This window comes from Corvus cornix, chromosome Z (assembly GCF_000738735.6).
Source record: "Corvus cornix cornix isolate S_Up_H32 chromosome Z, ASM73873v5, whole genome shotgun sequence".
In the NCBI taxonomy this organism is placed as follows: Eukaryota; Metazoa; Chordata; class Aves; order Passeriformes; family Corvidae; genus Corvus; species Corvus cornix.
Genome location: NC_046357.1, coordinates 29,812,249 through 29,956,427, shown reverse-complemented (window position 1 = coordinate 29,956,427; position 144,179 = coordinate 29,812,249). Strand labels below are relative to the sequence as shown.

Genomic DNA, 144,179 nt, shown 5'->3' with positions numbered 1-144,179 from the left:
ATTAAGTCTACTGTATCTATGCCTTTTACAACTGCAAAAAAAGCAGTCTAACACTTCCAGACGTTTTTATGATGAAGTCTTTAACAAAACTACAAAATCACAGCAAATGGAAACTGTGAAACCCACAACAAAGTTTCAGATCAGAGAGCATTCCAACATCCAGTGATACAATTGTAGTTTTCAAGTGGCTGATAAAGGTGCCACTTATGCTTAAAATAGGAAGACCTGGCAGCACTGCATATATATTTTAAACACATAAAATTCCAGTTCTAAGCAAGTTTTGAGGTGTAGGAGGGAGAAATAATTTTGCATTTTTATATCAGACTTGTCCAAATTTCTAGGGTTTTAGCCTAATCATTTCTCAACAGAAAATATTTGTTGATTATTTGGCAATAGCAGCACATTTCTTCCACTTTTTCTTTTTTTACTTTTCTGTCTGTACAGTGACATGTACATGCATTTTAAATTATGCTTTTCTGTGCAAGGAAAGATTCCCAAGGCAGTTTCTACTATAAATAGACAATGACTGTATTTATCCCTTGTGTGGAGGTGGCAGTTCATAAACATACATGTGTGCTGTATTTGAACTGTGCAACAAGATTGTCCAAGAACTTAAAAATTAGCAAATACTACAATTTTGGGGTTTTTTCCAATTCAAGTTATAAAAACTACTACTACTATATTTAATATTCAGCTTGGATTTAAAGAAAGAAAAAGACAAAGGGAAAATAGAATGCTTTTGAAACAATGTCATTGATGTTTAAATTCTGTGCACTTTAGCTAGATATCAGTATATGGAAAGGAAAATCCAACCAGCTTGTCTCCAAAGACCCAGAAGTAACTGGAGACTGCACTGAGATGGAGCAGCTGGGAAACAAGAAAAACAACATGAGTAAGGATGTTTAAAAAAATTAAATGTGTCACTACCAACATCTCTGTAATTTTCTTTCTAAGAGTTTAACATAAGATTATGGCACTTAGGGACATGGTATAGTGGTGACCTTGGCAGTGCTGGGTTAATAGCTGAACTTGATGATCTGAAAGGTCTTCTCCAACCTAAAATATTCTATGATTCTATGATTTTATGATCACATTGAAGTTACACCAGCCTTTCAGCCAGATTGTTTGTGTGTTATACACAAGCGAGAAAACAGTGGAGGTCTTCAGAAGAACCATCAGTGATTTAATTCAAGGAAAATCTACTTCGTGCTTCAGTGCAAGGCAGGCATAAGGAGCAGGTCAAGGACTTCCCTCCTCTGTGTTCCTAACATTCAGTCATAGCAAGCTCTCAGCAGCTCTGGTTAGTGTTGAAACTCAGACTGTACTTCTGAACTGGAGACAAAACACAGTTTTCAAGAGACCTAGTGCATGAGGAGACCAAGAGCTCCCTAAGGCTGGATGAGTACCCCAGGGTCAAGGATGAGCAAGACTCCTGTGCAACCACATGTGTTCATTTTGCTAACACTCACGCACATTAAAGATGACATATTTTTAATTTTCAAACAGAAATCCTGAATCTGATCAACACCACAATTTTTTGCACCAAAAGAGAAACTGCTAATGTGAGCTAAATAATAGATGTTAATAAATTATGAAAATGAAATGTTGCCATTTCAATCAAGAGTCACAACAGGCACATCTCTATTTTCACAGCAATAATAGATTTTCATGGTGATATAAGTGGTTTGCTTCAAAGACGTGATTGTGCATTTTAAGAGTAGGTAGGTCAGATCTGCAGAGAGCAAGGGAATGGTAAGCCTGAGTCAGAAATGGCTTTTCTTGAGAAGGAAGACTCTGATTTAAAGTCAAAGTAAATGCTGAAGAGAATCTAAACAATTGTGGCAACTTGGCTTATTTGTCAGGAAAATTATAAAAGAGAAAAGTACTGGAACTTGGTAGAGCAGATTGTACCTGACTGGGAGGTATTTGCTTGCAGACTTGCCATGGAACAGCTCTTACATAAACAAGAGATCTCCTGTCAACATGTGTGTAGCAAAGCCCATACCTATTAAGCAAATAACATGTGTTTCTAACTAGGTGTTGGTACTTGAAAGTAAAAATAAAGCCCACACATTTCCACAAGATTTCTGTCAAGACATGAACTTTTTAACTGAAAGATACATTGCAATTTATACTACATCTGCATTCAGATAGGCATACGGGAAGTTGGTGAGCAGTGCAAGGAGTTATAGAACTTGGCATTCTTCTTGAGTGATGCATAGGAGTTATGTCTTTTGCTCTTGCAAAAATACTGACTGTTTTGTTAAATCACGCCAGTTATTTCAAATGTCCCTCCAAATCTTTGGTTCTTCTTGTGCCCATTATATATTTATATTGCAAGCTGTTGAGAGATGTGATGAACGTCATCCACTAACCACAGACTCTCCCTGCTGACTGGATGATCTTCAGTGGCAGGTAGTTCAGGAAGGAGCTTGCCGCTTTGTCTTGTTTTGTGTGTGTTTACAGACTCTCAGTACATCCATGACTTAAGTTACATTATTTCAACCAGTTCAGCTAAGTGCACTGAATTGCCACTTCTAGTCAAAGGTTTCCAGGAAATGCAAAGCACAGTTGCCAGTCCATTCAAATTCTTGATTTTGTAAAATGCTTTCAGGTGTGGGGACAGCAGCCAAAGTGGTGCTCCTGCTGTTAATGAGATACCACCTGCAGAAAGCAGTAGTTCTCAAACTTTGTCCCTGGAAGAGCTTTTGGGCAGTTAGTTCTTTACCTGGTCTCAAAAAACAAACCAGCTTTGATCAAGACAAAACTGGAACAAAATACCTGTAGTAAGGTCTCTTCCTAACTGATAAATTTAAAATGGAAAGATGGAGCCAGAGGTCCACAAACCCCTCACTGCTTATGGTGGGGCGTGCATTCACTGCCCAGGGCCTTCAACATAGGCTCATGCTAAACAAACATAGTATACTTCACATACACGGGAAGCATTCTTGGGTGGGATCTCTCACAGACTGAGACATTTAGAAAGGAGGGGATAGCTTTTTTTCATCTTTCCTTATAAATAGTGTGCTGTCCAGACACACAGTTTCAGGACATAGCACAACCCATCTTTCTGTCCTTCTAAGAAGGGAAAGACACAAACACCCCCTTGACCCTTGTATCCTGCCCCCACTCTCCCCAAAAGGGAGGTAGCATTCTACTTTTTTGGAAGGACTAGTTAGTAGGGAGGCAAGTTTCTGTCTGAGGGCGCAGCTGCTTAGGGAAGGGCAAATGCAGCAAAACTCTACCCTTAAGGTTGTGTGGGCTGGTCCTTGCTAGAGATGTAGCAAAAGAAGTGAATGTCAACACTATCCATGCCCAAACTGACCCTGTGTGTGAATAACATAATGTTATTGCCTTGATACACCAAAAATGGTCCAAAGTCTCATTGTCAAAGGACTCCGTGAGGCTGGTCCAGCTCCCTGAAGGGCAGTGCTTTCCAAGGTACAATAAAACCTTTGCTCAAGGGTTCGGCAATCCTTGCAGAGATAAGAGATAGCAGCCGAGTGAAGCATTGGGAGCTGGATGTCAACCAACCATGCAGAGAGCTAAATACAAAGGATTTTTACTGGACCCAGCTTTCCTACAGTTCTACATTATTGGTGAACAGACATTCCTTTTCTGTTTCTGCAATGTGGGCACCTCTGGGGCTTCCTGGAAGGGCTTCAGGCCCCTCCGTGGACTTGGAGCCTCATCAGTCCTGGTTCTGCTGCTGGCATCCCAGTGTAAGCATGGAACCCCCCTGAATATCAGGTGACAGAATTTAAGGATGGTGCCTGTCTGTGTTTGTTGTCATACATGGCTGTTACTTCAGGGATGTTCCTGCTTTGAGACCCAGTGTTTAAGTGATGTCCCAAAGGACACTTCCCTGTGCCAGTCAGAGTGCAAGGACTCAGATCCCAAATTTGCTCACAGCTCTTCTTTTATAGAGGCAGATGAGTAAAACAAATGAGGCAGTTTACTTTCTTTCATTTCTTTGTACTTACAAACTCATGCAGTAAAACATAGGTGTATTTTTCTGAGGCCAGCACATTAGTTTTGTGTGGAAATACATTCTTTCTGCCTTGCTCTGCTGTTGTCAGCAGACTAATTTCAAGGAAGAGCAGGAGTACCTCTCCTTCCTCAAAGTGGGTCAGCTCTGGACATTACGCTGTACTCACTGCAAACTATTCTTTCTAGGTCTTTTCAATTTGTGAAATTCCTATGTAAGGAAAGGATAGACAAGCACTTTATCACATCATAATAATTGGCTTATCCCAAGCCACCTGGCAGACCAAAAATCATATAGATGATGTAATGCATGATGGCAGGAGAACATGCAAGAATTATTTACCATCTCTTCCCTATGCTTACTTCAGCTTTAGAGGATTCATCCTAATTATTTCACATATTCATAGGGTTTTCTAAAGGAATATTTGCTAGTATTTCAGAGTGATGCATGCTAAAACAATTCACTTTGAATGAACAAGTCTATGAACTGTCTGTAAATATATTAAACCAACTTGCTTATACTAGAAATAGTCCATTATGAGTGGGTATCTTTTCATGTGCACAGCTGGGAAAAAATGGAAGCCTGATATTTATAGAAGCAGAAGTTCAACACTCACATCTTCAAGATGAGTTTAGCATATCATTTCAAACAAAGTAAAATGGTGACGGAGAGGAATTAAGATCCCACACAGTATCCCATGCAATTCCTTAAACTTCCTGCCTTGTTTTCAGAAGGGAGTCTAGTGAATGGTTTGAATGACAGAAGGGAAAAGGTTGATCCCTCTGGAAGACCATTTGGGAAGACCCCCCACCCATGTTCCCTGTGCAGATGGAAGGAGAAATCCAAAGGCACTCTTGATACCTTTTCCTGTCATGCCTGTGGACAGCAGGACATGTCCATCATACCCACAGCTTACCTTTGGATATGATAATTCATTCTGTGGGGAGACTGAAGGCAACATGGTGCAGTTACAGGGGAAAATTGTGTTCTTCTGCCATTTGCACACACAGTGGCTTCAGAAACTGCAGCTACAGGTGTGGCAGATGGCTGCTTTCTCAGCACCTCATGCTGAGCACTGAGGAACAGCCATATGAGATTGCTGCAGCTTACTGTCAGGGATCTGGAAAGCAAAAATTTCCAAGTTTACTGTTGACAGACAGTCCAGCTTGCCTTGGATTTTCATTGTGACAGCTGTCACTGCTGTAAGAGGTGAAGCAAAGTGCAAGGCTTTGCACTGTGACATTCTCGGATAATCTGCCTAGCACGAGGGTCATCCCAACCACTTGCAGTGAGATGGGTTTAAGTATTAAAGCATGGCATTTACTATCCCTGTGCTCTCACCACTCACCACAGTCTTTAGCTGCAACAGCTACAGATGATAAAATTGTATACAATTTACCTCTATTTGCATGATCAGTACCAGTAATAACATCTTTATGCTGTTATTCATTCAAATATTTTGAAATGTGTTATACATTACTGCTATATAGAAATTTATCACACAGAAATGAGTTTTTATGGTATGAATCTGTCTACATGGAGAAGAGTGAATGCTCTATACAATGTCTTCAAAAGAAAGCATTAAAAGTTCTTTAGACAGATAAAGACATCATCTTTTAAAATAGTGACAAATGATGTTATGTGTTTCAAAATATTCTTTCTTCACATTTTCTTAGTCTTCTGTCATCCCAGATATATAGCTCACTACCTCTATACAATACCAAATATCCTTGGGAGACTTTCTTGGAGGATCTGCAGGACATTCAGGGATCAGGGTGCGATACAAATCTTCCATCAATAGAAAACTGTATTCAATTTGAAGACTTCTTTCTCACAGTGTCTGGCATGCATTTCTGAACAGGTAAAACGTGTCTTAATGCTAATTAGGAAGCCGCTTTGCTGTATGATGTCTGGTACACACTGGTCTAGAGCAATGGTGGAGGATATCCACTCCCAATCATCTAAGCCAAACCAAAAAAAAGAAAGATCACATAGTTAAGAGCTGACTGTTAGTCAGAAGCGGTGCAAGATGACCTGGAGATCTTCCTCTCTCTCCATGGCTTACATGAGCTAATGTAATTGGAGCTGCCATTCACCGAGTCATGTTTTTGAGCTATGATTCATTTCCCTGTATCCAGTGGTGGCATTAATGTTGATGCAAACAAAAACTGCCCAGGCCTGAATTAGAATTAGAATTTAGAATTTGGATATCTGGTATGAGGGACATTAAATCAGGAACACTATTGGACATCTGTCTTCTAGCCAGGAAAGTGCAGAAGACTTGGTACTCCTTAGTCACAAAGGATTTTTAAGTTACCAAAGACCAAATTTTGCACCTCTTTGAGGAATGTTGGGCAGAATGTTAACTGTAAGGTTAACAATGTCACTGTAGAGATAATATAGTAAAAGTGAAATAGCCTTTATAGGGATTGACACTGCATTTTTTAAAAACTTTTTTTTTTTAAGAGTAGAAAGAACATCAAGTGCACCTTAGAAAACTCCTGAGGCGTTTGACTTGTGGGACAGCTCCAAAGACAGGGTGCAACAGACAGCCATTACTACTGTGGCCAGAAATCAAAATAGACTTTGTAAAAAACTTTCTTTCTACTCAGGAAAAGTCTGGAATTAAGTCAGTTACCTGCAATGAAGAAGACTGCCATGTGGCAGTCCTGGAAAGCAGATTCTTTATGTGGAAAGGCCTGTTTCCAATGACAGCCCCAGACAGTAGAGTTTTCATAGCGCTGAGAATGTAACCACCAGTTAGTCTTTTGATGGTATATGCATAGGTCAGCCCAGCTGCTTGGTTAGCAGTGAAACAGCTAAGAAACACTGTCACAAAGGACACAACAATACAGCAACTAAAATCCTGCTGCCAGCTAAGAAGTAAGAAGTCCCACAAGGGATACAATGAACAGTGCATTCTGGTAGGTTACTGAAGCTGTTTGGACTGTAAAATCTAGGAGTTCCAGAAAAGGGAACTATAGGGTGGAGCCAAACTTTGGGAAAAGCCTTGGAAGGTCTGGCCTAGAGGAATCACAGGTAGCAAATGGTTTCCAGGTCATACAGAGGTGACCTTGCAAGAGGGAAACTGAAATGGCCATGACCAAGGAGTGAGGATGGAAATCACCAACCATGAACCACAGCAGGGAGAAACACTTTCCTTTTTTACTTTCTAGACCCTCACCCTGTGAGGCTGGAGGAAGGAAAAGAAATGCAACTTGTCATGTCTGGAGATAGATGACAGAGGGTTGTCTGACAGGCCAAGTCTCCTGATTTTGATTTAAATACAATTATATGCCTTGTGCATGCTAAGCACAGCTCTCCTTCCTATAGCTTAAGTCTCTCCACTCCCTACAGACACCAAGCACAAGCAGTGGCTACTGGAGAGGATGCGAGCAGCAGCACCGATGAGGGGATGGAATCTGGATCCACACAAGAGGCTGGCATTTGCAAGCTGTCATTGAGCCCTGTTGTGAAACTGAAGTATGCATCTCACGGAGCAGGTATGGCTCTCAGTGTGCATTTCTGAGAGCATAGCTGAGATATCCTGCCAGCACAATGTTCAGCAGCAGCAGCAGGATGCTCTGGGGTAACTGGAAGTCAGACTGTGAGCACCACAGTATCTCACTGGACTGCCTCCCCTGTCATGTAGCAGATAGTTACACTATTACTGTGTACCCATTTGTTTTCTAATCCCTTTCTCTGGAGATCTTAGCACTTGCTATGACTCTATGCCTGCAACAAGAGCATGGAAAAGTTATGTGTCTCCTTCTTCCCAATCTGGTTTGCCCCTACAAGCTGCCTAAAGTGCTTATGGTTTGGGAAACCCTGGCCCATGGGTATGAAGAAGGAGGAAGCATTAAATACAGCAAGGTTCAGAAGCTTTTATCTCAGGTGACTTGAAATAGAAAGGCAGCAAATCTACCCTAATTTAGCTCTCTCAGTTTGCTACATTTAAGACCCACTGCCATAAGGTTTTTGTGGACATTGTCTATTTATTGGAAATTGCTGAAAACAGTGAGGTAAGATTCCTGAGAAAGAACTGCTTCCTTTTGCTAAGAAGACAGTATAATAATGTTACACGGTGTTTTACACAGTGTCAAGATTTACTGCTTGAATTTCTCTTTCACTTCTGCTTAATCAATAGTGACGTTCATCAAGGACCCCTAGAAATTCATGCTGAGTCCAAACTGCAGCAATGTTAGTCGGATTGATAACACACAGCTTTTGTATGACCCCATGGTCTTCATGTGGAATTTGAGACCACATCAATTTGAGTTCAGCTCTTGGACAGTTCTCATAATATTTTAACAGATGTATTATTTCTGAAAATTTCCTATCTGTCTGTCTGTTTACCCTTATACAAATATGTGCTTTGATCCCCATGTGAGGTACAGACTGGCAGAGGCAGTAAACAGTCTGACAAGCGTCTTTGCACTTCAAGGAGTTTCCTTAAGGAGTAGGCCATGCCCTCAGCTACTCTAAGTCAGTACCAATCCCCTGCAGACTAGCTGAGCAGCTCTGGAGGAGGAATGGGTTAAACCCTGCTTGAAACTAGTCCCAGGCCCATGATGGTGGTGCTGGCTGTGGACAGGATGGGACAGCTCTGCTGGAGAAGCTGTGTCAGCTTACACCAGCTGGGCATATGGCCCAGGCCTCTCTCTCTTCCCATTTACCAGAAAAACACATCTCAATGTGGAGATAAACCAGAGACCAGAGGGCTTGTGACATGCAGAATACTCTCTCAACATGAGAGTGTATCCTCTCCCTTTACTCTTTGAGGTAAAAAGCTGATAGCTGGGAAGCTTTGTTACTTTGCTACAGGTTCAGCACCCTCCTCTGCTCATCAGTGTCCCTCTGGGAGCAAGGGGAGTTTTCAAAAACTGGGAAGCACACAGAATCCACTGGATTTTTTTGCTTTCATCTCCCTATTCATGCTCCCACTGAAGGTGTCTGGCAGACTGCCTCTGTGCACAGAAGTGGGCAGGGCTACATCTGCTGAGGTGGTCCATCCACTCTGTGCAGACACTGAGAGAGTAACCTCACCATGCACCGCACACTGTTTTGGGGGTCAGAAAGTGAGTTTCATGCTGGTGGCACGATTTGTTCAAGGTCTCAATACTCTCATAATAACATAGCAAATGTGTCTGGAGTTGGAAACAGGAGTGCCTGGTCTAATCCAGTCCAGCAGAGCTCTTGTGCCCCCGGCTCTGAATCACATGAGACTTAACAGACAATCTGACCTGCATCCCTGCTCTGACTGAGAAGCTGATTTTGAGCACCACATTGCAGGTGCAGGAAGATTTTAGCCGTGTAGAAAATGTTCCCTCTTCACTTGATTTCTTTCCTGTGTGTCTTTGTTTTTCTCTTTAACACAAGACATGATCAGTATTTAACTTTTCTCCTTATTATACTCTGCACTGCAGGTCTGGCTTTGCTACCAGTGTTACTAACTGTTACTCTCGGCCAAAAGTTAAGGGAAATTTTGCAAAGGGCATTTTTCAAAATACAGTTTTCTGTTTTCCACTCTTCCTCCCTTGAATGTTTTGAAAAGCTCCTGCTCTCCCTTCATAATCCTCTTCTCTGCACCTCAGTGAGCTGGGCTGTTTTTTCTCACAGCAAAGCCCAGACAATGAATACACAGTGGTGAGAATTGGCTGAACAAGAACACTGACTTCAGCTAATGCAGATAGAGTCTGATAAAGTGAAGGTGCTTCTCAGGTGAGGGGAGCAGTGGGTAGAAATATATGTTTGACATAAGCCAGGCAGCTATCTGCATGTTGAGCTAATCATCTGGATTGCTGCGTGATGATCATTATTTATAAGAACAGCACAATACTGTGAAAAGAGGGTAGTCTGTCATAGTTTGTACATTTCCGTGTGGCCTGCTGAGTGTCAGTCTCTGCTTTCTGCTCTGGCAAAGTGTCCCGCTGCCTAAAGATGGTGCTGACTCACTTGTTTTTTCTCCTCTAAGTAACACAAATGAGAGGTGAAGCTTTTTTCCCCCCACCCACTTCTTTTGACCTCTTTGGCCCTTACTATAGACGGTTTATCCAGTTGTGCTCTGCAAATACGTCTTCATAAACATGTGTGCTTATAAAAGTGCATGCTTTCACTCCATCATGAACAGGTTATTTGCATACTGGGATTTCACCTGCTAAGTGTTTTTCAATGACTTACATCTGGATGAAATGAGCTACAGGGAGATGAATAGTTTATTTTGATATAGCTTAAAAGAGTTCAGTTAATCTTCCTGTAGGGTTTTAAAAGCATTTTTGAATCAATATAGTGATTTAACTATGCAGCTAATCCCCATGTAATTCTTTGTCAGTTCTGAAACGTATAAACTTTCTTTATTTAATACAGAAAAAAATTATATTAGAAATATGGGATAATGGATAAGGTATTTTAGTCTGCAGGAGGTACAAATCAGAAGACAGACTGATTTCCACCAGCTAAATTACTTGCTCCATTGACTATCTCTTTGTAATAGGCTAAGCTGAAGGCTCACAAGCACAAATTGATGAAACTCAGAAAATAACAAGAAAAGGGGAATGCAAAACCTGTCTGGAAGAGAAAAGGTTTAGGAAAAATGATTCTGGTACCTTGAGAAAGATCTAAAGTAGAGACAGTGTCACTACTTTCCAAGCAGTACAAAAGGGGGTGGAGGCAATGATGACAGTGATGACAGGACACAGGGTTAGAGGAGAAAACTACTGTCAGTGGACCTGCAGACCACACCAGCGTCCTGGTTCCGGCCAGGATAGGCCTAATTTTTTGCAGTAGCTGGGAGGAGGCATGGCTGGGACATGGAGGTTATTCTACACCACCTCACATCATTGCTGGAGCAAAAGAACTCTCTTCTAGGGAGAAGTGGTTCTGACTGGAGGAGAAAATGTGATGACAGGAGTTGTCTGGCTTTGTCTATTATCAGGGGGTTTTTATATCTTTTCTTATACCTTTTGTTACTGATATTGCTGCTGTTACTGTTTGTTTTCTCATCTCATTGCTGTTCTCAGTAAATAGTTCTTATCTCAACGTGGTTTTTTAGTGGTAATACTAAATTGGAGAATACCATTCCTAAACCACAACAAGCAGCCTTCATAGTTTTGTCTCAGCTTTCTCATGTTGCCAATGGGGACTTCACCTCCTCTTAGTGCACTGCAAACAGAGAAAAAGGGTGGGGAACAGGTCTTTCCTTCTTCCTTACTCCCTGCAATGTGGCCATGAAGAATGGGGAGAAAACTGTGAAATGTCTGATAGAAATATTTCAAAGGCATGGGCCAAACAGAGAAGATGTAAACACAAACTCCCTTGTCACCTTTCTCAACAGTAAAGCTCCTCTTAGCTTCTGCTCTTCATAACTCTGGCATCATCATCTAGTTGTCTCCCTTCTTGCAAAGCTACCTCTCTTCACTTGTTTCAGGCTTATCAGCCACTCATTTTATTTTGTTGAAGGACTCGTTTGTCAGTTTACTTCTTAGTATGCATTAGTATGCATTTATTTCAGTTGGAGTGAAATGTCAAAATCTTTAAGTCACTTTTCTTTTTTTCTCTTTTGTTTCATGACCTCTCACTTTCCAGTGAAAGTTAGCATTTTTTGAAATTTCACATATTTCAACCAATTTGTAGCTAACTTCAATCTCTTGATGATACAAATTCCCAGTAATTATTCTGAATTTAAAATGTCTGGTACTTTGGGATTTGGTTTGTCACTTCCAAAAAAAATGGCTGAGATTGCTCTTCTGGAATTCCCTGAGTTTCCTCACAGGCAGTTTCAGTCATAGGTTGTCATCAGGATCTGGAAGAGGACTGTCCATTGAGATAATGTGGCTGAAATTTAACATTCAGAGAAGCATGTGTGAATTACAAATTCAAGATTGAATTCCCCATTACTGGATCACTGAAACAATTGCTCAGCTGTCAATTTGGAACCAGAATTGTCATCTCCACTAATGGCTTTCATAGGTAGCCATTCCTGTTGCTGCTTATTTCAGTAAAGTGCTTGTGAAGGTGACATTTGGGTTCTGACAGGCATCCCTTTATTTTTCTTGTTTCAAGCTTCACGATCTGACAGCTCATTTTCAGCCATTAACTGGTCCTGGTCTTCCAGTGTGTCCAGATCTTTTATTACCTGAGAAACAGAGTTAGAGGGTGTTGAGGAAAGCCTCAGTTTCGACATGTTTGCTGGAAGCTATTATGTTCATTCCAGACCATTAAGTAAGGCGTGGTAAACCTAAGGAAATAAAATAGTCCTGCACCTGTGTTTCCAGGTGACATACAGTTTTTAGAGTGTCTGAGAAAATAAAACCAAGCCAAACCAAACCATCCTGCTCTAAAATATTGTGATGGCCATTGAGGAAAAAGGTAATTTCTGCACTATACTTCCTGCTCCTCAGTAGGAATAAAGTCACTTCACTTGGTTGCTCCATTTTTAATTGTCAAATAATAAATACATATATGTCTACACTGGCTGTGCTTTAATAAAGTCATTAATTTACAAAGCAATGTCTAAACAGTAAAACTTAATCATTTATGCATATGAATAGCACCAACACATTGAAGCCTTCTCTAACTCACTTCCTAATGAGCCTCCAAAGCTCTTTTCCCAGGTGCATTTTTCCCAGTTACAGTAGCTGTGCAAATCCTGAGCTCATTTGTATTACCTTCCTGAAGGAAGCAATGCACTGAATATATAATCATTTTAATACCTTCTACTATTTTTTCAATTCCAAAGCATATGTTAGGTCAAGTTTTGTGACTCTTTTTTGTTTCAGTGTTACTGTTATTGCGATTCTCATTGCAGGAAGCAAAAAAAAAATTCTGCAGCTGGTGGAGGCTTTGCAGCCTTAGTAATTCAGTTGACTGTTCCGAAAGATGTGGTTTAGCATTCACAGCAATAAATGAATGGATGACTTACATACTTGTTATGCTTTAGATTAACATATCAAACTTCAAAAGTTTTGTCTTTTAAGCAAGAGTTGTTTGATTTGGGACAGCAGGAAAGATTGTCTGGTTTCACCCATTTATTGGTTATGTCTTTCTAACAAAACACATGATGAGATGACTGGTGACCTGGTCCCAGTGAACTGTTCTGCATGCCACACATGCGGTGTCTTTGTGCTTTCTTTTGAATTTGTGTACCATGGACCCAAGGGCATTCTTTTGACACCTGCTGCTAAGTGCAAGTTCAAGTAATTTTTCTGACCTATTTTGAGATTGCTAAACCTCATCATCAACTGAACCTGAAACACCTCACAGTTACAAGTCTTGGCATCATGTTCCTGCTTTTAGAAATCCTTGCAGTAGATTGTAAACATTAGAACACAAGGAGGAAAAGTCATTTAAAGACGAATTTGTTTTGAAAAGGGGTGGATGTGACTGGGATTACTTTAGAAAATGAGGAGGCCAGCACAACAGCACTGCAGCAGTAATGTGGCATCAGCTGCCAAACTGTCAGAGGTGGTGGCCAGAAAAGTCTTGGATGGCTTTGGATGTCCAGGTCTAACTGTTTCTGCACTTTGTACCTGCAAAGGCAGGGGAAATGCTGCTGTTAGACAAAGTGGGAAGACAACCAAAGGAGGGGAAGAAGATGTGGCTATCTTAATAATACTGGCTTTCACTGTAATTGCTACCATTTGACCACTTTGCCTTCATGAGGGAGTACTTTGAATAGCAGAGATATTCGGGAGTGTGAGGTACCATGGGACTCCTCAGTGTCAGACAGGACTTCTATTAAAGTAGGTGTGAGGGTGTAGTGGTTTGGTTCAAAATATTCATTACTTGCTTATTTATATATTATGCCATAAGAATTAGGAGAAAACAAAGCAGGCACAAAACTTAAAAGAATATAAAGAAGTTTATTAACAGACCTAAAAGAAAGAAAAAAAAAAGTCAGACTAAACCTTCAGAACACTTCTCTGCCCCCCACCTTTCTCCCTTCTCCCACTGACAATGTAAAAAGACAACCCTTGGGATTTTCAGTCAGTTTACCACCTCCATAATAACCTTTTTCAGTTCACTTAGGGAGAGGAGTCTCTCTTGCTCATGCTATGGAGACATCTCCACAAGAAACAGTTCTCTCATGGCTTCAATGTCACAGCCAGACAGCTACCCAGGATGGTTCTCTGCTCACATGTGAGAGTCCCTTCCCTTGTCTTACAGCTTTCCCCACAACTGCTTTCGAGGGTTCAATCTTGAGCTGATGGGGTACCATTTTAAGGTTGAGCTGTTCAGAAGCAAAGGTTCTCTTCACCTATCTCTGGGAGCTTCTTCATCTCTAGGAACAGAGGTCTTCTTCTTCCCTGGGAGCAAGGGTCTTCATTACTTTCATCTCTCTCTGTTCAAGCTTCTCATCAAATCACAGCTACTTCATCATTTGCTTATTTCAGCACAGGTACTTTTGCTCACAATTGCAGTTTGAACGCTCCACCCCCCCATGCTTTCATGAAATTACAACAGGTACTCTGATGTGTCATAGTCCATCACCATAGCTTTACAACAGAATTTCAGCTTCTAGGCTTGAAGCATCTCCTCTTTCTCCTCTCTCGGGGTTTTTCTCAGCTCTTCTTTCTTCACTGACTTTGGTATCTTTATGGCGTTTTCTTCACGTGCCTTCACCTTTCCTTTTCCTCTGACTTGGGAGAGGATTGATGTCTGCAGGCGTCATCATTCCCTCTGCAGGAGGGAGCTTACAGCCCTACAAGGGTTAATGTCACCCGGCCCCGCAGCTGGAATTCCCTTATCGCTGTTGGTCACCTGCTCTTTGCCGGGCAGCGGCCTGAGATGAATTTCGGCCGCACTGGAGGGGTGAGGGCCGGCCTGGCCGAGCCGCGCCGCGGGGCCGCCCGCACGGAGCAGGGCCGCGGTGGAACAGGGCCCCGTGGCTCCGGGGTGGCTCTGTCCCGGCCAGCCCGGCCCGCACTGAGGGGCTGCAGCTGAGATCTCAGCCAAGCCGTGACGCGGGCCCCCAGTTACCTGTCTGAAAGCCAGAAGCAAGAGAGCTTTCCCGGGCTTTGTTCGTTCTTAAATGTGGATCACAGAGGTGTGTCAAGCTTCTCAAGTGGCTTAACAAAGTTGCCAATATTCAAACTGGCCAGTTGATTGGTTCTATTGGGTCTAGAGGAAGCTGTAAGCACCTCTTTGCAAAGAATCACTTCCATGGCTGATGGAGCCCTCTTTAACTAAAAACCCAAACTATGCTAAACCATGACAGAGGGCTTTTATGTACTTTGAGCAATGAACATATGGATATGAGATACAGGACCATATCCATAGTTAGGGATTTTTTACAAAGTTCAACTTGTGGTTTCTAGCGATTTTCCATGTTCTTTTAAAGATCCCCTGTGTTCCACAGCCTATGCTAGAATAAAACTTCCATGTGAGTGAAGAACATGACACATCTGCTCTGTGTCAGCAGAGATGCACCTAGAGCAGCTTGGGCCTAGCCCTTGGTGCTGTAGATCAGAAGTTTTCTGATGGGATGGCTACTCTTTCACTCCTCTCCACGGACTTTTTCTGTGAAGAGTGCTGACCACCCTGGCTGACCCAATGTTGGGCTGGATTGACTATGAGTTTCAAAGGTCTGAACTCATCTGCAATCTGTTCTTCTTCTTGCAACAGGTTTCCAAATATCAGTGCCTTCTGCTACAGAGTGTGAGGATGCTATTGCCTGTCTCATGTTCCCATCTTTGTGGCTGACACCATGGCCCCTTCTCTATGTCCTATGGCTAACTTATGCACATATTCACTGTTGTGCTTTGTGGAGTTTTTCAAGTACCTCTCACCCATTCAGGGATCTCAGCTTCTCCTTCCTCCTACCTGGAACTCCCCTTACATGTCTGTGTTTATCCACAGGCCTTTGCCCTGTCCAGCAGACAGCAGTGCAGCACTTCCATGTAAATTATATTACCTAGCCAGCTGAGATACAAGTGCCTCTGCATCAGCAAAGCTGTGGATGAAGTCTCTGTTTCTGCTAAAACCAGGGTAGTTTATGTTTCCAGATATCCACACAGTCCATTATGAAGATTTTTACCTCTTTAGTTCTAGATTTTTCTTCCCTATTTAATAGCTGTCACCCAGAACAGTTAGTTAGCTTAGTCCTGCAAATTTGCTACAGATGTGTTTTAAATCTCACTACAGATTCATGGGAAATTTGTGTTCCTGTATCTGTTTTGGCATGGAAATACCTGATCTTCACTCTGTGAGAAACTCTCAGCAAAAGGGACTATAGTCAGCCACAGACGACTGGGACAGGACAGAGGAGAAACTTCGCTCTGGGTGTTCCAGGTCTGTGGGAAGCAGCCTGCAGATCCTCGCATTGCTAGAGCCTGTGCTGTTTTACTGCTAACGAATAAAGACTTTTATCCCTGGAGTTTGCAATTTTTCCCTTGAGACAGTATCAGCAAGTGGGATTTCAAAAGCACAGGAAATTGCTTTACCCTCCTGCCACTGAAATCACTGAGTGTTTTACCCCTGGGATCAGTAGGAGGAGAATTAGGCCCATACTGAGCTCTTCTGAAAATCCCATTCTTTAATGAAAAGAAAAATGGGATGTTGATGGCTGTGTTCTAAAACCTCTTCATGAAGATGGAATTTTAAAAGCATGGACGGGTGGTGCAATTGCCTGTGACCTGCCATTTCATCCCCAGATGTTAGTTTTTCCTTTGTGAATGATACTTTTAATTGCTTCTGAGATACCATGCCTCATATAGTGAACATTAATGTGACAGAGCTGAGACTATGGAAAAACTGGTAATCTATAGTAACAGAATTTGGCTATTCTGAAGCTGTCTTTGTGTTGCAGCATGATAACAGAGAAAAAATAGGCCTATGTTGTGATTAACACTGAGACAGACTAATAGCCCTTTTTTTTTCTCTGTGAATACAGTGGTTAAGTGAGCAGTAGTAGCTCCCATAACAACAGAAAATAATTTTGAAAGAGCATATGTTTCCTCTTAAAATATTCTCAAATGAAGCACATGTTTACATTAATTGAGAAAACACCTGTCTAGGTGAAACTGTTTGGCTTAATTTATGTAGAAATATAGGCTAAGCCATCATAAAAGTTAAAAAATTGATGTCCTATTCTTCTGTTATGAAATGGAACAAAATGAATGGCATCCACCCTTTGAGAACACACTACTCAAGACAGTCAGGGGTAATACAGCCCCCACACCCTGAAGGTTTGCTGACAGTATGTGCAGAGTGAAAGATACAAAGTCCCATGTTTATACCAGTTCATGGGTGTTTTGGGAACCTTCATGCTGAGTTGGAATTTTGCTCTTTTCCCCCTACCTCAGTGGACTTCTGCTCAGCAGTGTGGCCACTTACAGTTTTGTTCAGACTGCCTCTCCCTTCTTCCCTCATCTGCTTTGTTCTCAGTACTGCACACTTTCTTCTGCAGACTGCTCTGAGGGTCAGATTTTTGTAATGCATGACTTATGCACCAAGGCTGCATCTGGCACATGTGTAACACCTTCAGTTGTTGTTTGATCACCATTTTCATTTCCAGCTAAAAAGCAATGAGAAGGAAGTTCCATCTCAGTGAAGGTAACCAAGAACTTCCTGGTATCTATGCAATTGCATTCACTCTCAGTGAACAGAGGAAAGAGTTAAGAAAATCCTGTGTCTGACTTCTGATTCTTTTTCAGACAGGTGAGCAGCTGCCCTGGGGAAAGGTTCATTAATGCTGGTAATGTTGAAACAAGACTCCACGTCTTAAATACTCATCTCTGGCCCATCTCTGGCTGATCCTGGACTCTTATTTTGTGGAAGATGGCATGTGAATCATCTTTGCATCCCAGCTGTGTTTTGAATGCCTTATGGGTCGAGGCCAGCTCATTAATTTTTCCTGCATGTTCCATCTTACTCTTAGACTGAGCTGTCATGTGTCCCTCTCTGCATGAAGACAACCAACTAAATCCCCACTGCACAGATATACAAATGCATGAGAGCTGTACAGTGTGGTTAAGATTCAGTGAAAAAAAAAAGCATATAGTAACTTGCATAAACTATAACAATTGCTTCCTTTTTGTAATTTGTTACTCCCCCTCAGTCTATGCCCTAGATCACTGGGGAACACAGGTAGCAACAGGGGCTGAGTGTGAAAGGGTCATGTAAGAAAAGGCTACACTGTCCACTACAAGAGCCAAGAGCTCTGCTGAACTTTTTTTTTTTTGGCAATATCATTTTGCCAATTAACTTCCTGCACTGTTCTTGGTTTGTACAACTTAACTCTCTTTAACTGCTGTGCCACTGCAAGCCAACATGAAAACAAAGAAACATTTTAACACTGTTTTTAAATGTCTGGTCAGGGTGGTCTCTGCTGACCTTAAGGTGATGGACAATCCACCTTATTTGTAAACGCTGATGTACCAACCACTGAGAAGCCCAAAGGCTTCTTCCTGGGCTGAATAACATAAATACAGGCAGGAAGTAAAGTCTGCGGCCATTTGTTTCTACACTCACATAGTATTGCAAAAACTTCGACCTCTGGGAAGAGGTCACTGTGGTGCTGAGTTTTGACCGACACGAGATTAACTTGTGAAGAAGGAGAGCTCAGGCCTCCCTTGGCCTTCACAGTTCCCTTCCCTTCTCGTCCCTTCCCTTCTCTTCCCGACCCGGCCCGGCCGTGACGCGTCTGCCGTCTGGGGAAGGGAGCACCAAGTGCCACAAGTAGCACACTCAGCGGAGCTGTGGTTTTCATTCCCAGCACTCGAGGGCAGTGTTGGTTTACTTCTGCAGCAGCCGCGGTCCCACACGGTTGTTAGCCCGTCTCTCCCAACCCCACCGGCAAAAGTTCAGCCTCCCCTAGTACGTGCAGATTTTGGCCTGTTCCAGGTAAAGAGTCCCATTGCTGTGTTACTCGAGTCTGCCTCTTCAGTCTTGTCTTCGACCCTTGTGGGGATAAATGTGCTGGTTGCACCAAGAGGAACAAAAACTTCTCTGTGTGCGGTGGGGTGTCTTTGAGGACTTTAAATGTTGGCAGGTTCGAAGCATTTAGATTTGCATACAACAAAGGCTTTATTATGGAGGTCACCTGTGCGGATGTAACAGGAGATTTTGAAAATACTGAAGTTTGTGTTAAAGAGAACAAACAGGAGCAATTACTACACGTTTGAACTTAACCCAATCTAAACAGTCTTACCACATTTCCCTGGCTACCATATAATAAGGTAGACTATGTGCACGAGAAAATGACAGCCTTGAAATCTTACAGGCCCTTAAAAAGACACTCAGGACCTATGGGCACCGTGAATGCCTTCAAGAGCACATTGTGTTTTGCCTTAAACTTACCTCAGCACCTTTAACTGCTACAGACTCCCAACCATAGGAAGTGCTTGCTGCCCTCATTTCTTCTGGACGGCCACTCTACAATCCTTCAGTCTGGCACGAGACATACATAGGCACAACTGGTCAGCTTTCTCCAGTTGGTACTGCACCATTTCGTGGGGTCTGAAAAAAAAATGAGATACCAAATCTGCTCTCAACTGTCAGAAGGTCCATGGAGATACTGAATCACCCAGTTTTTTGGTTGAAATATGAACAGTCTCCAGGCAGATGTGTGCTATCTGACTTTCCCCTCATATCCATACCTTAGTCTCTTTCTCTGTGCTTGGATATTTGCTTCTATTCATGCATAGATGCAGGTGGTGATCTTAGCACTAAGTGACAAAAATCATTCTCTGGAACATGTTTGCTGGGCACCAGGGACCACACAATTATTTTGGCCTTTTTTACTTTTCATGAGCCTTGATTTCAGTTTGAAACCATCCATGTGGCCTTATGACATACACCATATTACTTAGTTTTATTCTTGCAGATGGAACAAAATCTTTCTAACAGTCAAGGAGGCCAACAACTAAAGTGGTATCTGGTGTATTTATTGATGACTTACCAGCAGGAACCACAGGACCAGACGTATGCATCTCTGTTACAGCTAAACTGGGCTGAGTGGTCTAACAGATGACACATCAGTCAGATGTTCATATGAACAGCAACATGCAACAAGTTAGCACTATTAACAACACTTCACACTGCACTCCTTCCTGAAGCTGTTTAAAAATATATGTAAAACTCATAAAATTAAAGTGGAACTGGAGGTCAAAATAAAAATTATAAGGTCAAGCGGGACTTGCTGTGTTTTAAATCTTGAAGGCTGATTTCCAGCCTTCCTAAAAGCTTGGGACTTTTCAACAGTGGGAAAACAGTTAGATGTGACTTACTTTAAGTACAAGTAGAAGCTCTGATATTTTTTTCAGGCAAAGACTAAACTTGGGGGGTTTTTTTAAAATAAATCAAATCCTCAGTCTTGACCATTTCTAAAACCAGATATGGACAATACCATCTATTAGTCATGGGGTTTGGAAGTGTGTTACCGTAGTGGCACCAGTAAAACTGAACCATGAATCCAAAATACAGTGTTTTTTCACTACTATACAGGAGGAAACATAAGTATTTTGTTCTTCAAAAGAAATCAGGGGGCTCTACTGTTTTGAACTTCTCAGAAGATTTTGGTTCAGACCTTGTGTATATTACAGCCAATAGATTGACTCCTCATGACTCCAGAGGGTAGGGACAGGGGATGATTTTGTTGTCCTACTTATCAAAGGCGTTTGATTTGTCCTCAGCTGTGGGATTTGCACACAGTTTGGACTTGTTGACACTTTTGAAGGAGCAGGGAGCTGAAGCTGCTTTGCCTGGTGCCTGGCTCAGTGAATAAGCCTTCCTCTGGCTGTTCATCACTTCATGCAGTCCACTTTGTGCAATGATATCAGTCCTCCTTTAAAGCACAAAGACTTTTTGCACAAGTTCATGAGACTTTTTCTGATAGTATGACATTGCTTTTCAGACATTGGAATTTATTTATACCAGCACTAAGCTACTCCATGGGATCAAATGAGTAGCAATCTCCACCTAATCTCACAGCACTCAGAATGTGTCCGTACTGAGAGTTTTCTTTCTTCCTCATCTTGGAGGAGCCTTGTCATGGGCTCTCTGTCTTCCAAGAGTCTTGGGAAAATGTGGCAGTTTCAATCCCACTGAAGTCAGATGTACCTGTGTGTAAGGGGTAGGGCGGGGGGAAGGAGTAGCCTGAGTGACCTTCAGGGGACTTCAGGTCATGCTGCAGCACAGAAAAACTTGTCCGGTATCAGCCCTGATGATGTATAACCTGGAGGTTAAGGCCTCTTAGGAGACATGGCTCAGTAGACAATACCATGGAAACAGAAAAGCTTATCAGCCCTCATGCTTTTATGTCATACATGTCACTACCCTCAGTAATTCTGCTCAGTGTATTGTCCACCAATAAAGTAATTTCCAGGCAACTTGTAGGAGTACTATATATATACTATCATACAAGCAACAGGTGAAGCACTCTCCAGAAAAGTACATACAACTGTCAACATTTGGAAAAGCTGAATTTTTCTGCAGCAGTTTTGTTGGAAGTATCTATCAAGGAATGCTTGGCTTACCTCATGCAACAAAATGAAGTCTCAGAGAAAGCATCTTTCACAGTAAACATGCTGGGAAATATGCAGAGGAGAAAGTGCTGTTCAACCCAAAGGACATACCACCAGCAAAAATGGTGTACGCTATCCTAGGATAAGAAAAGGGCAACAGTGGAAAGTCTTCTGGTCTTGGATGAAAGAACACAGTGGCAGGTGGGCGGATGAGACGTTTCTGCACTGTTAAGAAGGGACTTGATCCCTCACTGAACAAGCATGCCACATGTTAGTCGGCAAAACAAGATGCTGGAGACATCCTGCTAATCTCCTTTCCAGCGCTGACCAAGTGATTCAGCACATGGAATGTCCTTGTTGTGCACAAGAATAGCAACTGGAGCACTGAAAGCAACGAAACCTAAGGCTTGTCCAGTAGGAGTAGCTTGAAGACACTGCTGCAGTCCATACTTCCATATTTGTGGGAAGTCCATATTCCATAGTTGTGCAAGTTTCCTGATGCAAATGTTATTTCATACATCAGAAAAATATGAGGCAGTGCTCAAGGGGCTTAGCAGCACAATGTGAAATGTGGGGGTTTTTTTGGTGGAAATGGTTCTGTTACAATGAAAACTGGATGGCAGTCCCAGTGCAGTGATAAACTGTCAAATCTGTGGTGTCACTCAGCCTAACTGGAAAAGACTGGTAAGGATCACAGAATCATACTGGGGTGCTTATCAGACAGCTGCTCCAGCTGTGTCCTGCAGACATGCACACCGCTCCTTCCCTCCACCTCTGCTCATGTGACTTAGAGCAGCTGATTACGTGAGGGGCCGGTCCATGAGTTAATGCAGTCTATCAAATACATCACAAGTCACACCTCCACAACTACATCTATGTATCAGATACATCAGAAGAGTCACTGTAGTGGTTTGGTCCAAAATACTCATTACTGTTTATCTGCTGTGAGATAAGAATTAGAAGAAATGCAAAGCAGGCACCAAACTTGAAAGAATATAAAGAAGTTTATTAACAGACCTAAAAGAGAAGAAAAAAAAAATTATACCACCTTCAGAACTCTCCTCCTCCCCCCACCTTCCTCCCTTCTCCCACTGACAATGTAAAAAGACAACCCTTAAGATGTTCAGTCTGTTTACCACTTCCATAATAACCTTGTTCAGTCCATTTAGAAAGAGAAGTCTCTTCTTGCTCATGCTATGAAAACATTATCACAACGAGACAGCCGCCCACTTCCAAATATTGTTCAGTCCATTTAGGAAGAGGAGTCTCTCTGCCTGCGTGTGAGTCCTTCCCCCGACTTGCAGCTTTTCCCGCAACTGCTTTCGAGGGTCCACTCTTGAAGTTTTTTGGGGTACAATTTTAAGGTTGAGCCGTTCAGAAACAAAAACAGAGGCCCTTCTCCTTCCCTGGGAGCAAAGGGTCTTCATCATCTTCATCTTTAGGACTATCTCTGGGAGCATCTCTAGGACTGAGGTTTTCTCCTTTCCCGTTTGGAGCAAAAGTCCTCATCTGGTTCATCTCTCCCTGTCCAAACTTCTCATGAAATTACAGCTGCGTCAGCATCTGCCTATCTCAGCGCAGGTGCTTTTGCTCACGAGTTGAACACTCCACCCCCCATATCTTCATGAAATTACAACAGGATACTCTGATATATCATAGCTTCACAACAGAATTTCAGCTTTAAGCATCTCCTCTCTCTCTTCCCTCAGGTTTTCAGCTCTTCACAGCAATAAAAGGGTTAATCTCACCTCGGCCTTGCAGCTTTGCAGCTGGAATGTTGAATTTTTCTTATCGCAGTGGAGAGGGGGAGAGCCGAGCCGCTCCGGCTGCCCACGGCAAGGCAGTGGGGGGGTTCCACGGCTGGAACAGGTCCATGGCTTCAGGATGGCCGTCCGGCCCGGCCTGGCCCAAGCAGGGCCTGGCCGGGCCCGCTGGCCCCCACACGGGGCCCGCAGCCACCTGTCCCAGCGCCGGAAACGAGAGAGAGCTTGGAGGGGGAGTTTGCCTATTCTTAAATGTGGATCACAGAGGTGGTCACAACTTTAAGTGGCTTAGAGAATTGTCCATATTCAAACTGGCCAGCTGATAGGTTCTATCAGTTCCCAGAGGAAACTGTAAGCACCCCTTAGCAAGGACGTCCCTTCCGGGACTATGCTTGCTAACCTATGACAATTCACACACGTCATAATTCAGGTCTTTTAGGCTGCATACATCAATTTCACTCTCAAGGTTAAGGATGCATGTCTGGCCAACACATAAGTGGCCAACACTTAAATCCTGTCCTGTGCACTTCTGGAGTTTCCACTCTGCCTGAGAATGTTTTGGTCCATTTCTTCTTCATTTATTAAGTCAATTTATCATTGCATACTGAGATGCAAGATATGCCTGAGGAAGTCTATGGACTGCTTCCATGGAAATGTCAACATTCTTCATGTTAGTTGATGTGATTTCTTGTCTTTCTAAATGGTGATGGCTGTGTCACACAGCACATAGTGATAATACTCTGGAAATGAGAAAGCTACCATTGAGGACAAACAAGAAGTCCAGAGCCATCTGTCTTTCTGCTTTTTCCCTACTCTTGGTAGCACATGCATTAGAAAACCATCTCTAATACACCATAGGGTAAGATCTTTAGGTAAGTCACCACAGCACTGCTGCAATCAGTTTGTAAAAGTTTTCTTCTGAGTGTCCATCCATTCTAGGCAATTTGTCCCAAGTTGAACAGGGCTGGCCTGTAAATTCATAAAACTGCAGAGAGTTTTTGGACTACTGAAGATTTCCTTGGACATCTGCTTCCATATATTCTGAATTCCTGCTGGTAACACTGATTAAGGATACCTGCTTGCCCTTTCATCTTAGATTTTACCTTAGATTATATTTGAATGGCCTTCAACAGATCTGTCTGCTTTAGCTGAAAATTCTACTTCATCAGAACTAAGCAATTCTAACAAAGTTCATTGGGGGAGAAAGGGAAGGCAAAAGAGATACATAAATTAAAAAAGAAAAAAAAAGTTGGATACATGATCTAGTGAAATGTTTCAATGGGAAATCCACATCCTCTAAAATGAATTTTCATGCATCAAAATTCATTAGGCATGTTGGTATAAGACTGGCTCTTCCAGAAACAGGCAATAAAGAAACTTATTTCCTGGAGTCTAACTGGGAAACATAACCAGTTACTTTCACCTGCAAGTAAATAAGCAGTCTGAACCCAGTTCAACATAACACAGGGAAAACTTAGCATTAGTAGGAACTCGAGTGTTATCAGGTAACGAACAGTGGTCAGAGTACCAGCTTTACACCTCTAGTCTTAAGGAAGAAAAAGAGCTGCAAATATATTTTCTCTGTGTTGAGGAGTGAAAAAAGGTCACTTGATTTTGTTTGTCATAGCAGGCCTCAGTATTTACCTGATTTCATTCCCACCTTGCTTAAACAAGAGCACATGCTTTTCTGGGCCTTCCTAATGACTGTGATATCTGTTCTCTATTGAAGCTGCACCACAGTTCTGGTTCAAATTTATCTCAATTCAGCTTGCAGATTCTGCCCAAGAGACCTCTCTGTCTATGCCACTGCCAGCTCAGAGACCCTGCTACGATCAAATTTCCCATGGATGCATTTTGAGCCTGTTGATCAATCTCTCCCTCCCTTTATGCCCCAGGAGTCTCTTATGTTAATGCTTCTCAATTTCTAATTGTTCTGAGATTTCTTGCTAGAAGCCTCTGCAGCTGAATGGCATTCACCTGGAAACGGTGCTTCCTGAATTTGTTCCTGTACTCTTTTCACTTGTACTCTTTTGCACTTCTTAAAGAGACACTACGGGTTCTTTTTGAACAAGACTGGAAGAGCAATATGAATATTATAATTGTTTCCTTGGGGAAGACTGCCTCTGGAAATCAAGATCACTTTTTTTTTGCTATACTGTTAATAATTAATATATTTTGGGGGGTGGGGAGGAACACCTTTGGCAAATCTTATTTTATCTGCCACTTCACCAGATGGGAAATTATCTTCCCCTCACGGTAGATATACACAAGTATTTCTTCTGCACTTAATCCCCCCTATAAATGCAGATAAAGTAATAACCCTAAGCTGCAACTTCACTACAACGCTGGACCACTGTCATTGAGGTTGGTAAAAACATCTGACTTGTAGTCATGTCTCCTGAGTAAAAATCATGCCTGTAACTTTAATGGCAGTGCTTTCTCTTGGGATAGAAGTTGGAATAAATTCCAGAAGTCCACAACTCCTGCTTGCTGAATGACATTAGCTGAGTCTATGTGCCTCAAACTTGTAAGCACACTGCTCAGCTTTGAGGACAATATGGTTTTCACATGCCAGTCTTTTTCATGCAGCAGATAACTTTTCTAGGGCATCCACAACCTTTAAACTTTGTTGACATGACTGATAACTACAGAGAGTCACAGAGAAGTTGTGGATGTCCCATCCCTGTCAGAATTCCCTGTCAGAGGACAGAGTGGATGGGGCTTTGAGCAACCTGGTCTAGCGGAGGGTGTGCCTGCCCATGGTGGGGAGATTGAAACAAGATGATCTTTAAGGTCCCTACCAAGCCAAGCCATTCTATGATTCTGTGAAAATTCAGTCTCTGTACCACAAATGTGGTGAGCTGTCCCAGTTATTTGGAACTCTATTCTTTCCTGCTTCAAGGCCATGCCTCCCATACCTAGCCCTTGTGACAAGCTGCCTTCATAGATAACCCTTTTTTCAGTCACTAGTTTCATGCACAAAATGGTTGTTTTGCAGAATAATTCCCAACTTTAGAGTCCTTGTACATCTTCTCATACTTCTGTTTGTGTCAGGCCCTCTCAGTGCATTGCTGACACCAACAGAAGCATAGACACAGAAGTTGTATTCAGCCACTTTGCTGTGGTGCCCAGTGACAGGACTGAGACAGCACTGAAACATGGGAGGTTCCTTCTGAACATCAGGAAACCCTTTTCCACTGTGAGGGTGACCAAGCACTGGCACAGGTTGCTCAGATAGGTGGTGGAGTTTTCCTCCTTGCAGGTATTCATAAGCTGTCTAGGCATTGTCCTGGGCAAGTGGCTCTTTGGTGTTCATGCTAGAGCAGTGGGGCTGGACCAGGTGCTCTCCTTCCAGTTTCAGCCAGACTGTGATTCTGGATGATTTATTGTCACTGAAATCAGTGTTTCTCTTCTGTAAATACTTAACTTTAGATAACTATGTTATGGAAAAGTTCTGCCTGATTGTTTCAGACTGCTGTATTATGAGCACATCACACATGTAACACACACACATACACACACACATATATGTATATATGTATTGCTTTGAAGTACATGCTGAATTCATACCAAGTAGGGGACAGCACAGAAGCCACTCCAGGTATTTCATGCTATAAATATATTAATATTAATGAAGCAATACTTCTGTCCTTAAAATAGATGGAAAACAACCCCTAGCCATTGCCAATGTCTCTCAAAAGTTATCTTTAGCAAAAAGTTACAGTTTTCTAGCGTTAAATATTTATAGGCATATGGGAATACCAGTGCTGCCCGTCATCAAGATGGCTTTGAAATAAGTTATTTGAGATGGCAAATCTATATGACAGGACTCAGGAAAATGAAATAATTAAATGAGGTGAAGCACATTTAAAAGTGTAGAAAGAATTTACTGCAGCGTGTAACGGAGCTGTCAGGCAGACTAGATCCCTCACTTGCTGTTACTGCTGCTTCACTGCACTTTCATATGACAAGGCTCTTCTTTCTCTAAGGAGACTGACTGCTGTGTCCTGACTGCATTGGATTCTGTAACAAACATCCTTCCCCCAATGCAAAAACCAGCTGGGTAGTGCCAGGAAAAGTCTTGAGTCTCAGTTAACTTGAGAGACCTGTCAGAAATGAATGCAACTGTTTAAATGATCCTGTCAATATATGCAGTCTTTTTTACCACAACAAGAAGATGGAGTAGGCTCCTGGTGCAAATAGGAAGTTGAGCTCTTATTTCATAAACAAGGGTCTTCAGGGTTTGGTGAGATGTTGAGCTTTTTTAGCTGTCTAGGGCTGTTGGAATGGCTCAACCATGATGCACAGAACATGAGCAGTCAGCAACCAAATATCACCATTTCTCCTTGCAGCCATTTGGGACTAAGCTACAGACTCCAGGACCATAGGGCATGGGAAAAGCAGAGATTCAGGCCAGACAGCAGCTGCTGTAAATGCAATCAGTAAACTGTTGGGCTAGTAACCAAAGGAAAGAGACACAGTGGGCAGCCATTCACAGTGCACAGACTTTGCTTGTTCTGCAGGATCTGAGGACTGTGCTACTATGCCTTCTGAAGCTTCATCTGTCAGGATTAAGTATATGGAAGCAAAGTGTACTCTTTTAACAATGCCATTTTTCACTGTTGACAGATCTTGTCACAGAATGGACTTCCTTGTACTGTAAAGCAGTTGGATACAATGGAGCTAGGCATAGTGTAAATGCCGAGACAGATTACAGCAAAACAGGCAATTTAGAAAGGGCTGGACCTTGGCCAGGCAATGCATAGCTGTGATAGGAAGCAGTGGGGAACACCCACAGCTCCTGACTCTTTTCACACCCATCAGTGCCCAAAGGTAGGGTGCAGACAGCTGAGTGCACCCCTCCCCAGTGGAATTGCTGTGCTTTGCCTTTGTAGTGGTCTTCCACACCAGTACGCCTGCCCTGCTCCCCGGGGGCAATGCTGCATGGAGCTTGGTTCAGTTTTTCCCCCCCACTTCAGCATGGAGCCAAGCACTCAGCCTTGTCTCTGCAGAAACTGCCTGACAGTTGACGCAGGGAGCAAGGCAGCAGTTGAACTTTTCACTCCATTAAGTATTCACACTTTCTTCTCCTGTCTTGCTGTTGTTGTTTCTAAACATGACAAACAATAATCAGAAAACAAAAGCATCTACATTCTCTCCACTGGCAAAGTAGCACATTCACAACCAACATCAAAGGTGGGTTTAGCGATCATTAGTGCAATACTGCACTTCAACATGATCAAAGCAATCAATGCCCAAACACAATAAAGAAGATGGAGCTCTGATTCAGCTCTTCCATAAAAGGCAATGATAAAGCGATCTGGGGAGAGGGTGAAAGCACAGTAAGTATATGAGGGCATGCGGCTGAGATATTCTTTTATATCAAAACAATTTCTCATTTCATATCCAATTATACCTGTGAGCTGTTCAGCCTAAGATTTCTGTCATCTCTGGCTTTCAATTGACATTGCAAATTGTGGAACAGAAAAAACTGCCATAAAGTGTGTCTCGGCTGAAATTCCTCCTGAAGTGTGTCACTGCAGATGGATAACTCTTTGAGAGCTGGGACACTTGTGCTGGCCTTACTGATGCTGCCAACCAGCCTCATTCACGTTTGGGTGAGGGACTCTTTAGTTACCACCTAGTCAATGAAAATAGCCCTTTTGCTTTACTGTTTGAATCCCAGAATCATAGAGTGGTCTAGGTTGGAAGGGACCTTAAAGATTGAGTAGTTCCAACCCCCCTGCCATGGTCAGCGGCGCCTTTCAATATACCACGTTGCTCAGAGCCTCATCCAAACTGGCCCTACACACTTCCAGGGACAGGACATCCACAACTTCTCTGGGCAACCTGTTCCAGTGTCTCACCACTCTCACGGGAAAGAATTTCTTCCTAATATCTATCCTAATCTAAACCTACTCTCTCTCAGTTTGAAGACATTCCCCTCTGTCCTTCACTACATGTCCTTTTAAAGAGTCCCTCTCCATCTTTCTTGTAGGCTGCCTTCACATACTGGAAGGCTTTAACTAGATCACCCCAAAGCATTCATTTTTCCATTCCATTCTCTCAGCCTTTCCTTAGAGGAGAAGTGATCCATCCCTCTAATCAACCTGGTGGCCTCCTGATGTCCTTCCTGTGCTGGGACCCCAGAGCTGGATGCAGTGTTCCAGGTGGGGTCTCACCAGAGCAGAGCAGAGGGGCAGAATCCCCTCCCTCCCCTGCTGCCCACGCTGCTTTGGATGCAGCCCAGGACACGTTTGGCTCTCTGGGCTGTGAGTGCACATGGCTGGGTCATGTCCATCCTCTCATCCCCCAGCACCCCCAAGGCCTTCTCACAGGGCTGCTCGCAGTGCCTTCATTCCCCAGCCTGTGCTGATAACAGGGGCTGCCCTGAACCAAGGGTAGTTTCAAAGTTTGAAGGTTCAAAGTAGAAACCTCTAAGTGCAAGGACAATGGACTTTGTGACGTTGGGTATCCATAGCCAGGGTAACAAATGCGATTGAAGGCAAAAGTGTAGAGGTGACATTAATCAAGCCCCTGTAATGGACTGATCTTTTTGTCTCTTGGACTTGTGAAGCTCAGACCACAAAAGTGCATCTTGAAAATCCCATAGGAAGCCCTCATATTCTGCCTGACTGGGTGCAACTCTGAAATTTTGAACTCAGCTTTGTCTTAAAACCATTGAAACAGTCTCTTCTATATGAGAGACGCATCATTTCAATGCCTTCTATTGCAGTAATGTATTTTCCCTGAATTCATGTTCAAAATTACTGGGGTGGGGGGAGGCTTTGAGAACTTGTGGTTTGGAGTTTGGGGGTGGGAGGGGCTTTGTAGGGGGCAGGTTGAATTAATGAGACCTCAGATCCAGGAGTCTGGTCCCTAGGTATGTTGCCTGTGCCTGCAACTGAGTCAGTCTGTCTTCTCTTGTGTAAGCAAAACCGCAAGAGCTTCTTAAGCCTTTCTCTGGAAGACGGATTTTCCACACTCGGAATGGCTTGTAAAGAAGATGCTTTAAAGATGTATCTCGGGGGAAGAATACAAACAAAAGCCCCAGACCCCGGAAAAAGAAAGACATTCAGTGATACTTGGCAAGGCAGGGCACTGGTTTGGAAGCGGCAAAGCACCAAGGAATATTGGCATGTTGTGTTGACAGCAAATGAAGCCAATAAGAGAGGGAAGCAACTGAGTCACGTGTGTTGAAAGAAGAAGCCATGGCAAGTCACAGGGGACACAAGGCGACTCAGTAACAGAGCAGGGATATTCTGCAGGGGAAGGAGATTATTTTGCTTTGAAGGATGAGATGAGTAATAAAGTCTGAGGCAGAGAGGTGCTCAGCGTGTTGGCAGTGAGTGTAAAACTGATGCTGTTGCACTCACTCTCACAAAGCTTCGTCAGTATACACAAGTGAGCTCTTTGTCTGTACCATGAAATGGCTTCAACTGGATAGCATTTCCATTTTTGCTTTATAAATACTCACTATCTTCTGGGTAACAGCAGCATAAGCATAAGTTCTACCTAGTGGAACATCTTTAAATTGGCCTACCTCCTCTTTCAGAAGTAAAATGGGTTTTCTTTACCAAAAGCTTCAAGGTCACACAATGAGTGAGTATAGTGATCTCTGGCTTGTAAGCACGGAGTCAAACATGCATGTAATTCCTGAAAAGAGCACAGTATGCAGGTATGGAAACTTTGGGGGCTGGCCTCCACAGCAGAGGGTGTAAACCAGCAAGGAGAGAGCACACACAGCAAGCAGAGAACACTAGGGAGAATTACAATCTGACCTGAAAGGTACCTGGCCACTTTTTGCTGCTCTGGTTTTCCACTGTGAGTGAGATCCTGGCCAAGCACTGTCTTTGTCCGTTGCTTACTGCTCAGTCCTATTCCTGCTCTTTCCATAACCAGCCCGTGTATTTGCTGAGCATTTGGGGTAGGGAAGTGGAGAATTTTGATCTATAAGGGACAATTAACAGCACAGAATCGCTGTTTTAAGTTTTTTAGTTCTTCATTAAAGACAGTGTCTCCTTTCCAGACTTCCCTGTAGAAAAGTGACTCTCCCCTGGGAATCTTGCCTACCAGTGTCAGGTAGTGTGTCCTTCCAGAAAATACTCTTCTCACAGTATTCATTAGGAATTGTCTGCTTAATTCTGTTATCCTCTGCAGGTAATACTCAGTTAATATTTTTGAAATTACCACCTCAGACAGCCCTTCCACATTTGTGGCATGGTGGGATTGTGTCTAGGACTTGATTTCTGTGCAAAACAGTAATATATGCCCACCTTGATAAGACCCACCACCTTTTATGTTCAGATCCTGCATCCAGGCAAAGGCTATATAGGGAAAATTCCTGTTCCTTGCTGCAAGTGGGGAGGAAGAAATGAAGCGCTAGCACAAAGAGTGGCTCATCTTTCTCTTCCTGAACTGTCAGTGTAGCAGAGGCCAAGTGCGTTGGATTTTTGCTGCAGAACAGTGAAGCAGTACAACAGACAAGAAAGGACCAGCAATTACCCATTTTCCAAGAAGTGGCTGTTCACCAGCTGCTGTCTGTTTATGAATTTACCTAAAGCTACCTTCAAATTCAGGCTTTCTGTGTGTAGTCTGTTCTCTGCCCAGAAGAATACAGAAAATTTCCCTTTCGGCCAACCATTTTTGTCAGTCTAACCACTACATGAAAATAGTTGCAATAGCTATGGGACAGATCACCCTTGAAAAGGGTGTATATACAGAAGAAACATTTGGTATGTCCTACAAATACAATAAAGGGGCATGTCTCTCAGGGCTTTGCTCACACATGATTCCATGTTTGTTATGTTGTTGCCCCTCAACGGCAAGGGAATTTGAATAGTATAAGCAGTTTTACACAGCAAGGATGTGCAGAGCTTGGCTTCAAGCTTATATTTGTGTAATACCTGAGGTAGTGTGACTGCGGCTGTCAGTGCTCTGAGACAGAGCATGAAGCCATGAGGGAACCTATTTCAACCCACACATTTTCCCAAGTAGATTTTCATATCCTCTATGAGCAACAGTTTATCTAAATATACTGTTGCTTATTTACACTGATAGACAGAGATGTAATGCACCCAGAACTATCTCACACAGGCTGAATCCCTGTCCTGCAGGCACCCTCACAGCCAGAGCTGAAACTCTAACTCAGCTGTACATACATGGCTGTATTTACTGTGGGAAAAGGCACGTCCTGTGCCATCTCTGGCTTTCCCATTTGCCTTTCTGATCTCCCTCAGCTAGGGAGACTCCAATCTGACAGTGGAAGTATGTCTGTCTGTCCTCTGATGAACAGCTGGAGGGAGTGGCCTGGCCTTTCCACACAGGGTTGGAGTACGGATGTGCTCATGTGCCATCTCTGTGCGGATGCTGGGGAGAAGGCCACGTGGAAGTGTGTGTGGGTGGGATGCAAACCACGTGCCAAGCAGCCCCACCACAAGGGAAAGATGTGTATCAGCAGTCGTGGTTCTGCTGGAGAAGAAGAATGCTTTCTCTACAGAAGAAGCAGGCACCAGCTGGGAGTTCCTGGGAGGCAGATGCACTGTGATGGAAGGGTGACACCACCAACAGCAATTGTGCATTATCTTTCAGAGCAGTGGTTTATTTGAAACCTGTTTCCAACTGACCTAACAAATTCATTTTCAAAGCAACAACAGATGGCAGCAGACAGATGGCTCACTAATTTCAAAGCCTTCCAGAGAAAGCAAGTGTCACTATAGGCCTGCACTATCTTAACATTATGAAAGAATGGGATCTTAACATCTGCATTAGCTAAAAATAGTGTTAGGACACATGTTGTAGGCTGGATTTTTGCAGTTATTCTCATGGTTTCCATTGGCATAGCTCCAATCCTCCTTATTCTCCTTATCTCAAAATGGCATTTTGAGCCAACATTTAAATGACTTACTTCATGACTATAGATGTTTTCCCTGCATCATCTTGGTCCAACCACATTGTTCCTTGATCCTTCAGTTTCTTGTCTGCAAAACACAGATAAAAATCCTATACTGGTCCTGTGCTTTTAGACAGCAGACTCCTTTACAGAGTATTTTCCCATATTTTCATATGTTCCTTATTTTTTTTTCACTGATGCTGGACTCTCCTTTACTGGAACCTTACCCTGTGCAAGAAACATTGCTTAGAGGGCTGTAGTCCTTTGCTACCAACTGATGAATAAGGGGCTTGAATTTTGACTGGTTTTTTTTTTTTTAATTTATGCTAAGGGTTTGCTTTTCTTTGTTGCAATTTTACTGGTGCCTGTTCCATCCCAAAACTGAATTCATTTGATAGTTTTTCTTTTTTCATTTTCCCCTTCTCTTAGATATTTTACTGCTGCAGCTTTTTGAAAGAATTGTTTGTCCGCCCTTCTGCATCCTCTTCACATGACAGAAGGCCCATTAAATGCTAGAACGAATAATTCAAACATAGGAAGTGACTTCTTCTTTCTGAAGCCAAGTTTCATACATTCTCAGCTCTGACCTGTCCTCCAGAGTACATGTAACATCCTCATCTTTTGAGAAGGTAATCAAACATAATCAAAAGGAATCAAAGGGATGACTCTGTCTTGTCATCTGGTGCATACCCATTAAGCAGAATCAGGAGAGAGAGGCTTGTGGCATAGCATAATTGATCTTTGGAGAGGTGAAGCCATGGTCATGGATAAGTCTCTTATTTCTCTCACTTGAGACATATCACAGCTCAACCCAGTGGAGTCATATCCTCATGAAGTTTGTATAACTGAAAGGAGCACCAGACCGATTTTCCTTGTTCCAGGAAGCCCAGCCCCTCTGTACCATCGCAGTGGTATTTCAGGGATTACAAGGCAGTTTGCTATCCTGAATTTCCCTTTCTCCTTTGCTAGCAAGAGCAAGTTTGACCACTTAGACCTCTTGGCATTACAGAGAAGGTAAGGCTTTGCCTGGTGGTGATGGGGCTACATCGAGCTCAGTGCCAGAACTCCATGAGGGTTTCAAATTTAGGAAGGGTAGAGGTGATAGCGTGTGGGTACTGCGCAGTCAAAAGGAAAGGTATAAGTGTATAGACTAAACAGAGATGAAAAGATCCTCACTGTCATTGAGCAGAAGATGACTCTGGATGCAGAAGGAGAAAGGTCTTGTAGAAAGATGTAAATGAGCGAGGAAAGAACCAGTCCTTAGTATGAAGCCCATAAGCAGTGATGTAATCTTAACAAAGCAAGGGATAAGCTGAGGAGCGAAAAATGGCAATGCCTGCTGAAACTAGCATGCAACAAATGAACTTCAGCAGCTACCACAGGGCTGTTCACTGTTCACTCTTCAGACAGCCCTTGGTGTTAGGTGTTGCAATACAGGCCTCCTGGACACAAAAGGACAGATCACCCTGAAATGGAGCATGGCTAGTGAAGATTGGTCTGGCACAGCTGTGACACAAAGGGGCAGAGGTGCATTAGGATGGAAATTACAGGCCACTTCAGGCCTCCCATAATGTGGAAGGGGTTATATCTGCCTTTTGAGACACACAGGTCTGGGAAAACTCTGGTTCTGCTTGCTGCTGCAGATAGGATATACAAGCTTAGAAGACAGGAGATGCTGGGAACAATGTCATTTCATTCCCAGCCTTTACCAAAATGTTTTTACTGTCCTGTTGCCTCTCATTGTTTTCTCATCAGGTCTGAGTCAGTAAGAAGTACCCTGCTTACGGAATGTACCCGAAGATCAAACAGGATCTGGGGACTGATTATGTTCCTCTAGCACAGATCTGGACTCAGGCCTACCATTGCTTGTCCAAGTCAAAATTTTGATCCTCAGTTGGTAGCTAGATGATATGGGTGGGTTTCCACTAGAGAGCAATAGTGTCTCCTACACAAAGGAGTCTGCCTTGCCAGTTGAAGGAAGGACTTTTAAAAAAGCATATGAGTAACCATGGGGATTGGCACCAGCTGCTGTAAATGGAAGACACCAGTCCCTCAGAGGACATAAATCCAAACCTGAAAGTACAAGGACTGAGATCACTGTTTCTGGACCAGGAGAAGGCAGGGGGAAAACATAGCAGTCTTACTTTCTTCAATGCTTTATGCCAGCACTGTATAAATTGCAGTCTCAGCTCCAGAAAATGTTCATCTGTCCCCACATAAGGTGAGAAAATAGAGAATTGACTGCTGGGTCCATCAGAAGGACTGTTGATACAAATATAGCTTCCACCATTAGAAACGAAGTGGGGGAGCCCAGTCACTGCTCTAAGGACTTTAGGAAAAATGATGCAAATGAAGCCAGGTTATTTTTCAAAAAGTATGTCATTGATTTGTTCCCTGAAAATTACATTTCCGCCAGAAGTCTACCTCCAGCCAGAAGCCTTTCCTCAGCAGACAGGAAGCAGGCGCTGGTCTCAGCAGGCACCTGGCTGTGAGGGTAATTGAATAGTACAGCAGAGCAGGTTTGGGACTCATCAACACTCATGGGCTTTAAAATGAGATTACACAGTTCTTTAAATAAATCAGCTATATTCTAGCCTCTAAGAAAAGTGCTATTGCTGGATGAAACTCTTCTGGGTCTTAAACAGCAGTAAAATAGAGCAAACATGTTGTCTCTGCTGCTCAGTGTGGTATTCACCAGTCTTGACCACGTGCTTGGAAGTCTTGTGATCACCACAGGTGAGAAGGGGAATTAATTCATGTCACGTGACAGTCATGTTCTCCTGTTAAATCTTCCTAAGAGAGGCTTTAAAGTCTCTGGGTTCAAGTTCAAGACAGAAAGTCAGACAAGAGCTGGACTTAAGATACTCTTCTATACTTACAGAAGTTATCAATGGTCCTGCACACAGCCAAATGAGACATGAGTTCTTTCCAGTCAATAAAGGTGACTTGTTGGTCATAAAATGCATGTTTTGTGTGTTTGTCCAGAACTTGCCATCAGTCTTGCTGCCTTTTATTTCTGATAAGCCAGGATCACATAACTCACTGGAAAAGGAATTAGCATGGTGGATGATAGGGAATTTTTATGGTACATTTTGAGGTAAATTAAACACATTTTTGTTAAAATATGAAAGAAAAACTTAATGAACCCTGGGCAGAGTCATACAGCAACACGAGGTTCTACATGGACTCTGCAAAACTGCATCACAAGTAGACTTTTCATATACACTCTCAGCAGCACCGATCCCAAGAGTGGCTGCATGGGGCACCTCAGCCCAGCTGTGATTCTATTCCCCAGCCCAGCTCTGCTGTCCAAAGGTGTCCCCTGAGCTTGGGCTCTTCTTGGATCCCATTCCAGGATGGGTACAAGACAGTGCTGAGGTTGTTGATAATCTCATCATCAAGGGTAACTACATTCCCTTCATGAAATTCTTCTGTCTCTGTCATTCCTGCTTCCAGTCAGATTAACACCTCCTTCCAGATGGGCTTTCTTGCCATCCAAGCCCCATCATACTTTGATCACAAATTTTCACTGCAGTTACAATTAGATTTTCCCCTTCATAGATCAAACTGGCTGATGAAGGGAACATTTTAGTCTCTTAAAAAATAATCCTGAGGGGCATTTTAAGTAGGGGGACAGAGACTCTGACCTGGATTTTGTGTCAAGAGAAGAGCCAAGGTGTACTTACTTTGCCTGGTACTGTTCAGGAGATGGTCTGCAGCCATTCACAATTTTAGGCCTGGTTAAGAAAAGGGAAGCTGAGGCCAGGCTGTTGGAATTGCTTGGGAGGCACTAGAATACAGCATATGGGAATCAGCTCATGCACAGACAGGCTGTGACATGCCATGTACCCCTGCCTCTGACCCCTGTGGTGTAAAATGGCACTCAGAGAGGCTGTGTGCACTGCCCAAGGTCACAAAGGACCTGTGTCTGAGCCAAAAATGGTGCCCTAGTCCCCTGGGACACCCTACAGTACTAGCCTTCCTGCTATCCTTAGCCTGGCTTTTCTGTGCTTAAACAGTAATCCATGTTCCCATTCCCCTGTAATTAATTAGGAAGAAATAATTTATTCTCCGAGAGAAATAAAATCTTTTTCAGCCTATTGTATGTTTACACAACTATGAATCTCTTGAATAAATTGATACAATAACTATGCTGAACTTTTAAATCCTTATGGAAAATAACCATTCCAATTTTTAGGTGTGTATGTCTATTAACTTACACCTCCTCAGGGAAGATGAGAGATGTCAGCTCTGAATGGGCACTGGAGTACTAGGAAGTGAGAAACAGGGCTGCAAGTGCCTTGCTGGCATCATTCATTTCCCTACCACCTTGCAGGAGAGATGATGTCTTGTGTTGCCTGGGGCTGTAATCTCCTCCCTCGCAGGCAGGGGCGATGCAGCCCACGGTGCCCCCAGGCAAGGAACTGATCTGAAAAGCAGTGGGTTTGAAGGGCCCAGGACAGAGCCCTGCCCATGCAGCGATCCCTGTGGCACACACAGGACAGCAGCCATTAAATGCTGTTATCTTCTTCATGGCTGGGCTGATTCCAAAGCTGCTGCATCCTCATCCTTTCAACGGTGTGGTGTCCCTGTGTCGACACGGGTGTGCTGTGCTCTCACACCAGTCGCCGGCTGTCTGGGACCACTAAACTCTCGCTCTGCAGGCTCAGAGTCTGTTGCACTAGCCAGAATAAAAACATCAGTGAAACGGGTGGTGCCACCTACTGGGAATCGAGATTTTTACAGACAAGACCAAAGACTGATACAATGCCATCAGTTAGACTCTCTCCAGGCCTTATCTGACACTTTTGCAACAAGATGTATATGGAGAGCCCACCGGCACCACTGAAACTCAGAATCTAAATCTGTCTGTTTAGAAATTTCTATGGGGCATCTCCCTCCCAGAAATTACTAGTGTAAGAGCACATGGAAGGGCCAGGAAGAACTGCTTCTGGATTTTGGGCCTAGGAGAAAATGTTCATGCTGCTCTGGTAAAGTGGAGATTAAATGCCCTGCAGCTGTAACAGACAGATGTGGGTTGTTTTTGGGGTCTGAAAGGAGAGGCAAGCATTGAGCTTTCAAAAGAATCTTGGAGAGTTTCTCTCTTCTGCTTTTGCTGAAGTTGTTCCCCAAAAACTTTGATAGAACACCCTTATAAAACAGTATATAATTTTGTCACTAACCTCTGCCTCAGTACGTAAAGTATCCAAGAACCAGAGAGCTCTGGGGCCTGGGGAGAGGCTTTTTGGAGTCCCCTTTTCTAGACACCTGTATTACTGGATTTGGCCACAGCTTTGGTTATGAAATAGAATGATTCAGACTGCTCAGCAACGCCCATGTCATTTGGAGCAGCAATTTCTCTTTCCTGTTCAATAAAACTCCTTCTTCTTTTGGTACTCATAGCCAAACACCAAGACAGGTTTTGCTGCAGCGTGCTGTCATTTTGTCAGATCCCAAAGTAGAAAGAAGCCATCAATCAGCCATTTGCTACTGGCCTAAGACTGTCCACATTTGATTCACCTCTGATTTCTTGGAAATTATCATGAATGCCTTAGAAAAACCCCTTCTGAACTGCAACTTTCTCCCTTGTAATGTTTGAAGCCTCCCTCCCTGCTTCCATGTGTGGAAGATATTGTCTAACAAGCAAAAAACCAATTAACTGCTAATATTTTAAATGCTGTCTCCAGCAGTTATTTTAGATGAGCTATTTGCTGTATTAGAGCTGCAGGCCCCTGTTTTGCAGTCTACAAAAAGTCACAAATTCATCATGTTGGCCTAGTCACAGAAATTCATCAGTGCTTTAATGCCCTGAAAAATAGACCTGAGACATTTTCAGAGCAATAGGTTAACACATGGTTTGGATCCTGACTTGGACTGCAAGGCAGATACAGCATGGATGCATGTAGGTTCACTTCATATCCTAATCTAGGAAATTTCTCTTTAAGTGAAACACAGTTAATGAGGGGACTTGAGAGCAGCCCTTTCCTAGCCTGTGAGCTAGGATGGGCAGACTTCGCCATTAACAGGACTTTGAAGCTGGATTTCTTCACTGATGGTCTTCTGTTTAGAGATGGATCATTCATCCTTCTGCTCTCTGTTTTGCAGGGTTTGCTAGGCTGTTTTTTTTTTGTTTGGTTTTTTTTTTTAATCCAGCTGGTCTATCCTTGATGGTCTAATATGTGCCCAGAATAGGGGCTGTCTTGTGTTTGAGTAGAAAAAAAGAAAAAAAACCCAACACTGACTCCAAGAGGTTTTAATTCTTTCTGAGACAAGCCTAGATAAAAATTGAGCAGCCCCCTGCTCTGTAAATCTTTCAGTGTTGTGACTTTTTTATGTATAGGTGAGAGAAAAGCCCTTTCAAAAGCTCTAAGCTCAAAATCCCAGCCTGAAGTACTAGTGTTCCTGGGAGAAGCCAAAAGCATCTGTAGGGAAATGGCCTTTGGATCTCTCATGCTACTGTTTGATGTGAATTATAGTATTTTCCCAATTCCTGTGCTGCATGGCTGTTCTGAGAGATTCAGGGGTTTTTATACCTGAGACTGGTTTTCCTCAAATACTGAAAGGGAGACTTGTAGCTTCCCTCTTGGAAGGTCCCAGATGCATACTCCCATGTGGAGAAACACCCTTAACGTTCTCTGTTTCTTAATCCTTGACTTTGAGAGGGTTTCAGTGAATCCTTAAAAGGAAGAGCTCCAAAAATCTTTATTTGGGAAAGAAATATGATGCTACCAGCCTTAGGAAGTAGAAATATAGTGCTCTTCTGAAAATCATGTGTATGAGGGAGAGGGAACAGGGGTGAGGGAAAGTTAAGAGGTTGAGAAGGCTGGGAAGAGCAAGTGGGGACAGGACACTTAAAATGATTTCCTGGTTAACCATGATATTAGTCTGTGTGCCACAAAATTTCTTTAGGTAGAATTTTAAGTAAAAATATGTCTGAATAATATGTGTGCTTTCTTTCAAAAGGATAAGTAGTCTCATAAAAAAAAAATTGGGTTTTTTTTGTCTGCTAGAAGTGGTTTATTTTCAAACTCTGAGGCCTGATGCCATTCTTGTTTACGCAGCTTTCACATTCATGAAAACTCTTTCACCAGCTCTAACAACTTTGCTCATGACTTGCACCCATGTCCAGCATTCCAGCTAAAGAACAGTAAAAAGATTTAGAGGGGGGGAGCAGGAATATACCCAGTGGTGAACAAGAATGTCCCCACAAGCTTCAGAACTGGGGCTTAAAGCAATGTAAAGCATATGTCACATCCCTTGCCCTGTAAGCCAGTGACCTCAGAAACTCCAGTTTATACACCTTCACCCTTCATTTGCTAAAAGGAAAGGGAAAAGATTGTCATGGTACATTAACATGAAGGCTATGTGTGCGAGAGTCTCAAGGGAGATTTATAACCTTGGAGCTTTCTTTACAAATAGTCCTTGAAATAGTGGGTTGGGGGCAGGGGGAAGTCAAACTTTCCTCTAGTACCAGATGGAATAAGCAGCTTAGATTTTTTTCTCCTCTTTTTGTGATCCAAGAAAAGGAGAGCTGGTGTTGTCTGAGCTGCCTCACAGAGGCAGTGGTAATATTGACACTACGCTGTTCCTATATATCCCTGGAGTATTTGGGGAGCAGAGGGGGATGTTGTCTCCTCCTTCCCCCCATGAGGAACAACTTTTACTAAAATTTGCTAGGGGGGAGTGGATCTATTCTGAAAAACATGGTATGGGGTATTACGAGCAAAGAGACTTCTGCCACTTTCAAGTGCTTTTGGGACAAGAACATAATCCAGCCCAGTTAAGGCTGAACTTTGCATGCGTGCTGAAGCCCTGCCAGTGTGGCTGGCAACACCACTTTTCAGCAGCAGCCTGGTTATCTGTATGTGCTAACAAAGACCTTGTGCCCTGACTCCAGTGAATGATTAACTCTGTGTCTCTGGTGGCCATGTGGGCCATATGCCTTTGCAGGCTAGTGCTGCCTGCTCTGGGAGCACAGTATCCCTTACCTCTCCTGACTCTGCCTGAGATTTGACTTTTGCGCTGCTTTCAAGAAGGCTTCTGCTAAAGGTGGCCTTGTTGAAGAGTGAGGTTTGCTCCACCACACATGGGTGTCACCAGGAGACACAGAAGCTTTCACATTTGCTGAGACAAGGGTTATCAAGCAGAGACCTGAGTGCATGACCCTCTGTTCCAATAATGTACTTTGTCATGGCAAATGATCTCACAGGCTGCACAGACTCCCTCCTGCTTATGACTTTGAGTGGCACCTGTACCCTCTTTGATAGACAAGAATTCTCTGGCACAGGCTTACTGCTGGCAAAACTTTGGGGAACACATGGTGAAGAGAGAGCACAACAACAACAACATGAATGCTATATTTGAGTCACACAGAAAAGGACATGCAGGACTTGAGTGATCACAGGAGCAGTAACATAATACACACCTCGGAAGTGTTCCGCTTTCAGTGGGTGACTAACTCTACTGGATATGGCCCAACAGAGGAGAAGGGAGGCTGCTGACATATATCTACTTTCTTTCCCCAGGTATGCTTTCCTGTAACCACAAACATCATTCAGCAAACCTATGTGAAGCTGTGTCAGACTAGCGACATTTCCATGCTGTACCTGAAAATTATGCTTTGACTTCTAGTACCTTTGCAAAGTAAATATTTGCATAATGTAAAGGAAAGTGGGGAGATCCCAGCCTAAAGCCTTCCTTGCCCCTTCTTCTGCACATACTATGTTTTGGTGTAGCCACACATAGTCCTGCCCATTCCCCATATGGCCATAGTCAGAGCACTCTAGAGACCCTGAAATGTGATTTCTGGTAGGACTGAGGGAGTCAGCCACCTTGGAAACTGGAATTCAGGTTAGCAGCATTATAGGATTTGTGAATATTGTGTTCAAGTGCCAAACAAGCTGGGTTCCAAATGCAGTGGCTTATGGTCTCCTTCGGCTGTGAAGATGCCCGGTTATGAAACTCCACCTTCATGTGAAGCCCCTCATCTTCCACTGGGTGCTTGGTCCTGGTAGCTCTCCCCATGCACCAATGTCTCTGCCACTTTCCCAGTCTTCAGGGCATCTGGTAGTCCTTCATGTTCTCCAGTGTTGCTGGGGGCTAGGGGGAAGTAGACATAGTGGTAAGGATGCAGTAACTCCCTCTCATAACTGCAAAATGGCTTCCAAGGATCTTTTCTGTCCTCTTTCTTTGGAAGTGAGAGCAGCCTGCCTGTCTCTGCACACCCAGCTCTTGCCAATGTACTGACTGCACTGTGAAGGGTGCAGTTCTCTGACATGTCCCATGCTTCCTTCCTGCCACTATTACCACCTGCCAGCACCTCCATCTCCTGGAAAGAATTCCCTTGTGTGCAGTTTGTGTCTTAAAAACAGCAAAACAGGTGCTTGCCCTTGTTCCCTTGTTCTCCCTGTGTGGGGTTTAGCAGCCTAGGTTGGTTGTAGGAGTCCTGAGCAACCCACTGATGTGAGACTGCAGTATCACAGGGCCAGGTTCCCAGCTCTGCCTCAGCAAAGCACTGGCACCCATGTCTAGATTTTCAGCATGTGAAAACTCTTGTTGGCTACTCTGCATATTTAAGGACTGCAGGGAACCAGGGCCAAGGCCAGGTAAAGCCAAAATCTGTGCTTTTCAGATATAACAGATAAAAAGTGTCCATTTCTGGGATGACAGTGCCATGCTTGCAGACCTATTCATGCCATCAACTTTTTGCTACCAGGTACAACAACTTGGAAGCGGGTCTATATTAACTCTTACTGTGAAGATGACACTCCTCATACACTAGACCCTACCATGTGACTTCTGTAGAGGTCTGCCAAAGTGGAATGAGATGGAAGGACCTGGAGGGAATAATACTGCAGGCATGCATTGTCCTGAGGTTTGTCAAGCTTGCATGGAGGTAAATAGGTAACAGGTAAAAAGCCCATAGTTCTTGGTGACAACCAGTTTTCATAGAGCAGGCTCTGATAAGAGCTGTGATCTTGAAGAAAACTGTGAAAACTTGATTCATCAGGTACCCAAAACCACAGAAAACAAATTCAACCTGTATTTATTTTCTATTTGATATTTTCAGGTCTATTCCATGATTTTTCAGGAACGAGAACGATGGACAGATATTGTCAGTACTAAGCTAAAGACTTCAGTGCTGCCAGGCTGATGTTTGTCACACCCCAGCTACAGCCCTGACTGTAGCTGTAGCTTGCCCACGTAGCCCCATGGACAAGCCCCTCGATAGGCTGGCTGAACCTCCCCACAGAAAGAACAGGCCAGTTAAGCAGCTGTGACTTTGATTTCAAACACAACTCTCAGTATTGGCTGACAGTCGAAAGTGCCTTTTGAATGCTGCTAAAACAGTTTCACATGTTTAAGCAAGGGATTTAGGGATCTTCCTTCCGTAGCCAGCTGCAAAATCCCACCATCCTAGCTGAGAGTCCCACTTTGGTTTTCATAGGAGACTACTGCTCTGACTGACCAAAAGTAAAATGCATAAATTTATTTACAGTGGATGAAGGAATTTCTTTCTTTTTTGCAACATCTGTGAACGATCAGCATCAGGATTCTGTCTGATTGCTGGATAGCTAGCAAATCCAAGTTGAAACATCTGTGCATCAGATATGCATCATTGCTGATCCATCTGAAAAACACATCAGATGTCAGTTGATTGATTTGAGCTTGATAGGGCTAGATAACCAAGCAGTAGGAAAAGAGAAACTACACGGCACAGTGAGAGTTGTTCCCCCTGCCCCTCCTTCTTTTCTGCTCTGTATTTTAGTTCCACTGTTTATGTTTTTGCAGTTGTTTTTCTTACATGGTACAGTTACTGGGTTGAAAATGGATAGAAGAATGAAAGCCCACATCTCAAAAATGTGGGAACACATCTGTCCTTGGATAAAATAATTGTATCTGTGACTGCCATCACCAAAACCATAAATGAAACATGTCATTACATCTTCCAGAAACTGCTTTGGAATCTCAGTGGGAATACTGGGGTGGCAATCAGGGATTTTAACATTTTTGGGTGTCTTTTAGTTTTTAAATCATGTTGATTCAAATGCAATTGTGACACCAGAGATTTTTATTTGAAGCTGAAGTCCTATTTTCTGTCTTCCTAATCCCTGATTGCGTGCCTGTATACCGGTCACGACCATTCCTCATTGCTTCATGCTGTGCACTTCCTACAGCACATGCACATGCAGTTACTGCTCTTCTGTCTGCTTCTTTATTGACCTCTCGAAGTCCAGACATGCATGATGATGATTAAGAAAACTCTCATGGTTAGTTTTTTAATGTGGTGTGCAAGGGGATGTGGCCTGGCTTATGACTGTGTATCTGTTGCAGCAACTATAGTATCCCTCAGTATGCAAAATTGGCCTAGACCTGGGGCTTATATTGCCCCTCCAGCAATTAGTGAAGGATTCAGCCATTATCACTTGACTAGCAGGTCTCCAAACACTGCCTGAGAGGAGAAAATGAAAATATCACTCACCCCCACATTGCATCATCATGGGAAGTGATAGCAGCATGTTGCTGTGAGGTTTTCAGGCAGATGTGACCACCCAGACGTGACACAGGCAGCAGGTACAAAGCTAGAAAGTGACAGCTTTATACAGACATCTCTCTGATTCTAACTGCTGTTGATGTGCCACATCTGGGTAGCCAGCAACCTAATCCTCTGCTGAGATCATGTCATGCTCTAGTTTTTTTATGCTGCTCTGAGAGCAATGGGTGTAGAGTGCAGGCAGTACTGGTAAAACCCTGTTTCTGAGACAAAGAGAGATGAATGCTTGCTTTAGCAGCCTTCTGGGACTCTCTGACTATTATAGCTAGCAGAGGGGATCTGCCACACAGTTTAAAATCACAGCCATCAGCCTGTTAAATGATCTTCCCTCTGTAATTCAAGGGTAGCTTGTTAGCACTGTAGTTCAAACTTCCCAGTATGACTGTGATGGCTGGGTAAGTGCTTTGCAGGCTGTCTTTTAATCCTCGTAGGAACAGAGCAGTCATTAAGCAGCTGGCTGGCCTAGCAGATGAATCCCCTCTTCTGTAGGCATCCCCTGCGTGAGATTACAGATGTCTACATGAGAAAGGAAATCTTCTCCTTGAAGGCTGTAGCTCAGGTATTATGCATGAGCTGTTTTATTTGTATCATGCCATCTGGAGGGAAGGTCTTTCTGCATAAAAAGAAACAAGCAGAAAATCACAAATGGGGAGAAAAGTGTGGATCTCATAACTGTGTACTGCACACTGAAGAAAGTGTGCAAATATGTTTGAGTTAATCTCTTTTCAGTGATGCTGAGTAATGGGACCAGAGGTAATGGGCACAAACTGAAACAGAGGAGGTTTTCTCTGACACCAGGAAACATTTTTTTACTGTGAGGGTGACCAAGCACTGGTGCAGATTGGCCAGAGAAGTGGTGGATTTCTGTCCTTGGAGATATTCAAAAGTCATCTGGACTCAGTCCTGGGCAACTGTCCATGTGGCTTGGCTGGACCTTGGCAATGATTCCGTGACAGTGAGTGAGGGTATCTCTTCAGACCAGTCTAATGTGAGTGTGGTCTTTACCAGGTACTGGGAGCAGAGTCCAGCAGCTCAGGGGCACACGGCAGTGAAATGCCTTAGCCATGATAATGTGTTAGTAGCAGTGCTTACTCTTGTGCAGCTTCTCTCTGTTGCAGACACAGGAGCACATTAACAAGTACCCACATTTCACAACCATGGGAAAGCGAGGCCTTGGAAAGTAAATATGGGGTCGTTTAGGTCTAAGAGTTCCAGAAGCCAACGCACTAGGCAATACCACTTACTGTGTGAGGTGGTTATGCAATGTTGTCCTAGGGAGTAAAAAAGAAGCAATGCACTTCAGCATTTTCTCCTACAAAAACCCTGTGACATTCCCTTTTGCTTCTGTCCTTTATGCCTGGGGGCAGTTTAACTGGTAACTGACAAAAGTGAGATTGCTGAAAGCGTGCCCTGCTCAGATATAATAAATCACATAGAAAAGGAACAGAACTGGAAATGTCTCTGAATAATCAGCAGATGAAAAACCTTTTACAATCTACTAAACTTGAAACACGGGCAAAGATTTGGTCAGTGTTGTTTCAGAACTAAGTAATTCTGTGGTATAAATTAAATAAAAAGCCAGCAAGAACATTTCTCTTCCACTATGTGGGGGAAATATGCTCCAGATGCTTGCAGTCTGTTGGTAACAAGCAGCAGTGTGATGGACTGGATGGATTTTGAAATTATGCCCCTAACTGATCTAAACAAAAAGTAATGATAAAATGTCTAGCAATTGGCTAGGTGGAAATAACAAATGTAATGTGGTAACCCAGGCCTCAGAGATGGCTCTTACTGTGCGTCATTTGGGGCAATTTTCAGAAACTGGACCCAAAACCAGCCCTAATGTTGAGTGATTTATTCTCTCAGGATACTGGTAGACACAGGGAAAATGTTCCAGTGACTGCCTGGTCTAAAACCTGAACCACGGTTCTGAGCATGCAGCACTGGAAATGCAGAAGAGCAACATTACTGCTGAGATAGTTTGCTGTGGAAATCAGCCTTGACTCCCTGCGAGCTTTAAGGATCTTTGCCAGCACCAATAATCTCCTCTTGAGGAAGAACACAGGCACTGGGAAAAACAGTGCAAAGTATTTAAGACATGAAGTTTTTGAAGCTGATACAAAAGTGAATTTAGTTTCAGAGCACCAGCTTTGTGAGATATCAATACCATTTTGCAGGGGGTTTCACCCTTCTGATGTTACAGCGGAGTTAGTTTGGAATTCTGGTGCCAGAATCAACCTAGTCTGTGCATAATTGGTGGCAAAGTAAGACGCGGGGATGCTATGCTTTCATAGTTTTTTACTTACAGGGTAGTTCAAGATAACTGTGTCCAGAGTTAGCAGAGGTTTTATGGCTAGAAGACAAGCAAATGTGCACATGGATCGGTGTGGTGACTTGGACTGAAGAAAAGCCCTCTTACTGCTGAGCAGACTACTGCAGCATGGATGTCCCATTTCTCCAGTGGCTTCTGTGGCAATTGACTCCTGCTGGACACATCTGTGCTATTCACACTTGCAAAGGTGCAGCCATAGTTTTTATTGAGACTGAGAACTTTTTCATACTATAGTTATCACATATAACTATATGTTATATAGTTACATAGTTATATAGTTATATAGTTATATAATCAGCAATTTTTATTTTTTTTTTCTATTAAAAATGTCAGTTCTAAACTCTTGGTTTTGCTTATACAAGCACTAGATAATGATTGTGACAGTGGTGGCTGCCACAGATGTATCAAGATGCTTGATTGCAATGCTTCACTTTGGAACACTTTTCATCCTCACTCAGGATGGCTCCAGGACCCTGTCCACCCCAACAGTGCAGGGATCACAGGGACAGGTCCAGGAGTAGCACAGCTGCTTTAGCACAGGGATACAGGGACACACCACACAACCTGGTCCCTGCATATGTTGCCATATGGAGTTGTGCAGCCCTAGCAGCCTTTGCACTAGCTTTGTTATCTCAGCACAACACTACATGTTTATTTGACATCCATCTCACTGTCTGTCAAGGACCCTCAACACTGTACATTTCCAAGCAAACCTGAACACCTGGCTGTTGAACTGTATTCCTCAACTTTTCTGAAAACACAAACTGTAAAAATATGATCCATTCTTTCACAGGGTGTCTTCTATTGGTTAGAGTGAGGTCACCAATCCCAAAAGTTGGTTAGACTCTTCTGACACAGCAAGCAGCTTGCAAATATTAATTGTCCCAGATTTTCACTATATGCAACAAGATCTGCCTATGGAGGTGTGTGAGAACAGATGGGCAGGAAAAATTATTGTGAAAATGCTTCTGGAGACCAGACCCTCTTCTGTGGTGTCAAGCACTGCCTTAAAAGTAGAAGACAAGGGTCGAACCTACACTAGGTCTCCATCCCTCCACTGCAAATTTTCCTGAAGGGAATCAGAGAGCGCAATCCTGTGGAAATCTGCTGGAGTCTGTCAATAAACGGACCTCTGGGTGAGCAAAAGGGTGGTGAGCAAAAAGGATGCATTAAAGCCAGAAGGATTTGAATCCCAAGCAATGAGTGACAAAGTATAATTGTGTCCAGTGATGGCGAGAATCCCAGGAAGTGGGGTGTAAATTATCTGGTTTCCTCCACTGGGGTCTAGCCAAGAATTTAACACTCTTGTTTGCTTAGGAGAGGTCCTGCAATGCTTTTAGTGTCTGTAAGGGCCCCCACACTTCTGCTGTCTCATGCAAATGTGCTGAAAGAACACTTCTGAGCAAGTGTCATGAATCAACACCGGCCCAGGCTCCCCAGGAAAAAAACTAGTCCTCCAGTCTTTACTGGGGGTCTCTCTGTAATTTATGGGTGCCTGGAGGCATACTTCTTGAGGAAGAGCAATCTCCTCCTTTCGTTTAGGGTTACAGCCTGAAGGCCACTTTTAGAACTGACAGGGACATGTCCTGTGCCAGCACAGGAAGAACACGTCCTGGCACACTGCATCTCATCATAGTCTCCACTACAGGCATATCCGCTGGTCCTGACGAGCAACTGGAGGGACTTTTCTTGCAGGATGACATTTTGCATAGCTACAGAATTGTTACCACAGAGGTCTATTCATTAAGTGATGATGATTTTTAAATGTGATTATCTTAGATGGAAAGGTTGACTTGATGTAAGCTTACTGTAAGGAAAATCCCTTTCAGCTATAACTGATGCTCTGGTATCCATTTCCATTTAGTCAGCCTGCAGCTAAAGCCTATCAGTGCATAGTCACTTCAGGGGGCCTCACACCTGGGACTAGTGATTTTGCTGTGTGCGCAAGGCACTGAGCCCAAAATCACCAGCCCTGCCAGATCTAAGGTGTCATTCTGGCAGCAATGCCAAGCACGCGGGAGGAGCAAGAGGTTGGGAAAAAGAAATCCTTATTAGCAGAGCACGTTGAGGGTATGCTAAATGCAAACAGGCAGAAAACTTCTCCTTTTCTAGACAGGACCAGGAAAGCAATCTTGTAGGTGATGCAAAAGATAAAAAGGCAATGCAAAGACTGGAGGAGCAGCAGATGCAGCAAGGCTGCTGAGCTGGTGTGCAGAGTGGTCAGGGGGTAAAACAGGTGGTGAATGAAGCCGAGCTCTGGTACCACAGGTTTTGTGACATGCAGAAAGATTCTTGCACCCTAGTCCCAAAATACAGAATGAGTATATTGGGCTCTTTCCCCTTTTGTTACCAGGAACAGAGATTCTGCCAGAGTGCATTTGTCTGGATTCTCATCCAGGCAAAAGCCATACACAGGCTGGCATAGGGAACCATCCAGGCTGAGTTCCTACTCCAGACTGTATACAGCTTTTAGAGGCCCAGCCTAGCAGTAAAGAAAATTTTGTTCACTTTTAACAATTAACTCACTGTCAAACATTTGGAGAAACAACACAGCCTCTTCCTCCCTTAACTTCCTCATCTATCTGTTCTTCTGACTTGACAATGACCAGGATGCATCCTACAAGACTTGGTATTCATCCAATAATGTTTTAATAAACTTGTAGACAGGAAATGCTATTGTCTTTGATGCCACTTCTCCCCCAGATCTTCATATCTTTAGGACACAGTCTCTGTATTGTTGATGTTAAAACATTTTCTGTCCACTTCAGTTGTATGACTGCCACTCCATTCCATTGCTGCATCTGTGCAGAGACAGACTGACACATCTAGATACTGATTAGTCTTGCTTTATTGTTTTATCCTTGATAATAGAAGGAGGCACAATCAGGGAGACGTCAGAGGAAAGAAAGGTCCCTTAACTGGATTTAAAATGTTATTGGTAACTTTTTTCAATCCCCTATACTGAAATGTTTGGTATTTATAAATCAGTCAAATAGGATCAGGAAGTTGAGTCCAGAAAATAATACTGCCTCCTTATTTCTTGTAGTAGAACCAGTCAAGATTGTTTCCTGTGCCAAACCTAGATGATTTTGTTTGAGCATATGGTCCTCCAGACTTCTGTGCAGAGCTGTGAGAGCTGGTTTGTAATGTAACTGGATGCTTGGTACCAGTCTGCACTCTTTGTGTGGAGTCTAGACATTGCCCTGCTACTGGGTGGTGATGTTGGCAGCTATTGAGCAGAAGGACCCAAAGGCAGATGGTTCATAATGTCTAACAGATATTGAGGCCTGAAGCCTTCCACAGTGGGGAGAATCTCATGAAGATGGATAAAGGGAAAGAGACCATCCTAGGCAACATATGGTGCTATGCTTTAAGATGCATCCATGGAAATCATAATGCTATCTTCTGGTCCGAATGTCTTTATGGATCAGGAGAGGCAAAGAACAATACATCTCAAATCCCTTTATCTGCAGAGAAAGAAGACTCGAGTCAATGTTGAGTGCTGTTTAAAACCCTGTCTTGCACAGTATCTAAATGCAGATCCCATCTGTGCATGGGCTGCAATCGTGATGAGATGAGTCTGTGGGCTTCTGTTACTGATAAAAGCTGACCCCATGGCCTGAGGAGAACAGAGGTGTAGCAGCTAGCTTGGCTGCTTCTCAGGTATGGAGATGAAGTGACCCAAGAGATTTGTAGAAGTCCTGCTTTGGATCTTGCATTTTCTAGCGATGGGTTAAATGTCCCTGTTTGTGAAGAAAGACTAGATTTAGAAGGCCTCATGAAGCATTTAATGAAGGCTTCATGAAATGTCAAAGCTAATTCTAGCAAATGCCTCTGAAGCTTAAAAAATGAGGTTGTGGATTAAAATAGTTGCGGAAAGTCATGGTTATTAAGTAGGAGTCCTGTCCACAGTTGGAAGGCAAATGAACAGGGTGGAGAAGCTTCAGTGCATGCGCCTAGGGTCTGGGAAAGAATGGGTTGTCTTGCTAATGGTTTGGTACATATGGCTCAGTACCAGGTCTTTAATCTTCACATGGTGACGAGATATCCTTAGGAAAGGACTGTCTCCCCAGGAACTTCCTTCCTAAATGTTTTTGCATGTATTCAGTATTAAATACGTAGACCAATGCAGGTTCAGCTTCCTTTGCTTGTTCTGGTTTGGGTTTGTTTTCTGCACAACAGAGTGTTTGACCAGATTTCAGCCTCCAGTGGAGATCTGTTTCAGGTGTGGTACTGTCCATCTGCTTCAAGTGTGCTTCCAAGAACCCTCCTGGTTTGGAGGAACATGGTCCTGCTGCTTTCATGTCCCTGGCAACTCACTTACTTGAAAGACACCACAATGATGAAAAAGTTTGTTTCATGTTACCATAGTGGGTGCAGAGAAGGTAATTTGGCCTATCTTTGTAGCACATCTTTAACACGGGATTTAGGGAGTAATCCTGTGGTCACTGAAATCCTGGACAGAGCTGTCTGTGGAGAGACTGCAAATCAGATCCAGGCTGGCTAAGAAAGTTACACTGCACTTCCAGCAGAAATGTTCATGGTGCCTGATAAGGTTTGGACAATGTTTCAGCTCCTCAAGATCACCTGCTTGGCAAAGTGAGGTGCAAGGGCTGTGACTAAAGGCAGTTATTACTCCCCTCCCCACCCCAAAATGCTATTCCAGCAAATAAATTCAGCATTAAGAACTGTCAAGCTAGAGTTATGCCATTTCTTGGAATAAGCAGAAAGCACATTTATTGGCTCTTTTAAATTTATCTTCTTTAATCCTGATGAAGAGCTGTAAGCATTTTCTTCAGTATTTAGTGGGGAGAAAGAAAATTCCCATTTAACAGAAAGCAAAGCAAGTGCTGACTAAAAGAAAATTGCCCATGAAAATAGAGCTAGCATAAAAACTTAATTTCAGCTCTGCTACACTTGATGGGCTGACAAGAAACAAGAATCTTTACAGTCAAGTAAAGGATAATCACTGACAGGCTCATATCCAGCTATGCGGTCTCTTGAGAGAGCTCAAGGCTAATCCAGAATTGCATGGAACTTTCTCAGTATGCAGTTTCTTTAATTTTCCTGGGACATTTTACAGATAGTTAAGCAAACTGTCTATGTAAATCTTCACAAGATCTGAGCTTTAAATGCTTGAGGCAGGGATGGCGATTAGCTGTGTGAGTCTGTATAGCAAATAACCAGCAGGATAAGCAGCGGTTCGCTGCGAGCAAGGACACATTCAAGTGCTTCTCAGAAGGCAGGTCTGAAGGGGTTGGAAAACACATGGGAGTTCTGTGGTGCCACAAATGTCTGATCTGACCTTCACCACCCCAAGGAAAAATTCCACCCCACTGAAGTCAGTATCCTGAAAAACCCCCAAAAATAGTTTCCCTTGTGCTGGAGCTTCACTCTCATGATGCACTCTGTGGCTCTGTTACTGCCTTAGTAAATTCAGGGAGCATTCATCGTGTATTTATCTGGTTTAAAAAAAAAAAAAAAAAAAAAAAGGCACCTTACATGCTGTTAAGACATTTTGTAACAAGTTAATGTTGCTTACATTGTGTCTTCAACTCTGACATGCTTGCTCATATTTTTTAGAGCAAGTTACAAAACCAGGAGAAAATAAGTGTTGTCTCTTGGAAAACTCCTCTCCTCTTTGTGGAAAATCCTTAATTACAGTTGCTAAAAATGAGGATAGCTTTTCTCCCCAAAAGACATCCTGAAAAAAAAAGCTAATTTAATTGATTAACTGAATTCAATGCACATCTACATGGCTTAGATTTCCTTCAGTTGTTCCAGAACAAAGCTGTCCTGATATTTCCTAGAAGACATCAGAAATACACCTATGTAAGCTAAAGGTTTTACAAATTTTGGAGCCTTCCTGAGGGGCCCAGTCTTACCAGCTGCTTCCCAGATGGATGCTTATGTACACAGGACTAGGGTTCACCCGAGTTTTCAGGACTGATTCCTCCTGCATCTTTCCTCCAACCCAGTGAAGGGCTTGAGAAAGAAATGCAAAGAGAAGAGGGATTGTTGCATCCCTCCTTTCCAAGGCCTAAGCAACTGTTTTTCTGCCAGTAGGGCTGAGAGCCACATATAGGCGAGCAGTGGGGCTACAGTTCCCACAGAGAGAGAGGGACTAAATCCCTGTTTACTGAATTTAATAACATTATGCATTAATCACATTCATTTTTACAATCCTTTGCATTCTTTTCCTCCTAACATTATGAATTACTAACTAACATACAACTACTTTTTACTGTTTTGTTAGCACTTTATTCTCACATTTTAAATAGTTTGGGTTCTGATTGCAATCTTATAAAAATACTTTCAGATTGGGGAAAGTGGTTTGTAAACTGTCATTTAACTCCTTCCAGCCTGGCTTCAAATGATCCTCTCCTTTATTTCAAAAGTGCTGGGGCCTAGCACAATTCAGAGCTCCCTGTTATGGTCATGTACTTTCTCTTCACCTCCTTTCAAAGTCTAAGAGATTTATTTTTGTTTAGCTTTCTCTCTCCATTCAAATTGAGATTACTATTATTGAGCTGCGTTTGGAGAACAGAATTCCACTCTTTTCTCTTTATATTTTTGGCTTTTGGCTAACTATGCTTGGTAATTATATGTAACCACTTCACTTTGTAATATATTCCCCATATTTCCCTTCCAGCTGACCTAACACTTTCATACAGTAACATACTACAAAGTTCACTAACCTTTTTTTATCTGGAGGCATAATTGGGATTCTGTGTTCATGAATCTCTGAAGTCCACATCAATCCTTCTAAGCAAACTTCCTTTCAAATGCAGATGGAGTACTTTCTCTCAACTTGATGAAGAAAGCTCCTTTGCTGCTTTATTATGTGCTTTATGATATGTTTCATAATTTTAAATGGTGAGAAATACTCATGCTTGATTTTCATGGTCTTTAAAATCTATTTTGAATTCATGTTCAATAGTGGGTGAATCAGAGCTGACCTGCCTGTTAAAGGACTGTGAATATAATTCTCTCCTGAACTCTGTGCAAACCTCTTCTGTGGCAGCTTCTTTCACTCAAGGTTCACTGTGTTTGGCTGTATGAGGTGGCTTTCTTTCCCACTGCAGGTTAATGTTAGGTAACAAACGCACATGCATAATCTGGAGGTCTCTCAGGCATGTGTGTGCTGTGTCCCATGTACACATGGATGCGTGCCATCTCAGTTAGCACGTGCAGGAGTTTTGGACTGTGATGCTCTGCAGATCTATCACCAGTAACACCCACTTGAGGAGACTTGTGCCTCTGACAGCCTCTCAGCAATTTCCACATAAATGCTCTTATGGCCTGGGAAACTGACTGAAGTTAAGCATGGGGGGGGGAGGGAGCGGGAAATATATAGCCTGTTTATACACACAGCCCACGACACCTCTTGGCCCCACCTGTAGGCAAACCTAAAGCTTGGGATATGAGTGTGAGCAACTGCCTGTGTGTGACAGCTGCTTCAACTAGCTGCTCAAACTCTGCTGCTGTAAGAGACACAGCTCCTTCAGTTACCTTGAATTAAGTACCAATTAGACAACTCGGGCCACAGATTGTCTGTGGTCTAAGGCTCTGATCCAGAAAAGCATTTAAGTGTGTGCTTGTTTACCCTTTCTGTACAATGCTCCTAAGCACATGCTTAGATGTAAGGCCATTTTGAAGTCCTATTGAAATAATTTTGCAAAGGACAGCAATAAACAAATCCTGGCCGTTCTACAGAAAGAAATTTATTAAATAAAAAAGTTGGGTTTATCTCTTAGGTTTCTGCTAATAGAGTTAGGGTGTGGCTTTCTACTAAAATGTCACAGTGCAAGTAAAAATTACTTTGCAAGTCTCTTTAAGACACTGCCTTTGTCTTTTCTCATTCCCTATTTTTCATTAGCGATTCACCACAAAGAATGCATTTCCCACCAATTCAAAAATAAGTCCAAGCAGCATGTTAATCTGCATTGCCTGTAGGCCTCCAAGCTGTGTTTCAAAAAGCACTGTTATGTATTTTGCTACTTTAAAACAAAAAGCAAACCAAATGGTCACACAGAAGGTACCTTATCAGTTCTGGCACATCTTTCTGCTATGAAAAAATTATTCTTATTCTCTATAGGTTGATCAGGGTATTGTATGAATGCTATCTGGCTTTCATGCCCAGACATACATATGATCAAATGTATGTCTGGCTTACTGCATTCCAGGGCAAAGGAAATGTTGTTGCTATGTTTTACACTGGGCTGCTAAGAGTGATGTTTGGAAAAGCTGCCTAACTTCCGTGACTGGTGGGAAAAGCCACTATTTGAAGCCCCAGTGTTGAATCAGGGTTCCATTTTGCAGGGGGAGAATGATGAAGAAAGTGGTACCGTCTGCACTTCTTGCTCTGATTGTTATAGAAGTACCTGCATCGCTGGCAAAATGCTAGTACTATTTTTCCCTGGTGTAAAAAAGGAGAATAATAATTAAAATAGTTAGGGACAACAACTACTATTCATTGCATAAATGCCATATCCTTGGTCATATAATGCTCTTTGCTCTAAATTGTTGGCATGACCTGACAAAAGAAGATGCACTTCATATATTACCCCAGTATAATCCTCCTCATCAAAATCCACAATATTCAGAAATACAGTAATGCACATAAAAGAAGGCAAAACAATTAAGGGTTCTGGCTCTGCCTACTATCCTCTGGACGCAGATAATTTGCAACACAAAAACAGACAAAAGTAAAGTAATCTTTTCTTTCTTTGAGCTGATGGGAAGTCTGCCATTTGCCCTGAACCAGAATTTAACCTTGGGGACAGATATCTGGATCTCTGGGGTAGAAGAAGATGTGTTTAGAAGTAAGAATGTGGCAAAGCTAAAAAGACAGTGACTTAGTCTGCAAAGAGCCAGAAACACTGCCTTGTGTTGCTTTGCGCGTTGTATTTTCACGTACACAGCTTTGGAAGGAATGGTCCACATTAATAAAGAAATTATAGTGATCTTTTAAGACCATCTTTGTTCATTCTCTGCACTAAGCCCAAGGGTAGGTCAGGACCACCAGCAATTAAAAAAAATAAACCAACCAAATCAGAAGAAACCTCATTCATGCCCACAGGACAGTGAGCATAATGGTCACTACTAAGGTAAAAAAAAAAAAAATACTATTACTGAATAGCATATATGGTTAATATATTAATATATATTGCTAATATCATAGTGTATATTACTAATATATACTATATTAATAGATAACATGTATTATTATATATAATAATACTGAGAAAAGATGGAAAAATTCTTCATGGACAATGAACTGCATAAAGGCAACACCTTATTCTTCTACTTAAACAGATACTGCTTCGTACAGTAGCATGACTTTTCCCTTTCATTGGACCTCTACTGTCTTTTTACTTAAGGCTTCAATAGATTTTGGCTTTTTTTGTTGGGAAGTACTTAATTAAAACAAGTAGGGATAATGCAGGAGGGAGTGTTCCATACAATAGCACCGCACACCTTAGTCGGCCACAGATTGTTAGCATTCTATCTTTAAAGGTTTACTCAGCGTAAGCCTTGAAAGTGCTAACAGTTTTGCTATATGTGGATTAATGACACATGCCATAATAAAATTATCAGGAGAAGCTTACTGAGTATTTTGAGACCTATGAAAGCTCATTCTTTTCATCTGCTCTGGATTAAAACCTGGTGTATTTCTGGCTTTTCTCAGTACTTTTAAGACTGTGCGTAACAGCAAGTTGTACTTTTGTGAGGATTTAAATACTAGCTTCCTTGGCACGAACGGCTGAATTTCACTATTAGAGACAATGATACACAAGGATCACACTTAAATCATTGTACTAGTAACACCACGGTCACAGGGTCGGTCCCTGTATAGGCCATTCACTGAAGAGCTGGACTCAATGGTCCTTGTGGACCTTCCAACTCTGAATATTCGGTGATGCTGTGAACACTGCTTGTGCAAAGCACAGTGGACACACAACTTTGGAATGGCCACCCATGAAACAAGGAATCAAAATAGTTAAAGCCGACGTACAATAAAAAGGCTTGTGAAGAATCACAATCTTCCATTTTATATTCACTTGAAGAGAGCAGCAGGAAGGGCACAGACAGGCGGGCAGGCCCAGGGCGGGCAGAGCCGGGTGCTGCGCTCCCTGCGGGTTCGCGGACAGCTGCGGGATGGGGGGCGCGGCCGCCCCAGCCCCTCGGGGCCAGGCGAGGTCCCTGCGTGGCACTGCCCGGCCAGCGGCTGAGGGACCCCCCCGCTGCCGCCCCATCGCCCGCCCCCGGTGCGACGGGCCCCGCGCCCTCCCCTTCCTCCCCCCGCCCCGCAGGGGACCTTTTAAGAGGAGGGGGCAGCGACTGCAGGGGTTGGCCGGGGGACCGGGCCGCTCCTGCGAGGGCTCTGGGATTGAGTCGGACGGCCAAAAAAAAAAAAAAAAAAACCAAAACCAAACCAGGGAGAGGAAAAGAAAAAAAAAACAAAACAAAAAAAAAAAAACAACAAAAGAAGTCAAATAAAAAAAAAAAAAAGTAAAACGGGAGGTGCGGAAGCAGGGAAAGGTGTGGGGGCAAAACAGAAACCGCAGGGGGCCGCGCTCCGCAGGCTGCGCGCAGCGCGGGGATGGTGCGCCCCGGCGGGCTCTGCCTCCTGCTGCTGCTGCTGCTGCTGCTGCTGCAGGGCTCCCTCCTCCTGCTGGCCACAGCCCGGCACGGCCGCGCCGCCGCCTGCCCGCTCCGCAGAAAGGTAAGTGCCGCCCGGGGTGCCCTCCTGCCCGGGGTGCCCTCCTGCCCGGGGTGCGCTGCCGTCCGCCCCGCCCTGCCGGCAGCGCGGGGGCGCGGGTCTGGTCCCCTCGGGGTGCGGTGACGGGAGGGGGCGGTGTGCGGGGCTCATCCGCGGCTCAATCTCTGTCAGGCGGGCGCGGTGCGCGGAGCTCGGGCGGCAGGCGCTCGGGAGCAGCACCCTGGCTACCCGGGACTGTGCGCAGGGTGCTGGGACCGTGCACCCATCCCTGGGTGCTGACGGAAGAGCGTGCCGGGAGAGGAAGACCCCGGGGTGAGTCCCAGCGGGATCTTTTGCCTGCGCTGAGTAGGAGCTGCACCGGTCGCCAGAAAGCAGACTGGCCGGGACTGAGTTGCAGCCACCGTCCCACGCAAGGGTACCGCCTAGTCCCACTGCAGAACGCCGAGCATGCTGGAACAGGTTCGGAGCAGCAAATGGCCATTTGGAGTGAAAACGCGGTTACGCATTATTTAGGTTTTGCTCGTCTCCTAAACTTAGCAGCTTGACTGCAGTAGCCAGGAGCAGCAGGCGCTGACTTAGCTCCGGTGGGTGGTTGGCACAGCAGAGGATCCCTGCTGCAAGAAAGGGGTGATGTTACGGCCAGTGTGAAGCATGTGCAGAGGGTGTCTGTCATTTCTGTGAAAAATCAGAAAAAGTCGTTGAAGCTTTTGAGATAAAAGTACCAAAAATCATGTAGGAAAAGCCTTCTTAAACTGACTTTGTATTAACAGGCCATCTGTGCTGTCTCTTGGCATCTACTTGGACCTGACATGCTTCTGGGATATGTGTGCCACCACTTCAGCTTCCCTCCCAGGCAGGGTTAACTCCACCAGCACAGCCCTTAAGGAAGCTGGAAGCCCTTAGAAGTAAGTGCAGACCTGCTGCACTGGGGAGGTGCCAAAGCCACAGCAGGCTCACTGCAGGGTAGGTGTGAGAAAGTTTTGCAACTGAAGAAGGTCTGCACTATGACTTCACTCCTCTCTCTCACCTGCTCATGCACCTTACACATAGCCCTTGGTCTTGGGGCCTTCCTGCCTCTAGGAGCATGCTGGTTCCCCAGGATATCTTCTAGGATCTAGGGCATTATGGAATCAGCCATTATGCCAAGCTACATGTGCTTCACTGGAGGTGTCTTCCTGAGTTTGTGTTAAACAGAGCTTAGCCCTACCTTGAGGGACGGTGTTTTTACAATTTGCTTGGAACCAGTTTGTCAACTGGATTTGTAGGTGGCCAGCTGTGACCCTGCCATAAAGCCAGGTCAAGCCTTTGGAGTGAGTGCTCCTTCTCCTTGAGGGCATGAGGTGCAAAAGCCTGTGGGCTGGTATGAAACTACTGCAAGGAGCTAGTGAGAGCAAGGAGAAAGAGGACAGCTCCTGAGAGCCTGAGCATAAGTCATACTTGTGGAAATGGGTAACTTCACAGGTTGGGTGGGACATGCACGAAGTTTTTCTCAGGAACAATTGAGTGGACTTCTGCCAGTTACTAGCAAGACTGGAGGTGAAATGTGTTAATGATAGGTCATTATCTGCTGATGACTCTGTCATTAAAATGTGAGACCACCTGTAGCTCTGGAATTGGCAGGCCGTTTCCTAGGGTCATTAGGACAGTGGTAGTAACCACACTGTCTAGAAATGGCATCGTCTGCCTTATTTACAAAGCTGTTGAGTTTATCCTTATGAATATTTACATCAACTCCTTAGGAAAAATACACCATCTTGTTTCTGCATCACCACGGATGGCTTTTTAATTCAGTTTAGTTCTTTTTAGGATTCCTTTTCTTGCCTCTCTTAGATCTTTCTTCTTTTTGTCAGGTTGCCTAGGTCTCTGCCATGAAAGAAATGTGTGTGTTGTTGCCTGAAAGAGAGAAATTGCTATTTTAAGGAATGAACCTACAATACTTCTGAGGGCTTTCTCATCATCACTCCAAATTATACTTAAAGCTACAACCAACAATGTGCCTCATCATTCTAGAAAAAAAAAAAGACATAGAAAACAATTAATTTAAGATGAAGTATGCTGGAATCCTTTTTGGCTTGTGTTCCAGATACTAAATAATGTGGTCTGGTACTGCTTTCTTTTTGCTTAACATTGGAGTGTATTAGGAAAAATCAAAGCCAGAATTCAGGGATTAATTGTGGAATGCTTGTAGTTGGTTAGTATTTTATTATGTGTTGTTCCTGATAGAGGGCCAATTAATTTATATGGCTAATTTTCTCCATATACGCCCTTCAGCAGAGCAAGTCATTTGTCTGTTCTTAACCTGTGGCTTTTTAGTTAAAAACTTTATTTTTAATTTCTGGCACATTGGATGTGTTTTTTTTAGTAGCTGTAGCCTGTGCAGTGTTTATCCCCAAGCAAGTTCTGCTTTAAGTCTTAAGCTGAGTTTGAGTGTGACAGTAATGCCGGTGGGCAAAAGCTCAAGAGAAATAATATTAAAAATGTGGCTGGCATTTTTGTGTGCATTACCATCGTTGCATGGGCACATAACATGGTGAATAAAATCTTTGCCTCGATTAGGTATAAAGAAACATGGCAAGATATGACACCAGGACAGATAAGAGAGAGGGAGAAAGCCATATAGGGAGGGTAATAGTGCTGCCTGCCTGGGTGAAATACTGCATGCCACATGCTTTGGCTTCTGTAGCAAGCAAAAAAAATAAGGCACGAGAATACTGTGGGTTGAGAAATAGTGCAGTTCTGGGCTGAGATTTGGAAGGTGTAGCTGTGAGGCCAAGTGGTGAGTGTTAGAGCTCCTGAAAGACAGTGAAGCTACAGAGGGCACCTCCCTGCACAGTGAGTTAGAAACTTTGCGCTTTGAAATGTGTAGTCTACATAGATGAGACAGAAGATGGAAGGAAGTAGAACTCATGTAGAAGGAAGCAGAGCAAGTGTAGGTTGTCCATGTCTGGAGTTCCCATCCAGTTCCTCAGTCTCTGGACCACAGTTTTCTTTCCTTCTGAGCCTTCTGAGCCTTCATTTCCCATGTTATCACAACTGTCCATATTTACATTTTTGTGTAGTTTTTTATACTCCCATGCTCTTCTACATGTTTGGAGTACTGTCTCTAGATGAATTCTTTGTTCCTCCTGGTGTTTTTCTGAATTGTTTTTTGGATGTTTGCCAATTTTACTCGTTAGTACATCATTCAGCCCAATTTGAGCTAGTTTCTCTGAAAAAAAAAAAAAATTATGCTTTCTCTGATCTACTTTGGCATTTCTTTTCCAGAAGAATCATTGCTGCCTTGCTTGAAGTGGTGCATGATATCTGACAAATGCAGTAGTATTTGTGTGTTTGAAGACTACAGGTTGCATCCTGTAATGTTTCTATAAATAGGGCTGGAAAAGCAAGATGTTGGGGCTTGTTAAAACGAACAAAATCTGAGGCTTGGGATTTTTTAATCAAAAAGAAGGAACCTCAGCTCCCAGCGAAATACCCTCAATGTGCACCATGCTTTTCCAGAATTTTTGCAATGGCTGACACTGTTGTCCTCTCATGTTGTCTGTCCTTATGTTTCCCCATTGCACCTCAGTGGACAGTGGAGTTCGTCCCCTGTGCAGCCTTCGCTAAGAAGGAGGCTTTCCAAGTCCTGTGTTAGGGAGTGGATCCTGCAAGTTCCAGTGTGTTCTCTGTGACAGTGTCAGCTTTTTCACCTGGGGAGGTAAGGCAGAGGAGAAGGCACCATGCCATAGTGATGAGCATTCAGAAATACCTGGATCTGATGATTCCGCGGACTTTGGTGTGGCAGCAAGTTGGGAGGCCTGTGTTCTCTTCTGAGACTGCTGCTCTTTCTCCTTGCTCAGGGTTTTTTCCTGTGATGGTGCATTGAGTAATTTTAAAGTGGAGACACAAATATGCATCTATGCATGTTGATCTGTTCATGAACCTTCTTGTTGTTAACGCTGCTGGAACTGAAATTCCTCAAGCTGTACAGCCCAGCTGCCATAAGCCTCCAGGACAGCATTTTGACTGTAACTTGTTTGTTTTAAAACACTTTTTTTTTTGTTGCAACAGCTGTGTTAAAGGATCCTACTGCAAAGGAAAATGGAGTTGTAGCACTTCTATCTACTGCATGCTCTTAGGGAAGTGATGTGCCACAGTGATGGTGTATAGTGTGATGCTGAACAAGCCTTGGCACTACTCCTGAGCTGTTTCATGGCCACCTAGAGCACTGTTTAACAGCTTCCCTTTTATGGTATTGGGGTGAAATGATGTCCTTGCTTTTCCCTCTCTGAAGCTGTATTGAGACACACGAGAGCTCCAGGAGGTTGCCAGGGAGGTGAGAGTGCCCAGAGGTGCAGCAGGGGAAGACAGACCTGCTCAGGCACACCCAGGGCTTCGCCCTTTCCCCTCTCACACAGAGTGGTAACAGGCTGCTTGCAGGGGTCTGGCATGGAGGCAGAGCAGTGCTGGACTCCAGGCTCCCCTTCTGAAGATAAAGGAGATGCCAAAGGAGTGTGAGGCACTAGCATGTCTGGAGCAGCTGTAGTGCCACGTTTTTAGAGGGAGAGTGAGCTTTGCAAGCATCCCTTGTGCCATCACTTGGTGATAACAAGTGCTGGTACCCGGAAACTGATTCCGCAGGGTCCACGGAGTTTCCAGTCGGTGGGAAACTGAGCTTTCTCTGTCCTCTCATGCTGGCTCCAAGCTTTCTGTGAAAGAAGGTCTGAATGGTGCTTGGGGTGATTTCCCAAGTTCCTGACTACTCCTTTTGACATGCAAGTGCCAGCAAGAGTGCTCAGCGGCTCTGCTTTGGAACATGTATATCGAGGACTGTGTGAAAATTTTTGCTATGTCTCAGCCTGCTTTCTTCTGTCTGTGGTCTTTAAAGAAAGTCTTTATGTACTCTGTGCCTGATGGCCTGCTTTATTTCCAGTGGTAGCTGGCAGCATTACTCTGCTTTCAGTATCTGATTATGAAAGTTGGGGGGATGAGCAGAGAAAAAAGAACAAAAAAAGAGTATAATGCCAAAAGCCTTTCTAGCTGTGCTGTGTGCAGTAGTCCAGAGCAGCGCTGATGATCACATTAAAGCCTGGTACCAGTCATCAGGGCTTGAGCCTTCTTGCTGGGTTTACTGAGGAGCTGAATTGAAATTTTAAGCTGGCTGGTGACCACTTGTTCTGTACAATTCCTTGCAGTCATAGGTGGTTTTGTGCACTCCCACATACATGATCAGACTTGCATGAAGAGAAGGAGTATTGACCTCCTAACCTCATGCCTGTCCCAGGCGCCTCCTCTCTTTATACTTGCAGTAGATGCAAAGCAGCACTTCTGGTCCTTCCTCCTTGCTGCCTGACCACTACTTCCAGTTCATTTCTCACCATAGTGGCATGTCCTTTCATTTTCCCCTTCTGACTGATGTCAGGGAAGAACCCTGTCTCATTTTCCCTCTTGTTTTACTTCACATATTCATTCTTGAGTATTCTTCACAAGTCTATGTTAGATTTTTATTCACCTGTTGCCCTGTATCTTTTGTACCTCCTGGTGCTCTTCATGTTTGTTCTCTCTTCTTCCTATGGTCTTCAGGAGAATTTTTATGTTCTGTAATTCAGGCATTCCAGGACTGTCCTATAGGATATGGAGTTGTAGAATGGTGTTGGCCAGGGTCTGAAGTATCCTTCAGACTCTTGATATGCTGCAGAACAGTTTGAAGAGCCCTTTGGAATATAGCTGGTTTGTGCAATGCTCTTGGGCACGTGGTGCAATTCTTGGGGCTCTCCTGTGCAGCTCCAGGAGTCAGACTTCAGTGATCCCCGTGTGGTACTTTCGGCTCAGGATATTCTATATTCTGTAGTCCATGCAGGTAAAGTGGACTGGTGGTAGCGCTTTGCTGAGGCGCTGCCTGATCTGTGGCCTGGTTTTGATGTGCAGAGCTGCTGGAGAAGGTTGTCTGGGATGAGCCATTGCAGAGCACTCTTTAAGATTAACCTTTATGACCCTGAGTCTTCAGTGTCAGAAATTTACGGGCAATGTGCTTCCAGTAAAATCCTCCAAGCAGCCTGTTCTGCATTTGGCAGTCAGGCAGGCTTCTTAGATCAGCACACATGCACAGTTAGCCTCAGTGCTGAGGTTACAGTTATCTGCTGGCTCAAGACTGACCAGATGTTTGAGTGCATCTGGAAGCTTGTTCTCTTACTTAGACATGCAAAGGCTACCTCTTCCTGTCTGTGCAGACAGACACCGTTTGTGTCCATTGCTCCAGTAAGTACTGCTGCAGCAGTGGGTGCTGTGGGTGATGAAGGCTGTGTCTGCTGCTGGTATAAAGTGAGTTGGAAGGATTCAAGCAGGATCTGTATTGTCCCATCTGCTCTTCTGTCCTGTGGGAGCACCACAACCCTGTGTTGAGGTATCCCAGGTGATGCAGTGAGGTACGTTTTCCAGCAGAACAAATTTAAATATGATTCTGTCTTTCAGATGGCTGTGGGTTTTGAGAGATTTTAAAGCTAATTTAAAAAAAGCAGCTTTTTTTCTTCCTCAGTGTTTACAAGTGTATACCATGAAACCACAGGACAAGTTTGGCCTGCAGAATTTTTTCCCTTATTTTCCAAGGTATTGCATGCTCTTCTCTGCTACTCAAGAAAGAGTACTGGGCTGTGAGGGGTCTTGACTGTGTCTCTCTGCCATGTGCAAAACTTTATTTCGACCTGCTCCAGCAAGTCTGTCTGCCAGCCGTGTTTTGTGTTACTCATTTTCTTGGTGTCAGCCAAGCACCACACTCATTAAACCTCCATTCCATGGGATGTGAGAGAGCACTGGAAGGGTAAAAGTGGGAAAAGTCTTGGGTTCAGATAATGACAGTTTAATAGCTAAAGCAAAAGTCGCGCATACAAGCAAAGCAAAACAAGGAATTCAATCACCACTGCCCATGGACAGGCAGATGTTCAGCCATCTCCAGGAAAACAGAGCTCCATCATGCATAGCAGTGACTTGAGAAGACAAATCCCATCATTCTGAATGTCCCCTGTTCTCTCTCTTTGCCCTCCCTGGCTTTTTATGCTGAGCATGATGCCATATAGTATGGAATATTGCTTTGGTCAGTTAGGGTCAGCTGTCCTGGCTGTATCCCCTCGCAGTATCTTGTGCTCCCTCAGCATCCTTGCTGGCAGTCATACAACATGAGAAAAGGCCTTGGCTCTGTGCAAGCACTGCTCAGCAATAACAAAAACATTTCTATATTACCAGTGCTGTTTTCAGTATGAATCCAAAATGCTGCCCTATACCAGCCACTGTGAAGAAAATGAACTCCACCCCAACCAAAACCAGCATACTCCACAAGGAAACTTCACCCATCATGCTATGCCACCTTCTAACTGTCACAGCAGTTTCTTTGATTTGCATTGCTGTGCTGAAGTGAGAGGTGAAAGTGATAGAAATCGTGCTGTCCTGCTTTGCTTCAGCAAAGTGATGCCAATTTTTGACTTGAGAAAAAGCAGAAGTTGGGTAAGTGTCATGCCTGGATCATGGTGTGCTAGGGCTGTGCTCTGCTGATGCTTTTGGTAAATACCCAGGTGATGTATCAGGTGGTATTACTGTTGAGAAGACACGGTGTTACCTTTCAGGAGGAGAAACCCAATCTTCTTATGTTTTTATTAGCAAAAATTGAATTTTTACCTCAAGACCTGAAAAAAACAATGGTCAAAGAGGACTTTGTGTGAGCAAAGTCACTTTAGGTAAAGTCCATGCTGGCAAGCTGCTGAGCCAGGTGACCTGCTGGCTTGGCACCATGTTTTCCTTAAGCCCTCTGCTGCAGTGGCCTGGTGTAAAAGTGTGTACTTACTCAGCTGTGTCTCCCTCTCTCCCAGCAAAATGAGCTGAACTCCTTCCTGTGGACAATCAAGAGAGATCCCCCATCTTATTTCTTTGGCACCATCCATGTCCCATACACACGTGTTTGGGATTTCATCCCAGAGAACTCCAAGAAAGCCTTCCAGCAGAGCCACATCGTGTACTTTGAGCTGGACCTCACTGATCCCTACACCATCTCAGCTCTCACCAGCTGCCAACTCCTGCCACAGGGGAAGAATCTCCAAGATGTGCTGCCCCGTGACATCTACCACCGTCTGAAGCGGCACCTGGAGTATGTCAAGCTCATGATGCCATCCTGGATGACCCCAGACCAGCGGGGCAAAGGGCTGTATGCAGACTACCTCTTCAACGCCATTGCTGGCAACTGGGAGCGGAAGAGGCCGGTCTGGGTGATGCTGATGGTGAACTCTCTGACTGAGGTAGACATCAAGTCACGAGGTGTACCCGTCCTGGATCTGTTCCTGGCCCAGGAAGCGGAGCGGCTGAGGAAGCAAACGGGTGCTGTGGAGAAAGTAGAAGAGCAGTGCCACCCACTCAATGGGCTGAACTTCTCCCAGGTGAGGCAGAGTGCTGTGCAGGGTGCCAGGCTGGCTGCTCAGGTGGATATCTCAGCAGCAACAGCAAGGGCTGGGGCGCGGGGTAAGTTCTTTGTACCCAGAGACTTGTGTCTGCTCCCTGCAGCCCGTGCCTTTGCCTACATCCTCAGGACAATTTGCTAGCACAGGAGATCAGGACAGAGATGAATTCATTTAGGCATGGCCTGGGGAGACCCCTGTTCTCTTCCTTGGGCAGCCGTGGGCATGTTCCACCCTCAGAAGCACCAGACCTTTGGACAGGTGCTCTCTCTCCCTGACTGGGCCCCCCCGCAGGAGCCCAGGACAGGCTGGCGCTCAACATCCAAACTTGGTTTTGTAATAGCAAGTTAAAAAGAAAGAAGTGATTACTTGGGGCAAGCACAGGTGCTGTGAGTAGTGCTGAGAAGTAAGTGCTGATTGGAAAAGTATCACAATGGATATCTTAATGCCCTCAGAAACAGGGGCCCATCCTCCATGCTGGGAGAAGTATTTTTGTTTGATTTTTGGGGGTCTTTTTCCCTTCCTTTGTTACCAGGTGAGGGTCAGCACAGCACAGCGTTCTGCAGGGAGCTTCACAGACCAGTACAGGCCCTTACGCAAGTGCCTCTGTGTTTGCAGACCTGCTGGAGTTCAGCACTGTTGTTCATGCTGCCAAATGACCTCTGTGTTGTCTGTGTGTTGGATGAGGTGCTCCTCTCTGAACGAAGTACACCAGGCAGCAGTGTCTGTTGTTGTCTCTGCCCAGTGGGATCACAGGCATAATGTTGCTCCCTGACATGGGGTACCTTCACTGCAGGGAGATGCTAGTTTGGGGAGTGGAAGAGGCATTTGTTTAGAAATAGGTGAGACTATGTTTTGCAGCATGCCCTGTAGCAGAAGGTGGGAGGACCTTTAGTCATAGGGCTGGGGAATTTTGACTGATGCCTGACCCTTTCCCCTGCATTGTGAAGCCTGTCCTGTCACTGGTGCAGAGTTTGGAAGGGAAAGAGCAGAAGGGGAGTGCAGCACAGCAAGGGCAGGGACAGCAGCTCAGGACAAATGTCTGAAGTGCTGCTACCCCAGAGAGCGTTGGTGGGGGGAATAGCACATCAACCCAGGCTGCAGTCCTGCAGTTGAGCAGTCCTTAAATGCAGGCAGGGCTTCTGCACTTTTCTCTTCCATTGTTTGGAGCTGGGCAACCTCATTTACATCTCCAGTCTTTTGCTTAACACTGTGCTTTGAATCTTTATGCTGCTGCTGTTAGCTCACAGCTGACCTGGGAATAGGCTGGGAAGTCCCTTCTTTTCCACCTTGTACCTGGTTGAGGATTTATAAACATTACTGCCCACATTTTAGTTTTGCTGATATTGCCCCTATACGTTATCATCATAGAAGTGGAGGGGGGGGGGTATGAGAATTTTTCTCCGCTGCCTTGTAAGAAAGTGGTAGGGAGACTGAGAAATGTTGATTGCAAATCATGTCCCTGGCTAAGCTCCTGCAAATGTTGACTCTAGGCCTTCACAGCTTTCTTCGAAGAGCACTGCTGTTTTGCAGATGGGATAAATACCAAATGATCCAAGAAGCTGCATGGGCAAGGGACACAGAGCTGCAATGTTCAGAATTGCCCAGCCTTCTGAGAAGGCCAGAGAGACAAGAACTGCAGGAGAAACTTGCCTCTGGTTAGGAAAATGACAGCCCATGGTTGCCCCATGGTGAGTGGAGATGTGCATGTGCATCATGCAGGCTGCAGCTCCTCCCATGCCTGCATGCTTAGAGGGGAAGGAGAGCACTGTCCCTTGAGGGAGCAGGTCTGGAACAGCTACTGCACTGCAAATTCACACCTCTACTTCTGCCCACTGCTAGATTTCCAATACAGGCAGCTCAAGGAAAAGGATAACCAGAGGCAGATGATTTTTATTCTTCTAAGCCAATTTCATGGCTGTTTCAGAAACTGACTTGTGAACTATTCTGTAAGTCTTTAATTTCTGAGCTTTCTTGTCAGTTTGTTCAGGCAGTAGAGTTAATTGCATGTTTAATATAAACCAAACAAAGGGTTTGAAATAGGCTCTTTGAAAATTATTTTCTTTGGTGTGCTGCTGTCCAGAAACCCCCAGTGTTGGGCCACTTCTGTGACTGCTTTTCAAACAAGCGAACATACAGGCATAACTTCGAAACTTCTGTTGGGGAAAGCAGAACAAAAAGCATGAGGAATGGTCTAATACTGTACAAGAAATATCATAGAATCACAGAATGGCCTGAATTGGAAGGGACCTCAAAGATCACCTAGTTCCATCCCCTCTGCCATAGGCGGGGACAGCTTTCACTAGACCAGGTTGGTCAGAGCCCCATCCAACCTGACCTCGAACTCTTCCAGGGATGGGGCATCCATGGTTTCACCTGTGCCAGTGCCTTACCACTGTCACAGTAAAGAATTTCTTCCTAATATCTAATCTAAACCTACTCACTTTCACGTTGGAGCCATTCTCCCTTGTCCTGTCACTACATGTCCTTGTAAAAAGTCTTTCTTGTAGGCTTCCTTCCCATACTGGAAGGTGTGTTATAGGTCACCCCAAAGTCTTCTCTTTTCCAGGCTGAACAATCCCAATTCTCTCAGCCTTTTCTTATAGGAGAGGTGCTCCTTTATTCTAATCCATCTTGGTGGCCTCCTCTGGACTCACTCCAACAGGTCCCTGTCCTTCCTGTGCTGGGACCCCAGAGCTGGATGCAGTGTTCCAGGTGGGGTCTCACCAGAGCAGAGCAGAGGGGCAGAATCCCCTCCCTCCCCTGCTGCCCACGCTGCTTTGGATGCAGCCCAGGACACGTTTGGCTCTCTGGGCTGTGAGTGCCCATGGCTGGGTCATGTCCATCCTCTCATCCCCCAGCACCCCCAAGGCCTTCTCACAGGGCTGCTCTCTGTTTATCTGTCCATCCTGAGCCTGGATTGATACTGGGCATTGTCCTGACCCAGGTGCAACACCTGGCACTTGGTCTAATTAAACTGCATGAGATTCCCATGGGCCCACTTATCAAGCTTGTCCAGGTCCCTCTGGATGTTGTCTAGAGAGACGCTTATTTTCTTATGGCAGAATTACAGAGAAATTACTTAGCAGAGAAGCAAGTTCAGTGTTTTCAGTTTGTTTCTGCATAGGGTTTGCTCTTTGTTTCACATCCAAAATGACTGTACTGCCTGGTGAGGTGGACTCCCAAGCCACTTCAATCCATACATTGTTAGTAGCTAGGTCCCTCTTTTGATCCATTCTGTTGACCTTGTTAGTGTATGTTATTGCAGGTGAAGGTCTGGCACAGTGTATTGTTGTCTCCCTGGGGTTGCACAATGCGCAGTAACTGCAAAGTGCAGACAAACCCCAGTTAGCAACTTCCTTCTCCTTGTGAAGAGAGAACAGTAAAAAATGGAAAAAAACCCCAAAACCTCCGCACGTACAACAGCCAACACTGCCTGTCAAGGGACTCTTTTTTCTTTGGCTTTTTTTACCAAAGACTTTTGGTTTATGGCTCTCTTATTTTACCTGCCAAATCTCTCCGTTTTTGCTCAGCTCAGGCTGGCTGCCCACATTGCTAAATCATAAAAGTATCATTTCTGTTCAGTACACAATGTTGTGTACACAATCTGTGAAATACTTTACTGCCTTGTCAATCCCTGTCTCTTGTTCCAAGTTCTGTGCAACTTTATGAGTACGGCAACATTAGTTTGTCTCCATGGCCAGGGCCATGGTGTTTATTTTTCCTCTTTCGTGCTGTTTCCATCCTAGTTTGTCTTCCAGACTTGTTCTCCCAGTCCACTGTCTTTGATGGGTATTGCCTCTCTTGTTGCACTGCCCTGCATGCAGGTCTCATTCCTAGCTGCGTCTGGGCTTTGTAGCTACGTACAATCTGCCACTGCTGACTTCCAGCATGGAGTCAGTCCCTCCCAGCTGTTCTTCTCCAGTTCTGCATGTTTGCTGTGTTGGGGGCATTAGTGCTCCAGCCCTAAACAGCTTTGCTGTTGGCTTCAGTAGTATCATGAACATCAGTTTAGTACTGGCTCAGAAGATGAGCAGGTGATGGCCTGTACTGTGCCAGGCACTTGCTTTGATACGCTAAGGTGGTGTCCAGGCTGTATTCCTCACAAACTGGTCTCAGCTTGAGCACAAGTAGTTTAGACTTACGTCTGCCCTTTGTGTGGACCCATGGTTAAGTGTGTAAACACTGTCCTGCCATCACCACTTCCTAGCCAAGACTCTGGCCAGTTTGACTTCTCTGATACTGGCACACTTGGTAGAAGGTTCTATTACCTGTTCCTGATCTGAGAATTGTTTCCCCACATGGCTTTCCTGTGGTCATACCTTGTCTCAGCATTCGTCCTACCTGAGCATCAGAATACATTGCTACATATTCAGAAGTAGTCTTCAAAGCTGCAGTAGGAGTCAGGGAGCCACTAAGGGCTGACTGCTTATGAAATCCTGGCTCTGAATCTGGGACTGAGCACTTGAAAGTGTTGTTATTTGCATCTTTCAGCCAGTCCCTCATATAGCTCATTGCAGATAGGAAATGAAGCAAAGTTTTCTACATTGATCATTTTGTATTAATTAGGACATTATTTGTTTATGTTTCTACTCAAAAAACAACCTCTGCAAGCTACAAAGTGCTGAGAGATTCTTGCTTTTCTCTGGATGGCTCCCAGAACTTCCGGGTTCTGGATCACTAACATGACTGTGAGAACTATAGACTCCTGCTTAACAAACACAGCCCTTCTGTCATTTGGCCCTTTCGCCCAAGTGCACACACATGTTAAGCAGCAACATCATTTTTGCTGCTTAGTATGTGTGCGCACTTGGGCGAAAGGGCCACCCTTGAGAAGCCCTTGTATAAAATTGTTATTTAGGAAAAGCCTGTATTTGTGGGGAAAGAAGAAAGCAAAGACTCCATGGCTTTACATATGTTACATGGGTTGTTGGGTGGTCTGTTTTTTTTCCCATTCTAAGGAAGTGAGAAGTGATGGCTTGAAATTAGGCACAAAGGATACAATATGAAAGTGCTGAGATTTGAGCTATTCTTCTCGTTCCTATAAAGGGTGTTTTGCTATACTTGGTTGGTCAGTTACAGTAGTTGTCTTTAACTTCTGGGATGATGAGGCTGGATCTGGCAGTGTTTCCATTCACAGGACCTTGGTTCAGGCTCATCTTCGACAATGACAGTAATGGAGAATCTCAAAGAAAGAAAAAGCAAGGAAAGGCACATAGTGCAAGGTCTGCAAAGAGTAGATTAGATTCTGTAGTTTAGGTCCAAATTGAAGCAAAGCACAGAGCAGTTGCTTGATGAAGGAGCTGACAGAGGAGCAGAGCTTTTTATTGCTAAACAAGTTGGATGGGACACTGCTTGCATAACATGATTGCATCTGCTGCCCCGAGGGTGTAATTTCAAGACTTATTTGTTAGGACCAGCCTTCTCTCTTCAGGTGATGGGAACATCAGGGGTTTGTGCTCATGAACTGGGGCTGGAACAACTGATTGATCCTATTTGCATCTTTGGCTGCTGGAGTCTGTGACCTAGATTTGGTTTTGGTTTCAGTTTGTGTGTAAACAAACCTGTAGCCTCCACATGTAGACATCAGGGATGGGGGAATGGGTTGGCTGGTGGGAACCAAAATAACTAAGACTTCTCATTTCTATTGAAATAATTACAGTTTAATTAAGATATTTTTAACTGCTTGGCCATTTCAGTGTTCTTCCCTCAGTGAAAGTAAAAGTGGCCTTCAGAATGGTGGGGAGTTTGTTTCAAACAGCCTGGACTCTGTGGTAGGGCTTTGAAATCCCAAACTGGGAATGTTGCTCCTTGCACTTGCACTCTATATGCCTATCAGCTGGCTGGATTTTCCCATTAAAATTGCCCTTAGCTTGGCATATTACACAGCAGAAACAGAAGATGTCAGGTTGCAAACATGGCTTCTTCTGTCCTTGCTGCTCCCATGGATGGCTTCTTGCCTGTGTGTGGCTCCCAGTTTTACAGTGTGAGCATGCCAGTGCACTTTCCTTTTTACTCAGTGAGCAAGGGCTGGGCAATGAAATGTATGCACTGCTCTGAGAGCACTTGTGACTGGGTTATCCTGCTGTCCTCTGACAAGTAGTGCTAGACTGGTGGGCTGGTTGGCGGTGCTCTGTGTGATGCTTGAGATCCTCCAGCTTTGGGTGAGGACACTTGCTGCAGAGGAGCACAGCCCTGTCAGCAGGCTGAGGGTTGCCAGGCATCGGTGGCCACTCAAGGTAGCACACAGAAGCTCTGAGCTGAATGGTTTTTGGAACAGCTCAGCCAAAAGGAAGGGGTGTGGAGCAGGGCAGAGATGTGGCCTTGGCTTACTCAGCTGTTCAGGCAGTTGGGTGCCCCTGTGCGAAGCTTTAGTCGGCAGGTTCTCAGTATTGACACAGAATTACAGTGATGGATCATGGTGCTCTGATGCTGTGGCTCTGTTGGATGCCTGATCCCAAGGGCTCACTTCTTATTGCCATTACAGAACCCAAAGTATGGGAATGCAGCTGCCAGCTTTTCCCTTGGACAAAAAGGTTGCAACCAGTCTGGACAACTTAAAGGCACATGCCTGCAGAAGTTGTAGAAGACAGCTTCCTTTCCCACCTAAGAACTGTACTGCAGTCCTGTCACACTCCTGTCCAGTACTGGTGAGATGGTTCTTCTGGCCCAGACTGGATTGCAAGATCCATGGGGATCCATGTTGGCTCCTGCATCCCAACTGACAGCGTTTGACTCATGGCCGTGGTTCTGAAGACTGATTTTTAGTTTTCATCAACAAATTCAGAACAAAAATGAAGCCCAGCTTTAGTTTTCATCTGTTAGATTTTGTGAGGGCTTGTATTCCACTGAAGAGCCTCTGCTATTAACTCTTAGTACTTGTGTGAACAGCTGTAATCAGTTTGTCCTTTAATGTTCTATTTGTTGAGCCTGTCCCAGCAGTGCACATTTCTATGTGTTAAATGTTGACTCAGCTCTTCCCAGGCCTAGCAGCATCTGTCTTGTGACATGGCAGTCATGCTTGGTGCAGTGGTATTGTCACTGTCCTCATCTTCCCTCGTTTATGCATCTGTGTTCGGCTGTGGTTCTTTCAGGCACAGTGGTTTTCTGAGCACTCATGCTTGCGGCTGGCAAAGTCCTTTTTACTCACACGGCTTCCCAAGGAAATAAAGAGTGTTACTGTTGTTGTTGGTGCAGTCCCTGACTGCTCCCTGATCAAGGTGAACTTGGAAGCCAATTTACATCTTCTTTCTCATCTGTATTTACATTTTTAGGTCTTCTAAGTATTGTTTCTGTTTCCCATGTCTTTAGTACATGAGGTGTTGGTTTTGTGTTTCTCTAAATTCCTACTGCCATACAGTCTCTTGAGAAAACTATTCATTGATGCTGTTGTCTTTAACACAGAAAACTTGCAAAACACTATCAAGGTTTTTGGAACGGGTATGGTTTCCATTATACTTGTTGACTTAAAATTTCTATATCCTATAATTATTTGCAATAATATTCATGAAGGCTTTTATTAGATAATTTGAAAGATTGATTTGCAAGTAGGATGAGGCTGAACATAGTTTTGAAGATGATTGTTTCTTTTTCTGACCTAAGGCAAAAATGAAAGAGTAGGAACAGTTCTTTTTTTTCTAAGAGAGAGAAGATTGGGTTCCTTAATAAAATTCTTATCATCCAGCAAGCTTAGCAGGTTGTCATAGGTTAGCAAGCATAGTCCCAGAAGGGATGTCCTTGCTAAGGGGTGCTTACAGTTTCCTCTGGGACCTGATAGAACCTATCAGCTGGCCAGTTTGAATATGGACAATTCTCTAAGCCACTTAAAGTTGTGATCACCTCTGTGATCCACATTTAAGAATAGGCAAACTCCCCCTCCAAGCTCTCTCTCGTTTCCGGCGCTGGGACAGGTGGCTGCGGGGCCCGTGTGGGGGCCAGTGGGCCCGGCCCAGGCCCTGCTTGGGCCAGGCTGGGCTGGGCCACAGCCATCCTGGAGTCGATGGACCGGTTCCAGCCGTGGAACTCCCCCCACTGCCTTGCCGTGGGCAGCCGGAGCGGCTGGGCTCTCCCCCCTCTCCACTGTGATAAGAAAAATTCCAGCTGCAAAGCTGCAAGGCCGAGGTGAGATTAACCCTTTTAGTGCTGTGAAGAGCTGAAAACCTGAGGGAAGAGAGAGAGGAGATGCTTAAAGGTGAAATTCTGTTGTGAAGCTATGATAGATCAGAGTATCCCGTTGTAATTTCACGAAGATATGGGGGATGGAGTGTTCAACTCGTGAGCAAAAGCACCTGCGCTGAGATAGGCAGATGCTGACGCAGCTGTAATTTCATTAGAAGTTTGGACAGGGAGAGATGAACCAGATGAAGACTTTTGCTCCAAACGGGAAAGGAGAAAACCTCAGTCCCTAGAGATGGACCAGATGAGGACTTTTGCTCCAAATGGGAAAGGAGAAAACCTCAGTTCCTAGAGATGCTCCCAGAGATAGTCCTAAAGATGAAGATGAGGAAGACCCTTTGCTCCCAGGGAAGGAGAAGGGCTTCTGTTTTTTTGTTTCTGAATGGCTCAACCTTAAAAATTGTACCCCAAAAAACTTCAAGAGTGGACCCTCGAAAGCAGTTGCGGGAAAAGCTGCAAGTCGGGGGAAGGGACTCACATGCAGGCAGAGAGACTCCTCTTCCTAAATGGACTGAACAATATTTGCAAGTGGGCGGCTGTCTCGTTGTGATACTGTTTTCATAGCACGAGCAAGAAGAGACTTCTCTTTCTAAATGGACTGAACAAGGTTATTATGGAAGTGGTAAACAGACTGAACATCTTAAGGGTTGTATTTTTACATTGTCAGTGGGCAAAGGGAGGAAGGTAGGGGGAGGAGGAGAGTTCTGAAGGTGGTATAATTTTTTTTTTCCTTCTTTTAGGTCTGTTAATAAACTTCTTCATATTCTTTCAAGTTTGGTGCCTGCTTTGCATTTCTCCTAATTCTTATCTCACAGAAGATAAACAGTAATGAGTATTTTGGACCAAACCACTACACTAAATTGGTGTTTCCGCCCGGTTACAAACCGAACCCGCGACACAGGTATACGCACATCCACACCAGACATCATCCATTTCCAGCATGCCTGGATGAAAGATATTCGGACACCAAGGTGCGTAAACAGTTTCAAAGGGATTAGACAGGTGGATGAAGGATAGTCACACCAGGACATCACATACATGTCCCAAGTGCCCTCTCTGGCTCAAGGTGTCCCTCATCCCTGACAGCCTGAATTGAGGGCAGGTGCGAGTGGAAGAGTTGGTCTGTAGGTTGTGGGCTTCTGCTCCACTGGGCAGATGTGGAAAGCTTATTCCCAAAATGTATGAGCTGTGCTTGGAAACTGATATGGAATGGGTCAGCAGAACCAAGCTTGGCAGTGTCCCTGCTGGAGCTTTCAAATACCCACATGTTCTCCCATTTCACAAGACTTGCCTTTCTTGAGCATGCAGCGGTCACACGTGAACAGACAATGTGGGGAGCAGTTGGCTGTGTAGTCTGAAACCAGGGAGAGGTTTAGGAAGGTTTATCCATGGATCTGGAGAACAGTGCTGTCAATTAAGATGAAATGTGTAACGGTGTTTAGTCCGCAATTAACTGTGAAGCCAATCTTGTCCTGTAACTATTTGAGGGAAGACTTAGGTAGCTGGCCTTGTGCATTTCTCAGTCTCTTTGTTCTTAACAAGATGGGCAGGATTGCTAGCCTCAGACAGAACTCAGATTAATCTTTGACAAAAATAGATACACTGACCTGACTTCTGTGAAGTCAAGTCTGGTAAATGCATTACAAGAATGTTCTAGCAAGTAATAGTTTTTTTAATTGCAGATTTTATGTGGTGGTGTGTGACCTGTTTTGCTTTTTGAGTTGTGTTCATTAGCAAGACATAGTGTTAGAGACTGATTTGCATCTTACTCACTCAAACCCTTCATTTCTATGTGGATTACTCATAATTTATCAGTGTGTCCCACTCCCTCCATGTTCCCCAAACAGCACCATGTGGGAAAAATATACGTATTTTAGGACCATCAGGCTGTCAAATCTCAAATTAACTGGGCTTGCAACTATGCATCACATCTGGCTGAATTTGCTGCAAATAAATCGGTGCTTCCAGGTGCTGCTTGATCCAGCCATCTCATTCTCTCCAAGGTAACAGCTAAGGTTCTGTCTGCCTTTGCTGAGTATGTCTGATGCTGAGGTATGGTCACACTGACCACTTGTAATAGCTGTAGGGAGAAGCCCCACTGACACATGGTTTCTGGGGAGAATATCGTGCCTTGTTGCTGTCTTGAGAGTGCCCCAATGTAGAGTTAGCCCCTCCGCTTTTCAGAAGTGGCACTTGTTGGCTCATTGGGATGTCACACAGGATGAGCAATCCTGCCCCACCAAGGACATGAGTTTTGTGTTGTGCTCCACTTGGCTGAGTGGGGAGCCCATGCAAGCCTTTTTTCACTTCTGCTTGAGACAAGTCAGAACAGGATGGCATCATACAGTTCCTTGGCTTTGCTCTTCTGTCATCTTTCAGCATTTTGAAGAGCTTCCTCCAAGCTCAGAGGAAGCGTTTGGGTTTCTCAAGGAACATGTTGTATAAAGATGCTCTAAACTAGCGGGAGAGCTCCAGCCCTGCACTGGTGTGCTGCTGGATGTATCCTAGCACAGTGTTGTTGAGGATTCTGGTATTGACACTACAGTCCTCAGTTCCCCTGATTCAGTGTAGGCCACATTTTCAGTTGAATTAGGTGAAAGCTTTACCTTTGTTTGGGATACTGGATTAACTGCTTAAAGATTTTAACCACTGAAAAAATTTGAACTTTCATCTAGACATTGTCCTAAACATCTTCCTGCCTGTCCAGCTGCAAACCTTTGCGTCCTGGCTCCTGCATGTGAGAAATGAGACAACTCTTAAAAAAACCATTTATTGAAAACAGAAAAATTGAAAAATTACAGAGATTAGAAAAATATAAAAATTTGGGATCCTATGGCTCAATAGATGGTATGCCCCAGGAACGCAGGGATTTGAGATCTTTTGGCTGAGACAGCACTAGACCTCAGGTAGAGAAAAAGAACTTGCAGTGCTGGGCTGGCTTTTGATTGGTCCAAAAGTAAAAAAATTACTAAAGGCTCCTTAAAAGGAGTAAGGCTTTGAGTGCCCAGCACCAACGTCTACCACAGCTAGCCTGCAAAGAGAGAGGAAAAAGGCCCCACCTCGCTGCATCGTTATTTTTATAGTGTCTTTGCTCCGCCCACAGCCCGCCCACAGCCCGCTCCTTCGGTTTAAAGTGATTGGTGCTTTCCCTTTGATAGATCATCTCTGTCCACCAATGGCTCATCGTTGTCAGAGGGGTGGTATTAGTTGAGATAAGGGAGTTGAAATGCCTTCATTAAAATTCAGGTATTCAGGTTGCCATGGAGCTTGCCAGCAGAGTAATGGCTGTTGGGGCTAAAAATAGCTGCTGGCTGTTAGAATTGGGGTTTTTGGCCTTGGAACCAAAGTGCAAGTAAAAACACCTAAAAAAAAGTATTAAACTACATCCAACACATCTTAAAACACTTGTAAAAATATACATTAAACCCAGGAAAGGTAACTCTTATGGTGTACAGGTGGTTTGAAGTTTGAAAAGAGAGCATTAAGTTGGGGATTTTTAACTGGGGAATTTTTAACTGGGAAGGGTGCAACTTTCTTAATAAACCACTTTGAACAATTGAAAACACTGATAATGGAACTTGATTTTTGTACCTGGGCTGATGGGTTAATTTTAAGATTCAATTTAAAAATATTTAACTCGAAATTAATTAATTAAAGCACTCAATAGGGATTTCATAAATAGGGATTTCATGTATGACACTGCATATGCCCAAAGAACCAGTGTGAAAAGCAGGTTTTGGTATTGGTGTGGACTCATTTTGCAGAGGGGAGCTGGCTAAATCATTCAGATGCTCAAAATCCACTGGTTTCTTCCTACATTTTTACCCCTTGCGTTCTGAAGGGAAGGTTATGTCAGGATCCACTGATAAAGAAAACTAAAGCCGCTTAGCTTTCCATGGTTACACAGGATCAGCACAAAGCTGACTCTCCCAGGTCTTTCACTAGACATCTCACTCAGGGCTATGCAGCTTTGGGAGCTGTATGGTTGCTAGCCTGCTGGACCAGGGCTGTCTCAGCAGGAAAGACATGTCCTTAGCCCCTGCTAGACAGATGGGTTTGCTGCTGTTCTGAGCTCAGTTTCCTGCCTTATCCTGGCCAAAACAGCCCATTCTGCTGGGAATGTGCAGCAGTTTAATCACAGAACCAGAATTTCCAGACTACAGAATATTCTGAGTTGGAAGGGACCCACAAGAATCATGAAGTCCAGCTCTTAAGTGAATAGTCCATATGGGAACCCACAAGCTTGGTGTTATTACCACCGTGCTCTAATGAAATGAGCTAACCACAGGGCCACCTGTGATAGCCAATGCCTGTAATCATACAAGAACCTCCCCGACCATGTATGCCTGAGGAAATTCCTGCCCCTGGAGTTTCAGGGCATCCCCCAAATTGCAAACATACCAAATTCCTTTGTAGCTCTTTGAGAGAGGAACTTAAATCCTGTCACTGTTGGTATATTTGGCAAAATGGTCTCTGGAAATTTTTAGGGCTGAAATTTCTGCACTCAAGTAGTTGCAGATATCCTGAGGTGAGCTATATCTGTACTCTCCTTGAGACCAGAACGGATAATATAGGCAGCTAATGTACCTTTCAGCCATGTGTTGGCCACTGCCTTTCCAGTTTCACAGCAGCCTGCATTTAGGCTTGACCCTGTTAAATGCAGGCATGTCAGGAGTGGTTGGAAGCTTCTGGCAGAGGCATTTCTGCTGAAATAAATCATGCTGTACACGTAAGTCTGAGCTCCTATACAGTCTCTGCTGCTCAGCCAGTGTACAGTAAGTTGTTAGGCTAGGGTAATTTGATCACAAGTTTCACCCCGTATGAATTTTTAAGCCCTGTTTATAGAGATTAATGAGCTATTGTCACAGCTGGAGTCCCATGGGATAAGCTGCATTTTTGTAATGTTCAAAAATAAAGTAGCTACAGCCATGTTTTCTAGCAAGGATGAAGTGGAGAAGGAAGAGAAGATGACACCACGTATATTTTTATTTGCTTTGAAGCTGTTGGTAAGTCAAAAGAAGAAGACATGGAAAGCTCAAGGTTGTAGTTGATCAGCAGTAATGCAGGGGATGGAAGTACCTGTTACCAGTATTGCACAGTGCCTGGGTGAGCCTGGGTGAGCATCTCCTTGAAACTCTACCAGAAGAGAGCAAGAGAAAAAGTACACTTCCCTTTAGGGACTTCAGGTATGTTTTCACAGCACTCCAAGAAACCCATTCACCTAAACAACATATGTTAATAACACTGTCTAGAAAGTGTAGATGCTGTCTTGGAGTAATGCAATTTCAGACCTCATCTGGGTTAATAAAAAATGAATTAATCACTGAACTGAAAAGGATGTTTGCTTAGGTACAAATACTCATGACTGAAATTTATTTTTATGTGAAAAGGGAATATATAGTCCTAACCAATAGTATGTATGATTGGTGCTCTAAAGAGGTTCAGTTTTTTGAAACAGAAAAGAATTATAGGCCAAATAAAGTAGAAGGAAGAACTTAAGCATAAAAATGGGAATGATAATTGGGAATTGTTCAAGAGTCCTCATTAGGTCCCTGGGAAACCACAATTCTGCATGCACACAGACAAATTTTTTACTTTAAAAGAAAGCTGGTTTGGTTAACAAAGGAGATTAAAGCAGCAAAAACCCTCAAAATACAATGAAAGGGAAAAAAAAGGCAACATAGACAAGTAATCTGCAGGCAAAGGAAGAGAGCTGATGGGGGAACTGAAGGGTACCAGTGAAGAGCCTTTGGGCAGCACATTTGAACAATAAGAAGGGATTCCTAAAATGTATCAGGGCTTCCTGAAATCCTAGCAGTGGTATAGGCTCCATACCGACCAGGAGTGAAAAAGCATACTGAAAAAGCAGTGGTAGAAATAATATTTATTTTGTGATGTTTGGAAAGGAGAAGACTCTGTGTTTGTAGCTTGATCATAAGAGAATATTTTCTGCTCTGCTCACAAATTACTTGCTGTAATTAGGAAAAATGTTAAATATCATTGTTTTTATATGTTCAAAACAATGGTTAACTTACAGTCCATCATTTTTAGAGATTAAGCCAAGGAGCTCTTTGAATCATTAATGACACTTGAAAAAATTCAGGGGAGTGGAAAAAAAACTACTGTAAGAGCATTATTCTGGGACAATGAGGGAGTAGCCTGCCAGACTCTCGAAGTTCAGTTTGGTCAGTCCACAGAAAGTCTGATAAGCTCTGCAGCTGGTGAAGAACTGAGAGAAGACACTATGCTACTGGCCGATTTTCCCTGAATGGGAAACTGGCCTTGTCAGACAACTTCTTTATATGAGTATGATTTTTGATAATAATTGGTGAGGTACTTATGCATAGCTTTGAAAGCTTTGGACTTTGTTCCCAGTGATAATCTGATATAGGAGTACTCACCAGACAAAATCAAAGTGGCTTATTGTAAATAGCCCAGAGTACTTGTGCATTCTTATGAAACAGCTGGAGATGGGGAGTCATCCTCCACCAGTGAGTAAGGAAGCTAAAAAAAACTATTCATAAAGAAGTACTGAAGGTGTCTACTCCTGATCCTGCATTACCCAGTGGTTTTGTCAGTGATACAAATGCTGTGTTGGCACAAGCATGGAGATGCTGTGGTTGGAGGGGATGTAAACAACAGGTCAGCTATGGGAGCAGAGCTGAGTGACCTGAAAAGCAGGGATTGTCTGGTGCTGTTCTGTGCAAGGCTCTACATCTAGAGCAAAGCACAGAGGTCAGGCTAGCAAGACTGGAGGCCTTGTCTGGAATATACTGATGGTGCAACACGCTTGGAAGATATTTGTTAACACAACTGCCAGGCTCAGTAGTTCAGCTGAGAGGGAGCTTGCAGTCCTCAGGTGAGTGGCAGGAGTAGGGGAGAAATGTTCTGAGGACGCTAGTGCGGGAATGCTGCCTAGTCCTGGTGTCAGCACTTCAGAGAGTGTTGAAGAGCTGGATATAGGTCAGAAAAGAGCTACATTATTATTTTGGAACCTGAAGACCATGCGTTTATAACAGGAAAGTAAACAAACTTGATCTGAAAAGTTGTGTCCACAGAAACAGACAAATAATTCCTTGAGTTTGCTTGGGTATTTGTTTTAAGGCAATAATAATTTGTTTTAAGGACAATACAACAATGGTGTATGTCTAGTGGCCTAGATGCTGAGGAAATACGCTATCTGATTCAATATAATTGGTCTCTAGTGAAGGCAGTTAGCCAGTTCAACAAATTTCCTTAGGACCTAGTGGAACTGCCATCATTTAGACTTCAGGTTGCCACCAAGTATCTCTCTGAAACAAACTCTTTCTAGGTAGCTGCTGATTTGTGCGTGGTATCCATGTACATTTTGATCTGTCTGGACAGTGACTGTCTTTATGCTAATGAAACCAGACATTTTTGTTACATTGAGACATAGGACAAGAAGTTTTTCTAAAACAGAGGTACTGTGACTTCAGCAGGCAAAAATGAGGTTACAGCTGCAGGTCAAAGCTGTGTGCTCTTTGCTGCACATCCTCTGCAAATGGGCTGAGCTTTTAGGAGCATTGAAATGAGTGCCAAGAAGGGAGGTCTTGAGGTACTGGAGGCCTTTGCTAGCCTGTTCTAAATGCTCTCAGGCATCAGCCGTGTGTGCGTGTAAGTGTGGAAGGAACCAAAAGATTTGTGGGTGTGCACTCAGTGCTGCAGTGCCTGTAGAGAAAGATTGTTAAGAAGCAGGCACCACCTCTTCTGTGCTCTGTTAACAGCTTAGCAAGGAATGAAGCTGGACCTTAAAGCCATAGTGCTGCCTGGACCCCACATTCCTGCTCAGGTTAGTCAGGAATGAGCCACTAGAGTTCAACATTGCCTTAACCTCACTAAGGCCCTGCCTTAACCTCAGTGGTTTACATCTGTTCCAGGACACTGTAAAGGGCCTGTTTCTGTCTGGCACAGGGTAGGGGATGGCCCCTGGAATGTAGCAGGTGCAGGGATGCATGGCAGGTGGACAGGGTGCCCTGTGAGCATACAGTGTGACACTGCTCCCCTCATCCACAAATGCCCTTGCCATACCCTGTGCTGCCAAGTGGGGGGCTGGGATTTTGGTAAGCGATAACAGCCCCAGCTTGTCCTTGATGTGTGGCACTGAGCACAGGGGGCACCAGACAGATGAAGAGTGATTCAAAAAGCACCTGTGTTTCCTGGTCCCCTTAATTCAAGGCTGTCCCGGAATAATAGACACTTTCCTGTGTGCTCTTGTTAAGATGGCTTGAGTTAGTCCCCAGAGCAGTGCTTTGTGGTGTTTAGTGGGACAGCAACAGTGTCAGGGGCCCTGTGATGCACAGAGGTGGGAAATTGTGGCAGCAGTGGTGAGTAGCTGAATTCACTCAGTCCTCTTGTTCATACTCTCAGTATTTCCTCCCCAGGTGAGGTTCATACTGTCTGAGGAAGCTGCAGCGTGTCTACACAGTGGCACTGTAATGAATTCTCTGGGAGTGATCTAGTTTCTTTTGCCCAATATTTGGTTGTTATTTTAGGATTGTCCAGTTTGACAGTAAAAACTAAAGATTCCAGCTGACCAAAGGAATAGTTGGAGCTCATTACACTATTGCAAATCTGTTTCCAAAATGTCATTGTGTTGTCACTGTTAGAGATAGCATTGTAGTTAGGTGGGGATATCTCTTCTGTCCTCCCCACTCTCAGTGAGGGTTGGCCAAAGACATTGCCTTGCTCAGGCAGTTTTCCAACATGTAGTGTTTTGAGGCTATTATGGTGTTTTGAAGAGCTGTCTTGAGTGTATCTGCTCCCTGTTGTGGATTAGGGAAGACGGGTTGCTTGAGTTGCTGGAGCATAATGTTTTTGTAACTTCCAGATATCATGGGCTTGCAGGGGGAAGTTGGTGGCACTGCTTTCATGTTCCATTTACAAGGTATGATTGTGCACAGGCAGCTGAGCAGACATCTAAAATTTGGAGGAATTGTGTCCTTTGTTAGGTCAGGAATCTAAATGAATTAGAGTCTGGTTTAGTTGATAAGGTGGTGTTAGGTCATAGGTTGGATCTCGATGATTTCCAAGCTAGTTAATTCTGTGGTTCTGTGTGACTATTGAGACAGGAGAAACAGGTGTTTCCACATACCATCGTTTTTAAGAGATGTATGCTTATCCATAATTGTTGCTTCTATGTATCCTTCCACCAGCAATACCTCTCTGGAAGGAACCAGCTGGCAGGCTCTTTGCTGAACTCAGAGCCGGTGGCTGTGGTTTGGCAGGGAGTGCAGGACTGGGTGCTGGAATAAAGCAAGTTCTCAGGCAGTGCAGTGGAGTGATGGTGGTGACTCAGTGGTATCTGCCTAGTTTACACAGTCGTGATCCCACGTGCTGCATGCTTTTCTGCTCTTGCTCTTAATATAGATGGTGGGGATCTCTTGAGGGCCTGTTGGTTCAAGCCGGTCTGTAGAACTGCTGCATGGCACTAGACCTCACTAAGTCAGGGCAATTGCTATGTGATGTAGAGACAGAATGGTCAAGAGCTTTAGACAGTGTTAAAAGAAACACTCATGTTCAGTTCTACTTTCCCTTGAGTTGGGTTTTCTTCTTCTCTCCCTATTTTTACAGCAATGTGGTTTAGGGCAGCTGTCACTGCTGATTGCAGATGTTAAATGAAGTGTTACTTTGTGCTCACGTGGTTGTATTCACGGCCACAACAAACCCCAAGGGGTGTGTGTGTAGCTGGAGAACATGATAGATAAAAGGATAGGGATTTGAGTTACTCCCATTTTCTGCTTCAGGTGGTCATTCTTCCTTTTGTCCCACATCCAGGGCCATCTCAGCCAGGTCTGGCTTGCCTGGCACCCTGGTACTGTGATACTCTGTATAATCCTGCTGCTGTCACTTTCTCTGCTGCCTTTGAACTCCACAGGCATCAGAAATTCAGTCCTGTTCCTCTTCAGGATGAACAGAATTCTTTTTTCGTCCCCCCTGCCAAATGCTGGGCTCATACTCTTTTCTGGAGTAAGCACAAAGGGGCAGAGCTAGAACTGAGTTTTAACTGCATTCCTGCCTGGCTCCCTGTTACAGTTTAACATCAAAACTTGGCTAGAACTTTGTTGTTTTGGTTTGGTTTTTTCCTTTCATGTATTTTTTCCTGGAATACACACTGTTGTTCACAGTTGGATAGGTCTAACGCAAACCAGTAGAGTGCCTGAGCTGTGAATGTAATCAAGCATGCACTTTGGCTTCATGTTTAAAAACAAAGGCAACCATTAGACGAACTTTCCTGTCTGTTGGGTGACAGGTATCAGCCCTGCAAGAGCATTTCTGCTTCAGCTCCTTGCTGGAGTGGCCACAAGCCTCCTGGAAGTTGGTGTCTGCTGAAGGTTTCCTCCTGCAGCCGCACATGCAGTACGTGTGATGTCCTGGCAGATGGGTGCAGGGGTCGGGGCAGCAGGTCTCCCCACTGTGCTCCTGGCCTCCGTGTGCATGCACCAGGTGGTCATCCAGCCTGCCAGGAGGTGACCAAGAAGGAAGCCCAGATTCCTGCCTGTCTGACTGCCATGACTTTGCTACACACTGCGCTGAAAATACCCTCCGGACAGGACTGCATTCCTGGCTGGATTTGTACATCTGCATGCTCTGCAGGTTGCACAGCCAGAGGTTCAGGGAGGGGCGGGATAAGGCTTAGGTTTCCACTCGCTGACAGCCCCTTGTGAAGTAAAAAGGAATGCTCTTCCCTCCAGCTGGAAAACGGAGGCCAGAGCATGGGCGGTTGATGCGAGTTCACCAGGGCATGTGCCGTACATAGACAGTGCCATTCCACAGAAGGTTAAAAAGCTTCCTAGGGTCTGCTGGTGAGAGCTGTGCAGACATTTGTCATCTTCTGCCTGGTAGAGGGAACAAAAATGTGGCTTGTTTCAAGGCTGGGAACAAGGCAGTTGCTCTGGTGCTGCTGCATCTTCTGAGTTATTTTCTCTGCAGCTGAGGTTCCTAGTTTTATATGCTCACCTGCCTTTCTCAAGGACTTTTCAGTGAGCCAGAGGTTCCCCATGTTGCCACACTGTCCCAGGGCACAGTGCAGTGCTTCTGTTCAGAGCCTTTTTCTTCCCCCTCTTTCTCCCCCTTTTTTTTCCCTGTCCCCCATGCCAGGCAGAGGTGCAGTACAGCTGAATTAGGAGGAACATCTGCTTTGAAGCTGGAATCTCATACCAAATTGACCATGATCTTCTTCAGTCCCAGCATCTCTGCTTGCAAATGCCTCCCTCTGCACTGTCAGAGCTTAAGTGTGTGCATTGGCACTGCTGGTTTGCTTGAATTCCTGTTTGTTCTCTGTTCACACTATGTTTTAATCCAGCCTGGCACTCCTAGAAACTAGTCAATTTATCATCCAGGGTCTAGCTGTATGTCATATAATGGAAACCTGGAGATTCACCAACAAATGAGTATTCACATTAGGTATTGTAAGTGTTATGTGAGGTTTTCAAACATCCTGTAGATAGCTTACTCTGGTTCTAATAACATTTGCCCTGGCCAAGATGCTTTCTTCCATCCCCTTCAGTCCCTAGAGGAGAGTAATTGCAGATTAGTTAGCTGATTGCAAGAACTTTATCCTGGCCACAGTGGGTTCCAGCAGAGGATTTTATTGATGGGCTTTCATAGCTGAGAGTTAATATGGTTGGGAAAGCTTTTCTCTGAAAGCTGTACAGCATTTAGTTTAAATGAAGGCAGCAACTGTACTTGCCTCAGACTGATTTGAGTTGAAGCAGTCATCCCTTATCTCTGCTGTGACTTCTACTAAGACTGGCAGAAGAAAATTAAGGTACTGTCTTGTTGCCAGGACTCAAAGATATGAAAATCTTGTGAAGTCTCTAGGTCTCAGATAGTGGTGACTGAAGCCAATCCATTTCTCAGCTTCAGCTCCTACCAGGAAGAGGATCTTATTGTTAGTCACATGCCATCTTATTTAGTAATGGCAGAACCATGGTAGGAAACAACTCTGTCCCAGCATGAGTAAAACAGCAAAGGAAATGCGAGTTTAGGCTTCAAAACTGCACAGCGTGAGCAACCGTGGGAAAGTGGGTTGTGAAACGGTTGGTGCAGGAGTGGAGAGGGCTGAAGTCAGATTTCACAAGGACAGAGTCTCTAAGTCTGAGAGATACTGCAGTCATTGAGTCAGTGACAGTGCATGATAAGTAGCTCAGGAGAACAGCTCTCGGTGTTGGTGTCACTGCTTTCCCCTCTGCTTCTCCAAGCCATGCCAGTGGCAGGCACTTAGCATGTCCTGTAGAGGTCTGGTTACTCTTCAAATGTTTACATTTCATGCATGTCTGCTCAAACTCCTTTTATCTGATTTTCAAGCAATGTGTAATCTTGCAGAATTTGGCTCTAAGGCTTTTCAAGGTGGCTGTTCTTACACCAGGCTCTGCAACTGAGATGTAGGAGTGAGTCACTTGTTGAATGTCGCTTCATGTGGCAAATGGAATGGCAACTGCAGAAAGTAGTGCTTAACTGCACAATTAAAGACACAGGGTACAGCTTGTGAGAGAGCTGCTTGATGTTCTCCATCACTTTTCATATATAACTTCGGGTTTTAGATGTCCAGGTCTTTTGAGGTCTGCTGTGGAAACCTTGCAACTTGTCTGGGTGAAACAGTGAGGACACTGCGAGCCATGAATCCCTTTGCTGATTTGTGGCTAGGCAGGGCTTTGTAGACTTAGTGCATCAAGAAGGGCTTGTGTTGGGAGGAAGCAGACAGGTTACGGTGTTCAGAGACAGGGATGGGGCCCATTGGATGGTAGCCCATTATGGCTTCTATTTGACTGTAGTCTTACACAGCAAGTATTGTATTGTACAACTTGTACAGCAAGTTGTCTAGAGAAATGTGCCAAATATTGCCTAGTACTGCATCAGTAATTATTAGTGGTGTAGCCTATGATAGCAGAGAGTCCTCTTCCTGTGTGGTTGACAGAAGTATTTCTTACCTTTTTCATTTTTTTTCCTTTGTGCTGAAACAACTAATAAATCTGTCCCTGATGTGCAGCCTGCTACATCGTAGACTCTGCTGAATCTAATTTGCAGTTCTGTGCTTCATCTAATCAGACATTACAAGGGATGCTCCAGTTATGCTTTGTAGATCAGTTACCCTCTCCTGAGCTAGCAGTTTACAACTGAATATTGCACAACAAGACAATTTTTGTTCACTTACATTCTTTCCAGTGAGCAGTGAAACATGAAATTCCTGGACAGAGATTGAAGGATAGCAGTTACCACTGTCCCAGCGCAGACTGACTCATTAATGTCAATTTTGCATTTACTGCTTAACTGTAAAAAGTAGGAATTATGGTTCCAGCTTGTCATTCCCAAATCTAGGGACTGGATTACAAAGAAAACGTAGAAGTTACATATATTTCAATGGCTAACAAACTAGAGAAGGGTCTGGTGGTGACAGGCACAGCATAGTGGAAAATACATGCAGAAAATTGCAGTCAGGAGCAAGGAAGAAAGGATGAGAGGGGGAGCCAGATACACTCTTAGCAGTGGTGTATTGTTAAAAGAGATCGTTGTGTCTTCTACAGGAGAATGAGACACATTAACAGACTTATTTCTCTGTTGTCTCCCTTTATCTTTCAAATTGGAAGTAGATAACTTTCCTGGAAATAGGAAGAGAGCACAGGAAAAGGGACTGGTTTGGGACTGGATCTTCAAGAGCAGTTTCCATTGAACCATCTTCCTTGCAATGTGATTTTTGTGTCTGCTGATCTGGACCTGCTGTTAAACGGTGTTACCTGTTCCAACAGGTTGAAGCATGCTAATCAGGTCAGCTGAATTAGTAAGTGTTGGCCTCACATGTTTTCCAGGTTTTGTGTATCCTCTAAGGTCACTGTTTTCTAGCTTTTGCTTTGTCTGCTAAGAGGCAAGCAGTGTAGTAGTATTTCACTGGGTAGCTGGGATGCAGGGCAGCAGTGGATGAGCTGGTACTACAGCTGGTGCATCCTTCTGAGGCCTGGCTAGCTTCTTATCCAGGTGTAGCCAGGAGGGAGAGTTGAACAAGATGCAGTCCCATAAAGGAGTGAATCAGAATGCAACAAATGCTATTGGATAATTAGCTCACTGTGATAGATTTAGAGGAACAACATGCTGATGTATCCATGTTAACTGTTTGCCTGACGTAATCTAGGCTGGCCTGGACCCTGCATTGCAGTGTAGCATGTTTTGCAAGTGCCCTACCTATGCACAGTGAATCTCCCCTTGAAAAGAGATGAGTGTAGAGCACTGATGTTGTTGTAGGACTGGGGTATGTGAAGTGGGAGAGCAGGGATCAGAGTCTCCAAACATGTGCTGTTGGTGGCAGAACACCTGGATGCATAGTCTCTGCTCCCTTACCTCTCCTCTACGTTTATCTCCAGTGATTAGTTCTGACACATACCAGAGACTTGCCACCTGATGAAAATGAAAGAAGGTTGAGCCCAAAGGATGTGTTCAAGGACACCAGGCAAAGCTTGCAAGACAAGGTCTAGAGTAGGAACAGGTATTCAGGAGGAGGAGGTGGAGAGTCTTACTTGCAAGTGGTGGCTGGAGGCAAGTTTCTGCAAACAGGTCCTGTGTGCTACAGGGGAAGTGGGTGCTGTTGTGTTCTGCAGACTTCCATATATCTTGTACAGAGTGATGAGGTGGTGTAGTTCCCTCCATGTCTCACCTAAGCCCCATGTCCTGGGCCAACTCTGTGGCAGCACTGCAATTCCTGATTGCCAGTTCTGTAGAGGGCTTTGACTAGGTTTGATCTGAGGACCTGATGTGAACTCTTTTTCTACCAAAGTTTTGTGAAAAGGCCAGGGAGTCCTAAGTTTGAAAGAAAACTGTGAACATGTTAATGTAATCTTGATGATGATTTGAAAGAGACAATACTATGACTGTTACGTGGATTTGGGTTTTGTTTGGGATTGGTTTTGGCAAAAGCATTCTTTTCCATTGAAGGATGCTTGGGATAATATGTGAAGGAAAAAGAACCTGGTTTCTCCAGGCTGAGAAATTATAAGAAGAAGATCTGGCTTTAGTTACCAGACCTGCCATTGCCTTTCTGCCTCTCCTGTGCCTTCTGTTCCTTGTATAACATCAGGAGTAACAGTGCTGTGCGGGGCTGTCATGGAGATGTTTCAATGAATATGCTGTTCCTGTACTTGGAAATAGCAGTAGCAAAAGAGTTCACAGGAACATAGGATGGTAGCATGCTGCTTCTGCTGTTGGCTTTCCTAAACAAATGCAGCCTGGCCACATGCTGTAATCGCACTCTAGGTTCATTTTTTTTGAGGAATCTTGAGAAACTGATCCTTTCCTAGCCCGAGAATGTAGCTCCCTTATTAGTAACAAGCCATTTCAGTAGCCTTTTTGGGAGGTAGAACTGGGTTGTTACTGCAAAGCAGGCTGAGGAAACATATGAGGTAGTCTGACTGCTTTGAATGAAGGTGGATTTAGTTCCCCAAGAAGTCTAGGTTTTTCACATGCAGTGAAACTGTGTTAATAAATTAGATTTCAAATATTTTCTTTCAAGAGCAAAGAATGTCTTTTTAGCAAAAAAGTAGAAAGCATGCATCAAGATTACAGCAGATACACTTTTGTGGATGGGTACAAAATCTGTCCTGTAAGCAACAGCCAAATAATTACTTAGGAGAAAAGCAAATACCAGAATAGGGTTCTTTTGCTTACTCTCTCCATTGACCTCTGTTTCTCCAGCAGGAATTAGATTGTCATGTTTGAGAAGATTATATTCTAAAACACAATTACTTCAGAGGATAGTCTTGCACCAGTGACTTTACATACTTTTGTGGAGGTGAGGATAGGTGTTGTCTCTGGATTTCCTTATTTTCAGGGCTCTAGTGAGGCTAAATTGAATTATTTTGGAGACCGGAACAGTATTTCACACTTCCGTCACCAATGGACATGTTAAAAAACAGCAGGAGGGTAAGTGCCTTTAGACTGGTGGAGAGGGGGTGTTGGCAGATGCTGCTATGTGGCCTGAAGAAAATGTTGAGAACTTTGTCTCCTGGGTGCTTTGTCTCATGGTTAAATGAGTTCATGCTGGGTCATGGCAACTTTTAGTTCAAGCCTATGTGTCATGTTGATGGGTTTGTGTCTAGTGCAGGGGGTGATGTACAATTTCCTGTAGGCTTCTTGCAGTGTGAAGAGCATCCCTTTGCTCCTGGATGTGATGTTTGCTAGGTAAGTAAAATGTATTGGCTCAAGCAGATTTTTAAAAGTGTCAAGTGGTTTACAAGAACAAGTCTTAGTATCAGTATTATGTGGACTCCTATATCCCAGTCTACATCTGAAAATCTTTGCTGGGATAACCTGAAATCTGCATAATTCTGGATTTTTGAAAGAGCTACTTAAAGGGTCCTATTTCTTTTCAGTGAGACTGTTTGTTAGAAGATGTTAGGTCTGAACCTCCTCACTGTTACTTTGCCTGTGTTGTGACAGCCCCGTCATCGATGTCACTGCAGAAGGAGTGTGAACAAGTGGTTTTTCCAGCTGTTTGTGCAATGTAACAGCTCAGATTGCTGGAGGCGAGAAGATTGCTTCTTGCTGGTTTGGCTGTGCTCTCGGCTGTGTTGCTATGTAACAGAGATGCAAAGGGAAAGCACCAGCTTGCTTTCTGGCCTAGAGCAGAGTGGAGATTGTGCTTCCTTCCCAAGTGCTTTGCTGAGTACCTTTTCCATGGATTGTGCATACGGCAAAGATGGCAGGATAGACAAAGGCAGGTGCAAACAAACATCTTTCAGTGATCTCGGGTGGTGGCCTTTTTGGCTTTTTGAAAACATGCATGGTGTAGCTCAGGTCAAGGAAGATTTGAACTTTTTGCACATACAACTCACACATTTTGTTATGATACAGCATTGCTCTCACAGGAAATAAAACAGGAGGAAGACTGACTTGTGGAGGACAAGCCATGTCCTTGAGTTCTGTAGCTTAAAGGGTCTTTCAGGACAGCCCTGGTAGCTGATGCTTATTCTCTCTCCCCACTGGATTGTTTATAGCCACAGGCCAAGGAATCGTGTTTTCTCAGGTATGGCTTTCAAAGGTACAACTAAAAGTGTGTGGGAAAGGGTTTCTTTTTCCACTAGAATTTTCTAGGTTTCAGGAAGATATCTCTGTTTTGAACTGCAGTGTGACTTAAATTTTGTGACAACAGGAGACCTTTTTGTATCCCCCAAATTTTTAAATTTCGAATCTCATTGTATTTTTATTGTAAAAGCTAAATTTTTGTTTTAGAGGTACTGACTCCCAGTGATTTTGAATTGGGCTGAAAGAGGCACGGGATTTTTGAAATGCAAAATCTTATATACAGGAACTCAACCACCGGTTGATTCTCTTTGGAGAACCAGTTCTGAAAAACATCACTCTTATTTTCAGAAAACTGGATGGGTATGTGTTACAGCGGGGATTACTGTAACACGCATATATCAAACCAGGAGTCCCGTGGAAAGGAAATATATATGGACAGATCCTTGGTAGGTGTTTCAGAGATGTTTATTTCTCCAGCCGCATGGCCGGGGCTCTCCTGAGGCGCTCCCCCGGTCACGGGACCCGAGGGTCCTTGGCCACACAGGGAAACACAAACCAACGAATGGGGAATGAGGCTGACCAGGGGCAGGGAAACCCCGTGTCTGTGCCCTCAGGGCCCCTCTCCCAGGGCTACATGGCAGGGGGAGGAGACCCCAACAGGTATGCATTGTGCTGACTTCCTGGGCTTGTCATGAAATTCTGATAGCTTTGATTTCCTTCTCCCAGCATTTTCAAGAGTGCCTGTTTGCTTGCTATCTTGGCAGTCATTAAAAGATCCAGCTGTTCTATGCAGATTTCTCATGGGCTTTCAAGTTACTGGTAGTGAAAGGCAGTAGGGAAAGGCTAGAACTCTCTACCTGTGAATTGCATTAGGTTGGACATTAGGAGGCGCTCCTTCATGGAAGGGGTGGTTTGGCATTGGAATGGGCTGCCCAGGGAGGTGGTGGAGTCACCATCCATGGAGGTGTTTAAGAAAAGACTGGATGTGGCACTGGGTGCCGTGGTCTGGTTGACAGGGTGGTGTTCAGTCATAGGTTGGACTTGATGATGTCAAAGGTGTTTTCCAAGCTAGCTGATTCTGTGATTTCTGTGATTCTGTGATGCACGTTCCTGTTCAAGTGGGGGGGTGTGTGTGCATGTGAGCTTGTTAACCTGAAGCAGCAGTGTGGAGGGAGGTCACACGTGTGAAGGGGATCTGAGACAAGGAGCTGAGGGATAGGGTTTGGCAGAGATGTGATTTGTCAAGAAGGATTGGAGTACTGGGAAATCAGAAGTCTTTTTGTGAGACTTAGTATTCCAGTGGGATTCTTGGGTTTTTTTGCCCTCTGGCATAAAGACTTGTGGATGGGACCCATCTGTGGCAGAGATTAATGCAGCCCCTTGGCTGCAGTCTCACTTTCAGTAACCTTTTCTGGTTGCTAGAAATACACTGAGAATATGCCTGTGCTATAGGAACAAGTTGAGTGGCCTCTGAGCTCTGTGGGTATGCATGAATGATTTCTGTTCAGTAACTTAATTAACAGCTAATTCAACAATGACACTTGGTATATTAAGTAGGTTTATAAGATAAACTGACTGATTTAATTAATTTAATAAAATTGAATTTGAAGGATCAATTAAGTGCTTTCAGTTGGCAGTTATTAAAGTTCCCGACTGAGCTGTTTTGCGGACTGCTACTGAGCTCATATGATGTGGATGATTTTATTATCACCAGGTCTCACAATTCCGAGAAAATTGTAACCACCATATGTAAATAATCTCCAAGATTAATTATTGTGTCAGGTAACAAACAGAAACATTTCAGATCTTGTGGGTTTGCTGAGTTTAACAAAATTACCAGGGAAAGTATGCTTTTCTATAATCTGTCTTCTCAGAAATTAATCTTTGGGAAGACTATCCTATTATTTTGATAACTGACTTTCTCTCTGCATACATTTATTTTCACTGCTCTAGATGGCTCTTAATTATTGTGCATACAATATTTGGTTTTTAGCCAATTTTAGGTTTGTATTTGTTGTGGTTTAACCCCAGCCAGCAACCAGGCCCCAGGCAGCGGCTCGCTTATTCCCACATGAGCAGGATTGGGGAGAGAATTGGAAGGGTAAGAGGCAGAAAACTCATGGATTGAGATAAAGACAGTTTAAAAGGGAAAGTAAAAGCCACACACAAATTCAGTGCTTCCCATGGGTGGGCAGGTGTTTGTATCTCCAGGACAGCAGGGCCCCACTGCACCTCACGGTGACTTGGGAAGACAAGCACCATGACTTCAAATATTCCCCCTTCCTCCTTCTTCTCCCCAGCTTTCAATACTGAGCAGGATGTCACATGGTCTGGAATATCCCTTTGGTCAGCTTGGGTCACCTGTCCTGGCTGTGTTCCCTCTGATCCTTCCAACCACCCCCAACTTCCTCACTAGCCTGGAAGTATGAAAAGCAGAAAAGGCCTTGGGTCTGTGTAAGCCCTGCTCAGCAATAACTAAAACATCTCTCTATTATCAACCCTGTGTGCAGTGCAAGTCCAAAACACAGCCCCACACTTGACGCTGTGAAGAAAGCTAACTCTACCCCAGCCAAAACCAGCACAGCAACAGCTGAAACCTTTTTAATAGGGAGACACAAATAGCAAAAAAGACTAGAGGTTGGAGCAACATATCAGTCAATAGAACTCTTGGCTTCATTTCTGTGATCACTGTTTCAGGGCTGATAAGATCTGGTATTCTGGTATCACTTGACAGAGGAAAGTTCTAGGCAAAGTAGACTGACGTAGAAGATGGGGAGTGTTTCAGAGATAACTGGAAAAATAAGCCAACAAACCTTTTAAAAAGCAATAATCCCCAAGTATTATGTCAGTTCAAAATGGAGATGGACCTGGGCAATTCAATTGAAACTATTAGTGTAGGAAATGACAGTTTGAGGCAGCTTGCTTGGTTTCGTCCCTGCATTCTAGTAGGGCTTATAAAAACAGAACTTGTTTCCTTTTTGCCTTTTTTTTTGTCTGAATACAGGTAGTATGTAGTATTCTACTTACTTTACTTTCTGAAATGTGACATTTTTTTGAGTGTCCTTTCCTTAAGAATATAGCCTGACGAGTGGTAAGCACATGATGAGTTAGGCATCAAAGGCTGAAAAAACAATCACATTTGTGTTGCGACTCAGCCTTTCTTAACAGTGTGTCTGTCTAGAGTTGCTGTCTTCACACCTGAAGAAGAAGATACTTTATAGTGTGAGAGCATTTGGTTATATCCGCTAAAAAGACTTGCTGAGTCCGCAGAAATTAAATCTGATTTCTCATCCCAAGATAGAAGTAAACCAAAATGATGCATGGAAATGAAGCTAATGGTGTCTTAAATGCAGTGCTGGAGACGGTTACAGTGACCATGGGGAATCCATCCCTCTCCTTTCTGTCCCATCTTAGCTTCACCTCATACCCAACACACTTACTTTTGCAAGCTGCTGTCTTCTTCTTGTGGACCATAACTTGCTGATCCTTTTGTTTGTTAACTACCTTCTGTAGGCAGGATGAACTGTGGTGATGCCTGTCTCTTTCCTCAGGCATCTCTTGTCCTGAATTGATTAAACCAGTATCTTCATCCTTTCCTGTAGCTTCTGTTTCCAAACCTCTGAACAGTTTTCCTTTTCTCCTCTGGAGTCTGAATTTGTTTCTGTCTCTGTAGTGTCCAATACAGGATGCAAGAGACTGGCAGACTGGATAAGACAGCTTAATTACTTCCCAGTTGTTATGTATTACACTATTGGAAACTGCTTGGGCAAAAACATCATGTTGTTGATTCACAAATTTTCTAATGCCCTGCCACCCACAGATTGTGTGATGGTATGGCTACTTTCCCAATAATTCCTCATGTTTATTTTTGTATTGATCCTGATTTTTGCTTCCCACATTTTGATTTGATCCACCTGAGATTATCCTTTCATTTTACCATAACTGTTGTGATATGTTTTGCTATCTCCCAAGAGGAAGTTCTAATGACCTTTTTGACCTTGGAATTAAAAACACCACTGACCAAAAAGGAAAAAAAAAACAAAAACCCACCAAAATTTTTCGTAATAAATCTTCATGTACTGAGACAGACACCCAGGAGTTCACAGTCAATTGTAGTATTTTTAGGTCCTTAGCCTATTATAGAAAGGCACATTCTGTTTTCAGTGAGAGCCCCTGTCCTAGGAAAACCTCATAAATTAGCTTGCCTAAACATACTGCCTGATTCTAAGTCTAAAAAGTCCTTTGATTTCAGTGCTCTTTCAGTTTGGAAGCTCAAGAGATATGACAGGCTTGAAACTGAAATTTGTCAGAAATGTTACAAATGAATTGTAATTGTGCATTTATTCCATTAATGTAGTAAAACCCATGAGCATTTGCTGGATAGGAAATAATTATTAAATAATGTCAGGATGTATGAAGAATAAAATGAAATGTAGAAGGTTTATGGTGTTTTAGTTCATTCAGCTGTACCAGTTTGTGCAGTGATCCTGAACGCAGTGCTCGTATCACAGTGTCTGACATTTTGCAGTGCTGCACCAGTCACAAGCTGTGTGTGACTGCAGGCTCCCTAAGCCGTGGTACAGCTGTGCCCAGTAGCACAGGGTGGTATGTGAGCTCTAGCTAAAGGCCATGTTCGGTGTGCATTGCTTGGAAAGAGAAGCAGAAAACGTTTTGGGAGCTCTACCCTAACTAGCAGTGCGTCTGAGATTGTGATATGTCATGTCTGCAGAGCCGGACTTTTGCAGTTAGAAGCTTTAATGCCAGCTGTGAGCCCACAGTCCAAGTTTCTGGTAGTTCCTGGTGAGCTGTTTCAAGAGGCATGGAGCATCCATCTGGTCACTCTGTGAAAAGGGAACCTGGTGATAGCACTTGGGCTTTTTGTTGGCTGTGGGGTTTTTTCTCCCCTTTCCAGAGTGTCTGCTTTCTGCAGGGCTTCTTTTGTGTGTTAGCTGTAGTGCTTGCCAACACCTTTGAAAGACACCCCATGTTTGGTTTTTAAAGAGAATGGGGCAGAGGATGAAAGCCCTCATGACAAAAGCAGAGATATTTTCTTGTGTCAACAGTTGAGAATTTAAAAGACTGTAAAAAAGCTTATTATAGAAGACAACCATGGGACTTCCTCTCTGCTGGCACCCCCGCCCCCTCTAGTAACCTGTAAATGTCTAACTGCCATTCAAAACTAGGATAAAAGTTCCAGAGGACTAACTGGGTTTAACCAAAACAGTTATTGATGCAGTTGATGCTTTGTTGCTTATGTTCCCTTCCAAATGAGGGAAATTGACTGAACAGATTGGTGCTCATTTAACATTTTTTTTCCTTGACTTGTTAAATTAGGAATTTACTTCTGGGGTAGATAAAGCCATGAACTCTAATGAGTGTGAAAAGAAAATGGACAGAAGCAAGAAATGTTCTAACTGTTTTTTCTGGTGGCCAGGTTTTTTGAAGACTGTCCACCAGCAGGTCTGCCCTGGTGCAGAGTCCCTCGTTATGCACAAATATTCATTGCACCATTTTGCAGCAGGGGAGCAAAAGCTGTGGAGGTAGGAGAGGAAAATGAAAAGAGAGAAGGACTTGAAAGAACAGCCTTGGACTATGTGAGCATGACAGAAAGGCTAAAGTAAGCAAATATTTTTGTTAAAAAACAGTGCTGTTATGGACCATTAGGAAAATAATAGAACTGATACCGATTTAGCCAGAAGCTTACTGATGAGGGGAGGGTGAGAGGATACCTGGTAAAACTAACCATTTTAAAACCAGCAGAAGCAGGCACACACAGCCAAGGCTTCTAAAGGACCTAGTGCAGGATACTACAAACTGCTAGGCAGCCTTTTTGAACTTTCATGGGAAACAAATAAGATCCAAGGAAACGGAACCAGCCAAATGTAGTAACAGTCTTTAACAAGATAAAAGCCATGTCTCTGGAAATTGTTAAACAGAGAGTTGAATCAAAACGCTTTTCAGATGTTACAAAGGTCAAACATGTCAGCACTTATATCAAAATCCGTTTTTCAGCTATTTTGAATTGAAATTGAATTAGGCCTTTTTACTGGTGGAGAATTGCAGACCATTTTGTGCAGTGCTGTTGCAACAATTCCATCAGTACAGAAAATAAATTAGGATAGGCTTTAAGTATGAATTACTTTTATTTCATGATTGCTTGGGTCTGATTTTTGGTGATGGTTTGCAAAATGTGCAGTCATTTCATGTACGATCGCCTGGTGTCCCTGCATGACTCTGTCTCACCACAATTTAAATCAACACTGAGCTGCACCAAATACATCTTTGACTCAATGTATGGAGGGTTGGCCCAGTGGCTTTTGAGTTTCATGAAGCCATTCAAGACAAAAGATTGTGCTGACAAAGTTTTGTGGGCCTCTGAAGCAGAGCTATGTGATGGCTGAGTAAACTGAAAACATGGGCTTGGATTAACTGAAGCATAAGTAAAATTGTCTGTGTGTTCCATCCTAGATGAAAAATAAAGGTGCTAAAATGTTTTTTTTCCTGCAGAGAGGTGATACATTCCTAGCAGAGGCTGTGTAGCTCTAGCAGACAGGCTGGAACACATTTATGATCTGGATTGACATTTATCTGACTGTCCTTGCAAAAACAGGACTTAGGAGGAGTGCCACATCCCATTCCTGGAATAGCTTGTTTCCCTAGCCAAGGATAGAGAATGAAGTAGTTGCTTGCCAGGGTGTACAGCCTTCAAGTTTTGTTTTACTTGATTTGAAGTGTTCAGGAATGTGTATGCTGTTGGACATGCTGACTGTGAGCCTGGTGTATGAGTCAGGTTTGTGCCTTTTGAGCAGTGGTGCTGCTATTTTTATGTTTATAAGCTTGCTCTGCTCTGGTCTGAGCAAGACAAGCAGGACTGTTCTCAGGTAGCAGTTCTGTCCACTTCATCTGAAAGGTCTCTGGGAAGGCATTGTACAGGGGAATTGCAATGGAGGCTGCAGAGGATTGGGATTCTGGGTTTGGTACTAAGCTTTGATGCTGACCAGAGGACATACCAAGGGAGTGAGTTGTTTCCCTCTGATCTCACTCTCACCATTTATGGATGGTTGTGCAAGCACTTCCTTCCGCAGTGCTTCTTGTCTTCAGGCAGGGAACCATACTGCTGTGTCAGGAGAATCTGATACATCACTGCTGCAACTTGAGTTTCACACTGAAATATTGACACCTTTTGCTATTGCATCCAGGAGGTATGGGGAGCCTGGTTATAAAAAGCAAATGCAACAGCACTTAGTATGTAACCATCAGGAATGGACCCTACCCTTCTTCCCACCTCTGGAGCAGCAGAAAACTGGGAACATTGAATTGAGTGAGCTCTGATTGGACATGTCAGGTTTCCAGCCCACCAGTGGCACTTTGATCGACTATGTGGCTTATTTGGATACTCACACAGTCAAAGTGGATGCCATCAGGTCACAAACAAGCAGAAGGGGAAGACTAAGCCTGGAAGAGGGGGCTTGGAATGGAAAAGGAAGGGAATTTATATAGAGCTTCAGTTTGTGCAGCAGGAAGAAAGGCTTCAGCCAATATATCAGAACCAGCTCAATGTGCTCATATACTGTGAAATCCTATTTTTGAGTGCAAGAAGGCGAGTAGAAGCAATGAAGTGAGACACTAGCAAGTGTTACACCTAATTTTCAGCACTGTTCAGCTGGAAGTCTGTAGCTGGTTAGGGCTGATTTTTTGGAGACTGGTGTGCCTGCACATGACAAAAGGCTTTAATGTCCTCTATGCTTGAAATTCACATGTGCACTCAGTGTAGTTTGGACTCACAGAGATCACAGTGGGGCTGATGTGCAAAGTATCCAGTGGCTTCTGAAATCTCTTCAAAAACTTAAATTTCCTTTTTACATTACTTCCAAATCTCTCAGCAAGTTCTGGAAGTGTGACCACGTTTCCGAGTTTTTTGGGGGATTTATATGTGTTCGAAATGCAGTTCTGAGGGATGGTGATTTCTTTCCCTGTTTAATCTGTCACAAACAGATGTTATTCTATATAAGGTTTTGTAACAAGATGTTTGATGTGAATTTACTTTTTAGCACCAAGTGTGTTGAACAACGTAATAGATAGGACATGTTCTGAACAGGAGATCTCTGTTGTCCTGTTAGGTTTCTGTTTAGTTTTATTAAATCTTGAGTGGTGCAGATCCTGAAAAACTGGCGTGGTTGGAAGAAACACCAGTCTGGTTTTGGTTCATGAGTGGTTTTGTATGAGTGTTCTTAAGGCATTATCTAGGAAGATTCCTACACTAGCAGGGCTCTTGTGGGCTTTTCTTCCCAGATGAAACACTGCTGTGTCTGAAAACAATAGGCAAGAAGTAATACTGACATTTCTCTGTCATCAGTGAGTTCCCTGTCCTACTCATGTGTAAGGAGGCAAAAAAACTCCCAAATGTGGGTTCGAGTAAAAAAGCAAGTGAATGCATCTGAGAAAAGAGTAGCTGCTAGAGAGGAAGGGGAAGTTTGGAGTTAGGGTTGCTTTGAAGGGCAAAGGAGCACAGCTTTGGAAACAGACTCCTGACAGAACACAGTGTCAGAACACCGCAGCATTAGGGTGCACTGTGTTGTGGCATACTGGTGTGTGTAGTCCTGGAGAAGGGCTGGATTGGGCTACCTGGGAGCTGTGACACAACCTAGTCGATGGGAGCCGTCACTGCTAATGACTCTGAGAAAAGTGGGAATGACACTAGCTCTCAAACACCACATGTCCTATTCTTAGGAGGCAACTTCATGTCAGAAATTGTTAGTTAGAAAGTTTACAGATGGATCAAAAATATCATCAGGATAGCATTTTTCCTAAGATGATCAAACGAAGAATTTGTAGGAGTACATGTTTATGAGAGTTTTTTTCTTTTGTCTGATGGATTTTGACACAAGTTTCTCAATGCCAGCTTTCTTTTCCTTGCATATGAGTTTGGGAGGAGTATTTTAATCCTTTCACATGTATGAATACTTTAAGAAATCCTGTAGAAGCTTTATGGTGTGGGATGTGTAGAATATTGCAAGGGCTGAGTATTTGCTTTATGTTACTTATTCTGTGTCACAATCCAGAGTGAGGTAATCTCTGAACTCTTTTATCCTTAATCCAGTGTCAGAACACTGCATAGACAGAAGGCTTGTGGACCTGCATCTCCGATTTTAATTTAAGAGGCAGAAGCCTAAGGAGGTCCAGTAGGTGTTGCCTGACACTGAGAAGGTGCACACTGTCAACAGTGTAATGATGCAGGAGGGAGGCATACTTCACCAAACCTTTGGGGTGGGTAACAGTAATGAAATTTAACCCAGGACTTTATATATGTTGTGTTCGCATTCAAATTTAAGTTTTAAGACTAGACTTTGTAGTGCAAGTCTCATGCCTATGCTATACAGACCTTCTTGAGGGTTTGTTGTTCAAAAAATGGAGTTGAGTCACTTAGGAATGCCTGGGAAAGATCCCATTAGTCCTTAAGTACAGCTTGTCAGAATTTACCTAGCTTGGGCAGGGTGAATATTTTAGCCACTTGAATTATTTTTCCCTGATTACCTGCTGCTTGTTTTGTTTCTGTCACAGTTCTAGCAACTACTCTAGGCAACTATTGTTGTACAATATTGTTTGTTATTTCCAAAATTGAATTTGGACGAAGATGATTCACATCCCATTATACCTCTATAGTCTTTTGCAATGGAGCTTTTTGCTTTGGTGCTGAAAGTTGCAGACCAGAAGTCAATATATTCTTGCATTTTTCCATACAGACAGTTGCTGGTTGATACCAGTTGCACTGTGGCTTTTTCACATAATTTCTGAAAAGCATTGTGCTGTGTAGACCAGGAAAACTACCCAATTACTCACTTCTGAGGCCAAAGTTTAACATGCCCATAAGATAAATCCTGACGTGCTTTGTTCTTGTTTCTGTTCATTTCATCACACCCCAGAGCCTGCCTGCTTATCTTGGACCATTTTAATCTTGACAGTCAGACTTATGTAATCATGGTGACTTTGTGAAAATTCTGAGCTCTTGGCAGATAGCTCTGCTTTTGTCAGGAATCTTTTAGCAAATGTTTATCCAGGACACTTACCCTGACAGTAAGTGTGTGTGTTGGAACTTCTGTGGGGAAGGTGACCTGCCCTGGCCTTCAAAAAAATTGACTATCTAGGGCTCAAAAGTGCTAAAGAAGACAGGGCTAGCTGTTGGAACACTTGTCTACCTTGTTCACTGAGGTGATCAAGAAATTTTTTAGTTGGTCTAAAAGGTTTGAGTTCAGAGATACTCTCATGGCTTTTTTGCTTCACAAAATCCTGCAATACCTTTTTTTTTGTCCATTCCAAGTGGTAGTGATGGAGGATACCATTAATAAAGCTTCTGCTATCCAATTTGAGCTAGCATCCCACTGACTTCATATCGTGATTGACTGCAGTTACATTTTGATGATATAACACTTTTATTTTTAAATGTAGGCAGCAGGGGAATCTGAGTAATAAAGACATGTAGTACAGTGGACAAGTCTCAGAGCTAGCAGAAGAAAGTAAGAATCTTTTCTTCTGGCTTTGGATGCATTGAAACTGGCTCAGAAGTCCCCAGGTTAAAATCTTCCATATTTTGACAGCAACAGCTTACCTGATATAAGATGTCTTGCAAATCAGTTGAATTTAGACAGCCACTTAAAATTCCTGAGGGGTTCTTGTTGGCCTGCAACAATCCTTTTCAAGAACAAAACAAAGAGAAAAACAAAACAACCCCCCTCAGATACTTTCTAGTCTTTTGTTCAGAAGTGCCAAACACTCAGCAGCTTCCTGATTGCATTGGCAGCAAATCGGTTTTCCTGGGTCTGAAAATCAAAATATTTTAGATTTTTTTCACAAAGGCAGCTTGGTGTGTTTGCTAAATTGGGACAACTGGTCATTTCCTAATGTGGACAGCCAGGGAGGTGAATGGAGGTGCCATCTGGCAGTGGATCCAGGTGACTCAGTCCAAGAATATCATCTCAGGGGGTTTTCACTGCACAGCTAGTGGCTTGTAAATTCCCATCCGACCTTGGAACATGCTATTTTTTCTATGTGGCTGAGCTCACAGTTACTATGAAGAACACAGATTTAGGCCTGTGTCTCACTATTTGAAAATTTTGTCAGCTATTCCTCTTGGAAAGCTTTTGCATTGAGAACTTCCAGCCTTTTATCTGCTTGAAACCAGCTAGGGACCATTCCAACAGTTCTTGTTTGAGGTTTTTCTCCACAAGTCTAACAGTATATAACAACATATAAATATAATGTGAATTCTCCCTTTCACCCCTGTACCCATGGAGAAGGTCATCTGGTGCTCTACTGTGCTCCGTTGGGAAGCCAGAACCTTCTCTTAAAGATGCTTCTAGTGGCCTGCAACATAAACAATGGTTCAAATTTGTTGTTCTGTTTGGAACATCAGCCAAAGTCCTGGCCTAATTGTTCTATTGAGTGGAAAAATATTTTATCAGTGCTGAGTGTTTTATATGGAACATGGTTTCCCAGCTGGCAGAACTTCAAGAAAATCCAAAGATCTTGTTGCATGGTTACCAGAAGATGTATGATAACTGTCTGGGCCAGTTCATAACGTTGCAAAGTTAGGTCGTTTACTCTAGTAACCTTACAGTCTTGATTTACTCATACTTACAGGAATCACACAAGTAATGTTTTGCATCAGTTTTGCAGAGAGAGGGGGAAGCATTCCAACCAATTAAAAATTTGTGTTCTGAAATATTCTAAGTTTCTAAGCCTCATTACTTCTAGCAATCTTCCAAACTGTTGTTGAGTTTAGTCCTCAGCTATACATGGCCTGTGGTAGAGAGTTAAAATAAAAAAAATACTGAAGGCAAGTGGGGACTTGCCTTGGAAATTTTCTTTCATCTAGCAGCACTCCAAAGAGCATCTGTGAGCACTGAGTGAAAAACATGGCGGCTAAATCCCAGGTCATCAATACCAAGTTTATTTAGTTTCTGTAATTGTGGGTCAGGAGGATAAAAAGTTCTTCTAAATGTTGTCCTTGAAACCGTGAAAGGTAGGTAGTCTTTGGCAGTTTTACTACTTTGTCCTTACAGTCACAAACACAGTGAAGTGTCATCATTTCTGCTTTTTTTTTTAATATGCTTTTGACAGTTGGAAAGCCAAATTGTTTCTAAGAGAATTTTCCTCTATGGATGTTAAAAAGTGTAAAAAAAAAAAGGCTGTTTAACTAACCTCAATATTTTAGTTTTGTTTCAACTACATTTAAGAGTATCCAGTGGAAAGGAAGGAGGAGGAAGTGGACCAAAGCAACTATTTTAGTAGAAGATTATTTCAAACAAACAAACAAACAAACAAAATGCCAACTAAAACATCAATTGCAGATGTTGAATTTTGAAAGTATAGCTAGTCTCAGCCCAAGAAACCCTAGTTTCAGGTTTTTTGCTTTGTGACTTGGTTATTCTTTTAATACAGTCCTGAGATGGTTCTGTAAAGTGTTTTATGAAATAAATATTGGGCAAAAGAAAGAAATGATTGCTACTAGTGTACTGTAGAGTTCTGTAAATTGGAAAGCGAGCATAATCTAAGAGAAATCAGGATTGTTAGTAATTCCTTTTCATTTGGATCATTGTTCCCAAATAGGATTTTGAAGCTGGACATTGCTAACTGAAGAAATGCTGAGTAGGAGACAGGTAGGAATTCTAAGTGTAGTAGGTTGTAGATGGGGTTTTTTTGCCTTTGACTTTGCTTCAGGACTGTAGAAACCTGAAATTAGACAAAGAACTAGCCCCCTAGTTCTATTTCTTGGGGTAAAAATGTATCTGGTGAAGATTTGATATGTGAAGGTTTTAGAAAAAAATTTGCTAACATTTAGAAAATCTTTAACAAAGACAGAATTTTTTAAAAAAAAGTTTAATCCATCTCTAGTAATGTGCAAATATGATCCTTGACCAGTTCAAGGATTTTCTGTATGAGAATGCACTTCATGACAGCTTGGGAGATTCCTGCAGCACACGGAGGAATCCCAATAAGCTTAGGTGGAGAGTTCCTCCACTGCAGGTTCATAGCCACATAATTGGCCCTATAAAAGATGGGAGCAAGTTCCAGCAAGGTCTTGGAGGTGTCCAGATGTGAATTACAAGCCACTCTTAGAAAGGGGAACAATCTGTACCACTGCTGGCCTTATCCACATTCAGCACACAGTGGGGCATTCATTTCTGCTGCTGTCAATGGAAACATAAAAATTACGTTTTACACTGTAAATCAGTGTAAATTACTCAGACAAAAGGCTATGTATTAGTGCAGTCTGTTACAAGTAAATGGGTTGCACTTCTTCCAGCAGTGCTGTAAGTAGTGTTCCTGTGATTCAACATTATCAACCATCCTCCGGCAATAAGAAGAGAATGAAAAATTCATTCATTGCTTCTCAAGCCTTGTTTTTATAGCTCCTAGCTGAAAAAGGGTTGGTTTGTGTATTCCCATTTAAATTCCAGATAACAGCTGAAAAATTTCAGCGTCTTTTGTTTGGTTCTGGAAAGACACACTACAAGAATTTGGCATAAGATGTGTTAGTGTGAGTTTGTTAACAGAGAGAGAGATTAAATTCTTCATATTTTTACCTGTGTCAGCATCTTTGTGTCTGAGTTGAGGCAAACTGTATGTCATCTAAGTGACTTGGATGATCCTGCTACAGAAAAGGTGCTCCTTCTACGAAAACACCCAAATATAAATAATACAAAGCCCATAGGAAATATGTAGCTCATAAACAACCTAAAGTAGTTTCCATTTCCTTTTGTTTCATTGACTTCTATTGTTCGTCTCTTGTCCACTGGGTGGGCACCTTACACAACCTGTCTCTGCTAATGGCTTCAATCCAGTCTTTCTCACAGAAGTGCTCCAAGTTTTTCTCTCCATTACTAAAGCAACAGCTCTGAAAGTGACTTAGACTGCTCTGAAGGCTGCAGATGGTGGGTTAAACCTCCTTTTGCCGTTTTCAGCCCATGCCAAAACCAGACTTCTCCCACCTCTGTGTGCAGGCTGGTGTTTGCAGGGCTCCTCATGATAGGTGGTTTCAGGTTTCCAGGCTCTGGCATTGCCAGTCCCAACTTTCTGTTGAAGGCTCACCAGACTTCTAAGGAACTGCATCACACTTGAGCAAGAAATCCTGCTTTCTTCTCAACACTTGGCCTCCTGATCATTACCATGACAAAGGAGGATTATTGACTTTGATAGTCATGATGCTTTTGATTTAAGGCCTGCTTTGATTTGGGGCAGTAGTGTTCATTGGCCCAGAGAAGCAATGGTCTCCTCCACCAATGGGCAGGTGAAGAGCAAGGAGAGAAACATGCTTTTGATAAGGAGGAGAAAAAGGGAAAGAATTGGCTGAAGAGGCTGAATGGAAGCTGTAATGGATGCAGTTAGTCTCTGGGAAGGACCCAAAACCAGCCCATGATTCCTTAAGACAATTAAAAACAAATTGTTCGGCTGAACGATCCCAGAGCAAGGAAGATGCTCCCCAGACTATAATTCAAGGGGCTGAATGGCCCTGAAAAACTGAGAGCAGAAAGAAAAAAAACCCTGAAGATGAGGCAAATGATGGAACAGATGTGAGCGCTTTTGTTGGGAAGACTTGGAGGCTAGCGGGATGGCGATAGGCTAATTTGAAGTGAATAATGCCAGGTTCCTTTCATATGCAGAATAGCACTTTGATCCAATGTGGATGAAAGTACTGAAAAGTGGAGAGGATGGCAGGGGGTCTTTTGTCTTTGACAAAAAAGGCATCTGCCAGGCTCTAACTCCCTTTTCCCCACCCCCTTAGCCTAGCAGGCCACTCCAACAATGCTAGCAAAGGGGACAAGTGTCTTCTGACAGCTGAAGAAATCTCCAGGAGGAGAATGAGGTTTGCAGCAATATGTATACTAGAGAGCTTAATCGATTTTTTCCACGGTACAAAAAGGGAGAGGGTTGGGGGAAAACAGAGATCACAGTGAAAATGGGAGGTGGGAGATAAAAAATCCCTTTCTAATAAACTTGTTACTTTTGTTCTCCAAATACATCTTTTCAGAAGATGCTTTGATGCTAGTATGAATACACTTAATGGAGCAGAGAAGGATAGAGTTGCTGGATGGGGTGTGTGAAATAAGGAAGAATAGTTTTGTAAGGAGGATGAATGTAGAGTGATTTCTGTGGATTCCAGCACAGGAAAGATCTTGGAAGCAGTAAAATAGTGCAATGCAAGAGATATCCGCAAGACAGACACACACTTTCTGTACCACCTGCTGGAGGAGCTCAGATCAACCCAAATTCTTGGGTTTGATTTCTGAGCAAAATTGAAAATTTCTTTTAAACCTTTCCTTATTTGCTGTTTTCTTAACTACTTGGAATTACTAGCAATGAAAGGACTGCAGGATCGAATGGGGATTTAAGAAGGCAAGCAATATTTGTGCCTAGTAAATATAGCAGTTTCAGACCAGGTGCTGATCTGCTTCCTGCTTCTCATGCTCTGTTGACTTTCTTCAGCTTTTCACATCTGGTAAACAAGACTGGGATCCAATTTGCAGAGTTCGATGCCTGTGGTCTTCCTTAGGCATCACTTTGCACCTAGTCTGATGTTTTCTTTGAGAAGTAATGACAGATAATGAGTTATCAACTTCTGAGCAAGACCCATCTCAGTAAATTAAATCCTTCAAGAACAGTAGGTTTAGGAATCTTCCCTTTTCCTGAGACCCTGACAATGTTTATCCATTACTATTTACTGAAGATAACCTTCTCACCAGGGCAGAGCTTTAAGCAGCACCTGATACTGCAAACAGTTCCTGCCCCTTTACCCCCACATCCACTTCTCTTTCTGCCGAGGAGTTTAAATTACCCCAAGAAGGTAGGAATGATACAGGAATTGAGAGGAACTACCACATTGCTTTGAGAGGCTGTACACTCATGCTGATGGCAAATTGTAATTCTGTGTGGTTGTTCAGCAGCTGTGCCATCATTCCCCCTTCAGCAGATGCCACCATTCTGTTCAGACCAGCTGATGTAGACAGTATTTTTGACAATAGCATTTTCTGTGCCCCAGCTGTGCAAAGCCTGATGCATGAATTACTGTAACTCATTAGGGAGGGTTAATTGTCAAGGACGTTGATGCTCTTTCCTCTCTCCCTCACAGCACCAAGGTGGAAGCCCACTCTCTGGGTGGGGGACTTCAGGTGGTTCTTTTGTGGCTTCTCCCTCATGTACTATGTGCGGTGATAGGTTGTAGGTCTAGATCTGAGTGGGGAAGGATATTGCTCGTGGGGAGGTCTGACCTGTCAGGGAACAGCCCTCTGTAGTTCTCCATGCCAAAGAAAAACAGCCCATGCAGTGCCACACAAACCACCAATTGGGCCATGGAGTCCAAGGCAGGCTGCTGGATGCTCTGTCCCCAGGCAGTTGTGGTTAGGATGGGATGTAGGAGTCTTGAGCAGTGAGCTGGAACACTCTGTTCTTTGAGTTGAAACATGAATAACCTCATGGTAAAGGGTCTTTTCTGCTTTCCCATTTGGGCAGGCAAGCCCTTCAGCTGCTGCTGTCCTGAAATTTCTTCCTGTGTCCAGTATCAACTCTCACACCTCCAACCAGAAAGGTGTACTCTTAGCAAAGGCCATAGAGCTGCCAAAGCTGCCTCACCAGGGCAGTTTTGTGTCATGCCAGCAGTAAGAGATATGGAGGGAGAGGTGGTGAGTTGCCTCTATTCCCATGAAATGTGTGCAGTGATTCTCCATCACTGTGAATGTATGCTGTGCTCTTGGGGCAGATTTATGTAGCTCTTCGCAGCTTACTATGTGCTAGTTTCTTATGGCCAGTGGGTGGGCATGAGGAAGGAAGATGCCTGTGTGGCTTGTCCTGGCTGCTACAGCCCAGGCCTAGTCTGTTTGGAGGCAAGACTGAACCTATTTCACCTGAAGCATGTGGCAAGGGAGGAGGGAAGAGATCTGTGTGGACCTGAGGGTGGCATGCAGAGCAAGTGACAGCAGGAGTACAGGCTGCAGAGATACAGCAGTGAGAAGAAGATTGGCTTTTTTCTCACATCTCACCCAGGCTGGTGTTTTCTCCCCAGAAACCCATTACCCTCTGCTGGTTTGTGTTTAGATGAAAATCAAACAGTAAAGATTGCAAAGCCTCTTTGATATGCTTAATCTACATTGAGGCAGAGCTGCCTGACCAGCTCAGGAGGCTGTCACATTTCCTGACTACTCTCTGGACCGAGATTGTCTTGTCATTGTTTCAAAATCTGGAAAAGGACATACTGCTTTAATGGTAAATATTCAAGGAGATGGTGTCAAATAGCTTAAAAATAGGCTATTCCCATGTGTAAGTGCTTTTGGCTGGACTGGTTGTACATACAACATTTTGCTGGCATGACCTAGCAGTCATGGCTGTAGAAATCCCATATTTTCAGCATGGATTTGGCTTGTCTCTCAGTGAATGTTGTCTGGTCATTAGCATCCACTAGGAAGTCTCTTAAGCCAAACAAATGGAAAACAATGACTTTGGAGTATGATAAACCCCATCCCGCATGCAAACTTTCGTTCAGACATAAAGTAGTTTCAATTTGGTTTTGTCCAATTTACTTTAAAATCTAACAGAGGTCCTTTGCAAGATGGCCACTGCTTTGTTTGATGTAACTTGCCTGAGTGTCTGCCTGGAGTTAATATTTTGGCTGAATGCAGTTTGTACCAACAAAGTGAATTCTTCCCCTTTTTACAAACATGAGGTGTGAGTGAATGTTGCTATTCACCCTCCCAGAACTAATGCTACATTATGTACTTTCATATTGGATTACGTACACAGTGATTTGGATCCAAAGAGGTAAGTCTAGCTGTAGTGGAGACAGCATGATTTCAAGTCTGGTAGAATTTGCACCTTTCTGTAGAAGACAGATGGTTGTGCTATGGGAGGGAAATTGCACCTGTTTGTTTCCACATCTGTTCTGTAATCCCAAAATTTGGTTCACATAGTCTCAGTACATTGAGTATGCTTACTCATGTGTGAGTTCCATAGTGTTGGCAACTACTTTCAGTTCTAGAGTGACTTGATGGTGTTTGAGGCAAATATCCAGGAGAAGTTAATTACACAGAGTAACCAGAGCTTAGAAAATAACACTTTCATGAGTAATTTTTTTAAAAATTCCAACCAATATATCTGAGCTTACTTCCTTTAAAAACAAAAATAATAGACCAGTAGGTAGTAGGAAAGCTTGTTACAGTTGTCCTGTTTTGGTGTGAAAACTGGTGGTAGCGTGCGTAAGCAGTGTGCTCAGAAGAGATGGTAGTGTTTTTCTTGCCAGGTGCTGAACAGGGGACTGCTCCCTGCACAGGGGACCATACAGCTCCATGTCCCACCAAAGGTGCCTATGGACATCCCATGTTCAGCCTGGGGAGTTTGTACCCCAAGGCTTCTTGCCTTTCTGGGGCTTGGTGACCACAGGCTGCAGTGGCTGGAGCAGCTAAAGAGAGATACAGAGATTCTGCATTGTCTGTTTGGCTTCAGAGACACCTGTTGCTCCAAAGTGCTCTCTTGTCCCTTTTACGTGGCTGCTGTCCTCAGGGGCTGTGCACTGCCGAAGGCAGGGGGCAGCTGGATCTGCAGCCAGTGTCTGGGTCAGGTCCTGAGGCCACTGCCTTGGGAGAGCCCTGCTGTGCTGGAGGTGGAGAGGCAGCCACATCTGGAGGGTGATCTTCTCCCTTTCCAGTGAACAGAAAGGTCCCTGGGGGTAGGAGCTGTGGCAGCCAGATAGTTTGCCTTGAGGCAAAGGGGATGATGGGAGTGTTTGCATTCCCAGGGGCAGGCTGAGGAGGAAGGAATGCTGGCAGCGAGACAGTCAGCTGGGAGAGACTGAATGCTGAGCAGCTGCAGGGAAAGCAGCTTCCTGCATCCTCCAACAGCCACCACTCTTCCCTGGCCTGCTCCAGAGAGCCATTCCTGCCTGAAATAGATGCGGTGTCTGAGAGGAGACACAAAGCAGGAAACAACAGCCCATGACTGTTCTAGCAGATGAGGAAGGAAGGTCAAACAAGGATAAGCCATGCTTAATTTAGGTAGATGGCTGAGAAACTACGGGGACAGGAGCCCATCAGGCCTTAGGCTCTGTGGTAGTCAGTCATCTAAGGAAGCAAGATTGCCCCTTCTTCAGCCTGGTCCTTTGTATCTTCCATATTAATCACATCACAGGCAAAACCCCATGGAGTTAAATGTAGTGAGTCCATTCCCTCTGAGCAGCTGGGATCCAAGCTGTGAGTACCTGCGGAGCCATTGGAGGCATGGGTTGGTGATGTCTAGACTGGCAGGCTCAGAGCAGGAGCAGCTTCAAAGAGCCTTCAGCAGGTGGCTGTGTGTCTGTGACCTTCTCATGGGACGAAAAGAGAACTTACCAGGAACTCTGTCTTTTCCTCCCTCTCCCCCTCCCTCAGGTGGTCTTTGCTTTGAATCAGACTCTCTTGCAGCAGGAGAGCCTCCGAGCAGGCAGTTTCCAGATCCCCTATACGACAGAAGACCTTATCAAGCATTACAACTGTGGGGACCTCAGCTCCATCATCTTCAACCATGACACTTCTCAAGTGAGTCTTGCCACCGCAGCCCTTGTACTACGCACATCTCCCTGTAGTGCTTGCCCCTGTCACACTTGTGCTCGTCTCTCCTCAGGCAGGCCCTTTATAGGTGAGGGCCAGGAGCATATTGCTGGCTCCCTGGCACATCTGCTTTCCTGAGCCTCCTATTCCAGGAGTCTGCACCACCTCAACCCCTCTCTTGTACACAGGCAGCAAAGGTGCACCTGGCTTTCCCTTTTGGATGTGTGCTGTGTTCCCTTTAGCATCAAAGCTCTATGAGTTAATAATTTACTTTCTTAAGGAACTTGTGGAATTGCACTAGCTTAGGTATGAGCAAACTTAATGCCAACAGAGAGCAACAGCAGGCTCTCTTGTGCAAGCAGGAACAGAGAAATGCACTCGTGACTTGGACGCTTGTGTAAGGCTGGGCAAGTTAAAAGCTTTTTAATGTCCCCTATCAGTATGATTGTGTGCTGTGGACAAGGCCCAAAGAAGAGAAATGGAGTGAAACAAAAAGATAGATTTAGACTGAATGTGAAGGAAAAGAGAGTTTCTGAGACCTCACAGACTTGGGTTTATGGAGATGGTTTCCTAAGCAGCACAGTGGAATGCAATACTAATCTTTAAACCATGACAAAATGCCCAGCAGGGACCAATTTGGCCTGTTTGGGCTGTTAGATTAACTAACCTCAGGCTGAGACATCAGGTCTCTCTGTTCTTGTCTGTGAGGTATCGCCTGGCAATTTGTGCACATCAGTGAAAACACAGGCTCTATCCTTACAGTGCTGAAAAGGTAGGTGTTGATACCTGGGCTTTCCTTGCTGAATAACCATTTTCCCATGACCTTTTGATACATACGGTGCAGAGCTGCAGAGTCATGCTAACCCTTCTCTGGTGCCAAGCTTTGCACAGGTGCTGCTGCCTTCATGTCCTGCACACCTGCCCGCCTGCAGGTGCAGGCATCCTGGTCATTAATACTGCCTAGCTTTTACACCATGCACTCCACACATAGATTTCAAAGGATTTCTCAGAGGAGGCCAGCATTTTAAGAGGATGCAGATGCTGCATCACTATCCTGTGGAGATGTTACAGACTGCAGACATTGCCCCTAGGTCCTGGGAGAGAGCAGCTTGTTCTGAGCAGCTCGTGCATTCTGCCAAGGAACAACTGTCCTTTACTTAATATGAGGGGGCTCCACCTCAGGGCACTTTCCTTGGCAGCAGAGCTGAACATTAATAGTTTGCAACACTGTCAGTTTATGTTTTAAGCAGAATTTCTCAGTAAGTTGTATTTGACTCCATGCTTGCCCAGTAGAGGACTACCTGCAGGCTCACCTTTGGACAGATGCCATAATAGTTTCTGAGTGGCTCCGAAGTCTGTTCATCTGCTGCCGCCGTGCAAGGGAAAGCACCTGGCTTACTAGTGGCTCTGCTCTCCAGAAACCACCGGTTGCAGGCCCTTTAGTTAACTGTCCCCATAACTGAATGCCTAAAGCTACTTGTCAAGAAGCCAGGATTGCTGCAACTGCAGACCCACGTTTTCTCTCCACTGGCAAGAGGTCAGGGTAGTGTGCAGGCACAGCTGTCCTGGGGGCCCCACGGATGCAAGCCAGCATTTTAAAAGATACCGCCAGGACTGGGCAACTGGAGGTGGTAACACTTTATCTCCTGACAAAATCTGGCCCTCTTTCTTTTGAAAAGTTTAGGGATGTTTTTTTAACTAGTTCAAATTGCATAGTTATTCTTTGGCAGCCTGAGGGCTCTGATACCAGTCAAATTCTCTTAGAAGAGTGTAATTATCACTATAGTTATGTCATACCTATGGCAATTTAAGAGTAGTTAAAGGCATTTAGGGGCAAATACTTTCTTCAGCTGAGCAGTCAGGAGTTAGGATCTTCAGTGTGGCCAAATGATAGTATTTGTTGACTCTGAATAAAAAAAAATCCAGCTGGTTGGCTTATGAAACGATGCATTGAGAAAAAATGAAGCACCATGTATTATTTTAAGTTTGTTAAGTTTTTTTTAGCTTGCTTTGGGTTTTGTCCTTTGTACTGGCTATGCCTTGAGGGATGAGGCAGTTGCCACACTCTGTGTGGAGCTAAAATGCCTGTGCATGATGGCTGCCTGTGAAATAAATCCCCCTTTCATTAAGACTTTTTTTTTTCTGCCTTAGGTCCCAAATTTTATTAATGCTACACTTCCAGCCCATGAACGCATTACTGCCCAAGAGATAGACAGCTACTTCCGCCAGGAGCTCATCTACAAGCGAAATGAGCGAATGGGCAGGAGGGTGAAGGACCTGCTGCAAGAGCACCCAGACAAGAGTTTCTTCTTTGCATTTGGAGCTGGTATGTGACTGTGGTGCCTTTCAAACTGAACTCGTCCTTCCCTTGTCCTTTAGAAGCATTTTGCAAATGCTTGCCTCAGTTTAAAGAAGGCTCAGTATTTTTACTGTGGTGGACATGGAAGTCAGCTTTTCCCTGATAGTTGTTCTCTAGTAGGAAAAGCTTTTCAGTATAGGAGACTGTTGTTCTTCAGTGTACAAGGAGCTCACTGTGCATGTGCTTGCAGACATGTTTGTTGTATGCAGAGGCAGAGATACTGAGTCAACTATAGTGCATGCACAGGAGGAACAGCTCATAGATATACACACGTGTTTATTGTCTGGGTAACGAATGCAAAAGGATAGCAGCGATAAATACGGAGCTGAGACGAAAGGCAGCACATCTGAGGTTGCACCAGTGCATGAATTAACCTTTCAAGGACACATGCAAAAGAAGGAATATGCCAAATTGTCTGACTCCAAGGGGCTCAATAAATGCAAGGGGAGAAGCAAGGCACAATTTCACCCTTCCTCTTCCTCCTGCATCTCCTTACCTCTTTCTCTGCACTTTCACAAGGAAGTTGTGTCTGCTACTATTTTGGAGCAGTGCAGTGGGCCTGGTTGGGGAAAACCTACTCCATTTTCTGCCTCTTAGCAGCCAGCAGAACTCTACAGGCACATCCAGCAGCACATCCAACTCAATAAGGTTAACATCTACACTTCAGACTAGGGCTGGATGGAGGGTAAAAACAGGATTGTTTTCCCATGGCTCCCATCCTTTGTTCTAGCTCCAGGGAAAGGAAGAAGTTAGGATTGGTGTTAGAAAAGAGAGGTGCTAATTCCCAGAGAAGTGTCACATCCCCGCCACCATGAGCCGTATGGCCTTTGGGAAAGGGGGAAAACTGAGACTGGTGTCAGTGTCCATGTGTGGTTTTCCAGTCTCAGTGCATACTGCTTTAGTGAGGATGGAAGATCTAGACAAGGCAAGGAAAATATTTAAACACTAAAAGCATTTGTATTCAGAGTCTGTGAGAATTTCTGTACTTGCAGCAGGGAGTTGTGGTTACAAACTTAGCATAAAAAGGGCCCAATGTGTGAGAGCCAGGACTTCAGGAAGGGTGGCTGACCATGTTTGTTCAGATGTGTGTGAAGATTGTAACCTGCAATCTTCCTGCACTATCTCTGCTCTGTCCAACTCGCTGTCACAAAGAACAGTGAAGCATGTCCTGGTTGTGTAGATTCTGGTCATACCTTTCTGTAGGCTAAGACCAGGACATTGCTGTACTCCACTGCTGAAGTTCTGACCACATTTGAACCTGCTGCACTGATGTTTCTGATGAAAGCATATGCCAGCTGCAAGTCCAAGCTGTGTCTGTTGCAGGTGTCTGCTCTTCTGTCAGGAGGCTAGTCGCAGATATTTGGGCTTTGGTTACTGCATCACAGCTTGAGTAATGAGCAGCCCTTGTAAGCAGACACATGTGGATGCATTGTGTCACTCTGAATCTGTCATGTCCCAAGAGCAGGATTCTTTGAGAGGAGGGAGCTTCTTCCCCTCCTTGCACAGACTCTGAATCCCAAGAGCTGCAAATCATGTCTTTAGATCGTTTTGTGTCATTTGTTTCCCCTCCCATTAATTTCTTTCTGTTCCTGCCCTTCTGCCCCAGACTGTCTTCACTGTCATTGGTGTGCACAGCACTGCCCCAGAGCCCAGAAGCACTGCAGGACCAGGACAGATCCCTGTCCTTCTAAACTTCTCTTGTTCTCAACTTTCATGACAGTCCTAAAATCCTTTCCCAGGCTTCCTGGAATCTTGCTTTTCTCTTTCCTTTTTTTTTCCCAGTTCCCCCTTTTCTGTGTCCTGATTGCCAGCATTTCTGTACTGCAGCACTGCCAGGAGCCTTGGGCCTAAATGAATACCCTTAATCTGTGGCTTATGTGCACATGGCTTGATCTCCAAGCACCTGGTGTGCTCTTCTCATGCTTTTCCATCCTACTTTTGAACCCAGACAGCTTCCCTGTCTTCTCTGGGGACTTTGGACTGATTTTGAAATTGTCTCTAATTACTTTCTGGCTTTGATACCAGTCTGTCCTCTGTTCTCATCTGCTCTTCCAAATAGTTCTGTTCAAAGGATAGTGCCAGCCTCCCACATTGAGCAGCATAATTCTTGATTACGCCCTTGTTTGACTGCATCAGGGTTTTTGGTGGGGTTTTGTTTGTTTCTTTATTTGTTTTGTTTGTTTCGTTTGTTTCTTATTAAGCATCTAAATGAGAAGTAGCATCACAGGATATATTGCAGAAAACAGATCAATTTCTACAGATTTCTGAGGTTTCCTGAGTGCATATTGCAATTATGAATGCAGTCTTTCATTGTTTTCCAGCAAGCTAATTTAGCCTTTTGCTTATGCAGATTGCTGTATGTGATAGATAATTATGTGGATGAGTTATTTTTATGCCAGCAAGCAGTGAAGATGAACAAATATCTTGTGATCAGTTTTAAGCATTGCTTGGAATTGTACTGCTGTTAATTACTGTAAAAAGGTTCCAGGAAAGTGCTCACACAAGGCAGGTTAGAATGAGTAGTAGGAAAAGGGAAGAAAAAAGAAAGGCTATAGGAATGGAAATAAGTCATGACTGTGTGGTGGCTTGCCCTCTTCTGACCACCAGTGAAGAAAGTATCTCCTAGCAGGAGCTTATAAACTGCAGGACAAGGTTGTATTAAAATGGTAGTAGGATATTAAAGGGTCTCCCAGTAAGAAGGGGAGAGAAGACTTTTAGTAGTTTTCTTTCCAGATTTTTTCACCATGTGTTTTATTTTTAAAACAGCTAGGCTTTTTGTAAGGAAAGTTCAATTTTTCCATTAACAAAAAAACATTGAAAAAACAACTTTTATCATCAATTTTATGGAAACAAGGTCATGGTTTGTGTGTGACTGTGGGATTACATATACCTTCTCATGTTATTTAAAATAATCTTGGTATTTTTATTTTTAATGGAGGAAAATCAGAAAATACTGATTTATTTTATATTCTAACTGGACTGATGGGAGGTGTAATACATTGCGCAAAAGAAGTAGTCTTCAAGACAAGTCTATCAAGACCCCTCTTCCTGGGTCTTGATATAGCTTCATGGCTATAGATGTTGACTTCTTATGTGGAATTATGTGTGGTAATTTGGGCCATAATAGATTTGATCATTAGATTCAGCACATTTTATGCCTTTTTTTAATCAATCAGGCAAACTCTCCTTATATTTTGTTGAAAGTGCGTCGCAGTCAGAGCTCATTTCTGAAACTATTTTTGTTTGGGAGTAATTTGCACCAAAATGGAGAACTAAAAAATAACAGATTTTGCTGAAAAGATCCAAAACACTTTGCTTCTGACCAGAGTGCAAACAAGGAGAGTTTCAAGCCAAAATAAGTCTGTTTGAGGGAATTAGAGGAAAGCATGGGAAGAGAGAGTTGTCAATGGCAGCAGCATTCCACTGTGTTCAGTAAGGATTTTATATTAATTGTGGACAGGCCTTTATGTATGGCGGCACCAGGGTTACAAGCCAGGCCTGCTCCCTGTTGCCAGTGGTTGAACTTGTGAAGCAAAGCCAGCTATAATTTTTCACCAGCAGTCTTCCTTCTATACGGATTTTCAATTTCTCTGAATTCTTGAGTGGCACATTCAGGATCTGGATGCTAAGCCAATGTAAGTGATGTCACATGTGATTTCACAGCCAGACAGACAGGTAATCCCATAGGTTTCTGGTTTGTCTAGGAAGGGAACTCTGACACAGTGAGAGCTGCATTGTCCTACTGTACTGTGGAGAGTTTTACCACTTGTCCAGGTTTTACAAGGGTGCCGCATGCTGGCTAAACCATCCCAGAATCAAGGGAAAGTTGATACTGACAGAGAGCTCTGGAGATTGTCTGGTTCATCCCTCTGCTCAGAGCAGGATCATATAGCACTTTTCCTAGGACTGGAGTATATGGGCAAGGATGAAGACTCCAGAATCTCTCTGGGTAATCTATTCTAGTGTTTAATCACTGAAGATACTTTTTCTTATGTTTAAGTGGGACTTCCTGTGTACCAGTTTTTGTCCATTGCCTCTTGTCCTTTCATGGGACACCACTGAGAAAAGTTCTACTCTGTCTATTTTGCAACCTCCTATCAGGCATTTATGGCATCAGTTATAGCCCCTGAGCCTTCTCTTGTCCAGGCTGAATAATCTCAGTTTCTCCTAGTGTGACACATACGCTAATTGTTTATCATCTTTGTGGCCCTTTGCTGCACTCTCTCCAGTGTGTCCACATCTCTTTTGAGCTGGGAAGCTCAGAGCCAGACACTGGACCCAGAACTATGTCACCAGGGTTGAGGAACAGGGAAGGGTATCTCCCCTCATTGTCTGGCAGCACTTGTGGCTGCCTTTGCCACAAGGACACATTTCTGGCTTAAGGCCTACTTGATGACCACCAAGACAGCACATCTTTTTCTACCAAACTACTCTTCAGCCAGTTGGTGCTCAGCCTGTTATGGTGCCTGGAGCTATTCCTGCCCAGGTGCAGAACTTGATTTGCTGAACTTTATGAGCCAAATTTCCCCTTATCATAAATCCATACTGATCACTCCCAACCATTGCTTATCCCTGACACATTTGGAAATGGTTTACAGGATAATTTGCCCCACCACCTTCCCCAGGAACAGAGGTGTGGCTGAGCATTTCATAATTCCCCAGATCTGTCTTCCTGCCCTTCTTGAAGACAAGAGTTATCCTTACTTTCTTTCAGTCCTCAGGGACCTTCCCCCACTTTCCACGACCTTTTAAAGGTAGTTGAGAGTGGCCTCTAGTGACATTAAGCAAGCTCACAGGGTTTCTCTGGATGTATCCTATAGGGACTTGTAAATGGCCGGTCTTTTTGAATGTTCCTTAACCTGATCCTTCTCCACCCATAGTGAACCTTCTTTACTCTGAACTTTCCCCCTAGTCATAAGAACCTGAGATTCCTGAAGGCTGGTTTGACCACTAGAAAAAGTAACAAAGACATCTAGTACTTGGCCTTTTCCTCATTCTTTGTCATCAGGTCTTCTGCCCCCTTCAGCACTTCATTTATATTTATCTAGTCTACATTTTACTGCTGACATGCCAGTAGAGGCATTCCATGTTCCCCTTGATGTTTCAGATTCACCTCTAGGTGGGTTTTTCTTCAGCATGGTCATTTTATTCCATTTTCTTCCTTTAGCTTACTTACAGTTTCTGTTGAAGGGGCTGAAGAATAACAGAGGGAAAAAAAGCATTGGGGGGTTTTTTTATGTAGGAGGAAGCATACTCAGTGGCTTGAGATCCTGACTTTATTTTGACAGACAAGGCCTCAGGTGAAACCAGGTTTCTGGGAGCCAAGTTTCAATTCCCTCTAGTCTCTCCTGCCTCTTTGAACAGTTGAGAAACTCCAAAGTGCCAGTTCATGAATAAGAAGTACAGAGGAATCTAAGATTCCTTATGTCCCTGTGGAAGAAATTACTGACTTCAGTGAGAGAGGCTGGCTGATTTGACAACCTCAGAAGCTGGTCCTCTTAATCTTGAGAACACTGGAAAATTCTTTTTTCTCTCAGAGCTATTTTTCCTTGTTGCTCCTGAAAAAAACACCATTCTGAGCCTTTAAAGTATAGTGGATGTTGGTAAGCCACCGTTAACGCAAAGAAAAAAAGGATGTTGGTGAGAACTTCTTCAGCTACCATTTCTTCTAATTACTAAAGGAAATAACAAATGTGTTTATTTGGCATTAGTGAGACCGTATGGAGTCAAACCTCCAGGGACTGACTGGTTTCTTTTCCCAGACAGAATGTGTTACCACCAATGGTTACCCCCGTCTGCTGTAGTCCACCAAATGGCTTCCTTCAGCTTCTCTAGGTTTCAAGGCAATCCTTGTGATGTGAGAGGTCAGTTTTGTGTCAGTCTTAGGTGCCACATGTGTTGGATCCATAGGCTTGTCTAAACCCTTTTCCGTCAATCCTTATTCATAAAAAGCAAAAAAAAAAAAAAAAACCTGGAAAAAAACCCCAAAAACCCAAGAAAACCAAACAAAAAGACCCAAGAAGAGAAACGCAAAAAACCGCTCTCAAAAACCCCCAAACAAACAAACAAAAAACAAACAAAAAAAAAAAAAAAAAAAAACAAACCAAAAAAACCCCCAACCAAACAAGCAAAAAACCATGAAACCAAAAAAGAATTTTCAGGGTAAAGTGGAACTGTGCTGAGTCTGAGTGGCAAGTTAGGTGGTACTGTTTCCATGTAGAGCTGTTCAGTCTTACTTCTTGAAATATTCTGTTCCATCTGGCATTTTTAGATGTGAAATTAGGCAAGAGGAACAAGGTTTACTGTTGCTGGGTTAGAAAAGGGGAGAAAGGACCTGTCAGGAGTGGGTGTAAAAAGCAGTCAACAGTGCTAAGCCCAGGATGTCTCTGTCCAGCTTATATGTATGTTAATACCTGTAAAACCAAACAAAAACCTGCCATGGGAATATGAAAGTTGCCCAGGGAAATGTGATACCACTTTGAAATTTAGTGGGAATTCAGAATCCACCATGGAAAATTTGAACCTGCCAGTTCAGTACATTTGGAACTGGAGATACAGGCTGCACAGGGAATGTAAATTTAGCCATGCATTATGTAAAAGATTTGAAATGTATAGTGAGGAAGTTCATTAAAAGTCTGTAAGAAGGTGAATATTTGTGGATCCTGGAAGAGGTCAAAAAAAGGTGCGGGGAGGGGCAGGAAGACAACATAGTGATAAAACAGATTTTAAAAACAGATTAAATGAGTCTTGTGGGGCCACCTCACTTCTCCTTGGGCTCAAAGGGCTTGCTGATTGCCTTCGTGCTTCTGTCTCTGGAATGCGGCATCGTTATAGCTTCCTTGGGTGGGAGGAAAGGCTGAGTGCCTGAAGGTGTGCCTGTACCTCTGTAATCTGAGAATGCCAGATACAACCCAGCAGTTTTGAGACTGTTTTTCTTAGTAGCCTCTTTGAGTCTTCAGAATGCTAATGACAGGGTTTATTAGAACAACAACCCCTGAAGGGGAAAGATAATGTTGTGTGGAGGCAGGACCCACATCCAACGCCCCAGGGTTCACATGAAGGGCATTGCTCCTGACATCTCTGACACGTGAAATGAAGAAAGCTTTGCATTTCTCCATTAGAGGCAGTAGCCTCTGTTCTAATATATTAGTGCAGCTGTCAAAATCAGCCAGGCCAAAAAATGGTACTGTTTCTCCTCAGGTACTGACAGTCTTCCTATCAGTGCTGGGTTGACCCATTACTGCTTTTACTGGGCAGCTAAAGTAGGAAAACTTCCATCATGTAATGTGTGTTTTGAGCTAGGGGGATTTCAAGTCCTTAGTAACTTTTTTGCTGGAAAAGAAGGAGTGGTGTGTGATGTGAGCAGGTCCAATGGCAGAGGTGGCTGTGAGTACTGTAGCTCAGATATGGCACTGGTAATTCCTTCCCTTACTGGTAACATAGTGCTGGGTGCTAGCATAGTCACCTCTGTGAGGGTCTTCTTGTCTCAAAACCATAAGGCTTTATCAGTGGAAAACTCTTAGTAAATGGAGACCCAGTAGCTAAGGCTGCCTTGAACATAAGCTGTTTCTCTTAACTCATCTGTTAAGAGTTTTTTACAAAATATGGGCATGTAAACTTTTCTTTTATGTTAATTTAGTCATAAATTTGGTCTTACAATCAATGAAAAAGCTTTTTCTATCTTCAATTTTTGGAGGAGATTATCAGGATGTTTGACTTTGCCCAAGGGTAAAAATGGGAATCCCCGGGGATAAAAAATGCTCAAGCCTTACATTTAAGAGGCCTAATTTTCGACAGAAACTGATAGATGAGTATCTTCTTATCTTTCACAAGAAAAATGCCTTCATTTTGGCTCATGCAAATTGTAACTTCATGTTTCTTTTCCATTAGTATTAGACTATTTTTCCCATGTTGTGCAAGGCTACTTGTTGTAGCCTTGTGCAAGGCTACTTGCACAACATCAAGTACTTTGAGAAGTTATATAGGCAAGTTGATTAGCAAACCACATCACTTTTGAAGAAATGGAAGATTATTCTTTTCTCTCCTGAGCAAATGCAAGCTTGAGGCACTTTCTTTAAGTCTTTTCATGTCTAGGGAAAGTACTTTCTTGGGCATAGAGAACACCAGTGTTCTGCAGTTGTGCCCACCAGATTTTCGTGTTTGGTTTGAGTGGTGAAGTATGATCCACTAAGATTTTATACTAATAAAAGATTTCCAGGAAATCATGGTTTTGTGGACAAACACTTATCATGGTCCCAGTAGAATAAAACCTTGGGTTCAAAGTTTATAGAGTAATACCTCATTAATATTACATCTTGTAGGTAATCATAGGAAGAATTTTGTTTGGAGGTCTGCAGTCCAAAAAATATTGGGTGGGCATGGGAGGGCTGTTTGCATGGGATTTGACCTGCAAGCATGCAGAAGTATTGTAATGCAACATCCTTATACTCCTACACCTAATGTGAATTCAGGGATTCTTTAAGTTGACTTACAGTATCACTGTGGCCACCTCATCCCCTTCAATCTTCATCATTTCCTTCTCCCTGCAGTACTAAATTTGTGAGAGTACCATCCTTTGTCCTTTGGTTTCTGTTCCGGTACCTGGAGTTTTCTTGACTTGGAAATACTGTGAGAAGCAAGATTTTACTGGATTTAGTATTATTACATGTTTTTCATTTGATATACTGTTTTAACTTAAATGGCAGATTTGGAATTCCTGCCACTTTATGACTGATCCTTGTTTTACATATGTTGCTTGGATTATCTAATGTAACTGTGCAAAATTTCCTCCTCCTGAGAGAAGTGAAGTGTGAGTTTGCTACACCTGGGTGCATGGTACTCAAGCTTGAAAATAGTGTCTTCCTCTTGAAAAGTGTGTACAGAAAGCATGTGTAATAAGGAAACTGATTTGTAGCTTAATTGATCACATCACCTGCTTTCCTTCTTTTGCTTTGGATTATAATATATATTTAATCTAGCTTTTTTTTCCTCCATAATTTTACTAGCTAGGTTAAAATTACTCCAGGTTCTGTGTCCCAGTGTGTATTTCAAAAGTATAACTGTGTTTATGTTAAAGACTAAGATGCGAAGAATGAAAGCAGATGATAATTGCCATAGGCATTTCCAGGAAGTTTCTAAATAATTGTAAGATTTGTACCTCTAAAACTTTCTTGAAAGTATTTGTTTCAGTGGCCCATAGAGTCTCTGGCACTAAAACTCCTTTTGAGTGCTCACAGTGCAAATAAACATCCAGCTTTATGATGTCCCCAGTGGCTGGACTAATTTGTGGTTGCAGTGCTATAATTCTGTGCTTTAGTTGTTCCCACAACATCTTGGAAGTCAGCAGTCCAGATCAGGTTTCCTAACAAACAGTTTGGTGTCTTTACATGTATGTCCAGTGATTCATTGGCTTGGGATGTTTGTAAATGGTGAGATCTTGACGTGCTTCTGGGGCAGATGGGAAGTGCCATCTTTCTTCTAAAGAAAACACAGAATTACGTATGCTTGGCGGTTTCCTTTTTACATGATTCTAAGAGGTCAAAGAACTTTATTTATCTGCTTGGAATAGTCAATTTTATTGAAATTCAGAGAGGAGTATAGTTTTCATGAGTCTTACAGACTTGGTTTCTGTGAAAAATTAAAATTTAGTAACAGAAACAGAACTTTTGTTTTGCAATATTTCCTAGTTCCTTTCACTACATGCAGAACTTTTTCAGACTCACAAGGGCTCACATTTAGGTTCAACAATCTCTGCTGAATCCCACAGTTATCTAGGTAAAACTTACCTAACCTGGCACGGTTATAGAAGCAGCTGTGCATGTGCTGAAAGTAAAAGCTGCGAGCAGGAGACACAGGTTTCAGGGCAGTAGTAGCAGCCTGTGTTCTGCCGGATTGGGAGTGGCTACTGAGGAAGGGTCAGAAGCACACAGTGTGTGGTCAAGTCTGCGAGTGCACGCTGGTCAAACTGCGTTGTTCTTAGAGCATATTGCCTGTTGTGGTCCCTGCATGCCATCTCCTTTCAGTACAGATTAAAGGCCTGGGTCTTATTTACTCTCCAGTAGAGTGCATGGCTGAGCTGGTGCACACAACAGCTCCTTAGTTTCTCTTTGAGCTTGAGCACAGAAGAATAAAGATTCATGGCTCCCCACCCCCTGCCAGAGTAAATTGACCTCTTGGAGGCATCTCTTCACCTAGTGGTGTGAGGATAATGCAGGGCTGCATACAGAAAGAAAAGAGCAGGCTTTCCGATAGGACAGGGCCCAGGGCCTTTCTTTTGGGGAGCATTCAAGTATGTTAGGCTAAAATAGAAAACAGGTGAAAGAGGCCTGCGCCCTGCCACGTGACTTTCATCTCAGTCTCCCTTGCAGCAGTAGTTGCTTGATTTTAAACCTTGGAGAGTGTATCTTTCTTGTGTTTCTTACCGTTGGTTTTGGCAATCCGATCTTTTGTACACCACTTACTGCTTTTTGTGGTTGTTCCCAGAAATGAGGCATAAGTTCTGACTGCAGAGAGGCTCCTAGTGGGGTCCTGTATCTCAAACCCTCACCCTTCTGCCTTTTTAAATTTTGTGTCTCACTCAGTTGAACCTGTAGCTTCTCTGGGCCAGAGCTCTGTCTCATGGAGCACGAATGGCCCACCTTTTGGATAGTGAATACTGTATCATCTAACCCTTTATGTACCTATAGTGTGAGTGGCTCCTGATTGATCATGTCTTGTGAACAATCTAATATCACATGCCCGTTTGTATTTGTATGCATCTGTTTTACACATATTTATTCATTTGGTCTGTTCTCTTTTGCGCAATATTAGCATACCATTTTTCTCTCACATGGAGACATTACTCATTGCCTTGGCAACAATGAGCAAATGTACACATAACTGTGATAAAAAAAGATATTCTTGTCACTGCATTAAATTAAAGAGTCCAGCCACAGAAAATCACTCAAGCAGGTTGACTGATTGAAATGGGATTCATCCATGTGCTACAGTGATTTCCTACATTCCACTCTAAATCACTGCTCTGAGCAAGGATGACTGAAGATTGATGGAGGAGTGGTATGTTTAATGGTGTGGTGTGAGCAGCTGTCTAGTAGCTCACTCTTGAAATGAATGCAACTGTAAGCTCTTAAACTGGCACAAGGAAAATTATTTTAAGACCATACATCGCCCTATAGACTGCTTATCTTTATGCCTTGTCCCTTTCCTCCTGAAATATTTGGATTAGGAAAATATGAGTTCAGAGCCTTGGAACTGCTTTACACTTCTGAAGATGGGATTTGGCTCATGCATCATTGCCTGCATGAGGTGAATGCCTCATCTGAACTTGCAATATACACTGCCTATATCCTTGTCAATTGAGAGGCACTTCTCTACAAGTCCAAGTTGTCCTGCCTCACTGTCTTTTGCAAGGAATGGATCACCCTTTGGAAGCATCCCTTCCTCTGCTGTGTGGAGATAGGGAAGGAGGAGTGAATCCTTCTGTCCTTCCCTTTGCACATACTTCTCTATGTTAAAGGTGAGAAATAGAAACTATTCTGGCATCTTATAAACCTAGTGTTTATTTTACAGTAGCTAATTTTACTCAATTAAAATATTTTATTACAGTCATTCCTGTTCCCTGCTGCAGCTGGTCTTTTTTGCTGACCTGAGGGAATTCTTGGTTAACTGTACCTGGAGCTGAGCCATCGGGAAGCAGCAGATACCAACAGGATTAGGTTAGGTCAATGTAATGGTACATAATCTACTCATTCTGAAGACAAAATTTGAGCTGAGGAAGTGGGGCAAAATCTAATTACTGTGTGAGAAAATATGGTACCCAATGGGTGTGCGTTGCAGTGTTTGGTTAAAAGGTTTCATTTGAGCCAGATTGATTTGTGCTCTTAGGCTCTGGGGGAAAGTTCATCTTGTGCTCAAATGATACCATCCAACTGTCATGCCTTAAGCTGGTACATCATGAGCACTTTGCTGTTGTGGCGTGAGAAACTGGAATTTTTGTGCTCCAATTCATTCAACCCCTTTTGGAATGAAAAGTCATGAATCCATTATATTTAGTCTCCTGATGTTCTCAGCACTGTTAGATTCTGTTTCTAACTTCTTGCTTTCCCTGGCTACTAGAATCATTCTGCTGGTTCTATTGCCATATATTTATGAACAATATTATCAGAAAACAGTTTTTTCTGGAGTTACTTATCAATTTTAGCACTGTGTACAGCTACAGAAGCAAGGGATCACTCTAATGAGTAATTTGCCCAAGGCCAATTTTAATTAATGTAGGCTGTTAAAGGAAGAAATGTTTTATGAAAGCTGAATCTGTGCAAGACCTTTGTTCTCTCTTTGTTCTCTCTTTCTTCTGCTTCTCAGCAGCCTGGTCTCATGACATGTTAGAATGATGGTGGAAGACATTCTGTGAGCAGAGCATTGCTCCTGCAACCTTTGAGTAGTCATTTATTCACTATGGTGCCAAAATACAATCTTACCAGCCACCACATCTGTCTGAGAATGTAGGGGAGATGTAAATCACAGAATTAGGGCAGAACTATCTAAGTCCTTCTAAAACTAAGTCCTTTTATCAACACAAATGAGGTCAAGTGTCTGGCCCTGGTGGCATATAATGAAGAAATGAAAGAGGTTGATCGAAGTCATTGGCTTTCAGAGTTATTGTCTGTTCTTTGCAGTTGGATGATTCTTAATCATTTAAAAATTGCTAGTGATGTTGAGCAACAGCTCTGTGTCTTTATAATGCTGGAGAATGTTAAAATGTGGCTGGATTCTGACCTTCTTTGCATCACCATCAGTTGTACACTCACTGCTGCTCTTGAACAGGGGTGTCCAAACTTAATCTCTTATTCTCTCAAGTGATCCACAATGGCCTGATAATCACAAAGTCAGTTAGGTTGAAAAAGACCTCTGAGATTATAAAGTCCAACCTTTGACCAGTCACCACCATGCCAACTAGACCATGGCACTATGTGACACATTCAGTCTTTCCTTAACACTTAAACACTTTCAGGGATGGTGACTCCATCACCTCCCTGGACAGCCCATTATGCAACAACCTGTGGGACCAGCATAATTGCAATCACATCTGCATTTTAGAAAGGCAGAATGTAGTAATTGAAGTGACCTTGGGAAAGTTCAGCAATCACTCATTAGAGATCCTGTGTTTCTGGTGCATCCTGGTGGGGAGTGATAAAGCTCTGCCTGCCTTGAGTGTGGCACACCTCCTGTGATGAGGAAGGACTTTGTTTCCTTCTCCCTCTTTCCCTGTGGTTGGTGAGTTCTGATGTCATTTTTCTTTTAACTGCAGGTCACTTCATGGGCAACAACACAGTGATTGATGTTTTGAGGAGAGAAGGGTACGAGGTAGAACACACTCCAGCTGGACATGCCATCAACAAGTAATGCATGCTTTTACCTAGCTAAGCAGCCATTGGGAGAGTGGGTTTGTAAACAATTATGAAGTAGTAATGGCAGCTGGAACTATAACTAAGAGTGAGCTAGGCTCTTTCTCTCCTTCCCAGCATGAAGGAGAAAAGTTTACTTTTATCTTCCATAAGCTAGTTTGGAAAGGGGATTTTACTCGGTTTTGGCTTGGGTTTTTTTTGGTTTTGTTTGTTTTCTGGGTTTTGTTGTTGGGGGTGGGGATGTTTGGTTGGTTGGGTTGTTGTTGTTGGTTTTGTGGTGGGTTTTTTGTGGTTTTGGGGTTTGGGGTTTGTTGCTTTTGTGGTGGTTTTTTTGTGGTTTTGGGGTTTGGTGGGTTTTTTTTTGGTTGTTGTTGTTAATAAAATGTCCACCCTTGTAAGTTTTTAACTCTTAAATGAACAGCCACAGAGTATGCATGCTTGGTTCATCAGATCTGGATGCTGTCTTGTACCACACAGGCTTCCAGGTTTCTCTTTCCTCTCTTTTATGTGTTTGACTGCCCTGCCTTTTAATAATCTCCTTCTTTTATACTGCTATTTTTTATTCTTTCTGTTTACTCTCTCCCAGCCTGGAATCTGATTGCCCAGAATCTTTGCAAGTTATCTCCATGACTGATTGTTCTCATGTCCCCTGCTTTCTTCTGCATTTTTAAGCTAAGGTACTTGTTGTTCTGGTTCATCCTGCAGCTGTCCTTTGGGATATACCCTTCCTGCCTCTGTTCATCTCCCACTGGATGCTTTTATCCACCTCCACGGTTTCAGTAACTACAGAATGCCAGATAATCTCCTCCTCCACTCTACCGAGAATTACCTGTGCTTTGACTCACCTCTTCCTGGAATTCTTGCGACCAGCTTAGGGTCTGCAATCTTTGCCTTCCCTTTCTCCAGACTCTTATCAAACATGTAGCTGTTAGATGTACTCACTCTTCACTGCTAAAAGACCACAATGGAGAAAACTGGAAATTGATCCCAGTTATGGTACCATTTCCCTTTTATCTTCTGTGCCAGGCATACTGTCCCTGTTTACATCTCTGTTGCTCCTCCCCTCTGTTTCTGATATGGGACTCTTAGGCAGGATTATCACCTTTTGATAGGATTTGTGCAGAGGGCACAGTGTAGAGTCTTGTTCTGTGCCAAGGGCTCTACAGGTGTGGTGCAAATTAGTAACAGCTGTTTTTCTCATACTCTGGTTGCTTCATCTTTCTCTTTATACCACCTTTGCTGTTGTCTGAGACTGTGAGATTGAAATTCTGGCATTGCAAAAATTCTTGTTTTTACAGTGGTTCTAGACAGGGACATACATCATTAAAATCCAGTGTATCAGTGTTTGCAGGGATGATAAAAAAAAAAAAAAAGACAACAAACCCAAACCAGCCTTCAATGATATTTTCATGTTGTTTTTTCATTCTTAGCTTAGGTGTTCCTAAAAACAGCTGCAGCAGCTTCTTAAAGCTTAAAGAAAGATAGCTTAAAAGCTACTTGAGAATAAACAAGATCTGATACTGCTCTGTAAGGATGTAGCTGTACGGGCAGACAACTGAAGAAAGGAGGGATAGATTTCCACTAATCAGGAAGGTTGGTATCAAGGTTACTTGGAGTAGCTGGGCACCCAGTTCCCTAACCATATTATGGGAGTTAGTTGTGCAGCCCCTTGTGACTTTGAAAGCCCTCAGTTAGGCATCAGTTGCATCTTAAAGCCCTCTGTTTGGCTTCAGTTGCATCTTCAACCTCTTACTAGGACTATTGGACAGAACATCTTTCCTGGCGTCTTGATATTAAACCTGAGCAAGAAGATGACACTTCACTGTTAACATTTCTGGATGACTTGGAAACAGATATAAAAATAAGACATAGGCTTCAAGAAAAATATGGGTTCAAGGGAAAAGAGTATTTAAGGTGAGGGAAAGACTTACGACAAGAGTGTCAGAGTCCTAGGGCTTGGAAGGAAGCTTTCACTTGATTGCTGTCCTGGGCTTGTTCTAAGAGCAAGTAGCAGAGCAGTCTGTGACAGTAAACGCAGTGTTGATCACATAAACATGGAACTGTATCCAGCTATTGTCCAGTATAGTACTGCACACAGTCCAGTCAATGCCTGTGGACTATTTGACTGTTCATAATTGAGACAGGATAAAAATGCCAAGTGGCTGAACTGAGACAGAGAATTTAAATGACTGCTCTGGTATCAGACACAGTAGGGATATTAGCTAAGAGGTCCTACAACACAAGAAGGAGGAAGTCTGAAGTCGTCTCCTTGCCTTGCAACATGACATTTTGGCAGCACAGTCTGCTGCTTCCTGTGCTCTGGCTAAACAAAAAGTCCTGTGTGAGATATATTGTATATATCTGTGTGTGTAGGAACCAAGAAGGATGCAGAATCGTATTGCTCATTTTCCTGTAGCAGGCAGGGCTGCCTGAGGTGTACTGTCCATCTGCAGAGCAAATAGGATGAATGCCCCTGATTGGAGACAGAAAGGTTCCTTCTCCCTGGTGTCTCCAAAGTAGGGAAGGCAAAAGAGGTGCTCCAAGCAGTATTGCAAAGGACAGTTTATAAATAATACCACAAGTTCAATCAAGCTCCTGACTTACTTTGGTCTTTAACTGTTGTTCCTGATTTTAGAATGCAGTTATATATTGTAAAATACTCAACACAATCACAGCCAAAATTAAGGTGCTTGCTGACTCTTCCTTAGCTGCTGTGCCGGGAGAGGGAATTGGCCTGGGGGGGGAAGAAGTACGAACTTTTGAATCTGTGTCCCTTTTCCAGTGGTTGATCAGTCGGTCTCTGGAAGAATTGCTTGCAGGAAGTATTGCAAAGCAGGTTTTGTATATGGATGTGTCTGAGGCCACACCTGTCAAGAGCAGATGTCTAGCCATGCAGGATGCAGGTCATCCTCTACCCGTAGCAATGCTGAGCCTCCAGCATGGTATGGCCATGGGTTCAGTAGGGAATGCTGCAGGCAGCATGGCACTCTAATCTACAGAGGAGGGGTGCTGCCCACGCCATGACTTAGTTAAGGAACAAAAACAGTGAAGAGAAATGGTGGAAAAGGGAATCATAGGCAGAAGACCTTCAAACAGATTAAATCAGGTCACTGGAGAGAGCTAATGGGGGATCACTCTGTAAGGTGGAATTGAAGAGTGGGCGATGTGAAGTAGCTGAGGAGGGAGAGCTGAAGGGTCATGACAGTTCAGAGGTGATAAAGTGTGACAGAGTGTGACACCACAATGATTTTGAAAGAGATTGATAGCCCAAGGTCCATTCTGCAGCAGTCTCTCTCAAATAAACTTCAACATGTGATCAGTCTGATTTTCCTTGCAGTAAATAAGACAAATTATCTTTGTTTTCCATATACTTTCCCCACGTTCCAGTCCACAACTTCATTTCCCCTTCTGCAGGAACTACTCTCTGTTTGCTATCCAGTAAGCGTGCATACAGTAATGGGCTAACTTAAAAACTGTACCCATGCTGAAAAATGTTTCCTTCCAGACCTCCTTCTTTTCATGCCATTGGAAGCTGAAAAAGGAACACAGTTCTGGGAAAGTTTCATTGATTAATGGCAGGTTTCTGCTCGGTGGTCTGTGGTTTTCTGTTATCTTTCTGAATTTCAGCCCAAGCCAGTCTCCACTTCCGCTTTGTTACACAAGACTGTTGCATCTCTTCTCTTTATGAAGTAGCCATAAAGATCAGACAGATGTTCCTGATAGGTCCTGTGTATACACAGAGTGGATTGAGTTTGTGGGTTTGTCCAAGATGCTCATAGACAAGTAAAGAGGGGAAATTGTTCCAAACAATGAGAAGTGTGGGCTGGCAAAGCCATGAGTGAATAGGACCCTGCAGACTGCCTGCCTTAGAATATAGATGAGATGTTGCTTGCTCTAAGAATAAAGAAACAGAGCTTCAGTGATCAAGGTGGACCTGATTATTGTTTTCTTCAATTTATCACCTTCACAGGAAACTGAGTAGTCATAGCCCTTAGAGCTTTTTCTGGGAGCTCAACTTTGAGTTTCTTAGATTTGCCTTATGAGGCAGTTTGTACATGCACATAGTGATGTATCTCACTTGCTGGAGCTCCTTTGAAATTCCCGGTAATGCTGCCAGCCTAATACAGGATCTGGGCAGCTGGAAGGCTAAGGCTTGACTCCCACACCCTCATTACTTGCTATAAACGTGTGCAAAGCTCAGCTCTGCTTATGAGAGAGATGCAATTCCTCAGTTTCCTCCCCTTCATGTGGACCTCCATATTTGTCCATAAAACCCACAAAGATCACCATTTCATGTTCCTTGGTGTGCTTTATCTGAGTGGCAGGGCAGCATTACACCCTTTTGCACATCAGCTTTAGAAACCAGTGCCACAGTGGTGTGTTGAGCTCTGGTCTCTTATGTGTCAGACATGTCCCCTGATGCGATGTTTTGTAAAGGCTGTGCATTCATTGCGTTGTACCATCTGGCCTCATCAAAGAGAAAATGAGAAGGGAGTGAACTTGGTGGTGCCAAAACTAGTCTGCTTTCAGTTGATGCAGACTACATGGCCCAAAGGATTCCTTAATCATATAATCATAGAATGTTAAGGGATTGGAAAGGACTTTAAAGATCATCTAGTCCTAATTCCCCTAGACCAGTCTAATAATAATTAATATTGACGCCTCCCACTAGGCCAACTTGCTGAAGGCCTTATGCAACCTGGCTTTGGAAAGTGCCAGGGTTGGGGCAGCCACAGCCTCCCTGGGCAACCTCCTCTAGTATTTCACCACCCTCACAGTAAAGAATTTCTTCCCAATACCTAGCCTAAATTCACCCCTTCTTCAGTTTGTATCTGTTACTCCTGTCACTACAGTTGCTGACAAAGAGTCCCTCTTCAGCTTCCCTGTAGGACCCTTCAGATACTGTGAGGCTGCTAGGAGGTCTCCACACCGTTTTCTGCAGGACGAACAGATCCAGCTTCCTCAGTCTGTCTTCACAGGGGAGGTGCTCCAGTCCTCCTACTACTGTGCCCTCCTCTGGACTTGCTCCAACAGTTCCATGTCCTTATGCTGGGACCCCAGAGCTGGATGCAGTGTTCCAGGGGCGGCCTCACCAGAGCAGAGCAGAGCAGAGGGGCAGAATCCCCTCCCGTGCCCTGCTGCCCACGCTGCTTTGGATGCAGCCCAGGATCCCATTGCCTTTCTGGGCTGTGAGTGCACCTGGCTGGGTCTTGCTGGGTTTTTCATCCACCACCACCCCCAAGTCCTTCTCCTCAGGGCTGCTGTCAATCACTTGTCCACCCAGCCTGTAGCTGTGTCAGGTGTTGCCACAACCCAGGTGCAGGACCTTGCACTTGGCCTTGCTGAACTTCATGGGGTTTGCACAGCCCCACCTCTCCAGCCTGTCCAGGTCCCTGTGGATGACATCCCTTCCCTCCAGCGTGTCGACTGCCCCACGCAGCTTGGTGTTGGTGGCAAACTTGCTGAGGGTGCCCTCAATCCCACTGTCCATGCCACTGACACAGATGTTAAACAGTGATGGTCCCAGTACTGACCCGTGAGGGAGGCCACTCATCTCTGGTTTTCATGTGGACAAGGAGCTGTTGACCACAATTCTTTGTGTGCGGCCATCCAGCCAGTTCTTTATCCACCAAGCAATCCATTCACCAAATCCATGTCTATCCAATTTGGATACAAGGATATTGTGTGGGACAGTGTGAAACACTTTAAGTCCAGGCAGATGGTGGCAGTTGCTCTGCCACATCCATCGATGCTGCAGCCCCGTCAGCGAAGATCATCAGATTTAACAGGCGTTGTTTGCCCTTGGAAAGCCATGTTGGCTGTTACCAAGCACCTCTTTGTTTTCCGCGTTTCTTTGTTTTAGCATAGTTTTCAGAAGAATCTGCTCTGTGATCTTGCCTGACACAGAGGTGAGATTTTTACTTTCTCCATTTTAAAAATGGGGGTTATATTTTCCTTTTTCCAGATGTTGGGAACTTTACCTGAGTGCCACAAGTTTTCAAAAATGATTGATAGTGGCTTAGCAAGTTATTGCCAGCTCCCTTAGAACCCACAGATGGATTCCATCAGGCCCCATGCACTTGTGCACATTCAGGCTCCTTAGATGGTCTTGAACCTGATTTTCTCCTGCTTTGTACTTAGGGTCTTCATACTCCCATTTGCCTTTCCTAACTTGGGCAGCTTGGCTGGAACATTTGTGGTTGAACAGTGAGATATAGAAGTCGTTGAGAACCACGGCCTTCTCTGGGTCCAGTGTGCAACCAGGTTACTGCTAATGGTATATTAGGCCTTTCCCTTCAAAGACGGTAATTTTCAAAATGTGTTTCTGTAGCCATGACCACAGTCTGTGGGCTAGCTTGTTTCTTACCTTCTCCACCAGTCAGAGCTGCTGGTCCAGAGCTGGCTTTATCAGCTGGTGTGCTTTAGTTGTTTTGGATGCTGCTTCCCCTTGTCCCCCAAGTTACTTTACTCTGGGCAGGAAGTGCTGAAAGGAATAATCTGGTCTGTGTTCAGACTAGAGGAGTGTTGTTTGACTCTGACTTAGAAGTGATTCCGTTTTTGTCTCTTCCTAGATATGCAAGCTTATTACCAAGAGTTATTCCACCCTTATCCAGACTGCATTCTTTCCTCTGATACAGACTGCCTCTTTTCCAAAGACTTTTTTTTGTTAAAGAGCACTATTTTGATCACAAAACCAATATTGACTTAAGGAAGAGGGAGCAGGAATACAAGGCAGAGAAATGAGTATCCAGCCAATATGTCAGGGATAAACACCTATTTTAAATGTATGTGCCTTGATAGTGTCTGAATCAGGATTTTGCCTCAAAGCCCTTTCAAATGTTGTCTGTGTTCCCTCTTTCTTCCAGCCGAAGACCTCCTAAAACCTTGTTAGCCTTTTCATCATCACACAGTCCCTATGTTGTATCCCATGAGCTCCCACTGCACCCCCAGAAGGAGGAGGAGGAGGAGGAGGAGGAAGAGTTCCTGCCTCACCTGCTCTTCCCTGACAGCATTGATGTGCTCATGAAAGTAGACAGGAAGTACAAAAAGAAGAAGAAAAAGCAGCAGAAGAAGCAAAGACTGCGACAATTCAACGACCTCTGGGTTCGCCTTGAAGAGAGGTAACTAATGGCGGAGGGGGGGGGGATGGCTTATCATGCAAACTGGACTTTAACTTAGACTGTTTAATCTAGACCCTCAAGCTTCTGCAGGGGTAGATATATCCTGTGGACAGGATCTGACCTTCTCCACTACTGTGATTCTTTCTAAAACATTTGCACAAGACTGCTTGTGCTTTTAGTGGCAGAAAAGCTTTCTTTTTTTTTTTTTCTTTGCATAGTTAGATTTGTGGAAAATTAGGTATAAAACAAGTGGCAGCCTTGTCTAGATCAGTCTGCATTTGGGCTTGAGGGATTGTGAACATATGGCAGTGCTCTCTGTCATGGAAGGATGGGTCCAGTGGTATATGGTACAGATCAAAGCCTTGGACCATTATGCAAGAGCTGCTGCATATGAGGAAACTACCATCCCTGGCATATGTTCTCTTTGCACTTGGGCAATATTTTGTGCAGTATTTTCAGTCTCTGTATTCTTCAGTCTGAAAAAGCATGATAGCCTAATGGATGACAGAGCTTATATAAAAAAATCAGTGTGTTGTGGGGCAGAGGTTCACATATACCCCTTACTTTTCATCCAGAAAAGCTTGCTTACCTACAAGAGCTACAGCAGCCTGCAAAAACACACACACACACAAAAAAAAACCACCACAAAAAAAGCCAATTTCTCTCTCACTACCTATACTTGGGCCTGTGGCTGAATGTATAGCTTAATGTTTCCTTCCTGTCAGATAATACACGTGCCCAAATCTACTTTCTTTTGTACTTTGTGTGTCTGATTGTGTCTCTGCTGTACTCAGGTTGAAGGCATTAAATTTTTGTGATACCATAAACAACCAGACAGGTTGGGGGTGATGGAGAAAAGTCTGACAGCTCTTAAAATGAAGTTGGTACATTGTTTGGGTTTTTTCCCTTCTGAAGAATACTTCTTCCTGCTCCCTAAGTTACTGAGTATAGCAGGGTTCTCCTATGCCTTTCCTCTCAAGTCCCTGGATCCTAATCGTACCACTGCTGTGAGTGATACGTGGCTCAAGCTGGCTGCAGGTGAGTGCAGCAGCTGTTGTTCTATTTGAGGCATTCAGCCATTGTCAGATTTTTTAGACCAGACTCCCTTCTCTGCCCCTTCCTTCAACCTTAGTATAACTATTTGGGAGACAGAGGGAGACAAATGATTGTGTAACCTGTCCACTGACAGACTTATACGCAGTCCAAGATTAACCAATATAACAAATCCTATATTGATCACACTTGATTTTATCTCTTAGTGTACCACTTCCTTTCTATTAATGTAGTTGATACTAGCTAATTGTGAACGGATTTTTGGAGTTTCAGTTGATAGTCTCTTTAGTTGAAATGCTAAGGAATGTCTGTCTTAATCTCCCACGCTGCCTCCACAGTGCCATGTTCAGTGCTTCACATCAGTTGTTCCCACAAAGCTCGAAGTCAGTGAGCAGTGACTCTTACGATACCCATGCACTTGCAGTATCAAGCCTTCAGAAGAAGGGGGAAGATGGGAGGATGTGCTACTGTCAGTAAACTGAAGGCACACTAGGGCTGTATACTAGATTTCAAGTACTGCCAGGCAGTAGTGAGGCAAAAGTAAAGCAAATCATGGCAGCCTAGGAAACTACTGCGTAAATATGGGAGCAGTAAATGCTGCTTTCCTTTTCTTCTTTTTATGTTTCTTTTCTTCCCCTACTGTTTAAGTCATCCTTTGTGCTAGAAGCTTACGCTGGTGCTAGGTGACAAATGCTTCGTAGGGGTGACTCCTTAGTAGCACAGAAGAGCTTAAGCATCTGGAGATGGAGATGTTGCATGTCAGTGCTGGGAAAGACAAACGATACCTGGGAGATTGCTGCGCCCTTCCTGCCGACGGAAGGCAGCTGTCCCTCGGGCACAAGCTCCACCCATGCGCTGGGCTTCTGTAAAGCCCAGATTGTCTGCCCGTCCTCTGCCACTGCACGCCTGCCCATGTCGCTGCTGGGCTGGGCTGACAGCCCCACCTCGCGGCGCGTCTCTTCCCAAGGAAATCCAGCGCCGCTGGGTGCAAGCTCGCTTGTGCAGGGCATGTCTGACTGGGAGTCTCAGCCCTTGCTCTACACATTCCTCAGGGTGCACAGACACAGATAAAGCTGTCAGGTTTCTTAGAGATGGGCCATTCACAGCTTTCAGGTTTACAGATGGGCTCCATGACCTTAAAGGTCTTTTCCAACCTATATAATTCTATGATTCCTTCTGTGAGCCTGAAAATGTGAAAGGTGCAGCTCAGTGATTTAATAGTGTGGCAGTGAGCTTATCAGAATGGCCTTGGTTCGTGCCCCTATATGCATCAGCTGGCAGCTATATTTCCTTGATGTGCTGCCAGCTGTCTTCTCTCAGGCTATTGTTCAGATCTTCTGGGGAGCCCTTTGGGTAAGGAAAAGTGAAGTGTTTTTAAAAAGGATACTAATTGCCTTCAATTTCCCAAAGCATTTTTGCTTAGTGGGCTGAAATAAGACAAGAATGGTACACAGCAGCTGGGGATTGGGTAATGAAGAATACAAAGGTTTTTGTATTTGCCAAGTGGACTTGCTTTTAGTTTTGTCCAAATTTGTGTTCAGTTTTACACAGCGCCATGCAGTCCTAGGGAGTATGTCAGTCTTACAGCTGTGGTGTCAAGCATTGCTTTCAGTCCATTGCCAAAAAAAACAACCACCTGTGTTGTACCTGACCCTTCTGACTCTTGACCTGCTGTGGTGCGTGATCTCCCCCAGTTCAGGTCAGTTGGCGTTAGCAGCCTGGAGCATACAAATTTCTGTCCCCCATCATGTATTGCCATAATGGGAGCTCAGCTCATGTATGCGCTAGTTCAGTTCTTGTTCATCACCATGTCAGAGTACTCCCTACTGCTGGGAGATACTCTGGAATGTGGCGATCTAGGCTGCAATTCGGGAAGCCATTCTTCCTCTGCTTGAAGTACGTCATGTAAGCTCTTTGTAATTGCTGACCTGTGGAAGAGATCATACAGTATAGAAACAAGGTGGGTCCACACTAAGATGCATGAAGCATGGCTGAGAAAGATGTACTCAGGTCCCTCACCCCAGCTGTACTCAGCAAGTGCCACTGCAGTGACACTCCTTTGCAACAACACTTGTTTTATTCTTCTGTATTTTCTACTTAGCTGACAGGGGCTAGGAATATGGTCATCTTACCCACCTGACTGACTGTGGGAGCAATGGGCAGGTTGGGTAGACTTGAGACGGAGCAGGTATTTTGGTACTCCTCAGTCTCTTTGCTGTTCTCCCTCGAGTCTGCTTCACAGTTTGGCTGTGTAGCACCCTCATCCTTGTGGGCTGGCATAGGAGCTGGCCACACCTGTGAGGAAGGGAGAAGACAGCACTCTGCCATTTAGGACACAGAGACTTTTGGTCAGTGTGTAACTTGTACAAGAGACCATTTGAATGGACCTAGAAAACTGACAGTGGGTCACAGAGGCTGCCCACCTCCTGCTCTGTGTCTGTTGGGCAGTTGTGGGCTGGGTCAGGACTGATACTCTTCTCTTGCCTTGCAGTGCTACCGACCCTCCTCCCCGGATCCGCATCATTAATGGCTACATCACAGTTGAGCCCCAGCCCCGCGGCCACGGACGGTCCAGTCGCACTCGCACAGACACCAGCAGCGCTCACCAGCTTTCCCATCCTCTCTTCCTTCCACTACTGACTTTGACTTTGCATAAGATAATGTGGCGTTGAAACACAGGGGGACCTAAGCTGCTGGACTCTTGTCTTAAAAATCAAAAAAAGAAACTTATGCAAAAAGAGAAATAGAAGACTATGAGTGAGACACCTGTTCTTTGGGGTGTTCTTAAACTGCCTCCTTTTCCTGAGTCTGGATCATTAACACTATTAACTTGTTTGACCTGCCCAATACAGGAGAAGATATTTTAATGAAAGTGTTATTTATCCTTCTCTTGCAGAAGAATGATTTCATGTTATCCCACAATGCTTTGGGGAGATTATAATGCCGCTATAACATAGCTGTTGTTTAGCTGCTTGAGCCCAACTAAAGTACGTATTTTTCACCTTCAGTGCCTTGTAAGAAGATTTACACACCACTGACTTTTTTATTAGAACAGAATATTTTGATCATATGAGCACAGCTGGGAAAGAGAGGTTGGTATTTTATGTCTCTACTGGTAATGCTTTTAATTCATGCTTGTTAGGGCTCCGGATTACATATAAAGGTTCATGACAGCACCTACAATCGAATAAAACAGTGTAAACTTGTGAACAGAATGTTTCTGCTGTCTGTTTGGTGTTATTTAAGATGGGTACCCCTGAGCCTCCAATGGCCAGACAAGTCTTGTAAGCGCAAATTAATGTAGGTTTAAGAAAAAAATAATTCCGGGGAACTTCACAAGTCATACTGTTGGAGTCTTCCAAAATAAGTTCTCCAGAGGTGATTTTCACAATTAGATTTAATTCTAGGAAATTGTTTCAAATTTTCTACTGAGTTCATTGCTCAGACTTTCCAAACTGTTTTATGTCTTTTGCTGTCTGTGTGAAGTAGATGTGTTGTTGACTGTTGAATGTAAAAAACTTGGAAGTGGTGATGAATTTTCTGTATTTGTACAGGACATCCTCTTGTGATCACACTTACGCAATTTGTGAGCAGTATTTCTCCCCCACCTCTTAGTGGGGTTTCATTGCCCAGAAAGGTCTCATAAGTTTCATCCATGGGTGAACTTGGAGCCAGTGTGTTGAGTTTAGTAATGTGGAAACATAGCAGTCACCTGCCCCAGTGAGACAACACACCTTCAGGTTTCCCTTATGCCTTTACACATACTTCACTGTTTTTTCCATTGCCTGGGAAAAGTACTTCCTTTTCCTAACGTTCTATAGCACACGGGAGGAGGAACAAAAAGATTCCAGCTTTCCTAACAGGCTTTTCATCTCTTGATCTCAAATTTCAGTCCACCTTCCATAAGGACTGAAGCTGAATACGGCCTCCATTTGCTGAGGAAAACAGAGAAAGGAGAGGCTAAGTGTCACAGTTAACAGCAGCATTATGGGGAATCAAATGTATCTGGGCTGGAGTAGAAGACAGCAGCATCTCATTGTATATTCCTTCTTATAAGAATACTGAAAGACCTCGGGTACCTTTACAAAATGGGTAGGAAGGTGGATCCTGGTAATTACAGGCCAGTTAGCCTGACCTCAGTACCAGGTAAGGTAATGGAACTGTATATACTGAGTGCTATCACACAGCACTTACAGGATGACCAGGGCATCAGACCCAGCCAGCATGGGTTTAGGAAGGGTAGGTCCTGCCTGACCAACCTGATCTCTTTCTATGACCAGGTGACCCACCTGGTAGATGCGGGAAAGGCTGTGGACGTTGTCTATTTGGACTTCAGCAAGGCCTTTGACACTGTCTCCCACAGCATACTCCTGGAAAAGCTGGCAGGCCATGGCTTGGACAGGAGCACTCTTTGCTGGGTCAGGAACTGGCTGGATGGTTGGGCCCAGAGAGTGCTGGTGAATGGTGCTGCATCCAGCTGTCGGCCAGTCACCAGTGGTGTCCCTCGGGTCTGTCCTGGGGTCAGTTCTGTTCAATATTTTTATTGATGACATGGATGAGGGTATTGAGTCCTTCATTAGTAAATTTGCAGATGACACTGGGAGCGTGTGTCGATCTATTGGAAGGAAGGAGGGCTCTGCAGAGAGACTTGGATTGGTTGGATGGATGGGCAGAGTCCAACAGGTATTAAGTCCAAGTGCCGAGTTCTGCATTTTGGCCACAGAAATCCCCAACAACGTTACAAGCTGGGGACAGTGTGGCTGGAGAGTGTCCAGGTGGAAAGGGAATGGGGGGGGGGGGGGGGGGAGGGGGGAGGAGCAGGTGTTGGTTGACAGACAACTGAACATGAACCAGCAGTGTGGCTTGGTGGCCAAGAAGGCCAACGGCATCCTGGTCTGTATTAGGAACTGTGTGGCTAGCAGGAACAGGGAAGTCATTCTTTCCCTGTAGTGGTAAGGCCACATCTTGAGTGCCGTGTCCAGTTCTGGGCCCCTCAGTTTAGGAAGAACATTGAGATGCTTGAGTGTGTCCAGAGGAGGGCAGTAAGGCTGGTGAGGGGCTTGGAACACAAGTCCTATGAGGAATGATTGAGGGAAGTGGGATTGTTTAGCCTGGAGAAAAGGAGACTTAGAGGTGACCTTATCGCTCTCTACAACTTCCTGAAAGGTGGCTGTAGTCAGCAGCAACTGACAGAACAAGAGGGCACTGTCTCAAGCTGTGTCAAGGAAGGTAGAGGTTGGATATTAGGAAAAAGTTTTTCACTGAAAGAAGAATCAAGTACTGGAAGGGTCTACCCAGGGAGGTGGTAGAATCACCATCTCTGGGCATGTTGAAAAAAAGACTGGACATGGCACTTGGTGCCATAGTCTCATTGAGGTGTTAGGACATGGGTTGGACTTGATGATCTTGGAGGTCTCTTCCAACCTTATTATTCTGTGATTCTGTGAATGCATTCTGGCTTCCTTGGCTTTCACAGCAGCCAGGCTGATTATGTGTTCTCCCCAGTCTCTCTCTGGTTGATCTTTCACTGGTCATAGACCTGGTGGGTCTGGAGCTTGTTTTCCTTGACCTGAATGTGACCTGAAGGGAGCAGATTGTAGGAAACTTAGAAAAATGCACTGCAGGCCTGACAAACTGGGCACATAGAATCATAGAATGGATTCGTTTGGAAGGGACCTTAAAGTTCATCTTATTCCAACCCCCTTGCTGTGGATCGGGACATCTTCCACTAGACCAGGTTGCTCAAAGGCCCATCCTTGAACACTTCCAGGAATGAGCCATCTACAGCTTCTCTGAACAGCCTGTTCCGGTGTGTCATCATCCTCACATACATACTTGCATATTTACCAGCACATCTGGCCACCAAAAATGTCACACCGGAGCATATACTGTACTTGCTAATCTATGCCTTGGTATTGCTTTTCCTCCCATGTCATTAAGAATTGCATGATGAAGTGTGGCACAGGTCCAAACAGCAACTGGGAGAAAGTGGTTGAAGCAGAGTTTTCATTTCTTTTCTCCATTACAAGGCTGCTGTGTAAAATAGCCCCAGGCTGCCTTTTCTCTTTGTTTTCTCCTCCATGGTTGCTCCTGAGCTTCATCTCTGTGGGGGTAACTGGGTTGAGTGAAACAGCCATCAGTTTTTCTTAAGTTGGCCTGAGGAAAGAGTGGTTACAAAAGACTCTGAAATAACAGAGAGCTGAAGTAGCACTATGGATAATTCAGTTCTGATGGTGTAACTCATTTTGTAGCCTGTTTCCAAGTGCCTGACTGTCAGAGAAATAGGAATGTACTTAAACTGTGATGGATTGTGTGCCTACAGAGGCTGCATCCTGGGAGTCTTTCTGCAAGGTAATCGAATAAAGATATTTTTGAGGGTCTCATGGACTTGGGTTGATACCTGTGAACTAAACTAGACTAAACTAGTGTTTCCAATCCCTCGCTTTCCCTTCCAGAACAGTCATTGCTGGTTGTCCTCTCTGCTCCCCCCACCCAGCAGCAGCTGGGTAGTACCAGCAGGAGGTCAGGGGACCAGCTATCTACAGGTGGACACTGAGTGGAGGAACTTCTTCTGAAGTCCCAAGAAAAAAATGGAGCAGAGCTACTGCCTTTTTGCTCAAAGGTAGCTCTGAGGTTAAAACGCTGGGTAAGACCTGTTTTCGGTTCTCTGCTAGAGGGGGTTTGGAGCCAGAGCTCCTCCTGGTGGCCTCTTAACCCCCTGTAGAGAGCGCACTAGGAAGACATCCTCTATGCGGAGGTAGCCTTTTCTAAAGAAATTGTAATAATCAGATATTTATGTTCAGATTAGCAGTAGAATAAAATAAGCCACTGTCTTTTCAAGTTGCATTGCAATAGGTATGCAGCTACATTCAGTCACAATTGCAATTGTCCAATTGACTTTTTAGGTCATCCCAGGAAATGCATTTTGTATGTCTGATTTTAACGTAGTGGAATGTTCTAAGCATAAACTCACTTGGCCCATCCCAGAACTTGGTAGCAGGCAAGGCAGTTCACTGATACCTTCCAGTGGTGGGTTTGGACCTCAGTTCCACATGGAAGGCACATGAAGTTTTGCACTGAACTGTTGCAGCAAACTGGATAATTATTTGTCAATACAGCTTCAAGGATATAAACTCACACCTAAGTGCATAAATAGGACAAAGGCCGTTAAAAGTACTGGAGCAGAAATGCTACAAGCAACAAGAATCTTGAATGTCAGCCTCCTGCCCTGGAATGGAAGGCAAAAAGATGTGTAACACAAACACAGCAGCCCTCTGTCTTGGAGATTTAATGTTTCCAAGCACTTTGCTGCTGTGCAAACACCCCACCCATGCCGGAGAACTTCATCACTGTGTAGACATCCTGTACCTGGGCTCCTGTGAAACATGGATGTACATGGGCTGCTTGGGTTTTTTGCAGTGTTGTTAGCTTGCACTGCTACCTATGGAACTAGAATATGGTAATGAAAATAGTGCTTTGCAAAGGAACTTGTTCTCTAGAAGGTGACTTGGGACCAGTGTCACTCTGGTGAAGGTTGTTCATATTAACAGTGGTACAAGAAAATATGGAGTCTTTGCAACAGAAATCACCAAAACATTGCCTAGGTTCCATTCATATTTTGCCAAAGGATCATGGGCTGGCAGAAGAGCCTCTTCAAGTTTGCTCAGGCTTTTCAAGCTTGATGCTTAAATTGTCTGGATGTGTGGAAGCTTGCACAAAATAAAAGTACTATGCTTAGCAGAATTCACTGCACTGTTTATTTATTGCTTATTCTGAGTATAGTTGTTCATTATCTGCTTGGGAGGTAAAGCTGTAATGTTGGAGTTGTTTTCTGTGAAGACCCAAATTTGAGGAAAATCAGTTGTGCTGAGAATTCTGAAAACATCACCCTTTTTTTGAGCCCTAGAACTGAATAGCTGTAAAGGAAATTAGGCAAGTAGAGCAGTTTGCAGGAGAGCTGGCAAATACTGTCTCAACAGTTCATCACCTCATCAACAGGAATGGAAACTGATAATCCATGAAGTGTTTAGGTGTACCACTGTGAATGAACACACAATAAATTGTGCCCAGGAATCGTGATGTCAATGATAAAGTACAGTACAGAGATTATTTTGCAGCCTGAAAATTGACAAAAAACCCTTTCCAAAATTTCAGTGGCAGATGCTAAAAAGCTGAATATTCTTCAAATACTCAGTGCTTACTGAATTTATCTGTTTAGTCTAGTCTGTTTTCTCTAGTAACATGTTCAAGCTTTACATGGAATTTCTTGCACCTGAATTGCATTAAAACTCAAAATTTGTTTTAAAATTTTTGCATGTTTGCATTTTGACAACTGCATTTCTTGATGTGTTAGTTCTGATTTTTTTTTTTTTTTTTAATGCAGGCTAAGTGTGCTGTACAACTGGAGGTTTGTGTCTGTTCTTTATGTGGAAAAACATAATGTATTAGAAGTCTTCGTGGCATGTCTGCCTTGCTGCACAAAGTCTGCCATTCCTGTCTGGGGAATCTGTTACTTCACAATCCCTCGTAGCCAATAGAACTAGGGGTTAATCCAGACTGACTGGTGGACTAGCAAAAAGGGATGAAAGAGGTTTCAGTGAATTTTGCATCCTCTGATATGATGAGGCCAGCCTTCAGGTTGGGAGATCAAGAGATGAGTTAGAATTTAGGCTTGGAATGCGTGGACACATGTTAAGCAGTGTTATAAGTGGCCACCACTCTAGCGCTCCCATGTTGAGCAGCTCCAGGTCCTGAGGATTCCTCCTGCCTGGCAGGTAGAGCTTGGTCCATGGGCCCAGAAGTCTGTCCAGAGGCCTGTGTCCCAGACTGATGTGGCTGCTGCTTACCCATTTGCAGAATCAACTGATAGCACAGCTGAGCATGTATCCCACAGACAGATACATGACAGACAGACAGAGGACACTGGCACGATCAGCCACACGCAGGAGATGCTGCTCTTGATAGCACCCACACAGATGGCTTGCATAAAACATAAGCACAGCCAGCCAAGTCCTCTCCTCCTCTTCAGCTGGTAACGAAAGTTCATTACTGAAAGTGCAGGCAGTCCCCCACCGTACCTCAGTTCATAAGCACACACACAGTCACGGCTTGTACTGGCATGGCCCACCCCTCTGTCTATCCACCACTCCCACCTGGATCCCAAATCCTTTTACATGCTGTACAAGTCTCCTACTCACCATTTCATCCAGTTAACAGATCCAGAATTCACATGCTGGTCTCACAGGTCCCAAACAATCACAGTTACCAGCGCTGCTCCTCTGCCTACTTGGTACCTCTGCTCAGACCCAGCACCTTCTCCTTGCTGACAGGTACAACTT

General features: G+C 43.8%; 1 protein-coding gene across 3 annotated transcripts; it reads left to right on the top strand.

The window, feature by feature from the left end:
* The first annotated feature begins 57,495 nt into the window (after positions 1–57,495).
* Positions 57,496–138,056, top strand: LOC104689758 (metalloprotease TIKI1). 3 transcript variants are annotated; one of them, XM_039567548.1, is made up of 7 exons: positions 57,496–57,720; positions 65,556–66,116; positions 110,747–110,893; positions 113,057–113,231; positions 126,571–126,661; positions 133,534–133,788; positions 137,333–138,056. In XM_039567548.1, exons 1-7 carry the CDS (start codon positions 57,598–57,600, stop codon positions 137,511–137,513), a joined length of 1,533 nt encoding a protein of 510 aa, XP_039423482.1. In that variant the 5' UTR covers positions 57,496–57,597; the 3' UTR covers positions 137,514–138,056. The 3 variants fall into 3 exon arrangements, with proteins under 3 accessions (XP_039423482.1, XP_039423483.1, XP_010398358.1); XM_010400056.3 differs by lacking the exon at positions 57,496–57,720 and adding an exon at positions 58,042–58,176; XM_039567549.1 differs by lacking the exon at positions 110,747–110,893.
* The last annotated feature ends 6,123 nt before the right edge of the window (positions 138,057–144,179 follow it).

Coding starts and splice junctions, on each gene's coding strand:
- LOC104689758 (XM_039567548.1), top strand. CDS start 57,598: ATGGTGCGCCCCGGCGGGCTCTGCCTCCTGCTGCTGCTGCTGCTGCTG. Junction 126,662..133,533: donor GCTGGACATGCCATCAACAA/GTAATGCATGCT, acceptor TCTTTCTTCCAG/CCGAAGACCTCCTAAAACCT. Junction 133,789..137,332: donor TGGGTTCGCCTTGAAGAGAG/GTAACTAATGGC, acceptor CTTGCCTTGCAG/TGCTACCGACCCTCCTCCCC.